The 144,179-nt window shown below is 38.6% G+C and overlaps 1 protein-coding gene across 4 annotated transcripts; it reads right to left on the reverse strand.

Moving 5' to 3' along the window:
* Window positions 1–56,129: 56,129 nt before the first annotated feature.
* Window positions 56,130–120,146, reverse strand: RAB28 (RAB28, member RAS oncogene family). Of its 4 annotated transcripts, none has more exons than XM_027642923.1 (8): window positions 119,758–120,146; window positions 112,533–112,629; window positions 107,268–107,356; window positions 98,892–99,021; window positions 67,023–67,126; window positions 64,082–64,159; window positions 57,712–57,812; window positions 56,130–56,801 (listed from the first exon to the last, which is right to left on the reverse strand). In XM_027642923.1, exons 1-7 carry the CDS (start codon window positions 119,833–119,835, stop codon window positions 57,717–57,719), a joined length of 672 nt encoding a protein of 223 aa, XP_027498724.1. In that variant the 5' UTR covers window positions 119,836–120,146; the 3' UTR covers window positions 56,130–56,801; window positions 57,712–57,716. The 4 variants fall into 4 exon arrangements, 3 of the variants coding, with proteins under 3 accessions (XP_027498724.1, XP_027498725.1, XP_027498728.1); XR_003527581.1 differs by lacking the exon at window positions 56,130–56,801 and adding an exon at window positions 59,770–59,936 and having other exon boundaries at window positions 57,736–57,812; XM_027642924.1 differs by lacking the exon at window positions 57,712–57,812 and having other exon boundaries at window positions 119,758–120,143.
* Between the last annotated feature and the right edge of the window lie 24,033 nt (window positions 120,147–144,179).

A 144,179-nucleotide genomic window follows, 5' to 3' on the forward strand; every position in this document is an offset into this window, starting at 1 on the left:
AGGTATACATACAGCTTTGGTTTACAAAGTCTAAAAACACAACATATCACAAGATATACTAAAACACTGTTTGTTTGACTAATGTAAAATATGATTTGCCTTTCTTCTGATCCTGGAAAGGCAATATAAGGTAAAAATGAACTTGTAAAAATCATAGAATCATGGGAAGGTTTGGGTTGGAAAGGACTTTAAAGACCAACAAATTCCAAACCCCCTGCCATGGGCAGGGACACCTTCCACTAGACCAGGTTGCTCAAAGCTCCATCCAACCTAGCCTTGAGCACCTCCAGAGATGGAGCATGCACAACTTTTCTGTGCAACCTGTTCCAGTGCCTCACCATCCTCACATTAAATAATTTCTTTCTAATATGCAATCTAAACCTACCCTCTGTCAGTTTAAAGCCATTACTACATGCCTATCACTACATACCCTTGTAAACAGTCCCTCCAGCCTTCTTATAAGCTCTCTTCATGTACTAGGAGTGGCTCTAAGGTCTCCATGGAGCCTTCTCTTCTCCAGACTGATCAGCCTCAACTCTCTCTGCCTGTCTTCATAGGAGAGGTGCTCCAGCTCCCTGACCATCTTCATGGCCCTCCTCTATACTTGCTCCACAGGTCAATGTCCTTCCTGTGCTGCGGACCCCAGAGATGGATGTCATACTCCAGGTAGGGTCTCACCAGAGCAGACTAGAGGGACAAAATCATCTCCCTTGATCTGCTGGACACGTGTCTTTTGATGCAGCTCAGGATACAATGGGCTTTCTGAGCTGTGAGCATATAGTGCTGGGCCGTGTTGAGCTTCTCATCAGCCAGTGTCCTCAGGTCTGTATCCCCAGAGTTGCTCTCTATCCATTCTCCACCCAGCCTGTATTTGTGTTTGGGATTGCCCTGACTCTGCTTCAAGACCTTGCAGCTGGCGTTGTTGAACTTCGTGAGGTTTGCGCTGGCCCACTTCTCAAGCCTGTCAAGGTCCCTCTGGATGGCATCCCTTCACTCCAGCATGTCAACTGTACCACACAGCTTGGTATCTTCAGCAAACTTGTTGAGGGTGCACTCAATCCCACTGTCCATATTGATGATGAAAAAAATTATTTAAAGAAAAACCTAATGAAAGTTTGACACCAGATTATTACAAATGCGTGTGAGGACTGTGATTCCTGTAATTTTCTGTAATTATACAAATACAATAAATAATTCCATCACTCTCTGTGGCCTCTTTATCCTGTGACACTATAGCAAAGGCAGCATAAATCAGCCTCTAGAAATTCCTAGAGTTCAGGAGTGGTAGACAGTAAGAACAGGCAGAGCCATGGTGACCTGTTGCATGGGCAAGCTGGGAGGATGATGATGAGAGCTGCCATTTCCTCAAACTGCTCTAATTTGTGCCCTGGAGTGCTCCACACTCTAGTACTGGCCTGAGGGGTTTTTTCTGTCATGCTCTGTCTCACTGGAAGTGAAGATCCTGAACCCTTAACTGCCGTTACCTGCATTTTAGTTGGAACTAGGAACAACATTTTGATCTCATCCGTGTTTTCCCAGCTTGGATCCACAAAAGAAACTTTTAAGAACCTTATGAAGACCAGAGACAGGCTGGAAAACTTTAAAAAATGCACCTTAGTCTCAGTGGGTGTTCTCTTGTGTTGTCTACAACCATGATATACAACTACATAAATAGTAAACTACAGCTTTAAAAACCTCTCATCCATAGGCTTCCTTGTGAGCTAATCAGGTAAAATACAGATCCAGGTTCATGTTCATCCTTCAAATTTTGTTCAGTGGTATTACTGAATAGGTTTAACATTGCTCCCCCACCCCTTGCCTGAAATTCTGGGTACTCTTGGCAGGTAGATTGGGTTGCTGGGGGAATATTTGCAGTGGAAGACAGAATTTTTTCCTATATATTCCTGTTGAGACCTTCAATAAATTAAATTGGTGGTTTTGAAGTTTTTCTGCCTACTTGCTACCATAAGTCTCTAAATAGAGCCTCTATAGTTTTTTCTGTATAACCCATCTTAGTGTTTATAAGGTGGTAGAAGTTGTGGAACTTACCTGCAGGCTTGCCAAGGTCAGTGTATGAGCATAGCTCTGCTTTATTAGACTTTGGAAACATTCCCATTTGGAGGTTCATTTTCAAATGTATAAATCTCAGTTGGTAAAATACCATGACCTTCTAGCAACTTCTAAGCAAAAACCTACACTCACCTCATACATCAGCATAAATCTAACTCATATCACCTTTTATTCCTCCTCCTTCCACAGCTGGTCCAGCACTCAGTGGGAAACTGCTGAGTTTCACATCTCAGGGGAGCACTTTGCTTTGCAGTGGTTGCCACTGTACCAAAGTGGCAAGAGCCATTTTTATCTCTGCGGGTGTTTGCCAGAAAATAAAAAGATCCTAAAATTACCCTGAGCTCCCAAAATAATTGCTATAGTAAATAATTCCAAGCTATAGAAAGTATGGTAAAGAATTGCTCTGCTTCTTCCCCTTACAACTGCAGGCAGTAAGACATTCATTTTCTTACATGATGTCTGCAGAGCTGCTACATGGACATTAAAAGAAACTTTAAAAAAAAAATAAATCTAAGGCCAGTTTTATTCCAGCAGGTGCAGGGAGAAACAGTTTGCACCTTCATGCATGATCAAGGACTACTGTTCTCTGTGATAGCTCTTCTCTCTACCCAAGGAAAATCACACAGCACTTTCACTTCTCCCCATACTTTAAAACTCCCCTGAACTCCAAATCATCCCCAAAGAAGCTCCAGAACTACACATAAATCTTTCTAGGGATGTACAGAACAAGCCTTGTCTACTGGTACCAGCCAGCTTGGCTTAGATGATCCTTATCTGAGCCAATTTCACTAACTCCTTGGATTGTGGCAGCCCCCAGAGGAGGAAAGACTGCAGACATCTGCATACTTACTCAAAAATTCACATCATGCAGAGGTCCATGTTGGTGGGTGTTCCTGTCAGGGGCATGCTCAGCCAATTCATATCAACTGTGACTGAAAATGTGGAAATTCTACCACGTTACCTCTTGGGCTTGGACTTGTTCCTCCTAAATCTAGAGGATGAGGTTAGAGCTTACCTCTAATGACTGATTCTTTTATACAATCCAGTAAAAACAGAAAGTTTGCACCTTTTTTACTTCCAGAAACAAGGAAACAAAAATAGAAGAAAAGAAGAAAAGAAAGGCTCATAAAAATGTTAGCTAAGAAATTTAACTCAAATGTCACATTTACAACCTCTTTATTGCCAGCTATAATGCAACATGCACTTCAATCCTTGTGACTGAATCTGCTCATGACATACTGTAGGCTACATTCACTCACAGCATTGCTCAGTTGAAAATATATGCTTTTATGATCAATACAACTGTGAAAGAGGGGCAAAAGACAAATATATTTATTGAATTTTCAATGTGAAAATCATTTTTATTCTATTTTTCCACTGTTTTCAATGTCGATGCCTGCATGTACTAAAAAGAAAAAAGAAATGTTGGGGAATAAAAGAGGGAGACAGGAGTAAAAGAAACTTAAAAAAAAAAAAAAAGGAGGTAAAAGAGGTAAAGTAAGAAAAAGTAAACAAAATTGAAAGTGCAGAAACCTACAAAACATAGGAAATCAAGTAAAGGAAAGCAAGAGGGAAAGGGGCAAGCATGGCACAGGAACAGGAATTCTAACAGTCAGCGTAAAGACCGGTTAGTAAAAAGTGTCTGCAAAGATAATTCGAAATCTTTTGTGGGTGCAGGGAGAGTAACATTAAAAGTGGTATTGAGCTGGGAGAAGGCGACTCCATCAGGAAGAGCTTTTGCTTCTCACAGTTGCAAAGTTAGGAGCAGGGACTGCTCTGCCCTCTGCACTGCAGCCTGGAGCCAGCCACCAGCTCTCCCAACCCAGTCACTGCTGGGGACCAGAGGAACCCAGTGCACACAGTCACACACACATGAGCAGAGAGGGAAACCTATAGCCAAGGTTGTTCAAAGCATTCTTTTCTGAAAAGCTTTTATTTTTAAAAAGTGCCAGAAATTCAAGTCCCCTGCACTATTATATTCCTTCTTCCTCCCATGAACGCCAACATGTACTCAGTCAGCCTAGTGCTCAGGAGTGCACTCCTACTATCTTGAAGGAAAAGATTAATTTAAAGCCTCCAAAAATTCTCTAAAATCAAAGTACTGTTACCCTGTATGAAATATTACCGTCAACTTCTCAAGAGCAGATATAAATTTAACAATAGCATACGCTATTAATTAGTCTACAGAATGCCATGCACACTCTAGATGTCCAAAAAAGATAGTTTCCTACCCAAAGAATCTAGTTCATGGCATAATGACAGCTCACTGGATAGAAATGAAAGTAAATGGAGAAAGAAAACAGCAAGAGAGGCACCATTAAAACACAAGCAAGACATTCTACGTTGGCTAGGAATAAGTGGGAGACAAAATAATAGCCCTTCTAGCATTGAATCTACACAGCTATTAAAAGAAAGTTTTTAATTTAAAACCAGTTTGATTCACCATAGTTAAATCTAACTGAACTACAGAATCACACAAATCAGATATTTGTGTGCGTGCTGCCACTTGTGTAATTTACACTCCATCCCTAAGTGATTACTGGATCAGCCAGCTGACATATGGGAAATATTTGCACAGAGCTGTGACACGGGGAAGTTTGTGGTTTAAAAAAAAAAAAAAAAAAAAGGCGGGGGGGCGGTGGGGAAAGGTGCTGTTAGTATGGAGCCTGTGCCACTCCAGCTGAGTGAAGCCAAAGTTTCACTTGGAAGTTTTCCCACCAGAACTTCCATCCTCTCAACCATGTTAGCTAGAAAAGTCTTTTGCATTCATAATGCTTTGCTTTCACAGGAAGAGAGACCTATTGCTGCAGAGCAGCAACTGCATCCCTCTCTAAAAATCTACCTATTCAAAGACGTATTACCAGTTGAAATATTACTAAATGAAAATAAGAGTTGTCAGGGGAACTCAGATGTTTAGCTCTACTTATGTTTGCAAAGTCGATTTAAGAGGAGAAAACTCAGCCGCTCCTGCTAGTAATGCTGGCGACACATTCGAGTTTCTTTTCCTTTTGAGCTAACAACGCTACGCCACCACACTGCAGTGCCAGGGAGCGCCGCAGAACAGCAGTGCCGTCTAAACAGAGCCTCTAAGCCAGGCTCAGGTTCAAGATCATGGCCATCACCGATCACTAACCACCCCGGGTAATTTTTGCCACAAGCCACCTCGAGTTGTATGTCCTGTCTAAATACACGCTGTGCAATTTAAATCCGCCCTCCTGCTGCTCTCTGGGCATTTTCAGCTGAAGATGTTTGCTGTGCTCAGTGCCTGCCATGCTGCAGTTGTTGCTGCTGCAGGCTGTTGAACTGATGTCACGTTTCAGTCCATAAGTGGCTGGCTCTCAGTGACAGGAGAAACAATACACATAAACATATTGTATAAAAGAGCTAGGCTGTAAAGTCCTTAAATCCACCTGAATGATAATTTCTCATGTATCGAAGGAAAGCGAGTTCACATCTAGTTTGTCTTTGCTGGTGTTATTGCCCCAAGTGCTGGGTTATGTTGCAGAAGATGCACAATTCTGTACCATGAAATACCAGCTCATTTACATGCTTTGGGCCTGATCCTGTCTCATTTAGTCAGCTTCCCTCAGCAGGACTGCCACAGAGAGAGGGGGTACCAGCCCTTCAGGCTAAGTCTCTGCCCAATAGGTTTTTGCCATTACTGAATTAGCTATAAGATATGGCTTCTACTCAAATAACTAGCTTTTAATAGCGAGAAAACTGCTCCAAATTCTTCCAGTGTTCTTCATGCTTTCAAAAAAAAAAAAAAAAAGATTTGACACTTCATATATGAGATGAACCAAACCAATTCATGGAAATGTACATCCTATAACTAGGGAAAGTATTTTCTTACCATTGGTGTTACTAGCTTATGAGAACTGACAAGATCACAGCCCACAGTGGCGTGGCTAAATGCCTGCAGAAAGAAAAAGGCTTTTGTAAGTTTGTTGGAAAGAACCTACTTGCAGCCCTGACTTCTGACTGAAATGGAAGAAATATTCCACTTTCAAATGTGAATCAAAAAAATATTGCTAACATATTTCTCACCATCACCCAAATGATTTGTCTGATAAATATGCTTTTTTGCTAACTCCTCAGAGGATGAGAGCTGGGTGGTAGATTTATACAGCTAAGAAAAAATTTTGAGAGGAATCCAAGCATTTTGAGGTATATGAACTTTTCCAAACTTCCAGACCTTTACAGCCTCATTCCTCACTACTGAACACACAGTAGATCCTCTAACAGTGTCATTACAGCTTACCATGACTAAAACCACCCAAATCCTACATCTTTAAACTGCTGGCAGTGGAAATCAATAATACCTTGCAATTTTATCTGGGGTAAGAGTTTAAAATGTATGATTTCTGAACATTCAATTATTATCAAGAATATTCTTTTCTGATTCAAGAAAAATATGGGGAGGGGGGTGAAAAAAGATAATCTTTGACGCTCTTGTCCCCTTAATTTTTAAAAAATAAAAAGACAATCAAGTTTTTTAACCTTCTTCCATTGGTTTCCTATAAGTAATGGAGGAGCCAATGATAAACATGATGGTGTGAGGCAACTCAGTACTAGAAATTATAAAGTACTCAAATTCAATTTTTTATGTAGGATTCAGAACTTAGGAAAAGTTATAAATTACTACTGATAAGAGAGTTTTAAAAAACAAACCAGGACATCTTCTTCCTATAAAATGAATAATTGAGATAGATATGCAAACAATATACACATGAGAAAGAGAAATAAAAATTAAGGAAATTATCACTATATCTCCGGCCTCACTGAAAGAAATATTATAGTTGTGGAAGAACCAAAAGATACCACGGTCTTTAAGTAAAAAACATCTGCATTTATTCTGAACAAATGCAAACAAATACATTTGTATCACAGACATACTGAATAAAATTTTGTAAGTGGTAGCTCCAAGGTCCTGGAGAAGGGCTGACAGCTTGCAGTAACATCTGTAAATGAGCTCCAGACCTTAGGAGTGCTGAGTTGAAGAGTGTGCTCACAAGCATGATCGTGTCAGAGCCCAGGTGACTCCCATCAGCCTACCTTAGGTACCAAGAGAAGCTAAGTTCTGAAAGCACAGACTTCAGTGCAGGCTGTTCAAACACAGCTGGGGATCAGGATCTTTTCTGTGTTATTTGGACTTCCTGCACTTTGTTTTGTTTGCCATTGGTACCCAACTAGATTGATGAAATGAACAGATTTGGGCAATAGTGCCACAATTGCTTCTCCAGGTTTGGTCAGGTCCAACTATTGGTATGGATTACAGTGTAGGTATGCATAATGCAAGTAGTTCGGTATCAAAAATTAAAAAAAAAAAAAGAGTAGGGCAACCACAGAGGAGCAAGAGAAGTGCCTTGGCTAAGTGACTAAGGATTGACAATATAGCTGTTTTCTGCAAAATTATTTCATAGCTCTGAAGTCAAAGAGCAACGACAGACATACCTCAAAAAAGACATAGTCCATATTCAATAATGCTTATATTTTGCATCCTTAGAAATATCCTGTAGTTTTTACCGCAAATATTAATTCCTGCCCTAAACACTCTGTAATTTTGCTATGTGCTTTTAAGCAGCAGCCATGTTTTGACACAGGATCGCTGTATTCCAAGGGTGAGAAAAATCAATGCGCTACTGTTTAAATGGTCTGTAGACTGCTTTGAGAACCAACCAGCAAAAGTGCCCTGCATTTATTTCATTATTTATTGTTATTGTGCAGAGGTGGCTATAAAGTCTGCTGGAATTCATTCCCCATGTGTGTTTGATCACTGGGCTCTGTGCATGGACAGAGGGCACCTCTGTCCAATTAGGAGCTTTCCAAAGAAATATGGCAGAGGTATCCACTCCAGGGATTGAGTTTTATTTGCTTTGCTTCTTAAACAGAAATATCAACCAGTTTTCCAATGCAGGACCAGACCTGACAATCCTCATCATGTTGGAAGGCAAAAGAAGTCTTTTTTTTCATATACCCTAAAAGAAGAAGTAAAATGCATGAAATTTTGTCTCTGTCAATATCAGTAATACGTATTAAATAACTACATGAACCATGTGTGTTTCATAAAAATAACTAATACTTGGTTTCCTTAATAAATACATATCTTTCAGATAAATCTGGTCATGGATATGTGATGCTCAGAACATCTCAGATCTTCTGGATTCATTCATAAATGATATATTCCTAATCCAGACTGAAAGAGAAACTCTACAACATGCAGAGATTGCACATACCCCATGACTAGTCCAAGTTCTTTGCTGGATTTTAAAGAGTTTTATCTTTAGCACAAACATGCATTGCTATTAAACCATGATCACTCATTTAGTACAGATTTTTAAACCAGTGCAAGCCTAGACAATAACCCCAAACAAAACTATGAAATGAGCATATGACTCATTCTTCCACAACTATTAATAAATGCTATTTTATGGCTCTGGTAGGAAATTAACAATATTAAAATGAACACATTTATTAGAAAATATTTTTTTTCGTTTAAAACAATTGATAGAATTCTCAAATAGGCATAAAGAAATCTGACATCATAATTCAGCTTGCTTGATGTGTTTTGTTACTCCATAAAAGTTTGTCAATATTTTGAATTCTTTTTCATCTCATCTCAGAACAAAAATTCAGATCAAAAGAATTTTTAAGAAACTATATACATTAAAATTTCATAATAAAAATTTTTCTGAAAAAGGGATTAATTTGCTTCCAGAAAAGTCAGGAACACATTTCAGCAATTCCATAACTCTTCTTTAAGAAAAATCACATTAGGAGACGTAGCTAAACTGTATTTTTCTTACAGACAACTTCTTTTTCCACAAGCTGGAATTTTCTATGCAATGTGTTTCACCAGAAAATGCCTGTCTTCACTACTTTAGCATAATTCAGATTATCTAACTATTTCTAATGATCATGCTTAGAAAGAATTAATTATTTTAATCTTTTTTTCTTGAGGTTCTGGGGTGGTTGCTGTGCAAAAAGACTAATCTTTTAGGACCCAATAGATTCCCTAATCATGCCTGAGAGTGTAACACTGTGTAGCATAATTCAAAGTTACAGATTTGCAGCTAATCACTGGAATACAGGGACCAAATAGAGAGTGGCTTCACAACTCTCTCCAGGTGAGCTGTTAATGGGGTGTTTCCCCATTCCAGATCCTAGAGTAAAGCCTGGTGCAGGAGAATAATGACAATGAAGTACCGCAGAAACTTCTGCTGCGTAGGCTTGTTATTTCAGGCAAGATATTTTGCCATTGGCTAGAGCTCCTAAAACACTGAGTGGATCCAGGAACTTCCCAGACCCTTGTTCTCCACAATCCATTCATTAACTGAGAAGAGAGGGTGCAAAGGATTAAAGCTGTCACTAAAAATAGAGTGTCAGGAATGTTGAAAAGACTTAGTACAGTTTAAGCTCTTCCAGTGTGAATGGCAGTACCATGACAAAGACACTCGTCAACCTCTACACAAGTCATGGGAAGCTCTTTCCATGCTTTTGGTTATGGTTAGGTTTTGATGGGGTGTTTGGTGTGGGGTTTTGTGGGTTTTTTTGGTTTCTTGGGTTTTTGGTTTTGTTTTTAACTAACAGTAAAATAAATTAACAGTCTCATATACATGGTTCTGGATTTTACACCCACGTGTCCACCAATCAGTAGATATAATGGAAATTTGAATCACTCAGGAACACAATAATGATAATATATTATATCCTGCTTGTTCTCAGTAATTAAGCAATGTTTTTGCAGTGATAGGAATGTACAGAACAGAGCAGGGGCATTCTGACCATGCAGTGCAAAAGATTGGTTGCCTTCCACCCTGGGCATCAGTCATATGAACATAAAGTTTAAAACTCCAATATTAAAGTCAAGTTAGGAATACCAAAGAGTTAGCAACCAGCCCAGGTCTCCATTATCTATTGTCTTTTTCTCTGACTCTTTTCTTCTACCTTCTTCCTCTTCTGTCTTCACATGGGCCTTTATATTCTTTTGCTATTTCCCTTCATTAGGACACAGCTGTTTATTAGCTTGCTACAAAGATGTTTCTTACATACAGCAGCAGGATATAAGATACTATAAATAATTATTTTCCTTTTACAATTGTCTTTTGTATAATTTCGGGTAATTCTTGAAGACAGACTTTCATTTGTACTGCGGGCTGTCCAAACTAAAGACACTAGCTAAAAATATACACAGTTACTACTATATGTAATATATACCACTATATACTTCACTATCTGTTTTGAGTAACTTGTTCAAAATCTCAACTTATATCTGTACTAGAAAATTAGCTAGGTTGTCCAAATTAAAGCCCAAGGATTTAGCTAAACTGATCAGCTTTCTTTTACAGTAATAAACAGATGGAAAACCCAGAACTGGATTCCGTATGAAACTTTTAAGAGATCAGATCTTTAAATCTTCATTTTTCTATTTGCAAAGTGCAGCTGACAGAGAACATTTCATACAGATGTGTTTTTCACAGCCTAGTACTCCAGAGAGTAGTGACAACTCTAGTGACAAACTGCTGTCATCTGACTGTCATCACCATCCTCTAGTATCTAAATATTAGCAAACTTCCTAGGAATTTGCCAAGAGGTGGGCCACACGTCAGAGGTAAAAAGACTTGAATGAAAGATTCTCTGATTGCCTACTTGCTATGTAGAGACCCTTTTAAAATGCAGGACTTCTGGAAAGAACTGCTGGACTCTTGCCTTAGGGCTGAATAAACCTGTAAATCCTCTGAAAGAAAGGGAGAGGCAGCAAGGGATAAACAGGGGTAGGAAATTTAAAGTATTTTAAATTATTTCCTGTCCTTTTTTTCCTCAAGAAAGAGTCTTATATTCATGGATACAGATTTAAAAATAGCTGAGTGACTTCCTGGCTGAGGGAAACAGAAAGATACAATTCAGGTTTATTGGCTGCCTAGCAAACATTACATTCTGGTTTTCTCTGCACATTCACACAAGTAATTGCCTGTACATACATAGTCATAGAACAATAGAATCATAGAATCACAGAATATGCTGAACTGAAAGGGACTCATCAGGATCATCAAGTCTAGCTCCTGGCCCTACACAGGACCATCTCCAAGAATCACACCATGTGCCTGAGAGTGCTATCCAAACACTTCTTGAACTCTGTCAGGCTTGGTGCTGTGACTACTTCCCTGAGGAGCCTGGGGAGCCTGTTCCACTGCTCTAGCGCCCTTGGGAGGAAAAACTTTTTCCCACTACCCAACCTAAAATTCCCCTGACTCAGCTTCATGCCATTTCCTTGAGTCCTGGCACTGGTCACAAGAGTGCAGAGATTGGTACTTGCCTCTTCATTTCAGTTCAAGATGTGAAAATTATCTTCAAATTCATGACAGGCTTGTTCAGTTATTTGGGTGTCCAGTGGTTTTAGAAAGCCTCTCCATGTCCTATCAAATCATATCCAGCTCTTCAAACAAAACAGTACTCCAAATATTCAGATACTTTACCACTCACAAGGGCAGAGACTGAATCCACTGATTTCTGTTTCATTAGTATTCATTTATTACTGTATGATATACAACATTTTTAAAGAAAACGTAAAAACTTCTCTTCTTTTGTTTTGTATTTTAATTTCAGAATCCCATTACCAGAGAACTTGGGAAAATACTGAGTTCAATCAACATCATGCAAAGAAATTAATGTATCTTCCAAGGGTGTTGGAAGAACACAACTGTAGAAAACCCAGAAGAGCAGACTATTTGAAACAAGCTGGAAGTGACAAACCTAGATGACTTCATGTTATGTACAAATGCCACACTGGCACGTGAAGGTTCTACTGCACGTGGCCATTGCTGATACTTGATGCATGGTGCATAATCCATGCAAAACCCCAGTGGGAGAGGGGACCAAATTGTTGTCTTCTCTTTTCTGTGCTGCTTAGGCATATTCACTTGGCTGGAAATAATCAAGTAAATTAAACAGATTCTTCATCTCTGCATCTGCCGTAACTCTTCACTCCCAAAGCTATGCCCAAAGCCAATTATACAGAACCTTATAGGGTAAATATCCCCATCGGTACAAAAACAAACTCCCTACATGTTGTTTATTTTTATGAACTCCTGAGAATCACAAGAAAAGCCATCTTCTCCAAACACACTCATATACAAAAAAATGGTTGTATGCAGGCATCAGCAAAAAGCTGATACAGAAAAGTAGAATCTAAATCAGTCACAACATTCACAAGGAAGCAGATTTGACTAAAATATTACCTAGTCAATGCTTAAGTTCTCAAAGTAGCAATATAATTCTAATGTAATTCTTACAAGGAACTTTCATAAAAAAACAGTTTTAACAGAAGTTCCTTTGGTCACTCACAAATAAATATCCTACTTGTATTCTTAATTCCTCAATTTTAACTCAAAAAAAAGGCAAGGACATGGTTCACTCACTGAACCAATTTTGTAGGCTCTTATTCAAGAAGTGTTTTCTGCAATGGACATTAAGGGTTTTGATAGACCTTTCAAGATCCCTGTTTTTCTCTTTTACCTCTGGAGGGAGGCACCTCAAGTAATATCCCACAGGCAGTGAATACCAGAAGTTGGATTGCAAAGATTTCACCTTGCTGTAGTAAGGCTGTGATGCTACACACATTTCCTTGAAGCAGGGCTCACAAGGGAAGCATGTGGGGGGCCCTCCACAGCAAAGAAAAAAACAGAAAATCTCCAGTTGGAAGGCTCTGTATGGACTCTAGGATCTCACATCCCAGTGAACGTGTCCAAGTGATCAAACAAACTCACAGCTAGAAACAGTAACTCAATCCCCTCTTCCAAACACATTTTAGCAACATATGGAAGCCAGTAGATCGGTTGCAACAGATAAGTGACCACACATAACAGAATGAAACACATCAAAATAGTGTAACAGACTGAGAACAACAATAACAACAACAACAACAACAACAAATTGGAGCAAATAAAAGAAACTAACAAAACTAACAGACTGAAAAGCAAGCATACTAGAACAGGCCAGGTAGGTTTGAGTGGAACCCCGTTCACCTTATTTATATAAAATTTTGTTTGAAAAAGGATGTCTGATATCAGTAGGTCCATCACCTTTCACATGATCATGAAAAGGGTTTACAGGAAACAAGTAGCATCACTGTCTAGAGCTGGTATTGGAGAGCACAATATCAGAGTAGAAGTAATCTACCTACTTAGTACTAATAGGAGTTAGTACAAGAAAGCAGAGAATCAGGTGCATACCTTTCTGAATCCAAATTATTTTCAAAAGAAATACACCACACAAGAATTTATAGAAGTGAAAGGGTGACTCACTGTTTGCATTTAGGTTTGTTTAGGAAATTATTGTCTTACTTGCAGGGTTATACTTTAAGTAGGTGGTCTCTCATTTTTGAATGAACATTTGCTTCCTTTTTTTTAAGGCAGCTACACAGCCTATAAAATATTAAGACTTGTTTCAAAGTCTTGCCATTCTGTGTTGTTTAAATAGCACAGCTCTAGAAACCAACACATTTTGAACACATTACCCACCCACATTACTAGCCATTAAAAGAGCAGCTGTGTCCCAAGGTCTCATGCAGACTGGAGGAGTCTGGAGATCTCAACTTCAGTGTGGGATCTACTGACCCACATTGCTCCTCATCTGGCGCACTTACACAGGAGATGAGGCCACTGTTTCAAACACACCTCATCACCTCCCTTTGCTTCATTCTTTGTGCTTTTCACAGGGTGACCTTTTCAGTCACCTGCACATTTTAGTTTAGAGGTCTTTGTTTGTTTTCTGAATAGCTCATATTTGTGGGTCTCAAGCATGTGCCCTTTGACTCCATCTTCCCAAAGGACAGTCATTTTGGTCATACCTACTTGCTTTTCCTAAACCACAAAACAACACTCTGAACCTTATCATAAGGTGGTTACTTCTGCTGCTAATCTCCAGACACACAGCTCTTTACATCTGTTGCTGTTGTGTTAATTCTCTTTGATGATGTTTTACTTCCCAATGCTCCTTTTCTGTGAGCATAACCAAGATAGAGTTCTTCCAGATTTGGTTAAATCAAAAGGACTTTTTTGCTTTATCCTCTCTTTAAGAATGTTTTCCTGATGGTTTTAACTGTAGGAAGCTGTATAATCAAAAAATGTCTGCTAGTATGAATTTGAGGCAAAGAGTAACAGTGCTGAGTGCCACCAGAGATACCTTTGGATATCCCCTGCTCTGCAATAAGAGAGATACACCTTTCCAGGGGTACATGAGTCCTTCAAAGCTTCTGTGTGATGCCTGCCAGTCCCACAGGCTAGGAATTCTAATAACATGAGAGCCTATGGCTGGGCACAGAACTGAACTCTATCATTTATATCAGGCTCTCAATATGCCATGAAAATAACATAACCTGAGGATCCTTCATCCCAAAGAGTGTACAGCAAGAATTAAGAGGTTCAAGACAAAGGTGTAACATAATATCTAAGCATATTTGTACCCTGAAGACTACTGAGGATGTAAACTGGCCAGGAAACAGCAGTAAACACAAGCATTCAGGGACTGGAGACAGCAGGGTCTAAACCAGAGACTAAGGCAGTTCTTGACAAGGAGTGTGAATCTAAAGGAAAGCTAAAGGAAATTTGTAGAGGGGTTAGATGGAGAGATTTTTAATAATTTAGAGGAAAGACAAGAATAATCTGCGGTTAAAGAGGAGTTTGCAATAACAGCTTTCAGATTTAGAAATCTCCCTGTAACTTGTAGATACTTAAGATTTGAAAGAATAAATTAACAAAGATGAGGAGTTTCCAAGGTTCTGTGTGTTCTGTGTTCTGTGTAAAGACACATACATAGAATGTCTTTCCTTCCTTGCCCTTCAGATTCTTTCTTCTTTCAATAGAAAGAAAAAGGGATATATATAACAAGCAGATAGTGGTTACAACCCAAAATGATGGTTACCAAATTTTACATTGAATAAACTCATAGTAGAACATGAAACTGAACCCAAAAGCCTGGATTCCAGGTCAGTAGTATTCCTGAGACTTAAACTAGAATAACCTATTTCCCTAATACTGTTTTGTGCATAAACACACATACACAATACGTGTCTAAGACATAGGATTGAAAAATCTAGACTCTGTTCTTAGCTATGCCAAAGTTTTTCCACTTGAAGCTAAACACTTCTTCCAGATTGCTTAAATCATCATGACTACATTGAAATCCTTAATCCTTGTTGGTGACTACATGTACAGTCTTCAGACATCAAAGCTATATTAAAGCATTCTAAACTACAAAAAAAAATCCTCATGTTCTGTGTCTTTTTTTTTGACCAAATAACATGTAATAATATCTTTGCATTAAATAGTATTCTAGAGAATTTTTAAATTATTAGGTTTAAGACTGTCATCTATCACCCTTGATTTTTCAAACAAGCTGACCATCTATGGCTCACACTGATTTCAACAAGAACTGTATTCCCTTAGTTTGGGTGAAAACTTCACACCCGTGTAAACATGGGAGTAACAGAGAAAATAAAGACAACATTAGACACATAAAGGAACAGAAATGAAATATCTATATATTTCAGTAATCTAAATTTGATCTCCTTTGTATTCAAATTGACATTGAGAGGGAAATCTTGTCATGCTTTTGAAAACAACTCTATTGGTAGCTGTAGAAAAGCTGTCAGAGGTACCTGGCCTTCTGCTGCTGGGTCACTCTTGCGGAAGATTTTTAGCCAGTTCAGCCTCCCACTAATAACAAACAGATGTACTTAATGCTACTGAATGTAAATATTATTCTAACGTACTTTTGCCTAGTTTTCCATGAGGCCTTATTTTTAACCACACATGCTTGTGAATCCCCCTGCCCAAGGGTTCTGCAGGTGGCCTATCTCACAGTGCCATTAGAAAGTTAATTACCTACAAGGGAAGTTTAAACAAGTTGTTCCAAAAGCAGTGGAACTAATAAAGCCTGGTTTCCTAGAGATTTGTGGCTTGCATCATTCCCCTCTCTGTAATGCAAGAGTCCAAGCCCCTTTTCCATACTCCTTTGATAAATTCATCTCCCTGCGATGCATGCTGCCCCCCTCCATCCCTCCTGTATCCATCAGCTCCAGGTCAAGCAAGAGGCACTGTGCTTGTTTCTGAACACTGTGCATGCCAGTTGCTTGACCAGAATACGTGTGCTGAAACTTCTCCTTCCACAGGCATACAGATGTCTTTCCCAGCTTTAGTTTTCTCACAACAGAGAGGAACTTCACAATTTTCAGAAAACAGCGGCACTTAAAATCAGTTAAAAAGGGCCCAAAATTTCAAAAGTTTCTTTGGAATAAAAATTATCTAATCATACTGAGTAAATGATTTTATTACATATGTTCCTTTAGAAAGTTAGTCTAAACTGTTCCTTCCTCTCATATCACCTATTTTCTCATTGATTAAAAGGACATTTTCTCTCTCATTCTTCTAACTACTATTAAATCTTTGAGACCATTCCAATCACTGTCTTCTTCATCTCAAAGGTAATGAGGACTAGAGAAAGATAACTGCACACCTTCCAAAATTTAATGAGTACCATACAGCACTAAAATTAAAATGAGAATTTTAATTTTTTTACTGCCACAGGGAATGAGATCACAATCTGAACCACTCTTCTTACTTGAACTCTTCAAGGACCAGAGTGTTTTATTTCCTTTTGATAAGCCTGTCCCACAGCTCTCACAGCATCTTTTCTTCACTAAGCAATGGTCTAAAAGTGTAATATTCTTGGACTTTCTACTCAGTCTTCCTTATGACTGTTTGTGAATGCCATGGATCTGTAATCTATACAGCACAGGTTTCCTAGCCCCTTACTCACAGAGAGATTAGACTTTTACAAGAGAGACCTTTCTTAACAGCAGTAATAATAAATGTACCTCCTAAAATAACATCTGTGAGTCTGGCCCAACTCACCCAAAGATATTTTTCTATCACCCAGTAACTGTAATATGCATGCATATTACTATCCCTGAGCTCTCTGGGCCAATTTTGATTAATCTTTCCCCAGGACACAGAGCCTTCCAAGCCATGAATCACTTTGCTTGATTTTGTCTGCACTTTTCCATGTCAGCAGTTTTCCTGCCCCACCGCATGATGACAAGAGCAGCATGCAGAGTTTGTTGACTGCCAAGTGTTACACTGTCACAAAAGTAGAAAAGGCAGTGGAAACAGATCTGCTTTGTTCAAGGACATACCATGATTTTGTAGGCATCTCCCTGCTCTCTAACTTCATCTATAGAAATACCAAACCTCTCTTCCCAAAACAATCCCCAAGATTTCCCACAGAGTATGTGAACGTTTGAGGCAAAATTGCTTTACCACAGGGTGGTATGACACAGCGTACAAAAGCTCAAGGGATGACGACACACTTGCAAGCCCCTGTGGTAACACCCATTTCTGTAGGCTGATTCCACCTGAAGAACCTGACCTATAACATCAGAAATTCCCCATGACACACTCGACCTCCCCAGCATACTTACATCGCCCTCTTCAATCAGCACAGAGCTCTTCAAGTTCTTTCCAATGTCCATCGGCTCCATATCAGCTTTGGCCTTTGAGTCTCTCCCTCAGTTACCCCTATTTTGATGTGTTGCTGACTCCGCAGCAAAGCTACACCCTTCTTTTGATGGAGAATATGTTAAATACTTTTTCATGACAATAGTCATTAAATATCTATCATGAGTCAAGACTTTGGTCAGGACTTTGTTTATTCTGCATGAGAGTTCCAATGGAACTTGTTCCAACTGTGTGCATTGATCTTACAGCTGATGAGAGACATAGGGAGAATTTTGTTTTGACCTTCCCAAAATAAACACTTTCACGAAAAGAAATACAAAATAAATAGTAAAAAGACTTTAAAATATTAAGAGGAAACTTGGAATGTCTGAGAAGATTACAGAGTGTCTTCCTATTTAATGAGATTAGTTTCTTTTCAAAATCCTCTTTAAACTATAAATTATCAAATAAACATCTATTTCAGTAATTACTTAGAACTTTAAAAACAGAAGGATGAAATTACTAAGAGAACTATCAAAGGAAGATGAAGTTCAGGTTCTAATTCATTTTAAAATCAGCTGAAATATCCAGTAGGGTATTGTATGAAAACACAGCAGCAGCAGCAGCAAAGGAATCAAACCCACTGCTCAGGGTTTGGAAGGAGAGGTCCTGAAGTGAGCTGCAAGACCCAGCCAGGGGAAGGTTTAATCTCCATGTCACAATGTGCTCCTCTTCTCTTGTGCTCGGGCAGTTCATCTGGTTCTGCCTCCTGTGGTTTGTGATCCAGCAAGGAAAAGGAGTGAAGGTGTTTTTCCTCACAGTTTTTCCCTTTCCCTTCCCACTTCTCCTAGGAACAGAGAGGCGGAGGAGAAGAGGAGGTGGGAAGAGAAATGAACGCCTAGTTGTTCTCTGCAAAGGCAGGGATGAAGAAATAAACAACTCACATTACTCACAGGAGGGGGTGAAAGGAAAGCGGAGCTGGTCTGCAGGAGCTGGATTTTCCTGGCTCCAGCAAACCCCTACTGGGGTAATATATTGAACCACCTCACACCCTTTGCTCCTTTATCTGAAACAAACTGTCCACTTGCAAGCAGCGTTTTGCCTTCCCTCGTAGACCTGTCCCTAGCTGCTTCTAACAGGTAAAGGAACAGAGGAACCAAGAAGTCCAAGGCACAGAGTCAGCAGAGAAGGAAAATAGCCACAGGAGTCACAAAGACCTGGAAATTCCAGTACTGTTCAGGAAAGAGATGGGAATAACCTACACTATTTGCAGAGAGGTGTACTTTCCTTTTGAACTGTCACAGAGCTACTCATGTGGCTAATACACAGCAGGCTGGTATGCTGTACAGGGACTAAGAAAGTAAAAACAGCATTTCTGTTTACTACATCAGATCTGAGACTTGAATGTCAGAGTGGCAAGCTGCGAATGCATAGTGGAGACTCAGATTCTGCAGACAGAAATTGAATATGTTTAATCCAAAATACCTTGCCAATTCTGAGAGGAAACTAATAGGGGCAAAATACACATCTTCTTGAAGGATTATATTTTAAATATACAATTTCATACACACCGAATATTCAGAACTCTACATTTTTGCTTTGGGTTAGATAGTTCCCAAAAAAAAAAAAAAATAAGAAAAAAGTTAAAACTTCCAATGTATTTTATCTTCTTCTGCACTCAGTACAACTTAAAATTACCTTTTCAACTCTCCCATGTTATCAGAAATACTATATATCACTATCTATTTCCTTATGCTCTCATTAACTAACAAAATTAGATCACAACCAATCTCAGAATTTTACATAACCCCTGAAAATTATGGAACATACTGTGTGTAGTGGAAACTTCTGGGAAACATTACTCTAATATGCAACCACTAGATGACTCCACAACAGATTTATAACTATATTAGGAGGGTAAATTAAAATCTGAATATAACCATTGCAATGAATGATGATATTTGAGTTGTCTCAGAAGAGACAGATTCCTCTTCCACTGAAGATACATCACAGGGGAAGGATTTATGGAATTCACTTTTCATTCAACCCCAGTTTTTCTTAAAACAATCCACAGAAATTAATACACAAACTCCAGGTCAGACCCAAAAAGACTGCAGCCCAAAGGTAAGCAGTGGGAATGCAAACTGAACAAGTGGGAATGCAAACTGAACAGAGGACGTACTGGCATGAGTGTTGTGAGCACCGTGCTTGGGCAGAGCACTGCCTGACCCACCTGCCCACAGGTCACCTTGGCCTCATGAGTACCACCAGCCTCCTACACATAACCTCATTAGAGACTGCCAAATTAGGAATCCCACATCCAGCTCTCAGACAGGGACCAAAAGACAGCCTGACAGGAAAATGGAAAAACTCATTTCTCAGTCACCTTCTGCAAACCCATTCTTTGGCACCTTTATTCATTGTATGGTGTGGCTTCTGGCACCTACCTTGAATTGGAAAATTTCTCTTCCAAAGAGCAAATCCTAGAAGTCAGGCACAGGAATACTGTGTCACCTTTTCACCTTTGCTTGTCAGTAGATAGATGACTTTGGTGTCCAGCTCCATTTTTCTCAGTCACAAAAAGACATCAGGAACCTCAAGATCCACTGGTCTGCAATAAAGTTAGATCTAAACACCACTGAATCTTTGGAAAACCTGTGTTAAGTTCCTTATTTCTGAGTTGACTTTTATAAATTGTTTCCTTCAAACCATTTTGGAGACAGGCACATGTCAGAGGACCAAGCTGAACAAATTTGCATCAGTTGTGTGTCTCTCTCTCTGCTGAGGCATTATAAAGCAAACACTTATTCTGTTAGAGATCCACAGATTTAAAATCTCCTGCACAATTCATTACCACTGCTAGTTTTGTTACAGCATTGTCAGATATCCCAATATTGACCAAGGCTCTTTGTTTAACATTAGGGTCTCAGGCAGGAGCTTCCCACTTATTGGCCAAAATTTACAAGACAGCGCTTTGACCCAACTCAGTCTAATATAATCCACTGCCTAGCAAATGTTCAGACTTTATTACTGGGCCCCAGTCTTTCATCAAAATATTGGTGTGTTTCAGCTAACCAGAGTCCATGCTAAGATCATCAACATTGTACTTTCCAGAAAGAAAATTTCTTGGGAGTCGTTTTGCAGTCTAGGACCAGGATGAGGCAACTTGCAGTAGTAAAAAAAGGAAAGCTTAAATGTAGCTCCACTGGAGCTGGCCAGTGACTGAAAACCTGAACATTCACAGACAAAATTCTGGCCCTGTTAAAGGCAATGAGCAAATTCTCACTGATTTCAGCAAGACCTGGATTTCTCCCAGATGCACTCAGAAAAATGGTCAAAAAAATCACCTTAAAGACAGCCAAGCATTCACATTCCTGCTCCTGTAATGAACTAAAATTCTCACAAGCCCTAGAGAATGAAAACCACCCCCATACCTAATGTAATTGCTTTTATCTTCAAAAGCACAGCAACTAGTCCAGAAAATGGATCAAGAGGCTTGTTAAATGTTAAACAAGTTACACACTTCTGTCTCTCCCCTATGTTTCCTCCTGTTTATTTTAAAAGGGAGCTTTATAATCCAAGAACCTAATTCCCATCCTGCAATGTTTCAAGTGAGTGAGTTATGGGCATTACTAGGCCGATAAAATACTTACAGGATTTCAGAATTAGTTTTACCTTTTCTAAAATCATCAATTCTTAAAATAAAGTAAGAGGAATATCCGGTGGAAATGTGTTTTATCAAAAGGAGAAAGAGTGCACCTATATTTAGTCCCATTCAATACAGTCAGTTTCAAAGGAGTACTGTAAGTAAAACTCTTAGACAACACTATATAAACACATTATTTAAGCTACATTCTGGATCTGATTAATTATAACAGGAGATCAAATGTTAACAACTTAAGAATCTTCACTCACATCTACACATATGGAGTACTTTAAAAAGTACTATAATTTCAGAGTAATAAATAAGAGCTCTCACCTAAATTATACGAACATTACCTTTTGATTGCTTTAAAGGTGAATGCGCAATACAGAGTTTTTATTGCAGACTCATTTGATAGAAGTTGCCCATATATGGCTGCTGAGAGAACCAGAGGAAAATTATGTCCTTTGTAAGAACATTTAATTCACATTCCTGTTCTGTTTTCTGTACAGCAGTTATGCTTATGACAGGTATGCATTCCTGCAGTACTTACAATGTGTTTTTATATGAAAAAGACATTCATATTCATTCTTAGCTGAGAACATGTCTTGCGTTGCTGTGACTGTTACAGTAATCCTCAGTTTCTTAAGAGCACAAGCCAGGCCAACTTTCTCAGTATTTAAAGTCCAAATTCAATTTGTATCCTTACCATTTTGCTTCCAGTTATTTTCTCAAACACTGGAAAACGTCCACTGAGCTCTACTTCTTACAAAAATATATTGAATGTTTATTGCCTGATAACAATTACAGCAATTTTCAGTATAATCAGAACTGCCACATCCTGTAGTCACCAATTTAAGAGAAAGGGAAAAACCATCTCCAGTCCAAACCATAACACAGATAGTCCAAGCTCATTCCAGATGAGAGAGAGCAGAAACACAAGCATGTGATCCCAAGCTACCAATACAGATTTTTTATATGCCACATATCACCTTATAAAATTCAGTAATGGAAGTGAATCCTTCATTTGAGGTTTCAGCTATTTTCCTTTTTCTTTCTCTTTTTCAGAAGAAGGTGTACTGGGCCAGAGTTTCATTTTGAATTAATAGTTAAAGCGATCAACCTTAAGATGGAAGACTTACAAGGAAAGAAAGCCCAGTATTTTGGAAGTATTATAGCTGTAAACCATGGCTGAAATCTACTTCCATGAATTTTCATGGTGCACAATCAGACTCTTGGGAGAAACACCTTTTGCTTAACACTTATGAGTCTGGCATCAACAAGTAACCTACCCCTTTTGCAAGGGTTCAGCAAAATAGACCCTGAATTAGGCTAACATCAGACTATGAAACATGGAAAGAGCAGATGAACAGACACACAGCACTGCTTTTACTCTTGCTTCAGTGTCACATTTGAATGAGAAGTAGGCAGGATTTGTACCAAGTGTCACCATGGCATTTGGTTGACTCCAAAGATACGTTATGTTTGTTATGACACAGTATCCACCCTCCATTTACAAATAGACACCAGAAACCAAACTATGGTCTTACGTATTCTGGTGGCTGCAATGTTCCAGAATTCAAAATGTCCACTTACCAATAATACCTGTCACATTTTTATCCCATTCACCACAGGTAATTTGAAGAAATTTTTTCATTTACTTTTCTTCTTCAGAAAGCAGCAAATATGTACAAAGTCAGGAGCTCTCATGAAGATAGAATTGTCATTTCCAGAACTGATAAAGGAAGAACCTAGATATTTGATTGATGTCAGAGTTCAAAAGAGCAGTGACTTGCCTTAACCAACTGCTACATCCTGAAATGAGCCTCAAGACATCACCTCTGTGTTATGCTTCCCTCCTTCTCCTCTAACCTCCCCAAAACCATCTCATTGCACAGTGATATCACCAGGTAATTACCACATCTGAAACATGACCTGTCATTTCAGCACCTCCATTATCTTTTTCGCTTCCTGAAATTTCCATTTCTCACCAATTCCCCTTGTGTCCATGGTCATGCACCATGTTTTCTTTAGACATTAACCTCATGTTTCCTCATAAATACAGTTCTGAGAAACCTTCAGAAAGGAAGACAGAAGATATGGTAAAACCCAGTGGGGGCTTTGTATGCTTTGTCTTAATGGTAGGGAAAACAACTTGCTGTAGGTCTGATGAGACACTGTATTATTTGTTGGCCTTGACTAGCTATGAGCATATAAATACTTCTGTATAATACCACTTCTTTGTAGCTTATGCTAGGTATTTAAAATGTAAATCACATGGTTAAGATGGTTTGTGTTGAAAACAGATACAAAATCCTGCAATTATGATGGCAGTATTGACTACTTGGAAAACTATCCATAAATTATTCTACATTAATTTTAATATTTTTCAATACTGTGTCATAATGACTTACCACTTCAAAATATCAAGTGAATACTCCTGTGGATAACCACTTCAGATTTCAATTGCATGATCTCCACAAGAAGAAAGCAGGCAGTAAACCTTCCAAAACGTTAGGTAATGTTTCTAAAAACATCTTAGTTTTTAAGGACCTTAAAAATGTATCTTTTGAAATTGAACTTAAGCAATTATTAAAAATGTTATAAGGAAAATATGAAGTGTTGGGGTCTTACCCTTGAACTAGCTAGTATAAGCCCTGTGTAATATGTTCACTCTTCTAAACTTAGTTCAGGATTAACAAGCAACACTAGTTAGAGTAAGGGTGAAATATGGAAACTGTCTTATTGGGAGATGAATGCATGGTACGAGCTTACAGAAACAGGTCTGGACTTTTTGCTTATGTAAGGGGTCAACCAGACAAAAGCTGTAGCTCTAGGTTAAAGGTACATTTTTATGGAACAGGTGACACCTTCCTCCTTTTCAGCTGGTACCAGAGCATTTCAAACACAGAGGGGTTTCATCTGCTGCTGGTTTTCACTGCTATGCACTGAAGTGATTTGAAGAAGGATGGGGCCTTAATTCTTTAACCTGATGCAGAAACCTCTGGAAAATAACCAGCCCTCCAGTTGACTGCATATGTGATTCATAGCTAACAACAGTCCCCTGGTTTATTCTCCCTTCCCAATACTGCTCAGAAAGAGAGCATATTCCCTTTCAGCTAAGCCCCAAAAGAATTATGATCTCTTTGGCCTCCTTGAAACTAGGACAGAGCAAGGAGTCCTTTGGCTTTGAGAGTTTGTGAGTCCTGTCTCAGAGATGATGAATCAGCTCAGAAGGCATAAGCAGTGGTGCTCCCTCTGCTGTGTTGTGTGTCCAGGACTGTGTGCCCGGCCCTGAGACACCCAAGCACATGACTGGCCCATGGTCCAGGACAACCCTGGAGTGCTGGGCTCACAGACTGGAAATTGTTCTGCAAGTTGCTGCACAGCCTTACCCCAGAAGGACATGAGAAGAGCAGGATCCCAGCCACAGTCAGCAGACACAGGCTCAGCCTTGTTCATTTCAGCTACAGCACATCATTGCAAATCTCATGCACTGTGTGCAGGTGGCCAAGTGCCTCTGAAGGCAGAACCTGCCAGAACCAGAAGGTAGTGCCCTGTCTGTAACTGGAAATGATGTCCCATGTGTCACAACTCAGCAACACTGAGTACAAGGAATTGGATGATGTGCGGTGACAAGTCTCCACCTTGGAGCACTTGCTTCTTCCAGTGTCCATGAAGCGTTTGAACAATGTTCTTAGACACACGGTTTAAGTTTTAGGTTTCTCTGTGTGAAGACAGGATTTGGACCCGATGATCCTAAGGGGTCCCTTCCAACTCAGGATGTTATTAACCCAAGGAGCTGGGACTGGGTGGCTTCATAGTAATGGAACAGATCTCGATCAGTGCTCTAGTCCAGTAAATGACCTTCATATCCCATAAACAATCCATTCATGACAGAGAGGATTGACACAGACTCTGCAAAGTCTGCAATCTTTAAAGGCTGCTGAAGGGAACAAACTGTTGAGAATTAGAATCAGCCGGGACAATCACGTCTCAATATAAATATTTTGCTGTTATACATGTACTGTCACTAACTTCTATATGAATGAAAGTTTCACAAATGAAGGCTCTGCCTCCTTCAAAAAATAAAAATAAACAACTATTGGGTGAGCCAGCGTAAAACTCACATGGTAAGCAACAGAGTTCAATGTGCTAAAAAACATTAATCATGCTGAGGTCAACCAGTGCTTTACATATTCCTCCCAAAATCTGTCTTGTGGGTGATCTGTCTCCTAACAGGTTTTGTATTGCTGAGTTGTAAAGCATTCTTGATGAATTGGTTTTGGCACTCAATCCAAAGCCTTGAAAGCCCAAGTCCTTGAAAATAAAAAGCAGAGCCTTCTTTTAACAGCAGTGTTGGACACAACACTGGAACACAGTCTGCATTGTGTGCATAACAGGAGAGGAGCCTATGGCCTGTGCGTTGGTTTGCCTGTGATATCAGAGAGTCACAAGGCTATCAGCAGTGTTACAGAGCAGAGCCATTAGAGGAATGAGAGAACATTTGAAGGGAAGGCTATTAATATTAAATTTATTCCTCCTTCACTCTACCACAGTAACTGAGGGACTTGTTACTACCATCCTAACATCCACCATCAGACAGTGACCCAGTACATCCTTCCTGCTGCCCTGTTACTCTCCTTACCTTTCCTCAACCTCCCTTTCATTAGTTTCCTCACACTTCTGACAGAAATGTGCCTTACTCTCCTACACTCTTTGAAGAAGAAATGCAGAAAACCCACTCTGGCTTCCATCCTTTTATCCTGTCTTTTCAACAGTTGCCATGAACAGTCATACTGAATTCTTCCCCACTGACTTCATTCTTTACTCAATCCAGTCTGAATTCCTCCTTGAAATTACATCCTTCCAGATACAGTGAGGCACATTTCCTACCTGAATCCAGATGTTCTTGTTCCACCTTCACTGTCCCTTAACTTTCATCACTTTTCATGCTTCTCTTTACATCCAGTCTTCCTTTGCTTTTTTTTGTTTTGATTAGGCATTCAACACATCTCCTTCCTTTTCTTTTTCACTTTCAACACAGGATCCAAACACTTCATCTTCTGCCTGTGCCTTTTCTCCTTCAGCTTCCATACCTGTTTTTATCTGTCATTTTTATCTCCACACTCTCTTGAGTCCACAGCCCTGTAACAGATTTGCCTTTGGTTGCCCCAAAACATTTGCTGAATGGACTTTCTCTGTGTGGGGAACCGTAAATTTAGTATAATGTTCTCTCTATCAAGTTTCTACATCCTCTACCTGTTTGCATGAGTAACTTTCACTGTGGTCAGGTTATGCATGTAATAATGTATGTGTCCAAAGTATTCCTCTTGCTTTCTTCTTACATCCTCAAAATATTATTTGGTTTTTGATTCAACAAGAGCTGTCTTCAAATGTCCATCACTTCATGTCTTTGCTGTGTCCACTAATTTGCTATCTCTTGTCAAATAGCCTTTGGTCAACACTTAACTTCTCTCCTAGAGCTGGTGCAGTCTTCACCACGGGAACATGTCAGTTATATTGAAATTCTGCTTTCTGTCAATCAGAACTGCAAGAGTTTTTTTGTAGAAAATAAATATATGCAGGAAGATACTTTGTTTTCTAGCTAGAAATAAACATGTTTCAGAGAGATTGATCAGAAAAAAAACACTATTTAGTATAAAATTACATCTCTTTCAGAAAACAGAAGAATGTAACTAATTGTAATCCACACAAATTTCTTGAGCAGAATAATTTTATCAGCTGTGTGTGAAAGAGGCAAGTTCATTACATTCAAAACATTATAACATTCTGTCATTCTGTAAAAAAGCAATGCTCCTAGACTGCACAGGACACGGAACCATTCGTATTTATTTTCCTCATATCACATAAAATTATTTTCTGAGAAGCATTATGGTATTTTTAGGCTATAAGTAAACCAGCAGTACACAATTCACTGTCATATGGCACTGTTTCATGATATGCCATACAGTTATACCTCATCTACACATATTCCGTCATAATTTATTTTGTCTTCCATTAGACCACATAGAACTTCCTAAATTACCCATATTCAATAACATAAAAGGACAACTCTTCTATTCTCAGACAAATGAAACTTCTTTTCAATTAATAACCGTTTTCAGGTGTAAAAATTATAGTACTATTGTGCCTCATGGCTGGGGGTTTATGCAGGTTTAACTATGCAGACTAACTTTTCATAAAGCCTGCAACTGGAGTTGAAAGATCATTTCTCTTTTTGTTTTCACTATGGTCAATAGGAATCTATTCCTGGATTTCAGCAGAAGCTGGATCAGACACCTATTTTCTGTGATACTCAGCTTCATTCATCACTGTTATCTTCTATTTGTTCTTCACCACTTGACTAGGGCTGTGATTAAAACACAACTAAACTAAACAACTCAAAGAAAGTTAAGAAACATTAAAAATTATGGCTGTTTTAATTAAATGAGATAATATATGCAAGTAACTGTGTATAACATAAGAAAAACATAGTCTGCATAAGAATTAACAAATTCTAATGAAGAAATCTAATAAAAATCTAATAAAATTCTGCAAAGTCTTCGCTCCAGCAGGATTTTGTTTAAATACAACACACAAACATTTTAAAAAACAGTTATGGATTGTTCATTGTAATTACAATTTCACCTATGATGATGAAAAAGCATATTAACATAGGGCTGTGAGGATCATCTCCTTCATTCATATAACTACATTCACTTAGTTATTCCACTTTTTATTTGGTTATTTTTCCATGTCATATCTTGTCCAGTTTTGCTATTAAATGCTCAGAAATGGAATTTTCTATTCCATGTTTATAAATAACCTAGCACAACAGGACCTCAATCCTAGCTATGCAATTCAGAAATAATTCAACTCCTAATTATAGTGGCTTCATCATTATTTATGGCTGGCCATAAGAACAGTCCCATTTAACTCCAGTTAAATAGGTCTGTAAACAACATTGCTGTCAGCCCCTTGTTTTAGTGATAGAAACTGGAATAAATGAATGCTTTAAGTATCATAATTTTCTCTCCCATGTACATGAGAACATGTTTTTATATAGCCTCTCCTGTCAATAAACTGAATGTACCATTTAATCCTTCATGGAAACCAGTGATCGATGTTCCACCTCAAAATTGCTAAAAGCACTATGTTAGCCTCTAACCTCAGCTGCCCCAGTATCTGCTGGGGGTAAGTGGATGTAGCAAAAAATTTCTTGGTCCTTCGAGCTTGCCAATGGTCTGATTTAGAGCAGCCCACGCCACATCTGGCTAGCTGTGACCCCAAAGGGCTGCCTGCCAGCTGGGATTTGCCAGAACATCGTGTGCTTTGGACATTCCCCTGTTCCCACAGTAACGTTCTTGTCAGGGGCTGCAGGGAATGTGCTAAGCAATGAGAATACCCAGCTGAGGAGACACAGCAATTTTCCAGACATCTACAGAGCAGAATAAAGAAGCTCAGACTGACACACTCCGAAGCTGTTAGCAAAAGCAAACCCTCTTATTCCTCAACTGAGAGATCACACTACACTACACCAGCCCTGGCTTTGAAGGAGAGAAGGGGAAATGTTGCCTATGAAGGCACTTCTGTTTTAATTTATAAGATATCTAAGATAAGTAGCACTAAGCTGCAACTGTATTCAGACAGAAAGCACTAAAGTAAATCCAGAAAACAAGGCTTTGTACTTTCAGGGCACCATTCTGTCTTGAAGCAGTACTATCTGTCTTGTGGACAATTTTACACGTCCATCATGTTTATAAAATCAACGTATAATAAATGAGATATCTTGTGTTAATGAAATATTTTTGCACTTCACCTATCTTTGGAAGGTAAAATACATACTTGGGACAGGCCCGAACCAATACCCCATCAGCATGTCAAATTATGTGCTTCTCAAAAATAACTTTTTCTGAATGAGAATTAAAAGTGAGGCTCTAACTGCCAAGAGCACTTAAAAATCCCAACCCATTTCAAATGAGGACCTAATCAACTACCTCAGATCATCATCTACTCGTTCACTTCCTGTCCCAATCCACTACTCATGATTGCCCAACAGCTTTGGGTAGTTATTGAATTCCTCTCCCATCGATCATGGCACTCCAGTGCTGGGCTTCTGAAGCTGTGAATAGTTCTGCAAATCCCTGATGAAATGCATAAAGCACTTTGGGGGAAAGTTGATAAATGAAAGCTCCATAGAACATTTTTGTTTAGTACAAGAGCTTAATGGAGCACGATCGTGGTGGGTGGTGTGCACCTTCCATGGGGGCGAGAGGCAAGCCAGAAAACAATCTCACTTAGAAAAAGGAGGAGACAGAGACAGTACACATGAAGCCATGGACTTTGCAAGAGATGATTTCTTAAAGAAGCATATTCCAATATGCAACACGTATTTTCTATTGCTTTGAAATTGCATCTGCTTTTTATAAGATTATGTAGGAAAAGCCTATTTGCCTGAGTATGTGGTTACACATTTTCTACTGACTTCACAGATTGCTCAAATTTCAGTATTTGTTGGCTTTATTATAGACCAGTGTTATTACTGGCAGTTACTATAAGGTATTAAAAAAACATTTTTTATTGTTACTACAGTGTGGCATTAAGGATCAGAAACTCATCTGAAATAAGCGAAAGCGGAAAGGGCAGGAGTCAATTTACATTGTATTACATTTTAAAATCTTACTAAAATAAATTATATTTACCCAACAGGTCCAAGGAACCAACAGATCCCCTAGATGTATAACGTCTTCTAAGGTCTCATCAATTAGAGCTCTCTGTTTCAAACCAAATACTGCCTGATTATTCTGCTCAGTTGAAGAGGCTCCCTTGGACTGGCCTTTGTACTTACCCAAGGCACTTTCTGGACTCATTTAGAGTTGATTTGTCCCCCATAATTCAATATTTTCTACTGGTTTTGATCTCATACTAACTAAAAACAAATTTTCCACCACAATCACCCATAAACTTAAAGAAGTAAGGAGGGACCCACAGCATGATGGGCCATGCATACTTATGCTGAAGCACTGGCATAGGTCAAATCAACAATAACCAGCCCTATTCGTGACAAGTTGCCCACTGTTGGGTGAGATGTTTCAGTGTCATATTTCTGCCAGTGTGGCACACTCTGACAGGCAGAGGAACCAATTGCTTATCTAAGTCTGCATGGTACCAAGCAACAGGCTGTACTGTGACAGGAATGCAGGCTTTTTTGTAGCATCAGAGGGGGAACATGTGGCTTCAGGTTTTCAAGGGAAAGAGGCTTGGAAAGACCACCCAGGTCATCAGATCCAGCCCTAACTCTCACAAGCATCAATTCAGGTAATTGTTTTTAACATAATTTGCCTCAAATAATCTGTGGCTTGCTTTATTTCCACTGGTTTAGTTTCTCCTATCCATTTCGTTAGAAGGCTGTTTAAGAAATTCACTGGTCTGAGCAGTGGAGACCTGCTCATTTCCCACCTGACTGCATTTTTACGACCAATCCATACCTGTCTGTTGTTCATGTCACTGCAGCTTTCAGCTTTTGCTTTCTCTTTCAGAGATTAACCCAAATAAAAGCAGATTTTTTTTTTCTAAATGAAGCCTCTGCTAAGTCCTTAATCCTCTCACGTACTGTATAGCTACTTCAGTGCATCACCATCATGACCAGAAGCAGGCACTGACTTTTAGGAGGGCAATCTTCCAGCCGGACCTTGTGCCGGGAATCCCCACTGAGCCCAAAGGTTGCCTGTTTTAACACATATGAGTGACCAAACTTGAAACAAACTAAAACTGACGGTACCAGCACCCTTCACAAAGATCAACTCATCCACAGACTGACACACAGCATTTTGAGGAAACTAGAAAATCAGAAAATCTCCAATTCCAAGTGAGATGCGTTAAATCTCTGTTCATTACTGATGAAACAGAGTAAAACCATAAGCAAACTGAAAAACAAAAATTGGTCTATGAAATCTAAAATTATAGGCCCAGTTAAATGTTTTCATTCACAGTACTAAACTAGAATTGTACAAGCAAACCTGTGCCTATATTCATCCTGGTAAACTGAGACCACAGAATGCACCTATACAAATTAACAACCAGGAGCATTTCAGACTGAAAAGAATAAACACATTCGTGAATGTTATGTGAGCTGTTGATTTTGAAGACAGTACAAAAACATCAATCATTTTTCTGGCTTTTAAACTCAAGTTCTCAAAGAGCATGAGAATTGTTCATAATCCAAATGCACTGAGAACATACAGGGGCTCCCTAACTTCTCAGTGAGATGCCACATGCAATAGCTGTGGCTCACTTCATAAGGTGGCATTGAGTGCTAACGCCAGCAGGAGCCACCATGCACCCCCAAGGGCAAAACTCATCTTATCATGTCTGCTCTCAGGTCAAGACATTTAGAACAATCAGGTTTGAGGTCAAACATGGTGGGACAAAAGGACAGAAATCAAAGCAAAGAAGACTAGCAAAATGAAGTTTTCATCTCTATTTATGGCAGCACTACATGCAGCCTATTGGAAAGCTTAAGTCCAGTTTGCTAAGTATTACTGGGGGAGACAAAAAGGCAGTCAGAGAAGTGCATGGCTTTGTGCAGCATCACTAACCTGGGTGAACTTCCAGCACCTACTGGTTTCACTGGATTTGACACAGCATCTCTAATACTGTTACCTACAGCATTGCCAAACTCTCAATAAATTGCCACAGCATCAGCTCTGTTCTTGGATAAGGACACAAGACACCATTGAGCCCAGCTCTTCATAAACCCTCCCCAAGAGGGAGAAAAGATGATCAGTCACCCATTGGTAACACACTGCAGTTGTACAAATGACAGGTTATTTTGACACCTACTGGCCAGCTCCACATACAGCATTGTTAAATTGTTAAATTCCCAAATTCCCAAGAGTAGGCAGATGTTTAAGACAGACCCAGTAAAGTTTAAACTATTTTTCTTTCCTTTTAGGGTTTGGGGTTTTTCTCCTACTGGAAGTCAATGTATGATTGGAAACTAGAAAGGCAAGACTGGCTGCTGAAAATCACAGGCTACTCTGTATCATAAGTATACTTTAAAATAATTTGAGGGGATAGGGACAGGGAGAGGAGAGAAAGAAAGAAGAACATAGGGACTGGGAAGTAGAATGCTGCTTGGAGAATGTAACATTTACATTTGTAAGCACTGGTGTGGTTAATGGCTCTAAAATAGCTCTTAGGCATTGATGCATGAAATCCATTGCCAGGTCCAGGTGTTGAAAAAAGACTTGACTGATAAGAAAAGGTTGGACAGAATTGAGAGCACTACCAATGATATAAACAACTGTCATTTGAGGAAAAATGGATTAATCACCACTGGAAGCTAATCAGAACACCATTGCCCTGAATACCGTTACAGGATTATAGTATCAGGATCCATACAGAGAGAGGGTGCTGTTTTATTACAAGTCAGTTAAAATACATCAAGAAAGTAAAACCTAGGCATTCAGGATGAAAAGATTAATGAACCTTACATGATTTTGACACTGGGAGTCAAAAAGCACGCTTACTGTGAGCTCTCCTGACAGCCTGACACAGGTACAGAATCAGTAGGTGCAGACACAAAGTGATGATTCTGCCCAATTAGTTTGATCTACAAAATGGGGAAATTACTAAGGTCCAGAAACTATAATTTTTTTTTTTTGAGAGAGGAACTGAGTGTATTTGTTTAAGCATTAATCCCTGGATTTTCCAATCTTCTTTACAAGAGCTTCCACACTCCACATTTCCCTGCTGTGCACCTGAACAGAAAAGGCATCCCGCAGTGGAAAGCAAAGCAAAGTTCAGACACATGCTCAGCTTGAAGCAGAACAAATCTTCCAGTTTTCTGCTGTTCTCGGACAGTCCCTTGGGTTTGGCTACACTGTAGACAGCTTAAGCACAAGTTATAACAATTTTTGCAAATAAGGAATACCAGTAACATATTGCAAGAAAACAAGCAGAGCATACTTGCAAACTATTTTTTTACCATGGAAATTTAGCCATTAGCACTAGAGTTGCCATATATCACATTATGCAGGAAGGAGAGGTGAGAAATAGGCAAAAGATAGACTCTAAACGAAATATTGAAAGCCAGTACTATCCCACCTTAGCCAGACTTGGACATGCAGCAGCTGTTCAGTTGGAACACTGAAGAAATAAATTTATGATAAGAGGTGGAAAAGTTTTCCCAAGCTGAAAAGTTTGTGAAAAATCTTCCTCATGAACTCTAGTAGTAAGAGGGATCAAAGTCTCCAAAATTTTTCTTTCTTGCCTCTTTTATTATGTTAGGGGCAATTTATTTTTTTGACTGTGCTGTTAAATGGAAACCTGTCCTTCATAAATAAGGAAACTGTTTTGGTTGCAGCACAGTGACTGCCCATATAGCACAGAGAGCACAGATGTTTTCATAGGAATTTCTGCCCTGTAAGAAGTGATATTAAAATTCATCTGTATGTAAAGCTAGTGTCAGCCTCTACTACCCAACAAAACAAGGAGAAAAATTCTTGAGTTCATGCCCCCCAGCAAATTCAGCTAAAGAACTAGAGGGAGCATCCACTGCATCTCATTGTAGCAGTGCAGAATCAAGGTTCTTGAAACTTTATACCATCAAATAATGAAGCTGAAAGTCCCTACTAGCCATTGAGCCTGAGGTCAGGTATTCCACAGCTGCACTCCAAACACACAAAAAAAACTTTTATCTTAAGCCTCCCATGATACTTCAGATGCCTTAAGCAAAATTCTCCTCTTTCACATGCACACTGGGTTTCATCTCTGCTGCTATTTGCTCTCCTCCTGTGGGCAGAGCTGGTGGGATTCCCACTTGAGCAGAGTAGGCAGAATAGCACAGCTGAGGTCTTCTCTTGATTCCTCAGGGAAAGAAGTAGTTTAACCGGACTGCCCAGGAAGATCAGAATGGATATTATCACTGAAACATTCAGCTCCCTCCAGCATGAAAAATGGATTTATCCCACTCCAGTCGTATACATGGAAGAACAGGAGGATTGTGAACAAATTTCATGGCTTCATTCCACCACCTCACCATGATTTTATCAGGTTATTTTATCATTAACAAACAAACAAACACACAAACCACATTCCCCCTGGATAAGGAAAGATACTATCCTCTATCTTAACACATACCCGAGTATAATATCTCGGGTATGTATTAAGAGCAGCACCCAAAAGCACTTAATAATGCATAAGGCTTTACGAAAGGCCTTTGCTTCCAGTGATGAAGGCTACATGCAGGTACTGAAGAGAATAAGCACAGGAATGGCAAGGCTAATGTAACACAAGCGTTAGTGTTGTGTGCTACTTGCTCTACAGATGTCATTTTTATGAGTAGAAAGAAGCCATGTGCCAAGAGAGGGGAGAGAACAGGGAGGCAGTAGTTGGCCAAACTAAGGCAATTTTGCAGCTGTATGGGTTATGGATATATAGGGGTAAAACAAAGTAAACTCCAAAGCCCATTTTTCCTTCCACTAACTATCCGGCCTCTGAACTCTGATCATCTGCTTTCCCTACAGCTATAGTTCTTCTGGTTTATTTGAGGATTTAATTTCAAATTATACATGTGCAAAACCAGACCGAAATCCCATTTTGCCACTGGTTTGATTACTACTGTCTGAACTATAATTCTAAAATACAGTGACTGTAATGTAGTTATGTTTCTTGTTTGCTCTTTGTAGTATAATAAGATACAGAAGCCAGGAAACCACTGTATCAAGCACTGTGCAAACACATCCCTGTACAATTCTTCCTTCATGAGTTTACAATTTAAATACACAAGGGTTGAACTATGTTAACACTACTGCTACTTCCTTTTTTTTTTCCCTAGGCTCTGAGAGACCTAAACATCAAGTTGATTGTATATATTATAAATATTTTCTAAATATTATTTACCCAAGAGGCAGGATAGCAGCTTTGAAAGTATAAGTACAATGTAGAGTGACTTAAAACACACACAACTTTCCCATGCCTCTCCCTTACAATCCATTTAACACAAACACTACTGTTCTCTCCTAACACCTTTATGTTAAGCATTTCCAACAAAAAAATAGAGCTTGCCTTTACCTTCAAGGCACCTCTTAACAATCATCTCATTCCTTTGCCCAGACAGCAGTATCTTCTTGTTGCCCCATTTCTGACTGTGGCTTTTTTCCACACTATCATAAATTTAACAGAACTTCCAACTAGACAGGGCAGAATCCCCTTAAATATATTTCTGTTGCAAGCTAATTCCTCCTTGCTACATATAATTGCTAGCAGGTTTCTGTACTATGCTAAATTGCTTTTTTTGTCTTAGATTATACTCAAAGATGGCAGGTCCTGTAGGGCCTATAACTCTGAAGGGCTGGTCCAATGGACAGTTTGACACATGTTGTAAAAGAGAAACAAAGCTGGAGTTTATGATAAATATGATGCCATGTTCACTTCTGAATTAATTCCATCTTCTTCTGCCGAAAAATTAAACTTGAAAATTAATCCTTCCAGTGGGTTTCCCAATGCATATTCTCTTTCCATCTTTAAGTACTAAACTCAATGAGCAAGGGTCTGTTTCCATTTTGTATCTCACACAGGACTGAGCTGTTCTGTAATTTGTGAAGAATATGTGAAACTGAACAAGGGAATGTACCACCTGAACTTTCCATTGCAGACAACTGAGTAAATTCATCCCCAGACATTAAATATTAATTTCCAGAACAGACTAGAATAGTTTCTGCTTTGTGATCCACTAAGAGTGATTTAATTTTTTCTTTCAGGAATCATATTTAGACTGAAGGTTTAACTAACTGATTGAAGTTGCATAAATTTATGATCTGGATGGAAATTCTAACTTGTTTTAGAAATGTATCTTTTCTTCCCCTATTAGAGAAGCTACTACAGTCACAAATTATTTGGAAGTCATTATAATAAAAGAATACCTCAGAATCATCTTTCTGTCACATGTGCATTGCTCAGGAAAACCTCCCACATTTTAAGCAGTGGCAGGTTTACCCTTATTGCCATCAGTGGTTTCATCTTGATATATTGAATTTTAAATAATTTGTTCTGGTGATTAAAAAGATCAAGAAATTTACTTAATGGACATTTAATTGCTGAGGAGGCTACCTACCATTTTAAAGCTATTCATCATGTGTTAAGTAGTTTATTACACGTAACTAGCCCATTCAAAATTCAAGGAGCTTTGATTTCACTAATATTAATATTTGTCCTAAGTTACTACTAATGATGGATACCAGTTTGAAATGATCTCTTTTCCTTTATGTATATGACCTGCAACCACCCAAGCTGTGAGCCCGCTACAGATGCACCAAAGAATCCATCTTCTAGTTACAGTCATGTCTAGTTCTTCCTCTTTGCTCTATAACTTATCAAAACAGCTGTAGGAGTTTGGAGGGAAATGAGCAGTTTCATTTTATTGTGTATTCAAATAGTTGACTACTCAGCCAAAATAAACTTTGGCCTTCTATTAGCTTAAAGGCAGTATTTGCACATGTAAAACAAAACATACAACAATACATACCACGATGAGTGCCAGATGTTCATGGGAGAAAACACACAGCTGTTGGGCTTAGATCACCTGAACTCATTTAAAAGCCAAAGACACCGGTCACCTTTGTTGAGCTGTCAGATTAAGAGAGAGACTGCAAAGACTGGAAGCAAGGATGGGTCGTCTCAGTTACACTGAAGAATGGCAATTTATGCCTCCTCAGCCAGCTGTCATGTAAAATTCCTTATGATAGACAGGACTAGAAATAACTAATTGGTCTTAAATCTACTGTTATGCACATCAAAATAATCTAGTTATAGTTACTATTAGAAACTGAATGTTTCTCAAGTTTACAGCAAAACGCAATTGACAACAATTCTTCTGTTCTTCTATCCAGAAATATCTAGAGAGAAGTTATTCAGCAAGACTAAATATCATCATGCCCTGAGTTATAAACAAATGGATTGCCAACTCCTGAACTCTATAGAATAATAAAATAATAGCTAGGAATTATAGTATCCTGCATATACAATCACAAGACAAATATTGGGTGATACATAACCCTGATATGGAGCTCCAACAAAGACTAATTTTGCTCAAAAGATGAAAATAGGTTACAACAAATAATTAAACTATTAAAATTGGAATTACCCTATTGCTGAAAGAAACTTCGGCAAAACTAGTCTCCAAAAGAGCCCTTTCCTTAAAATTATACAGCTACAGGATTTTAAGTCATTTTGATGAAAACCAGTTGTAAGACTAAAGACATTATTCCATTCCCAGTGCCGAATCACAGAAAAAGTAATAAATATTTTCCTCAGTTTTCTGAGCATTCAAACAGCAGGATCATGTATTCTTCTAGAAGGATTCAGGAGTTACAGTGTTTAGATCACTTATCTAAAATTCTGCTAGTGTACACAGTCACAAACATAAACATACTATTTTTAAATCACAATATCCAACTGAATGATCTATTTTTAAGTCCATTTTTGTTGAGCTTTTATGCAATGTATGTATCCTGCAGAAGACACCTAACAGTCTGTTGTGTTTACACACATTGGTTTCAGTTCTTTTTCTGAAATTCAGCTGAGGCCAATTCCACAAGTATGTTTACCTGTTCACACCAAAATTCCTATGCTAATTTCCAGTAAAATTTGGAGATTAAATACTTCTAGATTCTTAGAAATCACTAGGTTCTTCCTTGCTTCTCACATCTGATCAGGACAATAGTTATGTTCTCACTTTCTAGAGACCTCCAACAGAAACATACAGTTTTTGAATTAGCTAACCTGTGTTCATGGTGAATCTAGAATTTTACGGCTAAAAATCTTAAAGGCATTATTTCCAATATAATTTTATGGGGAAAAAAATTAGATAAGTAGATTGAGAGTATACAATGAACAGCTTTACATTTTCTGCATCCAATATAAATTTTCTGTGTTTGGTATAGCTGTAAAAACACCAGCAACAGTATAAATGAACACAGCCACAATGTGCAGGCATTACTGTAAGCAGTCTCATTCCAACTACTGGAACTATTCACATCCATGTATTAAGAAGTCAGGACAATTATCATTGTTGATTTTATTCTCTCATCTTCTCACTATTCAACAGAACCCCCTTTTGCTCTTTTTTTGTTACAATAATATATAAAATAAAACTCCTTTTGGTAAGATATTCTTGCCCATAGTAAGTCAATATAAAAATGTACTTCTGATTAACACAAAGAAACAAAGTCCAAACACAAGCAATCCTTACAATAAGTTCTTTGTTCTCAGACTCCACATGCACATCCACGCTGAATTTCCCCAGGATAACTCTGTAAATGGCAAAATTATACACCTAAATTTTTAGATTTTGTGAATCTGACTTAAAAGGACTTGCTCTGTCCTCACTTGGAACCAATATGCTTTAATATTTGTCTGATAAGCAAATTATGTCATGGCATAAAATTCAGGATGTATTAAACATCTGCTGAGAAGTTTAAATCAGCCTTTTTGGAGAGACTTTATGCAAAGAGCCCATAAGGCCCATCTGCTTTCCATAGGGTATGAGAGCCCGTGAGATTCCTATAGTTTCATATTCTGCTATTAGTTAAGGACTTTATTGCTTCCTAAATAAATACAGCAATTCAATCCATAAACTCACCACTGTGTAACATATTTGGTACGACAGGCCTGACACTACCCATCTGAACATGTGATTACCAAAAACAGGTGAACAATTTTTCAAAGCACTGTATTTCTACATGCGCTGAAAGAAACACTCAGAAAAGAAATGAAACCATCGTAATGAAACGTAACAAATATCTTAAATATTTTCGTTGCTGTAAAATCTCACGTGTGGTTTCATGGAAATACCCCCTTTTTATTAAGGCTAATAAATTCAATGCTTCCTAAAGTTGTTGCCTCAACTGAAGATTTTAATTGTTATAATAGCACAAAACATTTATTCACACATCTGGTTAGAATTCCTTTTTCTTGACAAATTTAATCAGTGTAATTATCTATTTGACAGACACATAGAGAAGGAGAAACCTCAACAAGATGTAATTTACATGCTTCTTTCTAGAAATTTATATAATCTAACAGATGGATCAAACTTTATGCAAGTATTTGACCAAAGGCTATAAATCAACAGTGACATGTTTTCTTTCAGGGAGTAGCTTGAGAAATTAATATTGTTTCACAAAGTTAGACAAAGGAATTGCAAATCTTACAGCAGTGCCCTTCCTCAAAGCTACATAGAGAATATTAATGATACAGCATTCTTAACCATGGCAAAGAAAGGATAGGTTTAATATATGTTATTCTTGTTAAATAATTTTCTTTTATTAATTTAAAGAACTTCATAGCTTTGCGCTACTGCAAATTAATTCATATTAACACTGATGAGCAAACAGTGTAATTCCCCAAAAGGCAGACCTCACAGTTACCATCTAATCTCACAGCACACTGTTAAAGCAGAGACACTGCTCTGATTTCATATTTTCCATTAACACTCTAAAAAATGCAAAAAATTGTGATATGAAAACAAAATCTGACCCAGGGATGTGGTGATATTCTAGGAAAGGCTCCAAGAGATGATTTGTGCTGTACAGGAGAGAGGACTATGTCACTGCTGACCCTCCCTCTCACAGATGGCACCACAGTACTGCCTGCCCACGGAGGTAGCACCCCGGCCAGGGCATCTCTAGTGCTCCACAGTCTCTGGAACATTGGTACCATGGTACTGGGGCTCGGCACACCTGCAGTCGGCTATCTGAGAACAGCTCTGGGTGTACAGGCTGAAAGCCTCTCAGTTTAGATCAGCCTGGACCTCCCAGGCTGCCCTCAGAAGGAAAAGTAAACTCACTGCTTCACCCCCCACTAATCAAAACACACAGCAGCTGAAGTGCAGTGGTCTGCAGCAGGTCATCGTGTTACCACCGTCTTACTCACAGCATCAACGAACGCCCACGTGGCCAAGCAAAAGTGACACTCAGAGCTGCAGCACTCACAGGAGCTCCTTGCCATCCTCCTCCAGAGGTGTGAGACACCAGACAAAGGGCAAGTCTCACCAAGGAAGGGGGTCTCTTTCCAGCTGAGTGCCTGCAAACCTTACAGAAGTTATCAGGGCTGCTGCTGCCTTGTGCACAGTTGTTGCTGATCAGCTGAGTGACAGCATCTTCCTACAGACCAGTTTAAGCAACTTCAGGCAAAAAGGTGAATAAAACTTGCATCTCTCCCCTATCATAGAATCAATCCTGTTATGAGCATGAGCACCACATTAAGTGGGATGCCTAATCCATTACTATTTAGGCAACCTTTAAAATGAAGCCTTGTTCACTAGCAGAGTATGCTACCACACTGCTGTCACATATGCCTTAGGATTAGTAACCTCTGAGTGACGAGTAATACTTTTTATTCTGCTAAGCACAGGAAGAAAGTTTGCCTGGTATAAAAACGTAGTCTCTCAGTTGCGCCCTTCAGCATTCTGCACTCTGAGAAGCAATACGAGCTTTGACAGCAATTATGGAGCCAGCAACATGCAGTGCAATCCAGACAGTGCAGCGGAAAATTGGGTGGGAGCAAGAATTTAATTGAAATCTTGCACTTGTTAAATACATCTTTCCATCTGTCTCTGAGTCAGCAGCATCCCCCCCAAGGGTGACACAAAGCTCAAGAGGAAACGAAACTGCTCCAAAACATTTTCAATCTTAACCTATCAAGCCAAAATTTAAAGCCATCTGAAGTTCACTCTGCTCTAAAAGAGAGGGTGGGGGTATTCCTTTCTGAACCATGAGTGTACTTCAAAGGTACGCTCTTTTCACTTCAATGTGAAAAGCAGACCTAGTGCTTTAAAGCTACAAAGCCCTAATGCCCTTGATGTCTCAAAGATTATTTCAAATCAAATAAAAATTAATACCAGATGGGGAGGGGCAAGAAGGCCAGAGAAAGTGAAAAAAATTATTAACTTTCTGTTTTATCTGCAGTTATTTTTGGCACTCCATATTGGTACTTTAATTTCTTTACCCTTCAGTCTGCTATGACTAACTAATTCCGAGTTTAACTGGTAGTGACTATTGGCAATTTTGCTCACTTGTCAGATAATCACAGCAGTTAATTTTTCCAGACTTTTTTTTTTTAATAGTGCTAGACAAATACATAAAAGTTTATTTGCAAATACTATTCCCCTGTTGATTATGTCTTTTACTTTTTCATTCCACTGGTCTTTGCAACCTATTTGTTTAATTACACCCTGGATCCTGATGGAGCTTATGTCCAGAACTTACTGATCACATGGAGCCAGCCAGTGGGACTATGCATGGATTGGAAGCTATCTCATGCAAACCATGGATACATTCAGGGGAAAAAAGGCTCTTACTTCACAGCATAGAAATAGCTATTACAAATTCAACTTGGAAACAGAGAATAAGATAGCACATTTTTCAGTCTTATGCTTTCCATAAGGAAACAAAAAGAATAATGTGCAAAACCAACAAATGATCCTGTGGCATGAAAAACTTGCAGCAACCACCATAAGAAAGAAACCCACAGACTAAAATTAATTTACATGGATTACTGATGGAACTTTAAGAACATGAACTCATTCCCAACACAACCTGTTTGTGGTAACTTGGAATAATCTTGAGGGATATATTTTAAGAAGATGAAAAGGTCCCTTTTTATAATGTTGCTAGTTCAATCTAACTGAAAACCCAACAAAAATATAAGATAATTTGCTTTAAAGTCTACTAAACTTCTCTTGGCAGCCTTGGCTCCACCATAGCTTATTTATTTATGTAGGTATATTATATTCAACATATATATTATATTCTATTATATTTATTATATAATATTCAAAAAAGCTATATGGAAAAACATTAAGGCTCCAAAGCCAAACACAGAAAAGTTAGCAAAGGAAACAGAGCTGAAGTTGCCTGTTCCACCACAGTGCTCTCTGCTCATGCCTATACATTTTGACACCATCTCCCCTCACACAACCACTTACTCTTTTCCCTAAAGAAACTGTCACCCAGATATTGCATATTTTCCCCCTCCATCACCCAGAAACGCAGTGCATTCTGTTATTTACTGCCTGAAAGCCTTGCTGTAAGGGCAAGATTCATTTCCTCAGTGGTGAATGTGGTGTTGCACATCCCCATAGTAACTGTGCTTCAACCACGCACGTATTTTCACAGCACTCCTGCCTCCCTCCTCCGCCTCTCCGCTTGGTCCCAATCCCTTTGGCAGGCTGTTGCCTTCCACAGTTTCACAGCCCAGTCACCCAGTTCCTCATGCAATCTCAGTCTCAGCCACACCTAGAGAATGAGGTTTCCATCCAAGTCTCAACTCCAGCAAAAAAAATAGAAAAGGTGGCGTTTAACCCCAGGTCCCTTGAATTCCTTCTGATGAAGCTCCTCTCCAACTCCTGCAGACCCACTCAAGAGGAGAAAATCAACCCCAACAGCCAAAGTTTAGTAAAATTTTTATAAACAGTGTGCAGGGAACGGGAAGGGGTTAAACTTGTACACAATGTTACAACTTCTTGTCTCTACAGTAACTGGAAAAAATGTTCTTGGAAACTTTCTCCCATTAACACACCTTTTGGTCATCAAATCACCACACTCCTGCATATTGAGGAACAACCTGCGTTGATGAGCTGGTCACTCACAAACACAAATCCAGATTCTCATTATTAAGGCTGTGTTCCTCTGCATCCTTGTCTGTAGGCTCTCCCGGACATGACAAACATACCTGCATTACTGATCTGGACAACCCAGACAAACCAGATGTGGATACACACCTCAGATCAAATATGTCTCTTCTGCAGTATTCCAAGTCTGAACTTTGTGGTCTTGGAGGTCTTTTCCAACCTCAAGATCATTCCATGATCTCTGATCACCAGCTCCTAAGAGGAAACCAGAGAGCTGCATGGGGAATACTGCACTAATTTAAATCTTTGCTGTCCTAAAACCCAGCACTCTGTTTTCTGTTGGTCTCTGAACAAATGCCTCTCAAACACTGAGTCAGAGGATGATCCTGGCACTGTCTCTGCATCTCAGAGTTCACGGTCTGAGTGCAGATGCTCAGGGCCAAGACTGGCAGCCTTCGATCCAAGTGTTCCAAGTTGGAGGCGTCTGCACTCTATTGGTCACCACTGTCCCTATGCGACTCCCCCAAGGAGGACACCAGTGCAGCTGAGCTTCTTGTGAGCGTTCACACAGTCAACAGCAAAATATTTTCATTTATGTAAACTGAAAAATGCCATGGAAGCATACAGGTACTGGTCTTTCACTGTGCAGTATCAGCTCTGACAGCAAACCTCTGTTAGAGGTGTGAACAGAACTCACTTTTTCTTTTATCAAATAATTTATACAAGAATTGCCACTGCAATGCCATCTTCTAGAGATCTCGCAGCAACCAGGAGCATTCAGACTCCACAGAAAGCCTCCCCACCTCCAAATACCATAGAACAGGGCAGATAAATCTTTCCTCTTTGCAACTTTAAGACTGAGTACAATATCTCAAGAAAAAAAAAAATTAGCAGCATCCTGACCAAAAAAACCAAAGCAAACCAAAACAAAACAAAAAAACAGATCAGGGTTTATTTCAGCTTTATCAAATCCTAGTAAATTTTTGGAACATTTATTCAGCTGGTCTGGATAAAAAGCAAAATCTTAAATATTTTGAAGTATCATCAGATGTAAGACTCTCTCATAAATTACAAATTGAAAGGTCAATGACTCTGTGAGTGTAAATGGTAACCAATTAGTAATAAAAGGCAGGAGTCCAACTATTAGGAAATCCGTCTTCTGAATCTATTAAGTAGGAGATTAAGTACCATGTAGCTCCATGGATAAACTCTTATTCCTTTATGCATCTATTATTTATTAAAATTTAACAAATGTTTGAAGGCCACAACAACTTAGTGTAGAAACAACTTTGAATAAAGGAGCCTCTGCTTTTAGGCCATAATTACATGCATTGCTCCTGGTTTTAACACTTTCTAAAACAGGCACTCTGCATGTGAGGGACATAAACCCTCCTTAGCATGGTGCCCGCCATCTCCTTGGGTTGTGATGTGTTGACCTGAAGGAATAGAAACCTTGTAATCTCACCAAACAACAGGCACAGATTTCCCGAGGTGTTACTGCATGTCTGTGATAGAACCAGAGAGAGAAGTCCAGACCTCCTGGCCCTGATCCAAGGGCTCCCTGATCTAAGCTGGCCCTCTTTTTAAATGCCTGATGAACAGTATTTAACCAGAATTCCCTTCTGATAGGGGATCTGGCTAAACATCATAATTTAGCACTGAAGTGGGAATTTTTCAGTCAATAAAACAGAATTCCTGTACAGTTAACATATCCACTGATCCTAGCAGTGATGGTTCAGGCAATGTCATCAAACATGAAAGTCACGTGCCCACCTCTTTCCTCCTACTCAGAAGGTGTTGCAATGTCACCATGCAACTTCTTTGTGTAGCATACATATTGTAGGTATTAGTATTCATACTACACATGAATGTACCATTCTGAATAGCAGGAATTTAAAGACAGACTCCCTCTGGTCTCTCTGGGAATCCATGTTTGGCCTCCACCTTGAGAGCTGGAAACAGAAAGGCTACTCAGCCTTTACCATCTGGATGAGTACTTTTAATGAGCAAAATCAGTGTCACCAAGCATCATAGATCACAGAAGAGTGGGCTGTTGCCTTTGTCAAAATCCAACCTACAGAGCTTCTCATTTCCACCTCTAAAGGTGCATCTGAACCTCTCTTTACCCTTATCTTTCTGCATCCACACTTGGCTCCTGAATCCTACTTACAATGTCAGCTTTTGCAACAAGGCCATCGTTTGTTTCTGCATTTGAACAGCATCAGCATTTGGCAATTCCAGAACACAGGGTTTAGCACTTCTTCATAAAGATAACAGATACTCTCCCATTTCCCCTAGCAAACAAACAAAACCCTCCAAACCACAAAAGGAATGCCTAGATTTGATTGATTTGACCAAATGCATACGATTTACATGGCATCATCACTTGTATGGCATAAGCATTTACGTAAAGACATACTCACACTGCAAATATAAATAACCAGGCTATGCCTAGGGATTCTAGTTTCCATACAAGGGGGCGACCTCAGCTTTTGTGCACGTGGGCACAGTGACATTAGCAGCAGCCATATGCTAAACGCACAATTTTCCCACACACTTGTTCTTGATCCAGGAACAAAACTACACAACAAAGCTACTAACCAGTATGGAGTCATCTATGCCACTAAGTTACACTCCCTTCCTCAAGTCACTTATTCACCTTCAGACGGAAGAAGATAAAAGAAAGGTACGCTGAAAACAGTAACGGCTCTTTTTGTGAAAAGAAAGTGCCAGAAAACCCAGGGAGGAATGCAAAGCATTTCTTTGGAACGGATTTCAGATAGGCTGAAAGGGCACTCTGCATTTCCTCTCTCTCTTCTCCGCTGTTTCAAGAAACCACTTTAGAGGTACAGAAAAGGGACAGGTCATTTTATGCTTAAGGTAATCATCTTCCTTCATTGAATGGTATATTAAAAACAAATAAAAAAACCCACAAATTATTTTATATAGAAAGAAGTTAAAGAGATCAAATTCCAAAACTTGGGGTAACCCTAGCCCTGCAATCAGATGTATTTGGTGTCAGATGTATTTTAGGCATCACTGAAATGTCCCCTATATGGAACACAGTCAGACCTGTCTTTTGGTGCCAGATGTTCTTTGATGAGGCAGCTGGTTTCACAAAATAAAAAAAAGGGGGGGGTCATTATTATCTGCTGTGTTTCTGCCCTTAACAGTAACATGCAAGGAAAAAAAAAAAGTGAACAGAATACCTGTGAGCCCATGAAAAGATGTGTTTGCAGACTGATTTTCTGCAGGTGGAACTGATGCCAAGAGGAGGTCAGACAGTGATGAGCAGGATGAGAAAAAAGTCACTTTTCTTTACAAGTTCTGGATGGCCTGAGGATTGCAGGTCATAAAAAGCTACACATTTTCCTACGTCTGTGATTCCATGAGAAGTTGTCTTCACCTAAACACTGACCAGGAATTCTTCTGTGCTCCGGCTCACTGTCACCTCAGCCGTGCTTAAAGAATGTGTGCAAGGTCACATCAATCCTGCCTTCTAATAAAAATTAATTCTCTTACGCTCCTTTTCCACATTTTCCCAGTCTAGATTATAACATATAAATAACTGTGCTGCCTTAGTGACAGTAAAGTAGAGGAAGGATTTGAACTACTGTAGGCTGATACTACTGGGAGCATTCAAGTGCTTTGGTGAAATGACAATGAGAACTGGTTTGCACTCCTAATTTCCAGCCACCTTCCCATCGCCCTGCTTCCCACTGAAGCTCTTGTTGCACCATGTAATTAAAAGCAGAAGGTGAGCTCTTATCAGGCATGTCACTTTTGCACCACAGCACTGCAAGCAACAACATTCCAGTGGTCTGCAGGGCTCCTTGGACCTGCTTAATTTACTGTATCAATGTAGTGTGCATGGGCATAGCTTAGGGACAGATATATTTAACATTTACCACTAATAATTGCAGGCATTTCCAAATTTTAGCCACGTAATCTAATAGGTACTTCTAGCAGTACTGAAACCTTTGGCTTAAAACAGTAAATAGAGATAAGTGAGGAAAGAACCCAACATCTATCCAAAACTTTGCTAGCAGCAACTACCAAGAGATGCATATATGCACAAGTCTATGGAGGCTTTATATATCTATATACACACAGACATAGCTGTATAGTGTGAGCAACATAATGTCCTACTACAGTAGTAGCAATAGAAGAAACATTTACACTCAAAATTGTTGCTGTTGAGGATGACTGCAGTTGCCAAGTACTCAACAGAAACCACTGCTCTAATGAGTAGAACAGTTAAAGAAAAATAAATAAATACATTTTTTTAAAGTGGTTTTGGTACCTTTTTGGGTTTTATATAATTAATTAGGGAAAGGAACAGACCAGAAAAAGAAAACTAATTTTTTTTCTTTAATTCAAAAGAATCCCAAGGCTGACTAACGTAATTAGTTAACTCAGGCAAAGCATTCATCTATCCCCAAGCTTTGCCAGAATACCTCAGTGATCACCTGCGTTAGCCTTCAGCTGTCAGTTGTGCGTCTTCTGAGCAGAAATGAACAACATCTTTTAATGTTAATGGCTTGTACGATGTAAACAGCTAACCCTGCTGGGATAACTTTTATAAACTTGAGCCTATTTGTTACCTGAAATATACCTCGTCCAGGCCCATCCCAAGTATTTGGCTATAAGAGGGACACTGACAGCCTGCACACTTGCACAATGGAAGCATTGACAAGACTCCTAGATAATACAGCTCGATGCCTCCCATGTCTGAACAAGGTACCAGTCAAAACTACCACTCTGTCACAGTACACAAGCACAGGACATTCCCACAAATATCCACAGCTGTCCCACTGGATGGAGTACTGTGGTCACCCTGCAAAGAGTTCCAAAACACAGGCAGCTTAAGTGGTTTATACAAATGCACACAGCTCCTCCAATTCAGAGCCAGAGATTCTGCCAATTTCCATTGAAAATGCCCATCTGCAATATGCAGTTCCAAAAAAACTTAAAAGACATGGCAATCTGAATTTCTTAGTGAATAGGTATGAATTAGACTAGTAAGGCCCTATAAACACACAAAAAACAATTCAGCAATCCACCGTTTCTCATTACTCAGCACTTCTACCATGCTAGGGAATTCAGAATAGAGGAACAATCACATCCTCTTTGAATGGATACTGCAGCATCATAAGGAATACTACTCAAAAAGTCAGTTAATGAGGTCAGTGCCTGCAAGAAGATCTGGATTCAAACTTTCTCAAAGCTGAGTCAGAAACATAGCCATGATCAGAATACCTTTCCTATTGGAGAATAATTCACTTCTTTATAGCAGGAAATCTGTAAGTCTGACAAATCTTCCGTAGTAATAGATCTCTGGTTCTGTAAAATTCCAAAGAGAAATACAGGAAAGTTGTAAAATGCAGTTTCCACATATAAACTGATCTCTGAAAAACACCTTTACCCTCCTTCTTTCTTCCCAGTTAAGTTCCCTGCTGATGATTCAAACCAGGTACAGCAAACTGCTTTAATTAACTTCATACTCAGAAACAAATAATGATGCTTCTAAGAACTTAGCTTGCTTGTAGCCTTCTGCAACATGACAGGAAAGTTATTTTTCACATGCTGAATGACAAAGAGGATTTTTACCAGTAGCAGATCATTGTTTATGACTGGGGAATCTTCATGGATTACAGTTGCCATAAACTACCACGTATCTGTTGGCAGCATAAATGTTTTGCCATAATAGGCAAATCCATAGTTGCAAATATCTGCACCATGGTTTAGTAAATTAGTGCCTCTTATACTGGTTTGCAGTTAGGTGCCAGAAAATGTTGAAAGTTGTTGAATTTACTTGCTAGACAAATACCTCAAAGCACACTTGGAGTGGTATTTGTATCACTGTTTCCTCCTCATATGAACAGACATTGGAATTAATATTCTTTTACGCTTTGGGGACGAAGTTTGACCTCATCCTTGCTACTCCAGTCTAGGAAAATAGAAAATGCTAAGAATCTGACTCAGAAAACTCGAACTTTTTTTAACAAAAGCTGCTAAACGTGCCTTGACAGAGAAATTTGAATAATGGACGTTCGTGTGCACAGAGGGTAGTAACGACTTATGAGTAGCCACTTTGAAGTATCTGGATACAAAAGGAGTTAAAGGACTTTATCATATTACAAAATACAGGGCCAACAACCCACTTCTTGTGCTGAAACCATCCAGCATTTCTCTACCTTTCCACATGGCCACTCTACAGATCAATACAGGACTTGATACCAAACACCCTGCCTGGACCCTGACCACAGTCTTCTTTCATGTACATGATTTAGGCCACTATGCACACAAACCCACCTTTATTTTGAAATTGTTGCATTTTACATGAGTGTGTTTTGTCTCTGGAGGGCATGGATTTCTCACTACTGGGTATCAATTATTCTGAGGGTTTCCCTCATATTTATTTTAGTGAAGATCTAGTAAGAGGGCTAAATCATATGGACTCGTATACATCTTTTTGCAGTACATGCAAAGGTAGCAACAATAGAAGACAGAATTAGATATAATACAACAGCACAAGTGTAATGTAGAAAGTAGTTATATAGCAGCTGCAAGAATCTGGACTTGCTCTGCATGTGGAATGGGAACATTCACCTGATATTTTCAGACTTCCACAGCCTGGATAGTGCCCAACCTGAATCAGTATGGTTAGTGAGTCTGCACTGCAACAAGCTTCTCAACCAAAGAGGAAAGGACTGCCCACAGCAGGAGGATGCAGAAACATCCAACCTATTGTCACAACTACAACAACTACAGTAAGTTTACACTCGCCTGAAAAAAATAATAATAGTAATTTAAAAAGTCAGTTGGTGCTTATCCAAAAGGCAATGGAAGACATTCAACTGCTGCTTGCATGTACAAATCAAACTAATTGTATCTCGGTCAATTAACTTACACTTCCCTGATTGCAAAATATGGCTGAACCTTCTCCAAGCCTGCTCAGCTGCACTTCAGCATCACCACTACCTGTCACCTCAGTCTCTGCTGTTGGGGACCTGGCTGGCACCAGGTGCCCTTGAGAGCAGCAATTGGGAAGCCATCTTAGCAGCTCAGCTGCTGACAGAGTTAAACTGTTAACTTTCAAAGGCTGGCCATTTAGTCAGAAAGATTAGCAGAACCATAGGAAAAAAAAAATAGGGAGCACACTTTCAAGACTCCTGATTGTATTCAAGCTTAATCAGCTCAAACGCAATTTTAATTGTGTTTAATTTGAGAATGTGTAACCTGTTGAGCACAGGTTTATTTGCATCCCTGAATTTCTGGGTGATAAAACCAGGAAAAAGGTTAAACTGAAAGACTTGCATTTCCTTTCTTACATCAGTGTATGGTTCCTGGGGAATATGATCCGTTTTCTTGTAGTTTATGGTAGGTTGTGAGCTCATTCCCTGTTATAAATGGGTTGTCTGTATAATTGTTACCAATTAGATGCAAATTGCTCCTAAATGGCACAGACAGCCCATTTATGCCAAACATTGGTTTACACTTTGCTCTCTTTCCAAGACAGTGGGGAGATAAAAGAGCAATTGGATTGATGAGTGGGATGTCAAAATTTTTCTCCAGTTTCCATTATGCAGTTATACATTGCCTCACCATTCTTTGACAAATACTGGAATATATCCAGAAATCACACTTCATTTTTTCCAAGATGGTGATCAAATACCTCCCCAAATCTGAGCAAGAAGTACCAGCTCTTGTTTATCCTCCATGTCAGATCTGCAATTCAGACACTACAAATGGGAACTTGATATGTTTTCCTGCACTATCAGTCGGAATTCAGTTTGCAACGAGGCTTGCCAAGCACTGCCAGATTCTTTTCTGTTTCTGATTCATTATGGATCTGAGGAGCATTTGTTCCAAAAACAGCAACTTGCCCAATGTCAAGTACATTGTGATCACAAAACTGAACCATATTTCAACTTTTTTCAATTTTCATATCATTCATGCTAGAGAAAATATCAGAAAAGCAATTGAACATATGAGAAACACCTTTTTTCATTTTTTTTCTTTTTAACTTGGGAGTGGCTTTAGTTTATACTCTTCACAATGGGTAAAAAATTTAAGAAACAACACTGAAATTCCTGAAAGAACTTTAGCCTCAAAGGCATTTATTTCAATGCAGCCAGAATTTCTGTGTCAGCAAAGTATGACAGAACGCATTTAGCTTCAAGTGTGTACTTAAATAGCATAGACTTCAAGGGAACTTAAATACACGCTTAATTTTGAGCATATGCTTAAGTGCTTTTGGTGAATAGTATTGAACCACAGAATTCACTTCTTTTTTTAAAGGAGAGAATGCTTTCCAAAGCAACATTTACTTTTCAGGGCACGGTGTGTGTCTTTTAAATCCTCCTTTGATGTTTCTTGGTCTACTTTGTTTTTAAAAGCTCACCAGAAATCAAAAAGGATTAGTAGGTCATGATCCTCCAAGCTACCTGGTATGGATCAGCCCAGGAAAGGACAGAAACGGAGCTTAGTTAGCAAGGAAAAAATGTTTGCCTGAAGCAGTTTGCAGGACGTTTTCTGAGGCATGAATTAAGTAAAAACAGTTTGGTATTTTATTTTGCATTTATAATCATTCTCATTCTAAACAATATTTTAAATAAGAAAAGTGGAAAGCAGGATATGGGATATGTAGCAGATCGGAACAAGCAAATATTATTATTAATGTGTATTAAATTTCTTCAACTATGCCAGCGATATTTCATACAACATAAGCAGTTTTTTCCACTCAAAAGAAAAATTGTCCTAAACCAAAGTCTACTTACTATGTTTTGATTTTTAAATGGAGACTTGAATTAATATTTTTTTAAAAACATAGATTGCTAATATGGCATTAGAGAGTAGAAGTAGAGAAAGTCTTGAAACCGTTATTAAAAAAAATTCTGGATTCCTACTTCCATCAGAATTCAGTACCCTAAATGTGGTATCTGAGCAAACACAAGCTCTTGACCTCAAGTCTATATTCTTCTCCGAGGTTCGTCCACCAGGATAAGGACTGCTGTGTAGCGGTTAAATACAAAACAAACCTGAAAATTGGTACCTTCTGAGATTTGGTTCTGACCAGCTTTTGAAACAAGATTGCTTTCAGTCAATCAGTTATTTCAGCACTTGACATCACCCCCACATAAAACAAGGCAAATGGCCAATTAGCTAACTGGAAGTTTTCCAGTTCAAAATGGTGCCAAAATGAATGAAGATGAAGTGGACTAGGAAAAAAAAAAAAAAGTTTAAATTGGCTGAACAGTCAGCTCTCTATGGGAAGCTGAAAATAGAAATCAGTTCATGGAACTCAGGAGCTTCACTATCTTCTATTTGGGGAAGATCAAACTTCGGCATTTGCAAGTTAAACAGGGATCCCCAAGGCTTCTAGAGAGTACTTTATAAAAAGAGGTTTTATACAGGACCTGTGTATTTTGCAAGTTAAACTTCAGCACATTAAATTCTAATCACATTCTATTCATAGCATGTGAATTCAGAGTATAATTTTGCTTCTTACGGATAATTATCTGGACTGGAGTTTTAATCTCATACGTATGCCATTACCCCTATGCAAACATGGATAAATTTTGGCTTTTTCTTTTCAGCAGTATTCAGCTTTTTTGACGTTTTAAGTGGTTAGCAGTTGGTTTTAAAAAAAGATAGCCTAAAGAAATCAGATTATATGTTAAGCAGTAGTGCTTGAACTGAGAAAGAAAATAATACAGCACCATACAATAACCTCTTTGCTGGGGAACTAATGTGCAAATTCCAGAACGAAAAGTAGTTAATCATGTAGCATTGTAAATATAATTTTTATAAAAGTCAATGCTGCTTTAAATACATCTATCAGGACCCTCATACAAACTGTTAAGCTACATCAGAAATGAATGCAAGTATTCTAAACAGGAAAAAATCCCCTGAAGAAAATTTCCCATTATTACAAATTTTTCAATTATGTTAAAGAATAGTACTTTAGTCTTCTGTCAATGACAAAATGCAAGCAGCACAGTAAAGTTCTAGTTAGATATACCAACATTTACCTTCTAAACAGTGCTCTCTACTACAACTTTGTAAAAGTGTCATGAACATCATGAAACAAAGATTACAAACCTTTTGTGAAAAAACAACCATATTCCTAACATAAACGTAAAAAGGAAAAATACAACTGCAATTTATCTAAAATTGCCATCATCACGAAAAAGCAGAATAACCAACTTCAAATATTACTATGATATTTTTCATATTTTCCAGGCTATCAGGTTCATTATCAGGTGCACCTGCTGACAAGTAAATTAGCTCTGCATTTAAAAAAACTGCCTGATGCAAAAGCCCTTTACTTCCAGTGAAACCCAAGCAATGATTTAAAGAAGAGAGGTTTTTTGGATGCCTAATTATGCAGATAGTACTGACAATTTTCAAATTCCTCAAAAGAGCACCCTTCACATAATGATCCTAGTGACCTCGCATGTGTCTAAAACTTTAAAAAAAAAAAGTTATTCTGGTTAAAAAGCAGGCTCATGTGGGTTTATGATCTCTATGAACTGTTAAAAGAACACTGTATTCAGAGACATCATGAGCTCATCACAGGTTCTGGCACTCACAGCAGCTGATGGTAAGGGAAAATACCTTCACACTGTTGTCTGTGAAAGATATTCAATCAGATTCCACCAAACTTTTGAAACACAAAGGACAGTAAGTTGCATGAGCCTAATAACACTTCATATCTGCGTTTGAAAAGCACTGGTATTCTAACATAGAGCCAGGCACAACGTACCTACTGGTATCCACTGCGTCACACGAGACTGACCCAAGCAGCTGAACTTAGCAACAATCTTTAACTGTGGAGCTGTTAGCGAGATGATTAGTTACAACAGCTCTGAGCAGGCAGATCACTTCACCAGTGTGGATCTGTGTAAGATCAGAGCCTGAACACGTTTCTTCCCTTCATCTGGCCTCCGCTTCAGGAAAAAACATGCTTCCCTCACCCCATCCCACTCCCCATGTCACTGGACATTAAGCATATGTCGCCTCACTTTTGGAAAGCATTGCATTATTTAACTTTGTTACTGTTTGCTGAATTGCTTTCAACCAATTCTCACCTGGGAAAAAACTTTTAAGCACATTAATATGGTACATGATTCAACTCCACCATATGTGAATCCCGTGAATCAGTAGCAGGACGTTACCTATGGAAGGCGACCGGAGGCAGGGCAGTGGCTCGCTTGTCTTCCCCTACACACTTCTCTAACTAAATTTGCTTCTCTCCCTCCAGTCACCAGAGAGCCCTTGCCTTCCCTGCAGAACAGTGTCTACTACCTCTCTCCATATTGCTTAATCCCCCAGAATTATGTCTGACCTTTCTGCTCAGCCTGGAGGAACTTGGGCCGTAGTGCCAGCAAAGGCACTGCTGAATCTTCAACCACAGCTGCTGCAGCACTTCAAAGGCAGCTACCACAGCTAAGGATTTAGGCTGCAGCTGGAATCCGGAGGCTTGACGTGGGGTCCCCAGGGCTGAGTGAAAAGAGCAAAGCTCATTTGTAAGGATTAAAATGTGGACAGGTAATGGATCTCAATGGGGCAAGAAGGGTAGGGAAAAGCAGAGAGAGTGGAAGTCAGTATACAATACAAAAAATCTGAGGAGGTTAAGAGGGGCAGCAAAAGGAGGGGCTGGGGGCATGGAAGACCCGAGATTCCTGGTTAGCGTAAATAATATACATGTACGTTAGGGAGGAAGAATGAATGCAGTGTGGAAATGTAAACAAAAATATCTTCAGAGAAGGTAGGCCTTTAACATAGCAGTTGGTGAAAAGATCAATGGGAATAAAACACAAAAGGATGTACAAGTCAAAGACAGCCAGAGAAACAGGCACTGAGAATAAAAAATCGTGATGAGATCGAGACAAAATCTATCTATAAATGAGCTTGAAGTGGGACATGTGTAACATCTTTCATACTGCAGGATTACCTCAAATGCAAAGTTTTTTACTATTCAGGGTAATAATGGGCTCAGCATATCAACTCATGAAAAAGCAGTCTTTTGAAAAACAAAATTACAGAAGTCTTTAAGACCATGCTACATATTACTTGAGAAGCAGGACTATGAAGCTGACAGACATGGACTAGAGAAAGATGGCTCCAGCCATCTGCCTGAGCCAGGTTGTGCTCAGCTCCTCAGAGAGGGGGCTGTTCTTGTCAAGAGTTGAACATATGGGCAGCTTTCAGGGCACGAACACACCAGAAAATCTGAAGGTTCAAAAAAACTTTCCACCTGCTTTGGACGCCATAAATTTGTGAAATTTACCAACTACTTTAGAAAAACTCTTTGAAGAGAAGTTCTCATCTGGTGGTAGTGGAAGAGAATTCACCTTACAGTTAACTACACGGTAAAGCCAGGCAGTGGGACATGAACTTCATGGGACAGGAGCAAGAACAGTCTGTAAGCCCAGAATAAATAATTTACTGGAAATCCACACCTACCTTAGTGTAGGATAATTTCTCAATATCTTAGCTGCTTTCTTAGAATTCCCACATATGAATGATAAAATATTACACATTAAGTCATACCATGGAGTTATAAAACCATGTGGCAAGCTAACAAATCACACTTTTTTGCCATCTGCAATCTTTTTTTAACATGGTTAAAACAGTTCAACTATTTTATTAAGCCACTAATTGTTTAATTGTTCCAGTTATTAAGCCTGAACAGTTTAATAGGAACATTCACTTGAAGAACCTCGTAATTTTCCACTTGTGATATATAAGCTTCCTTCACAGCCTCATTAATTTTCTGCATCTCCAAATGTTTTCTTGTAGTTATAAGAAAGCACAATCCAGAGTTTAAATAGGAAAAGAATTCTAGTTTGGAATTGAGATAGCTTAATTTTTTTTTCAGTCCTTAGCTTTCTGTTCAGATGTGCCAGTAGAGAACTGCATGCCTAAGAGACCGCTAGAAAAGGAACGGAAGAGAAGTGTACAGGGCAGACAGCTTTTTATTTGTCATTTACTCTGAATTAGAAAGAAAAGAATACCAGGAGAAAAGTCATTCTGTTAACTATTTAAAGTGACCAATCCTAATTGATCTATCAACAGTTTCTAATGCATGTTGAATATATCACTCAACATTTACAGACCAAACTGTTGACTGAGATTCATCCATATGCATAGACATATGAGCTCATCTATTACTGTAAGAAGTGATGCTGCTATAGTAATAAAAATACACAAAACCACTAGCATTTTTAGAGCATCCATAGAGACAACTTGAGACTTAAAAAAAGTAACTATTTTTATAATAACTTTATTTCAAGCACTGTTTGTCACTGGATACAATTCATACATTTTATGCTAGGTATATATATTAATGGAACACTTTAGAAATTATCCCTAGATAAAATATATTACATGATTAAAATTATTCCAGTAATAGTTTTTCCAAGTTACATTTTGCTGAGTCTTAGTTCAGACCACAGGAGAAAAAAATATTAAAAATGCTTTGGCAAAATTCCCTTCCATAGTAATGTCTGTAAAAGCATTTTGAATGCAGGGTTGCTTCATCCATTTTTATTCTGGTATCAGTCAAACAGACAGGAGGAAACATATAAACAGTTATACCATTATACAGTTTTATTTAAATATAATTTAAAAGAATATAGATCTTAATTTTTCAAAATATGTGTTGTCACATTTTAATTTCAGTCAGCCAAAAAACTGGCTGACGCTTCCTAATGGACAACGGCGCAACACCTTTCTGAAACCTCTAATTGCATTGTTGCGCTGGTCACTGTTAAAACAAAATTCTGGGTAATCCCAGAGCCTGTGTCAAGGCAGGAGGACTGCAAAGGTATCAAACCAGAGAAGAACAGCATGGTCATTGAACTGCACACATGGAGCTTCTAGGAGGATTAACGGATCTCGTCACAGGCTCCTGACTGTAGTTGACAATATCTGCCTTCACCACCCTCTGTCACAAAAGAAAACACAGTAACAATCAGAAAATACTGTCTTCATGTTGGCAAAGCATTCAACAGATATTTTAATATGAAACATGAAGGAAAAATAACAGTTAAAACAGGAGGTTTGTCCTTACCCTACAGAAAGTCTTATCAGGTGCTAATTCTCGTTCTATCAGTTTGTCCATACTAAGCAAAAGCAATTGCCTTGGTAGGTTTTCACAGCACTACAAATGGAACATGACTTTTTTGCCAAACAGTAAAGACAGTTCTACTTTCATGAAAATTCTTTTGTATGAAAATAATAGAACTATTTGTTTGCAAAGATGGTACCATTTGTTCTTTAAGAATAACTGCTTAAATTGTAATTGGAAACTGTACCTAAGTTTTTGTTCCCGTCGTTACTCAAAGCACTTCACCAGAAAATATGGACAGAATTCAAAGAATATTTCAAATACAGACCTGTTTCACTAAAACCTTTGACAAGCATACTGGCTAAAGACTAAATTAATATAAAAAGAAGCTCTGCATACCATAAATATGTATTTTCCAATACAGATATAACAGATACTACCTATACTATTCACAAAGCAATTGATAAGACTAATGGTCTCTCCTACATGAGGAGAAGGAAATGAGAATATTTTCTGTCCATCTCCATCTGAGACAGCTATGCAATACTTTGAATGCACAGCACTGAATACAGTAACACAAAGTATTTCAAGGTTTCTATGAACTATCTGGTTATTAGAAACACTGTGTAATTAATTGTACACAGAGTTCCAAATTAATATATTGAGTATTACAAGTGCTTACATATCTAAAACATAATTTTCCAATAGAACTTACTGTAACACTTGTTCCTTCACATAACAGCAATGCACTTTATAAAAAGAAACCACCCAAGTTTTCCATCAATACCTGAACTACTGCATTGAGCAGATTTTGCTCTGGCAGTTGGAAGTGTTCTGAGGTTGGTTATCTTCTTCAGGATATTTCACTAGTTCTGCCCTGACAACATGCTGTTAACCATGTATCAACATGATGGATAGAGGGCAAGGAGAAGAATGTAAAAAGAAAAGAGAAGGAAAACAATGGAGAGATTAATCAGAAGTTGAAAAGTATGAATTAATAACATAAGAAGACTACGCAGAAGCAAAATGAATGCATTTTCTGGCCTTAGGCTGATATAAGAGCAACATGTCTGGCTGAAAGCGGCTCCAGGGCTGCTCCTCAAGCTTCTCCAAGGAGATGCCCTTTCAAAGCACCAAAGTGAAAGGTCCATGCAATCAACAAAAGTGTATTAAATAGCAAGAGAAAGGACAGAATTAAAAGGTAGGCGATTCAGTGGGAGAAAGATGACAATGGCCTATTCCTCCTTTAAGTCTAAGATAAATACTACATTGTCAGCTTGTAACAAGTGCAGTAGCCTTACACAAGCATCTTTTTAAGTAATGTAACAATTACATTATACCTAAATATATAATCCAAACCAGGGACATAAATTAAGAACCTCATATTGAAATGCTCCACGCTTTGATTTTGTCTTTACTTCATATAAAAGGTTCTCATTTTTCTCCTTAAAGACAAACAAAACTGTTAAAAGCTTTTCATTATTAATGCTGTGTTCATGCAAAGGGAAGTAAAATTCATGTAACAATTTCAGCAAAGGAGGAGCAGAGGAGGTACGACTGCTGTGAAAGATACAGTAAACCAGTTTAATATTTTTTTCCTAAATTCTTCAACTTTCATGCTACATACCTTCAAGGTTAAAATGAACAAATGAATAAATACTATTATTTTAAAGGAAACAATGTATAAACTGGATTATATGCATATATAAACAGTATATGTTAAAGATTACCTCTGTAAATAAAACCTTTATGTCAAGCAAACAACAATAACTGAATTGTCTGGTAAGGGACCTGGATTTATTAGCTGCTGAAGTACTCTTCTCGAGTTTAATTGATCACATTCATATTATCTTATCTAGTGGACAACACTCATGATTTACTGGACTCCTGGCCCGATGTTATCAAGGGAAAGGTTTCCAAATCCCATGTAAGGCAGTAAGTAGTAGTTTTAGCATTAAACAGTGTTATCTGACCTCACAGGACCTAGTTTCTTCATACCAACCTTTTGACTAGAGCTGAGGGGGAAAAAAAAAAAAGAAAAAATAGTCTTGCAATCAGTAGGCAATTAATTGTTCCTCAAAACATTGGTCTAAATCCCATCCTGTAAACACAGGCAGGTTAGTGACCCATGCTTAGGCACACTGTAGCAAGAAACTGACTATCATAAATGACTCGGATTTTCTAAAGGAATTTCATCCAAATAAGACTAAAAAAATACCACTGCAACATTTCTTTTATTAACTTCATGGTAATTAAAAAAGTGGGCCTCTTTGCATCAGTTTCTATGTGAGGCGTATCATTGCCTTGGTTCAAATCACTGTCAGTAATGAGAAACAACCTTTCTTGGTGCAGGTGCTCTGTATTCCAGGTCTGACTTATCTGCCAAACATTTTATTGTACAAGGCTGGTGCACACACACTAATTTGCTGAATTGGCATTTAGTTAGAGAGAAAACTACACATCATTTACAAAAATGCTAGCTCTTGCCAATGCCAAGGAACAAAGCTGTACCCCATGCAGTTTTTACACTACGGTTGAAAGTAAAAAATATAGAAAGAAAAACATTTGATTAGTAAAGGAGCTATTTCCTCAAATTTCATCAGACCCTTGCAATTTAAAAGGAAGAGTATTTTGAGGACTGAAAATAAGTTCAGAAACTGCAATTTTCTTACTTTGGAACCGTTCCATTTCAAAAAACATGCTCTGCTTTCCAGTCACGCATAAAGAGTAATCTAGTTCTTTGTTTCACCACAGTTTTGTCCAAATAAAGGTTTGATTAAGAGTCATCTCAGCATGTTAACAGACAAGGGTTAGTAGCTTTAGCTGAGATAGTTTAAAAACTTACCACCCTCAAATGTCTGTCCTATTCCTCTGCTGGAGATCATTGCTGCCAAAGGAGAGTTGGTGGAATGTAATGTGTACTTGCACCTCATCCACTTCAGCACAAAATCTGGCAGCTTCACTTTGAAACAACTTTCAGCGGCAGTTTAAGCTAAACTGCTCAACTTCACCCTGATGTGGCCAAAGCACATGATCACCTTCCATTTTCTGATTCTGCTGTGGGAGCGATACATTCCAGCAAAAGGGCAGTAGCAAATAGCTTGGGTTGCATTAATATCTTAAACTGCTGCAGCTGCTGTCTAAAACAATGCAGGGTAAATATAACTCAATTTCTAAGGCTTCTTCTTGCAGTTAATTAACAGAAGTTGTGCTGCTAATTTGAAAGGGACCAAGAACCCCACCCATTTTTCACAAGAGCTTCTGCAGTTCTGCCAGTCGTCAAAGCTCAAAAAGTCATGAGCCAAACTCCACTAACTCATTCAAGTTAAAATAATGGGATTCCTATTACTTTTTTCTATCCACCTATGAGTCACATCTAAGATCTTCCTAGTGACTGTGACAGTTATAATTGATTCTAAACATGACACATACGATCTTCAGGCATAAAATCAAGAGTGGTAGAAATAATTTATAAAGCATATTCTCAATACGAGACAATAAAACATGATTCGCACAAAGCATTTGACTGCTGGCATTTTACACAAACTCAGTATTTCATCTTATTCTTTGTTACCACCTAGACTGAATGAACATATCCCCACATACTCTGACAAACACATTCAGACAGCAACCTTCTCAGTTTTCAAAATGAGGAAATCTCACATTACAAAAAAATACAGAAAATTCAAATATATAATCCAGCATGTAAGTTGTGCACATTTATAAAAACTACAATGTTTAATTTAAAGATTAAATCCAAATCAACACTTTAAGGATGAGTCACACTGGGTATTGTGTTGTTTCTATTTGATTCTTTATAGCACTTTTCTAGCATCCATCTATTTACCAATCGACTTTTACAGTCCAGTAGTCAGAGTATTCAACGCCTAAAAATTTTAAGGAACACATTTACATAACTGTTCCACAATTTAAGGAAGTCCTGTGCCCATTTTATCAATGGAATAGGGAAAAAAAACCCCATCACCACACTAAGGTACCTGTACCCGTCATATAAGAGTATATGGTAAACCAGAAATCTATAATGGCAACATCATCTAACACCACATCCTTCCAGCCATGAGACCAGCTCCATGCCTTTGGGAAACAGCATCTGCATATTACTTTAATTAGGCTTTTGTACTGCAGACTAATGAATTTCTCTCAAGACATGCCCTTCTAGTCATCTCCTCAAGGAAATGAACGTTAAAGTTTTCTTTCTCCAGTTTTATCTAGAGATTTTCCCTTTTCTGTCTTAAGAAGTGATGTGGGTAGTTGGTTCTATATGAAAACAAGCCTTAAGATACAGCTAACAGACTCCAATACAATTCCCATTGGTTCCTGACTTAAACTGGGGAAATTCTTACAGCCCCCTCAAAATAACACTCTCAAAGGAAGCGAATGTTTTACTGGTAAAAAAGAGTTATTGCTTGTTTGGAGTAGATTGAAATTATGCTCAATTAACAGAACTTTGCAAATCAGGCAGTTGCTTTCCAGCTCTTACTCTGTAGCTACATGCACAGTGTAGCACTAGTGACTTCTGCTGCATCTGAAAGGGAACAGTGAAGTTTCTTTTCTGTCCAAGTCTATTTACTTGCTTTGTTTCTTCTTTCATTGTTTGTTGGGGGAGAGGGAGTTTGGATGGGTTTTGTTGTTTTGGTTTTTTTAATTGTTCTTGGTCTTGGGTTTTCAGGGATGTTTTTACCTTTTTTTAATCACTAGAGCCCGGATTCACATTAACAGTAATGTGTGCCACAGTGAGTATTTAATTTATGCATATTAACCATTTTTAAGTTATTGCTAATGCTACTTGTGTAATGTTTACTTTGATCCACATATTGCATATTCCATTGATCTGCTCAACAAAGTTAAAAATTAATTACAATACTAAGGTAGAAGGAAGCCTACTTATAGCTGATATCAATTTGACATAGAAAGTTATGTACTCTTGAGTCGAAGCTATGTAGAGGTTCTTACTTTAGAAAAAAACTAAACACAGGCACATTCTTTAGAAAGCTACAACTTTCTGTATAACCCTTTTTATCATAGTCTCCTTTAAATTTAAGGTATTTGCATACCTTTCTACAACCTTATACCTGTGTTACAGAACACAACACCACACAGCACAGAGAGGTCTAAAGCTGATCTTCCAGTGCTAGCTAAATGACCAAGGAATAATTAGAGAACTCTATATGCTCAACCATTTATATCTAAATAATCAGAGAGCTCAGAACAGATGGATGGTACCTCAGTAGTACTAGATCATTGAGAAGACACACTCAGTATTTCTCTACCTATAAATTACAGCTTTTTGAAGATACTTTGCTTGATGGGTATGCTCTGTAAGTATATTTTACAATTTCACTGTTTGCAATACAGTTTTCTAGTTAACCACTTCAACACAGATTGTAAACACTGCTGTGGCAAAACACTTTCAGAAATTACATATTTATTGTATATTTCAAAAAGCAGGAGACCAAGCTGCATAAAAGAAATGTTTGGCCTTTTTATTTTAAATAAACTTGTTGACTTAATTTTGTGGTACTTGTTTAATACTGGTAGTAACTAGCAGTTCCAGGATATTACGCCATTAAAACAGCAACCTTTTGGTTCAATAAGTAAATTCAAATAATTGCAATCTCAAACGTCATTATGCAGGATTGCCTCAGTAGCATAATCTTTGCTTTTGAGGTTTCTGAAACTGGGTTTGTAGAAAAACTTTTTGGTTTAAACCTATGCACACAGTCTTACTGGCAGAAAAGTTATTTTTAGAAGCAGAAACTAGAAAGAAGAAAGTGGCAAAGGAAAAGGGGTTATATTAGAAAACCTCTTGCTTGCTTGCTTATTTGAAGAATTAACACATTTTTGATCTCCTAAATTTTACTGATAAAAACCAGTTGACTTCCAACTCTGGTACATACACTTAAGCAAGTGTTCACATTTTAAATCATATAGTTACAGTTCAAATTTTTAAAAATAGTGAAAACACCTTTTTCCAATTAATTTATATGGTGCTAAACCAATGCTCTCATTAGAGCCACTTTGCATACAGCAATTACTGAACAGTATGAAGTGCAACAAAGCTCTGCTACAGTTTGGAGCAGGACATGCAGCAGGTTTGCCACATGTTTACAGTAGAATCCCTATATTTACATCCCTGCCTAACACAAACCAATGTAAAAGATGGGGGACAACCTTCCCGACAACTTTCCTACCCATCACTGGGAAACATTCTCCTGTCTCTCAGCCCTTTTGTACAGAGGAAATGGAAGAAACCCCCTAAGATAACACTCATAATACAAAGAACAAAACACAAAACGCAAGGGCAGAAATTACACAGCTCCTTTAGGGGGAGATTACTGGGGACTGGTACAGTGAGAAATATCATTGCAGATGGAAGGGAGCCATAATAGCTACTCAAAAAGCATGATTCCACAAGTCTATCTGCTCTTGAGAATGGGTATATTGAACCAGAATAGGATTCTGGTTTCAGAATTTGCACTTCCGAATAAAAAGGGAAATAATGACCTTACAAAGCCAACTGTCCTTCCCCAAGGCAGATGGTCACTACTGAGGTCCTGTATTACACAGGTACACAGAGAAGACTAAGACCTAAGATTAACCAAACAAAGGATTTGACATAGTTAACTCCTGACTGACAAATAATAAATTTTGCTCTATGACTGCAATGAATATTGATTTACAACATTTCCACTCCCAGAAGCTCATGCCTTCTGTGACTTAAATTTGTAGTGTTCTAAAATGAGATTTGTTTTTAAATGCATATAGAATTAAAAAGGAATGATTGTCATTAAAACTGCATCGGACATGAATGTACAGTATTTAATGTATATATAAGAATATCTTCCTTGCTACCTATATATGCATATATATACAGAGACTCAAGTGCTATTTCTAAAAAAAATCCCTAAAACTCAAGTTTTTCCTTAATTTTTTGAACATGTTTTTTGTTGTCTCAGCAAGTTTATCCTGATGGATAAATAAAGAATTATTTTATTTTCAAAAAGTTGTGAAATTAAATCATTATCTTCAGAACAACATATGAAGATTGATTTAAAGGACAGCAATTAATACGCAATTAGATTATTTTTAATAGTAAATAAAATACCAAGGAAAATTAAGTATTTGTGGAAAATCACCTGTGATTGTTCCAACTCTGCTTTGTTTAATTTGATGCCGAGTATGTCAGCAGCAATTCTCTGAAAACACAGGAAGACCTATGGAAAAAAAATAAATTGCATTTAAATGATTAAAACCAGACATCCTTGAGGTTCTTTCAAATATATCAAACCATACTTGAACTGTAAACAATGAGATATACAAAATTATGACCTGTGCAAAGCAGATCTGAAAATAACCTCATCTGGTACTTTCAATTTTGTTTAAAAATTTGAGAAAATAACTCAACAATGGTACAAGGAATGAACAGTATGCTGGATTGTTAAGCAACACTTCTACTCTGCCTCCAGAGACCTAAGTTTAAACAAGCTTTTACACAGCCCACCTCTCAAATACTACTCTCAGTGCTATAAAATATGAATAAGGGTATTCACTAATGTTTAGCACAAAAATATATTACTAGTGTGTTGTGCAATAGAGGAGTTGATTTCTGAAATTGAGAACAACAGAACTGTGCATCAACATCACCAAAATCTCTACTACACACATTTTAAAAAACAGAATTATGAAAGAGCTCTGAAGAGTCTTACAAAACATTATTTACACTGAACAGAGGTATTTAGAACAAACAAGATGTGGTACGGCCTGCAGCAGCAACGTCGCAGAGTTAGACTCTGGACATTTAATACATAATACTGGGTGGCAAAGCTATCTTAAATAACTCCTTTAATTCATCTCAAGGTAATCCACCTATCTTACTGTTTAGGCAACTGCATTTTAAATGAGATTAAAGAACACAACAGATGTTCAAGAGGAGCAGCTTAAGCTTGCACTGCTGCTGAACACTTATTGTGAAGCTACATATTATATTTTATCTATTGGGCTGTTCATCTGAGCTCACGATCTAAACTACTAACAAACATTGGTTTTCATCATGCAGCTGCCACCCCCAAAAGGTAAAGCCTGTGTATGTGTTCTCAGTCATTTTCCAATTTTGAGAGAAAATTCTGTAAATAACATTTTCACAATCTCTTATACCCGAGATAGAAACCAGTAACAAATTAGTGGCACAATCAACAAACTCTGGTAGCTTCCAAAACAATTGCTCTTCCTCTGAACTACATGGTCTAGTACTGGTCTGTTCTACTAACATCCACACAACATGACAGCAAACACTGAACAGAAATTCTGCGGTCCAGAGACCTCCTTTAACCCACACCAAGATCTCAGGTGTTCTGAGATACATCATCTGCCCTGAAGACACTCAGTGCACAAAACATCAGGCTCAAGTTCAGTGCTTTGGTTACACGATTTGATGGACAGCAAGACAGCTAGCTGTATACTAAACCTTTCATGAAATTTTTTCTCCCCTGAGGAGACTTTAGGGCTTTTATATGTACATAAAATCATTTTTTGCAAACAAATCTGTTGGAAAGATCCGAAGTAAACAAAAAAAAAAAACATTTATCTTAACTGAGCAAAACTCCTTTAGTCTATATTCACCTTAGCAATGGTTGGCCTCTTCTTAAATCAGTGTCTAGGATAAAAACCCCATCCTTTCTACACAACTACCAAAACATATGAAAATTCTGAAAAGTCAGTGTGCAGTAACAGTGAAAGGGCTAATTCAAATTTACACTGAAACTAAGTTTACATTGAAACTAAAAATGAGCTACTGTAAACTACTTCTTTTCTTAGTAGATATTTAGGCAGAGATTTCTGGTTAATGCTTTGTAGGTATGTTCAGATTTACTTTTGTTTTTTAACAGTAAGTTATGAAAAGTACAATAAGTATATATAGTGTAATGATGCTGTAATTCATTAACCAATTAAAAAGATATAATGAAGATTCCTTTATAATTTGTAATGATAAATATGCCAATGTTATAAAATGAACTGATTTTTCTCCTTATCACCAAATCCCACAGAAAGGTTGTCTCCTTGAGAAAAGAATACATTTTATCAGATGCACATTTGAGTGAAGTATTATAAAATTTTTCTCTGTTTCTAGTATAAAAAGCCTGTACTTTCCTACTTTAAACAAAAAATTATGCCAAACATTTAACACAAACTATACAGAGAATCACAACTCACTGCATTTATAACAGCAGTATTGTTATACTTTACAGAAAAACTATTATCTTATAAAATTAGGCAGTCCACTGCAGAAGTTTCATCAAAGACCTTAAACCAGCAAGTGATTCCATTTGTGTAACAGAACTATACTTCCATGTAATTGAACATGGTCTAACTCTTCAATAACATAAAAATAAAGTAAATTTTGTTGTCAACAGTAATATTAAGGAGACAGATACAAGACTCTCTTATGGAAATGACAAACATATTAGGCAAGTGACATAAATCAAGTAAAACAATACAATGTGATTTAATTTGACTGATGGTGTCAACTGAAAAGGAATGTTTTCTTTCGTATGCGTCCAACTAAAACAAATAACCCAGTTAGCTCAGAGTCAAAAGACTGTTCAAAAATGCACTCTGCCAAGCATCTGCTACGAATGTCAGAATGTTCAAATTTCAATAGGCCTGCAGAGGGAGTGTTTCTCATGGCTCAGGACTCATATTAAAAACTTTGACTGCAATAGGGTCTTGTCACATTATTTAGCAATTGTTGGAAGTTTCTATACATAGGATTCCACCTGGAATGAATATATTTAACTACAGGCTGACAGCAGAGATTTAGCTGGTCTCAGTTCTCAAACTGACATGTAAGCTAGACCACTTCCATTAAAATCTGTATCTCAAACTGAAAATCAGACAAAAAGCCACTGTAATTTAATAAGGATAATATACACTCATAGAAAGATCTATTTTTCATGCAACTAGAGAAGCAACAAAGAACCTGCAGCAGCCCAAATTCTCAAAGGTTTGTTATGTGAAGTACAATAAAGCTGCTGCATCTTGAAAAAAAAAGACATCTAGAAGTTTCTTTTTCTTACTTACAGAATCTCCTGTCTTGGCTGACACAAAATGGCTACTGAAATTGTTTTCCTGACAAAATCGCTGGTGCTTGTCAGATTTCACTGTGCGCATATGCTCCAAGTCAACTAAAAATAAGTTGAAGAAAGGAAAAATTATTACACTGGAGCCCATTTAGTTACCTGTCTTAGAAATTATTCATTGGAAACAACATCAGATGTAGTATTTTCCTTTACAGGTGTATGCAAATGCAAGCGTCTTTTTATAATCATTTGCCAAAATAAAGGTAATGAATTACATCAGATTAATTTTATTTGCAAAACTAAAATGAAAACACAATTAAAACTGTACGGACAAAAGCAACGAATTCGTATCTCAAAAAAAGGACAAATTTGTTTCTGGATACACTAAAACAATTTGTAATAATTTTACTGCTAACGACATATGAAAATGAGACAGAACTAAATATTGCATATTCTGTTTGCAAGCATGATTCATATTGGGGATTCCAATGTAAGGTAAAGACTTTTACAAAATAAAGTTCACTGAGTACATCTGAATCGACACATTTTTCCTAAGTAAAAAACGTAAATGAGTTACAAAGAATTTTATTGAAGAACATGGCAAAGCAAAAGCATTCACTATAATAAAAAAATTAACTGAGTAAAAACAGTGATCCTTAGTTACCTATATATCAAACTTTAAATTCTATAAAGGTATGGTTCAGAAAATTTAAAAAAGTAAAATGCACATTTTGAGAGGCACACATATTTCCATTTTTATCATTTTACAACCACTGAAAGCAGAGAAAAGCTTTCAAACTCTATTTTATGTTGAAAAGCACTGGTTGCTTCCAAAACCTCATGGAACTCAAGTCTTGCACAGGTTTTATTGTGTACATTCCAGTTTCTCCAAACCTGATCCTAAGGTAATTGGAAACTATATTGAACAGTTTCTCTTTTTTTATTGCATTACGGTTTCTATAAGGCTGTTGACTCAATGTAGTCAAATTATAAGGCAAATATATTCAGAAGGATTTAAGGACAACCAGGCTCTTTGAGTCAATACAGGAAAAAAAAACTTAAACTGATTTCCTGAGGAAGGGACCCAACTGACTTGTAAAAACTTGTAAATTTGCAAATCTAGTAAGCCTGTATAATAGTGTCATTTGATTATCAGCTGAAAAAATGCTCTCCTACTACATAAAAGGTTTTATTTTTAAATGATATTGGAGGTCTTTAATTTGTAGGCTCTGGAGATTTTCTCGTGGAGATTTTTAGTCTAACAGCGGATTCCTACACTCTATTTATACTGCTTACCTTGGTTAATGTGGAGTTTTTGCCACATAGTACTGTTCCTTGCACATCAGTAAGGCCTTGTTCATAAGAACAGGCCTAAAATCATCCAGTTACCACAGACATTAATTTGTAAAGGACTAAAATACTAAGCTATTAACACTAACATTTGTAGTATGGTTTTTCCATAATACTAAATGTTGAGCATATAATATAGTTTCATTTTAAAAAAAAGGAAGAACAAATACATTTACTAAAATAAAACCCAAAGTCAGTAACAATTTTGTTAAAAACTTGTGCAATCACTTAACTTTTTCCTCTGAAAAATAACTACCATGAGAGAGACTCTTTTGAAATGCTTTTAAGAATAAAATACAGCATACTGCCTAAAACATTTCATTGTTAACTATTATTTTTATGCTTCACATATTAGCTTCAAGTGCAGCTTGGAAAACACAACAGTGAGATTACTCCTTTGGGAAAAATAAATATATATTTTCTTTATTTTTATTTCATGAGCTTTTAAAGGAACTTTGACCCCACCTCCAGATTTTGCTCATTGTATTTCTTTGACTATGCTTGAATTCCAAACACCTACAGTGTGATAAAAACACCTACAGTTATGATAAAAATAGATAGATAGATAGATAGATAGATAGATAGACAGTATTTACACTATATTCCTCTAACATACCATGACTTGCTTACATAACTTCACAAAGACAAGTTCACAATTTACAATCTCTAAACTCTCCTTCCCAGGAAGGGAAGAATGGAGAGTGGATGAAAAGGCTAAAAGGCTGACAAATTTTAAGGAAGAAATTGGAAATCATATCCTCAAATGCCTCATCTTCTATGAAGAAACATCAAGAATACTATATGGTCAGGGGAGCACATACTTTACTACAGCAGAGAAATTAAAGCACACAAGATTGTAGAAACTAACAGACTGAAAGTGAAAAATCAAGGTGAAATTATGTTTCTAAATTTTGTGTAGTTCTCAGTCCTTCTCCCACTTACAAATATTGCACCTTATTTCTCCTGAATTTCAGGCAGTCTGCTGTGAACTGTACAGTCATTGTTATGCCAGATGACTGCCAGGTGAGTGTCCATCACACATTCTCTGCCCACAGTCATCCCAGGTAATTCATGTTACATCAGCTCTTGGTGAAAAAGGGCAGTTTTAGTACAAGAAAGAGTTTCAACTGTTAATAAATATTTAAATATACAAAATTGCAGTTTGCAGTCAATGAAGGGCAGTGATCCTAACTCCAATTCCTTTGCATTGCCCATAGGCCAAGGGCACAATCAGAGTTACTGAAGATCAGCTAAAAGATGTGAATAGTTACCCTCCAGTCCTTTTTTCTGAATATCTGACACTGGTCAGCTCGACAGGCAGAATTCTTAGCACACCAGGAGAAATGTCTTGTTCAGCTTTTATTTAGACATCACAGTAAAAAGACTTTAAAGAGAGTTTTGGAGGAGAAAAATTATTTCCTAAAAAAGATGTTTATAAGGAAAGCAGGGATTTTATAGAAAGAAAACTAACAGCTGGCCAATAAGGACTCATATGATGAGCCAATTAGCAGCAAGAATAGCTATCTTGGGATGAAGGATGATATGAGGATACACTTAAACCATGAAAAGTTTAAAGGCAAGGACAATTAAATTTTGGACAGAAAGAAAGCGAGTAAGATACATAAATACAGTTTGATTTTACAAACCAGGAAAATGATCTTGCAGAATATTCTAAATGACTAGATAACATGTCACTGGCCAAGAAAAAAGGAATTACTGAAATTAAGATCCAAAATGAGAACATTTTAACTGTGGTAATGGGTATGATAGGCCATATCTAACAAAGGTCTCAAAGAAAGCATCTGCAAGATTTGGCCACACATCAAACATAAACATTTAGAGAAAGGCCCAAAGTGAAGTTTAAGTGCCAGATGGTACAGTTATCCTCCTCATCTGAAGGGAATGAGAAAGAAGACAACAGCGGGGCAAAATTAATAGCTTCATTTTTACCAAGTAGAATATAAACTGAACAGCTAGAGATTCACAATGGGATGTATAAAGGACACAAGGTCACAAGTTTGAAAAGTGAAAAGAGATTTAACTATTTGCAAATAGTGAATCTGAACAGCACACAAATGTTGCAAATCAGTTGTTTGGGTCAAGTGCTTGAATACAAGTTCTGCTAACTACATTAATAAATTATGTTTCCTGACCATGAAAAGCTAAAGTAAGCCCAGGGTGTGTAAACTTTGGAGAATGCAGTGAGGGTATTTCTTTGATCTACCATTTCAAAAATTCTAAGCTTCTTAAAAACAGGACCAACAGGCAGAAAGGGTAGTTAAAAGTATAAATTAGCAAAGCAATAGTTAAAATGTCAATTCCTTGGCTAGAAGGAACATTATATTACTATACTTATTATATACTTATATTTGCATGAAGTGGAATACTTCAACTCAAATCAGGAGAAGCAGAAGGACATCATGAGCAATGGAGGAAAGAGGGGGTCACAGTACTATCTCCCTGACTGGCCTGATGAGGACAGGAAAAAGGGGCTCATCAGCCCCAAAAGTACCTTTGAAATCCCTTTCTAAGAAAAGGCATCCACAATACGGACCGTTGTAGTTTTGCTCATCTTTATGCCTGAAATGCACACTAAAAATCTCAAGCAACAACTACAAAAAAAACCCCAGGGTTGCCAGATATTCTCCAAACATTATCTCCATTGCCTTACTTAACCTCTCCTGCAATCCGTCAAGAGCCCATCCTGTTGATTCTCTAAAATAAGACTAAACATTCACCTTTAAGCTTGTCTAGTACGAAGAGTCATTTCAATTAAAGCTAGCAAGATAAATTGCTGTTCCATACCTAAGAGATCTATACACATCTGTGTGTACAGGTCTCCCATAAAGACATCGGCACAACAAAAATAGGTTAGAAAATTCAGGAATTCAGACAGGACTCTGACCAAGCCAAACAGATCCAAGTCAAACTCTCCCCTCCAAGAATAAACCAGCAGAGATCAGCAAAAGTAGGTAAGGCTTACTAAAATACTTGCTCCTCACGAATTCCAGAGAGTTCAATTTTGATTTATAGGTGAGATTAAACAGAGATCTAGTAAGGTAAAAAAAAGAAAACAGAATGAGGAGAGAAGTATGGAACTCCCACAGAAATCCCAAGGATACTCCCTTTAAGGCATTCCTGAAGATGTCCCGAAAATTCCTGCAAAGAAAACCAACTCTATCCCAGCCAAAACCAGCACAGTAGAAAAAAAACAGATAAGAACAACACTGCAGAATTTAGGTAAGCAAAGAGATGCAAACACCATCACAGCCACCTTTGTGGAGAGCAAGTGGTATTTCAAAGAAGACAAGGACAAAACAGTAATTTTAAGTTAGAACCAGACAGACTTGATTAGGTTACATCTTCAGGTGACTGTTTATACAAACATTTTCACTACCATTCAAATTGCTACTATATATCACTTATTTGCAGTGAAAAGCTGATAAGACAATGTTAAATCAAAATGGGAAAGGTATCTTAAATTACTGCAAGGCTAGCTATCTATCCAATGATTAATAAATTCTGAGCAAACATTTGAGACAGCAAAAACTGTTCTTCAAAGTCAAAACTCCATATGAATTTAGAAATTAAGAGTAAGTCTCTGAAATTTCAGTTTATTGGGCAGTAGCAAGGGAACAAAAAAATCTTAGAAAGTGCTAGATAAAACACAAATGGGTGCTTTACAATCTACCCACACTCAGCCATTCAACAGCAATTCAGTCTTGATTGAATAGTTCTGCTGCTTTTGACTTAAGACTCTGAAACCACTAAGGGTAAATAAATTGATGTCAAATTTGTTTCTCTTACACTATTTAGATATATGTGTAATTCCATAAGATAAAAAATGGCCTGCAATGAGCCACATAGCACCACTGTGCAGGAACAACCATTTACATTCCAATACACCCTATCTATGTGGAAAACCAATGGTCAGGTATCATAAATATTACTTTAACTCACCTGCTTCGCTAAACTAGCTAGAACAAATATAATCAGCTCACCAGAGTTTGCTTTGAGGAATAAAGTGTGATATCAAACCCCAGAACTGCACTGTCTTAAAATTAAGGCAATAATAAAATATATGTAACAATTTACCAGAGTAATAAAACTGGTACAAACACAAAGCCAGTAAGCATTTTAAAATATGTATTTTCAGTTACAAGAATGATCAATGTTCTGGTTTTATAATCTTTCAAAATTATACAAATAAATAACTGCACATTTTCTAAAAAGACAACAGAACATCATTTATGCAGAATGTAAAGGCTGCTACTCATTCTATTTATCTCCCTTTCCCACAGGACTGCCAGTCTCTTCTTTCATAACATCACTGGAGAAGAACTCCATGTAAAACTACAGGGGTTTTTCAAGTAAGAAAACATCCATTTTGCATGAATCTTCCCTTCATGTAATTCTGGAAGAAACACAAATAGATAACTTGCACAGGTACTTCCAAACACCTGAGAAAATAGTGACATTACTTGCTGAGAATGGCATGAACAGCTGAGTGCCACACATAACACATGTGAAGTAAGTCTGACTGTTTAAATTTGTTGGCATTCCTCCTGGATAGTGAGATTACACTTGCAAACTGTAAGCCCTTTCAAACGATTATACCAGTGATAACTAACCTAACCACTTTCTAAACCTTATGTATTAAAAGAAACATGACAGTTCAGAGTGTTTCAGTAAAGGGACGTCTCTCCACCCAAATCTGACCATCTTTCACTTCCAGACCTTGAATTGTAATAACTGCAAGGGATTCTGTTGCAAAGGGGTAGTTCTGTTTAAGATGAACTTTTTTTTTATTGATAACAGTATTTTCCATTAAAACTGGTATTAGTACATAAATGAAGTTACAACTCTCTAGTTTGTTAATTATCTTACATATTATAACTATTTCATATTTCAATATAATTAAGGGTAGTTTTAAAGTTATGAGTAAATATCTTTATTAATTTATCGTACCACACAAAAATATATTCTTTTATAGTATGCTGTGAAAAATGAAATATAAATCTTTCTGCAAAGCACTTGCAGCTGTGCACACAAGGTATACAATTACATAATGTTTAAATAATGAGCTATCACGATTAGCCCACACAGACATGACAAGTAAAATGCTCTAATAATTTATTAATTTGATTTACATGTGCTTAAAATTATGTACACATTTTCTCTTCTGAAAATACTTCAGGGTCATAAAAAAGGGGGCTATATACGTATATGACAATGCGTTTTTCATCCTATTTTTTTGTATAATTTCAGACTGATTTCCGTAAGAACAAACCTAGCTTGAGCAACTGAAGACCTAACAGACTGAAGACAACAATAGTGTCATACAGCATTAATACATGCTGCTCAACAAATGCAGTCAGTTTAACTCCAGAGTGTGAAGGTTCTGCTTCTCCCATGCATCATCAAATGTGCGTGAAAAAAGGAATAAAAAGGGATTTCTCCAAGAGGTGACAAATATCCACTATTCTAAAGAATAAACCAGAAATCAAGCTGAACACTGAGAGCAGCATTCTAGGCAACAGGATTTACTTTCCAGATCATCAGACCTCTATGCTGTAGCATGCCAGCAGAGAATAGCTTAGCAGGTCCCACTGCTCTGGCCAGAAGGAACCCTCTCAGGCTTCTTCTACCATAAGCAACATTACCCAATCTTAATCGAATTCTACCATCAATCCAAAGAAAAAAAAAAAAAGAGCAAGAAAAAAAAAACCTCTCTAGCTTTTTATTGCATAGCTTACCAGTAACCTACTGCTTTCCAACTAAAAGATGGAGCTATTTCATTACGTTTTAGTATTTAAAGAATATTTCAATAGGTTACTTAGAACTTAAAGTCAGTGTACTTTAATTTCCTATTTAGACACAGAGCTTCTTTCTGTGTAAATAAAAAAAAATCTAATTTCTGGTGGTATTAATAATTATTATTATCCAATATAATAACATAAGAATAACCAGATTTATACAGAAATAACAATAAATTAATCTGCAAATAAATTGTACTGAGTCTGCAGCACTATCAGACTTCATGTATTAGCTAGCTTTTTGAAAATCTATTTTGATCTGGTACTTTTAAATTACTACAGCACACGTTCTCAAATATTCAATCCCAAATGTCAGAGGGCAAACTGCAGCTTTTTGCAGTTAATTTTTTGTTAACACTTTCAATCTTTTTCTCACACTAAAATTGTATAACTGCCAAGAAAAGAAAACTCTTCCATGGAAGTCCTGAAAATTATGCCACTACTCTGATTTAAGGAAGCTCAAAATGAAATATAAATATAGTTTCCGTACAGATTTTCTCAGTAATTTTTTTAGGTTATCAAGAAAACATCTAGAGTGTTGATCTGGTTATACTCATGTCAGACAAACTACATGTCACATTAACTACCTCCAGGAAGTTATTCCAAACACAAAATAAACTGTTTATGCCGCTTCTCAGATAGATAGCATGACAGAGTGTTATTAATTGAAGACAGATGAAATACATTAATTTGATTGCAAGCATGTGTTTACTTTATTACTGTCATGCACACTCTACTGCTGATGCTTCCCTATGAGGACACAGTAACAAATCAAATGTTGTATTAGAAGACTTGCTAAGGCAGAATAATAGCTGGTGCTGCACTTTAATACTTAAAAAACTATACTTAACATTTCCAGCTACAACAGGAAATTACTGGTTTCAGAAAGCAAAAAAAAAAAAAGGTAGCTTAAAAACTCATGTAATTTACACAAAACACTGTCACACTTCCTCCTCTAAAAAAAAATTGGAATTATCAGCAAATATGCTTCTCAATAACTAAAGAAAAATACAGCTTTCTAAATGTCAAATCTATGATCTGAGCTCCTTCCAAAAGGCAAATTCCTACAGACACAAGACATGAAAATGTATGCCTAATATGGGAAAGGAAAGGTGAACAATTCCTAGGTCCAGTTAAAAACAAAAAGACATCTTGCCTGTGAATGAGGTTTGCCTGGTTCTATGCACATCTCTCTTACAGGCCTCCACTTATTTGTACAAAGACATGGAATTCTCTGTTTTCTCAAGAAATGACATACAAAGACAAAAAATCTGCCATAAGCTTCTTGGAATAAGGATATTTCACATAAAATCACATTGCTATCGCTAACAGTTTGTTCCAGTACAGGAAACAAAGAATGACAAGTTCTACAATTTGCACGATCTCTGATTTATGAAAGTAGCTGTTATATTAAGTTTTTTACTTTATACTTTTATTTATAAAAATACCCCATATTAAATGAGACTTTCAAGTACTATTAAACAATAAACAATTACAGTACTTTTGCTGAAGCTATAAAACACAGTGGTTCTTGTGCATCTTAGTTTAATGAAGTTAACACTTCCAAGACCTAAATAGGTTTCAACAGAAACCAAGAAAAGCAGCCAGAAGCAAATGCCTCCATCTCAGCACACCAACTGCAGCTAACTAAAGAGGACACAATGTGACAGGATTCTTGCCTAATAACAAGCATGTTTAATGTCTGGTAGGTGGCAGGTCATTTTTAAGATGATATTAACCTTTACAAATACAAACAGCAGGCATCTTTTCATACCAGAGTAAATTTTCTTATGAAGAATAAAACAATACACCCAAGTTTCTTTTCAAAACTAGTATGACAGATGACTGGCTTACACAGCTTGAAAAGACAGTTAAAGAGAAAATAAGAATAATTTTTTCTAAGCTAGACATTTCTTGTTTTTATTTCTTAATAAATTCTTGGCAGAAATTCTTGCAACCATTTCTCATTTGACTGAACATACTACGACTACACTGACAATTGGAATCTGATCCTTTCTGATAGGTACCTGTACCCCTTATACCTAACCCTAACGCTGACATTTTTGGAAACAAGTATTCAGAAAAGATTATACTATTAAAGTAATACAAAATTGAGCCACCTTGAATATTATAATAATTGGAGCAACTCTACTTTTTTTTTTTTCCTTTTTAAAAGGATATCATAAGGCCACAGTAAGCAACAGAGGTGGATTAAAAGCATGTGTTGACTGTCTCCTCCCCACATTGCAACTCAAGTAACTAAGCAGGCTGAAGATCTATCCATGTAAAAGAGACAGTGGCACAGCAAACATATGGCCAAGTTAACTCAGAGTGCATTAATCTGGGCACAAGGAGTTCAGACGTAGCACACAGACTTCTGTGCAGATGATTTTACCACATATCTCTGTTTACAGTCTGCAGTGTACAGACCTAAACAAACACACCCTCAGGGTAAGTTTAACAAATTAAGTGGGGTTGTGAATGAAAGAACATGAAACACTTTTGTGCATTCTGGTACAGAGAATGAATAGCCTGGCTTCAAAAAATTAATGTCACTCTCAAAAGCATCATCTCGCAGGACTTTAATCTTCTCTAATTTCACATCTTTGGTTAATTAGTTTTTACTTTCCACAGAGAAACATATCTTAAGATTACAAGCTCCTCCTGGAAAAGAAGACAGTTTGTTCACTGTAGCTTTTTATCCAGTCAGTCAGATTCTTACGTGGCCCCAGTGCCAGTTTATAAGCCCTTTGCAATTAGTAATAGATCATTTGCTGACTAATTCACTTCCCAATAAATTAGGCAAATATCATTCTTATTTTTACAAAGAGAAAATGAAACATGTATGAAAAGATAAATTTAATGCCTTGATAAGATCACAAGAACTTTCACTGAACCATCAATTTACTGCTTTGTAATTTACCGTGATGACTGCAATACATTTTTTAAAATGTTCATATGAACTACTATGGAAAAGTTAATTTCTATGAAACTAACTTCAAAAAACACATTTCTCTTTAGATTAGACATTGCTGGTTTTGACAGTAGCTCCCAAATTTCCCTATAATGAACTTCAATGACTGCCCTAGTGCTCTGAAACAAGACAGAAAAACAAGAGACTCTTCTTTGATTCAACATGAAATTAATTTTATCAAGATCACTGAAACTTTAAAAAAAAATGCTTAAATTGATTTAGCTGAGCTACTAGTGACAAATTGCTGGATCCAACAGCTTTTTTCACAAAATAAATTCCCTCCTTACAATAATGTATATAATAATATTGTATAATAATTAACATTTTATGTTTTAGGACAGAGGTTAAAAAAGTGTAAAAACCAAGAATCTTAATTTCTCACTAATCCAACTATAGACATCCTTTGTTTTGGTTGAATTTAACAATTTCCTAAGCTCAACAGAGTGTAAAAAAAGTTATAACAGTGATGTAATTACTGAAATTCAAAGTTAAGTGAAAGTTTTTTAAAAGGTTCTTTAGTACATTAGTGAAGACATAAAGTTGCAATGTACTAAATATTCAGAAGATGGTGCTAGTCCAATATATCCACAAGCTATGGGTTGATCAGCTTTTCTTCATCTCTTTCAAATGTTTTCTCCAATTTTGATGTACCTACTATATCATCACTGAATTTATCAATACCAGGAAAAGGTACAGTCATCTTCATTTAATATTAAAGAACATTACTAAATGATACATAATTCTAAAATTCACAAAGATTTAGTGGATTGACAGGCATAAAATATAAAGTTCACTGTAATTTCATAAACTCAAGGTCTTGGGATCTCAGTAAAACTCATACAACATATCTTACATTCTGCCTTCAGTCACTCACATCTGTCTCCTTTTGCAGTCAAAAGCAAAAGTTTCTGGTCACCCTTTCAAGACCTACCAATGCCAGCACCAAAGCTTGGAAAATCTCACCTGTCCCACTCCTGGTTCTTCATTCCTGCCTTCATGTCACAGAGCACTATTCTCCCATCACCTACTTAGGAGGCCATGCAACTCCTACAAGCTTATGAGGCTCAATGAGCTGATCCATGTTAAAAATAACCATTTCTTTTTGCATCATCCCGTTTAACCCAGACGAAGTCACAGATCCGATTTCCCATGGAGCAGTGGTGCCAACTTCAAGCTGCAAACTGGCTTCAGCGCAAAACCTACCAGTTGTGGAACTGCAGCTTCCATGAGCTTGGAAGGGCTGAATTCCTTGTCAGCATTGAAAAGGGCTGGCAAGTTAACAAAGTCAGTCTCATTACTGCATATGAAAAATTATTTTTTTCATATTATTAAAGGCAGATATCTACTTATTAAGATACTAAATGCAGTCTGTAGCTATAGACAGAAATCAAAACAAACTCCACCTACCTTTCCCCCACCAATTCCCTACAAAATCTTGAACACATTTGCAGTTCTGCCTATAATTCAACCATTCTACAGTGCTTTCCAGACTAGGTACAAGTTGCACAAGTAATTTCTTCCAAAAATAGTAAAAATCCGGACATAGTTAAACATCAAGCAAAAAGCCTTATCCTTACCTAGCAGTTCCTATAACAGTGTTTTCCAAATAATGCATAGGAACATATCTCAGAGTAATATATTTCATGAAGCCATGGAAAGAAACTATTAATACCAAACTTGCTCCTATAAAAAGTATTTACCTAATAAATAACAATTCCTCAGAGGACCCATGCCAGCATTCTTGATGGCCACTGCTGCATCCATCTCTACAGACTCTTTCCACAGGTATGCTTCTGTTGACTTCACGCCAAACAGCCACGTTAAAAACTGGCTGTCCTCTCAAGTGTGATGCTTTTATCCAATACTCTGAATTACTTGCTTCTAACAAAGCCAACCCAGGTCAGCTCCAGGGCCCTTCCATGCCTGATTCCATTGTGCTTCCAGCAGATGTAATAAGGAGTTGGAGACACTTAGTGCTTCTCCTACATATCCCTCTGGGAACTCTCCCACAACAAAAATTATAAATAAACATTAAATCATTCACTGGGACATAAAAGCAAGCCTTAAATGTTCAAAGAGCAGGCCAAGTCCGTATTACTGTTATTACAATAAACCTCCAGCATTAAGCAATTTCAAACATCAGTTCTTCATCCAAACCTTTTTCAATGTAGAGGCAAGATTGGCACATATCTGAGCGAAATTACTCAGTTACTAGGCAATTTATTATTGCTTAACTGTTCCATGTGTATCAAATCCTGTTTAACAGAAGCCCAGTTTTCTTCCATTTGGAAGCTCTTGTAACTAATTATCATGAAGCCAAACTGATTTCAACTGGTAGTTAAAAAATTAATTGTACAACTAAACTTTATATTAAATTACTTTTTATATGAAAACAACTGCTTAGCAAAGAAATATACTTCAATTAACTATAAAAGGAGAAATCAAACCCAATCATATTCAGATCAGTGACAGTACATTTATCAGCTAATTCTTAATTGAGCCACAGCATTTCAAGGACAACAAGGAAATTAATTCAAAATGTTTATATTTCAACAACACAATGATTTCAGAGCAGACAGGAGAAGTGAAACTGTGCAAACCTCTTTCATATTTGACAAAACTCACAATTTCATTATCACTAATTAGTCATCCAGGGGGAAAAGAAAAAAACCTAAATTTTAATCAATATATCAGTCGGTTCATCATTGTCTTGAAGAACTGTTCTTGCCCCCAAGCAGAATGAGCATATAGCTCACTTCTCTCTGACAAATTTCTATCATGATGTGAACATGTGGTCCAAACTTCACTAACTTAATAGAAGGCTATTATTGTCTAAGATACTGAGGAAAAGCTACGAAAGGCTTTTCACAAACAAATTAAAAACATCAAATAGTGGACACACTAAGACAGAATATACTAAGATTGCAACTTTACAGTATTAACTAGTCTCAGATGAGCAAAAGGAATCAAGTCATCAGGCTAGCTACAAGGGACCGAACAGAAATCATTAGCAACCTTGTCTGAGACTCAAAAAGCAACATAATGCACAAAAGAACTAAGGGAAAAAGAAGAGTACAATTTGTTACAAGTCAGGGCCCATACTCTTCTCAGAGCTAATCTGTCCATCTGGTTGTGCAGAGAAGCCAATTCCCTCTTCTTGACTCTCTCACACACACAAACAGAAAAAAAATAAATTAACCAAATCAATCTCACACCAAAAAGACTTTCAACAAGAAAGAAGATGGTTCAGTGGAAGAGGCAGGCCTGAAATTAGGGTTAGAAAAGTGATTGTTTCTTTAGCAGCTTAAGCTACCATAACTGCAAATCGAATAGATGGTTCTGGCTTTCCCTGTGCTGTCAGCTGAACACTTCTAAATCTTCTCATGTGACAGTACCACTACAGAACAAAAGGAACCCACAAGTTCATTTTAATAAGAACTCCTCCTTGTTCTGTTCACCTGAGGCTGGAATCAACTCTCTGTGCAGGGCTACCATGACTGCAGATGCTAAAAGCAAAATTGGGTTAAGTCAATCACGAAATCACCTCCTCAGACTGGGCTGTGCTGTGGGGAATACATCACTGAGAACAGCTGAATTTAGACACATATATGCATCCTAATACATTTTTTGTCAGGATTTACTCTAATTTGAAAATATTAAGCACAGAAGTTATAGTTCAGCTGGGATTTCTTTTTGTAAACTTTTTAACACTTTTTTTCTAAAACTTCCTAAAACCAAAGGTGATTTTAAGAGTTTCTGCTTCATCCCATTTTTGCTGAAGTTAGAGAAATCATCTATATCTGACTTAAAGCAGAACTTAGGTGCTGAAAGTGTATTTTCCCAGATCATTTGGTCAGTCATGACTTCAAACAGTTAAACAAACCCATTCTACATTTTATAGTTCAGAGTCCTCAGGGATCAGCAGCACTTTCTTTGCTAGGTTTGAAAAAGAAGGTAGAATATGTGTCAAGAAGTTAACAAGTCCCTTATAAACAGCCTCAAGATATTATCTACTAAAAATTGAGCATGGCTATCATGATGACCTACTTTCTTTGTGACTTAGTACACTCCTCCTCTTCCAATATACATTAAGAGGGCATGGAGGCACAGGTACAATTTCCATGGGTAAAATTTTATGAATTAGGATAGTAAAGAGACTTTAGTTTATGGCCAAACATTTGTTTAGGCCACCATTGAGCACCCTTTTACAAATTTATGTCAACGTCATAACTCCATTTAAGACATATTTCTAAAATTATATTAACGCGTTAGATTTTTAGAACTTTTCATCAACACAAATTTATTTAACACAGACTAGGCAAGAAGTGGGGTTTTCAGGAGTCTGTGAGATTCACACAGCTGAATTTGTTAAGAGTAGATACTGTAAAGAAAGACCTTGAGGGCCTAAAATTAATCGCCGAGATTACTCAAATACTCAGTACTTCACTACGTCCCACAGACTTCTTAATTATTTTATCCAAAGAATGTTGTATTGAAAAATAAATGAGACTGTAGAGCAACCACCAGAATTCAGCACACATTCTCTTACCTGCACTGTTCGAACCAATCAGCTACAAAGTAATACACATAAAGACAGTTACACGACCTAAAGCTCTGAGGTCAAAATTGCAAGGGGTGGGTGTGGGGGGGGGGGGGGGGGCGTTTGTTCACTGCTCTAGAGGGTTTTTTGGAGGTTGGAGTAGGGGAGAAGAAATTGTAACAGTTCGAGATCAGGAATTTGTTTTGGTTTGGGTTTTTTTTAAATCCGGCATTCGAAGGTCTGGTATAACCCACGCCAGCAACCTGCCTCAAGGAGTATTCGCTCAACAGCAGGTATTGAGGCAGGAAAATAAGAAACAGTGCAACTACAGTGATCATTCCTTGATACACACCCCACTTTCAGGCAGCCTGTGTTCCTCAGCCTGACACTACATCTCCAGGTTCTCAGGAATACATCTGAAATGTTTCATTGCACTGGTGGACCAGCCCTTCACAAGTCTCTGTGGTTCCCTTCCCATGTGTATTTTTGGCTTCTACAATGAATAGGACTTCCACAAATTCACAATGTGAAACTGTAATTTCATCTGTTTATTTTAAGCTACTTAATAAAAAAGCAAGAGATTTCCTCGGGTTTGTACTGAAAAGATGCTGTATAATGGTTCTCTACTCTCTTCTCATGGTTTGTCTTTTGTCTGTTTGTCTGTTTGTCTTTTTCCTACTGCTAAGGAACTCCATCTATTTTGTCCCTCATATAAATGTTTTTTCATTCTTCTGTCATTATTGCTCTCCTCTTTACATTGTCTATATACATACATATCACCTAAACTTTTCCCAATTCTTCAAGATAATTCTGTGATTCCTACCCAAAATTCTAATCCCAATCTTATGAGAGCTTTGCAGTGTGCCACCAGGGATACACACTGTGTCAGAACAAAACTACTCGCTTGGCATTTTGTTTGTCCTACCTGTTCATTCTTTTCATTTCAGAAATGATAGTGGGAAATTTTTAGGGAATTCTAACTGAACAACACAAAAACAAGACATGCAAGAAACTGGAAGAGATAAACTTTTTGGGTTCTTGTTTGCTAAACACGTTTGTTATGAAGTCATAACGTACTTACACGCATAAGCAGAAAACAATGACAAAATAACTTTAAAAGAATTTACATTGCAACCCAGCTCATCTTCACCAGTTGCCCATGCAAAGAAAACAAGGACATATTGCAAAGACAGATGTCTCAAATGGAAACCATACCAAACCTTCAAATCCAAAACATTTGGCTGCACACCACAGGATATACTGTCGGGGGCAAAAATTATACTGAAGGTATCCACAAGTGTGGAAACCCCAACACAGCAGTTGGAAGTGTAACAAAGCAACAAATACCAAGACCAAGATAGTGACAGCACCAGTTATGACATGCTGTAATCTGCTAAGATTAAAAGTCAACAGACACCTCAACAAACTCAGTTAAAAAAAAAATGCAGCTTTGAAGAAACTTCAAAAGCATCTTTGATTACTAATTAACATTCTGCTGCCACACAAAACAGTCAAAGATTACAACCAGGCTTCCAATCTGCCAGGCTTCCAAACTGTATGAAGACAATTCCACATCCAAATGTATGCTCTGAAGGAGCATCAGTGCACACTGACACAGTAAGCTTGACCTAAGTGAACTCAGTGTCCCCCTACCACAGGGTAACCTGGTGGGACAGGTCACACCTGCTCAGACTGCCACCAAACATGTCACATCTGGGAAGGCCTTGCAGTGACAATGTTTCGCTTATGGAATAGACTCAAAGGAAATTGCCCAAACTCCACAGATACATATACATGGTCCTTAGGTCACAGAGCATTTTATATTCCAGCCCCACCACCGCCAGCATCCGTAAAGACAAAATGTTCTTGAAGGAACTACTTTTTTTTCTCTGAAAGCTCCTTATAAAAGGTGGATTGAACAAGGAACAGCCTAAATCTTTCCTCTTTCTTTTAAATACTCAACATCTGATAAACTCTTTGTCTGTTTCTGTCCAACATATTAGTCAGATTTGGTCACCTAGACTAAAAAAAAGAAATCCTATGATTACCTCAAAATGCTTAAAACATGAGCAGGACTATAATGTCTGCAAAATATTGCACAGGGGATGTATTATCCTTCTATGCTTAGCCTTGGAACTTGGGAGTTTCAATGAACAAGATCCCTCATTAGAATCACATGGGCACAGATGTACTTACATGGTGGGTGGGCACGGGTGGACATCAGCCCCTCCAACCCCTATAATGAGCAATTTCCTCAGATTCAAAGAAAAATTTCATAAAAAGTTAAAGAGAAATGGCAAGTTGCCTCCTATTACCACTGGTCTAACTGCTTGGGCTGCTGGTTCTATAAAACAGGGTTTTTTTCAAAGAAAATTATTGTTAAAACCATTTGGCTGAAAGTGAAGAGCTATTGAAAAGTAGAGTCAAACTGGCAGCTTGCTGTTAAAATTCCCCCCACCACTTTTATAAGTATCGTTTTGCTTGTGGCTTTTAACAGCTGTTCACACACTCCTAAGCTAGATGTGAACTTTTATTTTCCCAAAACTAAATGGGAAGCTTTAAACAGCATCTGATTTAATTTTTTTTTAATTAAAAGCAGAGGTTAAAAGGACCATGGAAATGGATGATGCAGCTGTGCTGATGCTAGGGAAAAGAATTCCAGAACAAGAAGTGAGGTAGAGTAAACATGAAGTAAGTTTCACAACACTGTGCACACCACATTAAGTGATTCTTTTTTAGCTAATGGCAATTTAACTCTATGTGTCTTCAGAAATGCTTTTCAAAATCAAACTAAATTGTATTTTGCAAATATAATACAATTTGGATATCTAGTACACTTTTCCCTCAGAGCAATTCTAAAATTAATTCCAGAATGAAGTGGCTTCACAGGTTCAAATTATTCCCATATTCCTTTAGAAACTCAGAAAACTGAGACACACAACTCAGAACTCGCTAATATTGCCATATATATTTACTGTTTGGTTCTCAAAAAAATTCAACTTCCCCAGCATTTAAACATCTTAGAATAATTAAATGTTTAGAGTCAGATTTGCAATGGTACTGAGAGACTGAAAGATGCAAGCAGGTACTCATAGGAGCACTTTTAAAAGTACCAACTAGGCAATGGCTTAACCACCTCTGAAAGTCTCACCAGACAGCAGTCTACATTTTAAAGCACAAGTATACTCAAAAAATTCTTTCCTCTTGGCCTAATTACTTAACACATAGCACTAGATAATAAATTCAAACAAACAACCCACAGAAATAATAAAGGTTCCATATTTTATTTCTACTTGTACACATAAAGTACAAAAGCACACAGTGACAATACAATAATTCTAGACAGATATTTAAAGGGTCTTTTCTACTAAAATTCTTATGAAAAACATAAAAGAATTTCTAAGGCAGAAAATTCATAGGATTATGAAGGAAATGCCACATTAATTCATGTGGATTATGTACCCTGCAGACTGTAACAACTCCAAAAGAAATCTTTTCCAGTGCACTAGTAGAGCTGCTATTGAAACCAAGACTTCGGTAGTTCATCTATCAAGCTTATTCAAAGAAGCTGCTAGAACTTCCATGACTAATATAGTACAAAAGTATGGAAAGTAAGCCACACTTCTCAAAATGTAATTATTAAAAAAAAAAAAAAAAAAAAAGGCAAAAACCCGCAAACAAACAAACAAAAAACAAAAACAAACAAACAAAATTAAAAAAAAAAAAAAAAAGAAAACAAAACCTTGGTGTCCATATTGGGCTGATGAAGTGACACTCCCAGATCATCTATGGATGAAAAAGAAACCAAACAACATCAAGAGCATTCCCTCTGCACCAAGCACAAGGAACTAGGTGTAAAGAGAATGGAGAAGATGAAAAAGTGGAAGAAGAGAGACATCTAATCCAGCCTGGACAGTAGAGCCTAACAGAGAGAGGTAGGTGGAAAAGAAAATTATAGTGATCCAATCATTTGTTTGCCTCCCTTGTCCACCCACATACAAGAGACTCAAGATTGAGAAATAAACTACTCAGAATAAATCTGAAAATCTGAGCTAATCAAAACCAGGAATCCAGAATATTCTAATCAAGTCCAATAAAACACTACAACCTGGATCCCTGCCTAGGGTTCCCCTGGGACATTCCTCGTCTTTGATGATGTGAAGCCTTGATTTCTGTTGGGTTAGTTCCTTGCTGAATCCAAGGCACAGTCAGACAAAAGACATATAATTCACAAGTAAAATGTTTTATGCAGGTGCATATAAATTACATTTGTGCACTTTAACACATCAAAGGTAACAAATAAAAGTTCACTACAGGTAAACACACCAACACAGCAAATACAGTATTAACATTTCTGAATCTTCTACAAAAAAACCCACCATGACTTAAGAACCAAGATTAGTATAATGTACAACACTTGTAGACAAAATGATTCATAGTGCACCAATTCACACATTTCATTGTAGAAAGAGCAGAAGGAAACTCAATTTCCATAACTGCAAAGTGGTTATAAGTCGCTTTTTGTTTAGATTCTAATAGTACTATTCTCAGCACCACAAACATATATATAAATCAATTATAAAAGTATCACTCAATGAAAAGACAAAAGGAACTATCAATGATCAATATACATTTTGATACAGTTCCTTAATATTCCACTAACGAGCTGGAAAAAAACTAGCCAAGCAAAGTCAGAAATGGATACACTCTACAAACAGGACAGAGATGAACACACACTATAAAATGCTCAAAAAAGGATAGCACAGAAAGACAAAATGCCTTGCTACTATATTTCTTTGTCAAGAGGATACCAAAAGTCCTTTCTTTTCCCTGCTATCAGTGAGTCTGAGCTTAAATGTATGAGAAGTTAGTTCCCAAAGGGAGCACAGATATTTTCCTGTCCTGAGAATTCTTAGCTGGAAGTGTTCCCCTCAGGTTAAAGAATTATAAAAGCACGTGGTTCTGCAACCTAACAAATAAAGCATAACACAGCAAAAGTAATCAAATTCAAATGGAAAGAAAGTGTAACCATTTTCATCAATAAAGCAACATAATCTGCTCAAGACAAGAGAAGTGGTTTTATTGCATGTTTGCTCAATGTTCCCTTTGATCCTTGGTTTCCTAATCACTGACTGGGTTTAGAACATCACTTCATTTAGAACCTGATTTTGTTTCCTTATGGCAGCAGGACTTAGAATGTTAGTAGAGTCTAACATAAGAGAAAAACTGACAGCATTTCAAAATGATCTGTTCTAGTTCAGTCTGAATTACTCAACACGAAGCAAGAGCTGGAGGACAAAATATTATGCCCTGTGCCATGCAGTTCATTATAAAATGAGGCTAAAATCTCCAAAAGAAATCTTGGTCACACTGATGTCAAAGGCAAAACAGTACTGCTGACAACAGAACTAGAAACTCAGTTTTAAATTTATGATTTTTCAGTTCCCTCTCAAAGTAGATCAAATCCTAAAGCTTATCCTCACCTACTTATTTCAAAATTAAGATATGAGTTAACAGTTGCTTTGGTGACTGTTAAAGACCAAAACAGTGGATTTGTAAGCATGTTTCAAATTTAGAGAAACTATGTACGAGATGGTTTTCTGTCCATTTTGCACTCTAGTTCCTGCTTCCATTATTAGTTCATTGCCATGCTCTAAGCTTAAAAATATGAAGGATACTTCAGTGTTCCTTCACTGCTTTTGAAGGCAGTGAGAGTGCTTAGAACAAGTGAGGACAAATGTATACGGTGGGACTGTGACATTGCTCTAGTGCCCTTTCATGAGTGGTAATTACTCTGCAAGTGTGTAAAGCAGACAGGCCCAGTTGCATAAGGCTCAATGCAGGTTTTATGAACTGCAGAAAAGCATGATTAGTGGGGGGGGGGGGAAACATGTTTCACACTTTTATTGTAAAGAACATGAGAATCTCACAGAAAGTGCCAGAACAGATGTTCATAAATTGGGTCCTTAATCTGCAGCACTTTCCAGGTTTTAAGCTATATCCACTGGTCTGTAGAACATATTCCTCTCTTTTTAATATAATTCTTCTGTTTAGTTTTTTTAATAAATAAGTTTATGACTTTAGTAGTGTTGCCAGCTGTTCAATTTTGATTTATTGTCAGAGTCTGCTTTAATATATAGTGGCTTTTGTGGCTTACCCATATAGATTACATTTTAAGCTTCAAGATATCACTATAAAGCAGCTGGAAAAAGTACTGGCTGTGCTCAGAAACCAGCATTATTGCCCTAGTGATCAACCACTGAAACATGCAACTACACCAGTAACCATTCTCTAATAAACTTTTGTATACACCATTCCCAAAATAAAACTGCAAAACTTACGGTGTAAGAGGAGGTAATCTTAACACATGTAATTTAAAAAGCTAGACCAAGAAAATTGCTAAATTATTAATTAGGCTGTGTATTAGCTGGCAATAGAGATCTCTACAATGACTCTTCTTCATTCTTTCATTACATTGTTTTCCTTACTTCTACTGTTTAGCCTGAGACAACTTAAGAAATAAAAGATTTTAGAACTACTTTATAGAGTGGTTTCTAGAAATTTTCATTTAAGTGTTGTTTACTGAATATTACTATGAAAGAACTGTCAGCACTCTATGTTCATAGAGAACCATTTTTAATCTCACAGAATTACAATACAACCAGACTAGGTTTTTTTCCTTCATTATCTGCAAGTAGAGGGTAATGTTCTTAAAATAAACTACCACAACAGTATTCTTAGAATTGAACAATGAATCAAACTCAAAAACTCTGGATACTCTCTACAGCTGAACTAGTCCAGAATCATCAGTCAGAACTACTAGGGTTTTTTTTATTACACTGAAAATTACTTTTTCTGACAAAATAGATTCCTTTTTCCATGTAAAACTAAATCCCTAAAAAAAATTCCAACCAAGAGAACCAAACAGTTTGATTCAGAAAGATCAGTATGGTGCCTCATGAGAGGGTTTTTTTGTTTGTCTTACACTACTATTTTCTCCCAAGTTTCAATTTGCCAGTTGGACAGTATCCATGATGCATTATTCTCATGAAGTCCTATCACACCTAGGGGGAAGGCAGACCTACATCATGGAAGACATGAATGGAAAAATAAAATAAAAACAAAACCAGCCTTGCTACCCACAGCATCAGGAGCACAGCCTGTGGGAGAATGAATAATGAAGAGAAGCATCAGCACTGCACGTCCCATGAGACATAGCAGTGGCATCTCCAAACCAAAATACCTTCAAGTTTTTCCATAATGTTTTTGAAGGGGGTCTGGGAAGTAGACTCTAAAATGCCACCATTTTCTATGACACGAGCAGAATATTTTTGAAACAGTTCAGCTTAGCAGCCTGACCAACAACTCCTATACACTGCTTTCTTGCTTCTGCATGCCTACAGCAAATTACATTTCAAAGTCTCCTGCTAATGTATAAAGTAAGTTTTTAGCAACTGAGGGGCTCTCTTTCTGTCCACAGTATCAAATGTGTACTATCTGTACAAATCTTGTTTTTTCCAGTCTTCATTTTAAATTATCTACCACAAAAAAATGCTTGATTGCAAAATCCAACAATTTAAAGTTGCTCTCAATATACAAAATGATTATATCCCTGTATTTTTCCAAAGCAAGCCTTTCTCAAGACATTTTATTATTCTGTGTGTTCCATTCAACTATTTAGTCTGTAGCTTTTTTTGAATTGGTGTTTCTTTAGCATAAGAAACAAAAGTGCAATGGTCCTGATAGCAGTTTTCAAATGCTATTACATAGGAATGATTGAGTTCTCTAGTCAAAAGTCAGAAAAAGTTAATGTATTCCTCTTTCTGTACACATATTTCAAAACTTTAGTGAATTCTACCATCACATACTAGTATTTTACTAGTATGGTATATTTCTGTTATTACACATAATTAAGCAAAGATTGGACAATACTCACAAGCAAAAGAAAAACCACACAGTATACAGATTAATAAATGTAATCCAAAAGAATACTATAATCTAGAGGCCAGTCATGAAAACATCAGAGTAATCTCAGAGGAGTTCGCTAAACGTGCTCTAAATTTACATCCATGTAAACGACAAAATTTTTTATCGTAAGCACTACTTCTGCAAAAAAAAATTAGAGTTGTAAAATCAAAAATGTATCATGAAAATTTCATAGGGAGCTCAGCATTTTTTAAATAGAAACTATGTGCAATATACAAAAAGCTCTCCTCTCTTAAGACCTTTTCTTAAATAAATAATTTAGGTTACTAATTTATCATTCATCATCACTGTGCTCCCCCTCCTTAATCAACACATTTCAGTAAATCTTAACTGATTTTTAACTGATTTTAATTGAATTTAATGCTATAGAATCTTAGATCTCTCCTTTGAAAACAAACATATTTTGAGATTATCCTCCAAATCATGAGGGCTGGAAGCACAAAGTGTAAATAACAGTAATAACAATAATGCTGTCTGCATTTAAACTACCTGGTTTATCTCAGTGATCTGTTAAGATCAAAGTTTGATACTGGCTTAGTAGTTACCCCCATGGTAACACCTTCACAGGCTCAACTACACACATGAGTAATGAAATATCTTTTTATTTTTCTAAATACCATTTTTCCCCTCAAAAAACCATGACCTATAAAATACACCAAAGTAGACAGTGGAAAGAAATGGCAGCACAATTAGTACCTCATCAAGACATACCATCTCAAATACTGGAACAGTGAAGAATTCATAACCATAAGTGCTTAATATCTTGAAGGCTTTAATATGCTTAAAGCTCTATCAAAAAAACCACACATTTAGCAGGGTATACATGTTCCTATACTGAAATGGGCGTAATAAACTCAGAATGTCTCATGTATGGAGCTGTAACTGTAGACTAAACTTTACACAGCACTATTCCACTTCTCTTGCAAATCCCCAATAAACACAGTGATGTCCTGACAGTTACACTGTTTTAAAATACATATAAATGCATTTCCCATAACTTTTCTTTGTTGTTCTTAAATCTGCATGCACATAGCTCGTACTACAGCGCTAAGAGAGTGAAGATTATCCATTATGATTATTCCCCATATTAGCATAGACTATCCTTCATCCTCTAAATTGAGCTGGAATAATTACTGGTTACCTCCAATAAAAGTCTTAAATTTTTGTGGTTCACTGAAATAAACAGAAAAGGCCTAAGTTTACCCTGCTGATCAGGAAGAAACTTCTCTTCCACACTTTCTGCACATATAGAGTAGTAAATATATTCAATTACTATATACATTTCATTTAAGTTGCAGAGTACATATAAATTCTGTACAACTGTTACTATATTTATCAGTCTGACTCTGAAACTGTGAAGCTTTACAAAAAGATTAGCTTACTGACTTCTCTAGCTTTTAAAAAGAAAATAGTGCTACAATAGCACTTGTCTTTTTCCTCACTTTGTCCAAAATCCTAATACTAATGCCATATTCACACCCAAAATTTGGTTATCCTCTTTCATCAACTTTCTTCAATAATAATATATGAGAATATATTTCCACAGTAGCTAATGGAGACATTCCTACAAATCAATGTGCTGCAGTGATACAGAAATAAAAGCTTATTTCACTGTAATGATGCTTCCAGACTTCCCTCAAGTCAGGTGGTTACTTGCAGTTAATGATCTGTGACATACCACACAAGTAGTCCTAAAAAGACTTATTATCCACTGCATGTGCAACAATATTTGCTTTATGGATGGCTAAATGAATGAAGACATTCAATGTAACTGTAAAAGTAAAATCAAAAGAAAACTTACAAGTAACATGTTTTCTTTGAGTAAAAGAGCTGTGAACATTTTCCATTAATACTTAACCTTTTGCTGGAGCAGTGCAACCACATATAATGCTTGAATCCATAAAGCCCAAGAGCTGCTCAGGGTTAACACTGATTAACTGCCCCCAATCAAATGTTATAACTTTTAAAAATTTCAGAGAGCTTCCCTCCACTAATGAAATCAAATTGCATTTATGTCATATGGCAAAGGTGGGAGCAGGACAACTTGCAAAGAAAAGAAATTCTGTCCTGTCTTAAAAACAGGAATTTTTTTCAATCCAATAAAAAACACATGAATTTGACTGGGGTTTAAAACTACATACTTTATGCTGCACTGACTTCCATTAATATACTGATAGAAAAGAACAGCGAATTAACTTAAAATAAACTACAATCCAAAAGCACAATATCTCCCATGACTCAGACTGTGCAGACATTCACACATTTTCTGTTTATAATTTTTTTCATTTACTAGACTCAGCTTTTGTCCACCATATGTCCACCGTAGATTAACTATTCCCTTAGGTACAATTAAGGGCTTTCCATTTGTTGTAAGAAGACTTAAGTATGAAGGACGCAGCCAGAAAAAACATTTCTACCTAAACCAAAAACAGAAGCACATTCAGCCTGGACTATAGTTTATGCAGCATCTTTTTTATTGGACGTATGTCTACATTGCTAAATAAACTACAGACAAAATCCATGGAAACAGTCAGAGATCTCTCAGCATTTCATTTGTGTATTATAAAAATACGATACATATACTGTTCTAACCTTTGTATTTAAACAGTTTACTTCTATTTCCATTTTTCAATGACATTTTTAAAGATTTTTCTGAATTTAGGCACAACTGTTAGGGAACGAGAATATATTATTTACTGGCACTTCTGTCACACTGGTGTTTGAGTCCCAACTACACTAACAGCAATCTACCAAGTCCTTGACCTTGGTCGTAGTTCTTAGTTGGTTCTCAGCAGGCAAAACTTACATGCACAAAACAAAAACTGGAGTGCAGTTCCAAGATTTTAAGTGTAGGAAGAAGAAACCAGTTTATTCATAGTTGCTAAAATAAAAAAGCAAAACAAAAGAATTTTCCAGTAGTTGGAATGTGCATGACTATCCTCAATTTCTTGTTAAAGCACCATATGATCCAAATGAGAAAACAATTTCCACAGTTTGCATATATCTAAACTGTCCTGGTTCAAATGAATGCAAATTCATTGATTTTCATAGAATTACACCTGTTTATATCAGGGCTCTGTCTAGCTGTACAACTCTCAAACTCAGACAAGTCGTATAACAGTAACAGATCTTCTGTGTGCAAGCTGTGTATATTGTTCAGCTTCAACCCTGTACTGAACCACCCCACAGTGCAGCAGAACACAAATCGAAAAGTAAGCTCACTACTAACTAATGCTATCTGGGCTTAATACAGGCAGGGTAGAAAACTATAATAAGGATTATTAATTATGTTTTGAGCAGCACGAGAGAAAAGATTTTTTTTTTTGGTGTGGGTACTCTGGCAGAGGCCACTTGGCTTTTGAGAGCCACCATCAAAACCTATCCTGTATACATGCTTCAGTAATGGCTGCAGCACTGGAAGAAAGTACAGAAGTCTACAAATTTGCCTTTACCAGGGTTACTTAGTAGCTTCTGCATCCACTGTGCCTTCCCATCCAAGAGATCATTTCATGAAGGATTCTGAAAGAAGGGTCCAAGTAAAACATGAGCTGATTTGTAGTCAGACGCAACAAATACCTTTATCACAGCAGATCATATGAAGACTAGAGCCAGAATGGAACACATGCACAGATCCTTGTGATCTTTCCTGCCAGGTATTTTTCCTTCTCAGTCAATGGAATATGGCAAGGTAAATACCACACAACAGCAATAAACCTTCCTTATTTTGTTCTGTATAATTTTCTGTGAGCTCAGATCCTTTCTAAAAAAGAGCATTTGAGGCTCAGGCTCTGTCTACTAATCACAGTTTAGGATGTTTGTCCACACTGGAATTTAACAGACATAATTACATAGATGTCTTCAGCATGGATGGTACCCAGCACCATTAATATTAAGCCAAGCATGATTAAGGATCAAAATCTTGCAAGACAGATGCTTTCTCAGACAAGCAAGGTGATTTTCTCATTGAAAAAATGCGTATGTTTCTAGGTCGCCCCCACCACTAAAGTTACAGAGCACATTCAGACCCTGGGTTGGAAATATAATATTATGGTGAATAAAAGATCATTTTCACATGATTTTCCCTTTCATTAATTTAAGTTTCTTGTTAAAAATAATTTTTAATGAAGTTACCTAGCTACTGAAACAAAAAAATCCATAAGACTGCAATTTTCTATTAATCTTACAAGTTTGCTGAGACAAACATGCTATACATATTTTAAAACAGGGTATCATTCTACATTTATTCAAATCAGTTGGTAAACTGAGTGTAACACAGGACAAGGTTTTCTTTCTGAAGGAGTCTCTACATGTAAGTAGTTTACCCTCCAATCCCAGGAGCATGTGTGAGGCTCAGGTGACCAGACCCGCTGTCAGGCATACAGGAACTTCAGTTTAATCAGGCATAAGACTCAAAAGAATAGGGGTCTTTGCATTACCTGCTCAACGCTTGTCTTAACTACAGGTGAAATACCTAAAAAGTACAAGCCCACAGGAAGCAAGAACAGAAAACAGCTGGGGGAGGTTGGGAGGGACAAGAGTGTGAATGCACAGCTCTGAATTTTAATAAGCCAGAATCTCAAAATGAGTATTAATGAAGAAATTTTCTGACTACAGAAAATGTACTCAGAGACTAAGTATATAAGGGAGTAATAGAGTCCAAAAGCAGACTGGGCATGTCCCATTACCAGCCAGATTCACATTAGTACACAGTACACCAAATATTAACTCGTATCTGGGGTGGAAAATGTTTCTTTCTGCACTCAGATAAGATAGGTAAAAACATTTTACGTTGCCTGTAAAGGCAAGTTAAAGGGTACACTAAAATGTAACCTTTAAACTTCACAATGTAACAGCACACCACTTCCTGTTCAGAGATAGCACTCCCAGATCAATTAATCATGCCTAAAACGAACAAATGTTCAACATTCTTAATTAGTGCTGATGCATTCTCCTCTGTGCCCTCATCTGTCATGAAGACTGTTTAAAAATCTGAGTTATTAGTCTTTATTGAGGAGTGGATCTGGTTAATATCTGTAAGAATAGAAATCATTCATCTAGCCACTATACACTGGTACCTGATAATTCCTACCCCCTATATAAGCTACAGATAACCACCGCCCTCAGACCATCTTGGTAGCTATAAATCAAAACGAGTGTGGCTCCCAAGCAACCTGGGTTAATTTTTGTTTACAATACATCCACTGAAAACGTTGGTAGGACACTTGAGGAGACTGCTTACAGATTAGTGCAGAAGAAAATATATAAAGTAGTCAAGGCAGAAAGGAAGGAAATACATCAGTCACACAAAACACAGTAAACCCTCTGTCATTCACACTTAATGACTAGAAGATCCATTGTGATCACTGAACTTTATCAATACCAAATTTAAGCAAAGATCCTAAGTGCACAAAACACAATTCATTCACTTGATAATTATAGCTTCATTTATACGAGTCAAAGTATTTGATAGCAACATATCTATAGAAATTTTAAGCTATTGCACTGAAATTCAAAAGCATTTGTTTAAACTAAGGTTTACTCCCCAACTTTCAGTGTAAAGGAATTGGTATTAGCAACACTGAAAAAAGCACACTTCAAATATACTTTGTATTAAATAAGAATGTAATAACACAAAGTAAATTACTAGGAAAAGCAAATATAAGATGCAATATCAGCTGTAAATTTCAGGATTATTATTAAGACATAATTAATAGGGAAAAAGAAGTTTTACATTAAATTTTACAATTGTTCGCCAAACACACAGACAAAAATCTATGGAAAGACAGAGAATTAATTGATAACTCAACACAAGTGCAGAAAGCAGGTGTGGCCAAGATCTTGATTCAAATCAGTTTTCTACTCTCTCTGACCACGCATGTAGATCAAGCTACGGAAAAAAAGGAAAGATGTACAAGAAGGAAGAAAGAATGAAAACTGAAACTAAGCATCCAGGAGTAAAGCCAGTAACCTTAAATAAAGTACTATTTTACAACTGAGGTCTGCATCTCTGAAGTTCTTGTTTTACCAATTATTTTTAACAAATTAGCGGACAATGACAGTCCTTCATTTTAGCTACTACTGAATAAAAAAAAAAACAAAAAAACCCAAACAAACAAAAACCAAAACCAAAACAAATACCCAAAAAAGGAGGGAAAGGTCCAGAATTTAGATGTCAATTCATACTGCTCTACTATTTTCAAATAAATTTCTGAAAAATGAGAGACTTGTGACTGATTGGAGCTTTTAAAGTAGAAATTACCTTCACACTGTTTCGTGACTAAATCTCTTGCAATCACAATAAGACATTTTAATAGATCCACACCACTCTGAAGTTAATTATCATGCTTTAAACAGACACAGCAGTTTACTGTGTTCATGCTTCTAATCTATTTCAATGTACAAGGAAACAGAATAACACAAACAAAACTAGCACTGAACAATTTCTTCAAGTTTTGTGGAATCATAGAGAAATCCTTGCAAACTTAACATTTAACAGAATGACTATAAATTGATACTAGAAACCACTAATGAATTACCTCTAAAACTGCATGATTTAACAGCTAGTACCCAATTATGCACCATATACTGTTATAACTCAAGTAATTTACTTTCAATGACAAAATTACTCAAGGAAATTATTTTCCTCTAATAGCATTCAAGTATACAGTTTTCTACATCACATTGTGAAGAAAAATATTTTTGTTTTCTTCCAAGCTTTTTTTTTTTTTAACTATAGCCTTACTCCTATTTCTGAAGCACTAGAGCAGAGATCCCAGGTGTATCTACCCCAAAATGGAAAAGTACACATATATTTCATGAAGTATTACTATGTGAAAAAAAGACAAAGGACAGCCTAAGCCCAAGTTAAGTAACTCACTTTAGGACAAGGTTTCAAAATAGAAGGTTTCAGTTGAGCTCCCAAATTCTTATCTAGGTATCTAAATATTGTCCCAAAGCTTTCCAGTTGCTGTGAATGAAAATAACTGCATTCTTCGCAATTTTTAAACACTTCTATCAGAAAGGAAGTTAAGTGTTAGAATAACTTGCCTGTGTATATTGACATTTCCAATCTTTAGGTCGGCATACCTGGATATTTTCCTAAAAGGCATGTATAGCTCAAAAACCAAGTACAATCCTATGACAGAAACTACTGCCTGAAAGTATTTCTCCTCTATGATGCAGGAGGTCGAGTGAGTTCATCAATTCATCAAATGGTTTTTCCTGGCTTTAAACCTGTTACTGCTCTTGCACCGTATGTCAGTGTTTCATCACTTACTAAGTAAAGAAGTTGAACAAGTGATTCCTTCTCAATAGCTTGTTAGTACTGGTACTTTTATCTTTCATAATACACAAGAGTCAACAAGTCAACACTGTGCTTCTGTGTAAACACCTTGTTTTCTCTTTATGTAACAACGGGAGCCTGGCTACAGTTTCCTCTCACAGGCCATTGATTTTTTAGTATTGGGGTGGAAGTCCTCCTAGATATTCTTCTCCTCCTACAGATCTCAGAAAAGCAATACACTTCTAAAATCTAATTTTTATCATGCTGAAACAAAAATAAAGCAAAAAAATACCTCTGTAAATAGTGATCCCTGCATAATCAATATGTACAACAGCAACAAACATCCTCAGCATTATGTGAAAGCACTATTTTGTTTCTTTTCTTTATATACAGCTTCTGAAAGAAAACAAGGTTGCAAGTACACTGTTCCTTCAGTTGCTATTTTCATAAAATGAAAGCCCTTTCACTAGCCAGTGTCAGCCTGAAAACTCATCCAGGAAACCAGATTCTACTTCCAGATGCTTCCAAGGAAACACTTGGATATTAAAGATATGCAGGCATGCATACGTGAAAAATAACAGAAATAAAATTCCTCCAAATAGAAACTGGTGTCTGATTTTCTACCTTTATGGTGCCACTTCAGAAAAAAACACATTTTTTTATCCTATGTTACAGTGTATCTTACTGTAAATACTTCATAAGATTTGCAGAACTCCAGCAAAGAAATCATATTTTGGGGCAAAATATAAATCAGTGAAAAATATTTTTCATTTGAACTTCAACAGAATCTGTATTATTGACTCCAGTCTGCTAGAGTACAACACTGTCTATGTTATACTTTCAGAAGTGCTATTTATATATTGTAAGTCTAAGAGCTACTTTGTTTTCTTCACAGGAAATTAGTCTTTCATAATTAATACCATAAAATGTTACAGCATCACTGTAGTACAGTTAATGGTTCTTAATTAAAATGTTTTGTCTCTGTATTGTTTTCAAATGCTTTTAAACAATTTTAACTTGCTGGGTAAGGTCTTTTTTCAGGTTTGCTCACGACACGGTCACTGTAACATGAAAACAAATTACTTGGAAAATGAAAAAAATCAAATCTTTTTCTGCTGTTCAAGTAAATATATTTATGATGCTTAAAAATTATGTATTTGCTTCTACGATTTTGTTTCAAAAATTGCTAATGTTGTTTTTATCATCTTCAATAGAAAAATGGTAGGAGAGCCAGGACGGTAATAAGGATGTTTCTGTAATATTTCTTAGTTGGAAACAGGGGAATAATCATCAACTACATGATGATTATTTAAAGTTGCATATTTTGGTGGTTAGAATAAACCATTGTATGATACTTACATGATCAAAAAGAGGACAGGTTAAAAAAAATCCCAAAATAACATGAAGTTAGTCACTTCAAGGAAAACTGCAGATAGCATAAAAAAAAGTCAAATAAACAACTCATAAGTATTACACCTAGGAAATAGTGCAGTTATTTTAAATATATACCAGTACTTAATCTAGCAGTCCTCTGACATACAGAATCATGAAATATACCTGTTACTACAAACAGGAATGCTTTCCAGATCTCCATTCCAGACACAAGCCATGGCTATATCCTGGGGCCATGTCAAATTCAAGCATGGGCGAGTGATCTCTCCACTCCTGTGTGCTGCTCTCCAAGCAAAGAGAACACCGGGAGAGAGCCTGAAGGCTGGGCAAAGAATGGTGCAGCAAGTCCTGTAACCTGTCTGCCTAGAGCCAGAATCCTGAGGTGCACCCAAGTATGACTTCTGTACACAGCAACAACACACAAGACAGTATTTAGTTTCATTTTACTAAATACATACACCCTATGTAATTTCTTTAATAGCAAACCACATTGAGAGCATATAAAATAATATGTAACATGAGTAACTTACTTTTATTTCCAACCAAGGCCACAAGTGGCTGTGTTTCTGATTCTTCATTCACTTTTTTTACCACATTATACCAGTCTTCTAAATTTTCAAAACTCTGGCCATTGGTAATATCATAAACCAAGAGAACACCCTAAATAAAAAGATATATTTTAAACATTACAGATTGTAAAAACACTTTAATATGGTAAAATTTGCATCAGTCTAAATTATTATTATCATCATCATCATCATAAAATAGAGCATTAACAAACAATGGCATCATATCTTATGAGGAACAATTAAAGGGATTCTAAACTTTTGAGGTATACACATGTCATTACAGTATTTCTCCCATATTCCATGTGTTCCAGATTCTACAATGGCAGAAAAAATATGGCAACACAGTAAAGAGCACAATTAGTTATATCAGAAATATTAAAAACTCCATTTGCTTTATGGGAAACTCAAAACAGTATTTCACACTAATAGGAAGATAAAAATTGCACTAGAGAAGGACTTTTAGCTAATATTAGTTGTAGTTTCACTTTTCCTATTTTTGAAAAAAAAAATTTAAAAAAAAAAAGACATTCAATTTTACATTTCTGTGCATTGTCTGACTGTCATGTTTCTGCTGTCTGTCGGGGAGAAAGACCAGACTCCCCCCCCTCTTCAGTGCTGTAGAAGACAAGCAAGAAGTACTGGTAAGCTTTAAACTTTCAAAAGAAAACTAAAGATACAGTCAGAACTCAAAAAGAAGGATGTCCCATATATTTCAGAGGTTTTGGGCCAAGCTGCAGGTATAAAATACTCCAAGTAGACATTACTGTGGATTACTCAGCACTAATAGTCAATATTATAAAGCACAGCCTATTAACAGCCCAAATGTCATCCCCGTCCCCTCCACAATTCTAAGATCAGTTCTCAGATCTCAATTATTGACTCTTCTGCCCCTTCCTTCCACTACACCCTAATAAAGTCAGTATCTTGTAAATGAGGAATAAAATCAGAATTTCAGTTGCAGTTGTTCTCACAGAGTTCACATCTAGGACAAAAAAACCGTGCAATTGCACACTGTTTCTCACATGAAACTTTCACAAATAAGAAGAAATAATGTAATGCACACAAAAGTACCTGGTTCAATGACCCACAATCAACAGAAAAGATTTTTCAAGTCAAATTTTTTCAGGCATTTGTCTGGGCCCAGCTTTAATTGATAGTTTCACAAAAAGTGTCTTAGATCACAACATAGAGTGTACACTTAATTAATTTCACATATGAAAAAAAACTGGTACAGACTGTAAGATTACTTGAGAATAGTTTAGATTATATTATGAGAAACAATCTAAAAATAATAGGATGCAATTCAATAAATACCATGACAAGTTCAAAGGAAGCAATAATCAAGTGCACAATAGGAAGCATCTGGCTTTGTAACAGGTTCCATACAATAGGATCAAGGTGTTACAGATCACAGTTGAACATGTCAGGCTTATTTTGCAAATATCACACTGGCATGAAACATTCCAGATGAAACAATGCATCCAGCTTTGGACACTGAGTATCAAAAAAAGGTAGACCAGAATTCTAGGGCAAAAAAATGGACAGTTTAACAAACACAAGACTGATGATAGGCATGATGATGCTGGTACAAGTTTCAAGAGAAGATAACAGTTCTCTTTGCATCTGATCTTACACATAGTTTGCAGATGACACTAAACTGGGAGGACCAGCCAATATGCCTGACAGCAGGGCTATATAGACATGCTCAGGAAATGGGTGAACATATCATGAACATATCATGAAAAGCTTTTTTACCATTACAAAAATCAAGTGGGTTTGATCCAAAGGTTGCCCAGTCTCCATCCTCCGAGGTTTTCAGGAAAGAACTGGATAAATCCTTGAGCAGCCTAGTTGCCTCCCACAGTTGACACTACTTAGGGTAGGAGGTTTGACTACAGACCTCCTGAGATCCCTCCCACTCTGAACATTCTTACAAATCTGTGATCAATACGACATGTAGCAATAGGTTTACAGCAATAAGATTATAGCAGGTGTAAAAACAAATGAACAACAAAAAAACACCCCACGGACACAGCATGAATGTCAAAGCTCTGAAATACACCACATATAACAAAGTCACCAACAATGGAAAATTTTTAAGGTTACCAAAAATTATATAGACATTATACATGCAGCTCTGAAGGAGGGTAACAGATCCTACTGAGATCCCTTCAACTCCTACTTTCTTATGACAGCAGTACCAATCTATCTCTTTTCCTCCAATGTCAGTAACACCTTGGCAAAATAAGTTCTTGTTCCTTAAATTTATATAGCTGCTATTTTCTATGGAACAGCTTTCCTTTAAGGAAATTAAAAATTATGAAACACAACTTTACCTTTATTATCTTTCCTTCTTTACCAATCAAATCTAATATTAAACATCCACTTCCCTCTTCCAACTTTGGTACAATTTATTCCTTAATATCTTGCATCTCAGTTAACTTCTCCTGTCTTTATAACTACCCAAATGCCTGTGCACGTACATAACTGTCTTTCACTGTCGAAGTCTTGCTCTAGGAAGGATGTACTTGTGTTATTAAATGCTCAATGAAAAAGAAGAAACTCAAGCTAAAGGACAGGTATGGTAAAGGTTAATAAAAAATACCAGCCATAAGGCTGAAGGTTATAAATGAGAAAAAGAAGCATTGCCGTGTGCTCTCACCAGCAGTCAAGTTCTCTCACCTGCTTGCAGAAGAGCAGACTATCTAAACCATCTCCAGCACTAATCAGAGTCAGATGAAAGAAAAAGTTAAGAGAGTCTGAACATTTAAGGTTAGCCAACTCTAACTAATTGTTCAACAAAATTCTACTCTGCTATATGTCCTCTAGACAACTGAAGCTCACCTACCCCTTCAAAAGAAAAGGTATTCACAGTGGATTCACCATGAAAGAGATCATTGAACAAAGTTTGCAACTACAGTTCATCTAACTTCCCTTTGGTCCCTTTCTCTGTGATCTGAAACACTGCCTCTAAAGTACATTCTTTTCTTATCTTTTTTTTTTTTTTAATCTTGCCAATATCTGCTATACTTAAAAAACAAAGATGGCAGGCATGACATCTTAGAGATTCAAAAAAAGGCAGCATGGTATCCAGGTCATAAAGAATACTTTCTGATTAGATTTTTATCACAACAGCACTCTACAAGCAACTAACCATGATTTAGATAATTAACAGAGGACTAGTCATGACTCCATGGCTAAAATTTATTTCGCCTTTTTTTATTTAATAGAGAAATCCCATCATTGCTTTCAAAAAAATGTCATATTTTCCACAAACAGTATATGAAGTATAGAACAAGTAGACAGTGTAAAAGCCGTTGTTTCCCTATTATGTATGAGGAACTAAGGTGGAAAATTAACACTGGCCTTTTTACACAAAAGTAGTGTATTTCCCTGCAGTGAAAAAGGTTTGAAACACATGGTGGTTGACATGCCAAGAACAGCACGCTAATTCTCTAGTCTCCAGCAACGTGTCAAATAGTCCCTGCTTGCATAATTGCACTCTAGTAAGAGAGACATTTTGCCTACATTAGTGCATATGTGAGTGCTTTTTGTTTTGGAATTATAGAGCATTTTCAAAAACAGGTCACTCAAAACTGAGAATATTGCAGAAATTATTTGCTGATCCCTGGAGAAAGTAGAGTCTGCAGTACTCTTATTTTACTAACCAGTCAATTTATGAGGTAGCATATACTAGATCTTAAAGATAATTTAAACTATGTGGGTAGGGGCAGCAATTACAGGTAAGAGATGGGAGCGGTTCTGAGAGATTTACCACACAAACAGCAGCAGTTATTTTACAGCAGAACTGCTATTATGGAAGTGTTTGTAACCAGCAATATATTCTCATTAGACAATCGACATTTAAAAGGTGTCAAGTTTACATCAAGATTTGTCACAATAAAAGGAAGCTAAAGAAAACAGTAATTAAAACCATATGTTTTCTTCTTCAGATTTATCCTCAGCTACCCTCATCCTATGACTGACTTTAGTATGAAGGAACTAAATTAACTTCCAAATTTTCATTAATATTCACAAATATTCATAAATATTTATAAATAAGTCAGACCAAAATTCTAAAGTATTTTTTCTAGTCACAGAATATTCATTTAGTAAAAGCAACTGCATTATGACACCTTACACATTTCCAGAAATGCTACTTTTGCAAGTGAAAACAGTTTACAGTCCACATTTACTTAACCACTGTTGTCTTTGTTGATACTGAGGACATGGTCACTCAAATATATGTGACTGAGTTGCCATAATTGAATGAGCTACTGTCTATCGGTACAGCTGTGGCACCCGATTACACAATTACTCTTAGCCTCTCTCAATTCTGAGATAAACATGCCAGTTTTAAACAGTTTTCTGTCACTGTTGATTATTAACACCTTTTATTTATAAAGAACAAAGAGCTCTTTTTTCCCCACAGCTTGCAGAGTTCTTCTGACTCACCACTGAAATTCAGCTACCAAGATGGGATGCATCAATTATAATGTTCTAAATGAGCAACATCAGAGAGGAAATATGGGCTTAGGGAAAACAACTGCTTCAAGCCAGCAGGTGAACTGCACTTTCTCCAACTGCAACTGCAAGCATGCAAGCAAATTACATAGGTTCTCATTCTCAAATCTGCCATTCTTATTTTAAAACACGGCACAAGAAGTTAGGGATCTCAATCAAAATAAGGCATCTTAACAGTAACTTAACCAAAAGATCTATCCTAGAGAATTGATTCAGGTCTCTTTTTTCAAAGAGAAGGAAACCTCCAGTGGGCAAGGTTTGCAGCCAAGTATAGATGAACACTCCACTTACTCCCCCTGATATCCTGATCAAATTCCAACCAAGATCCAGTTGAACTGTAGATCACAGATAATCTTTTTAGTTGCTTCTTAGATTCTCAAAACTTCCATCTCCAGCTGGTTATAGTATTTTATAAGTAGGTCTACCATACACTTAAGATTTCTGAGCATAAAACCAAGAATTCTGCCACTTATGATTTCCAAATCTCACAATGATCAACCAGATGGAAGTCTACATGAAGCTATGGGCATCTGCAAATACTGGATAAAAGCATGATGCATATTGTAGGTATGCTACAAACAATTCCACACATGTTAATCTGAATTATGTAGATTTGGAGAATACACAGATGAACACAATTTTTGCAACCGATCCAAATCATCTACTCTATATGTATCTGTGCAGCTCATGTATTTTACAAACAAGATGTTTAAAATCCCAGTTGCACCACACATGCTGACCAAGCACAACATATCATAGGCACACATACTTCTTTTGCAGCAACTTTCACTGGAGTTACTTCACTATTTTAAAGGCTTTCTTGTACTGGAGAACCCCAAACTCAATACACTACTCCAAATGCAGCCTCAAAAATGTCAAACAGTACGATAATCACTCTCCTTGATCTTACTACTTCATACTAACACAGCTCAGTATTCAGATAGCTACTACTGTTGCAAAGGTACACTGTAAACTCCCATTCAACTGTTGGGTTTTTTTCCCCAACAGGACACCCATCCAAGGGCTTTTTACTACAAAGCCATTTCACAGAATGACTGAGGTCGGGAGGGACCTCTAAAAGTCATCTGGTTCAATGTTCCTGTTGAAGCACCTAAGCCAGCTGCCAAGGACCATGTCCAATTGGCTTCTGAATATCTCTGAGGATGGAGACTCTACAACCTCTTTCATCAACCTGTGCCAGTGTTCAGTCATTCTCATGGTGGAAAAAGTGTTTCTTGATGTTCAGTAGGAACTCTCTGTGTTTCAGTTTGTACCCACTGGCTCTGGTCCTCTCAATAGACACCACAGAAAAGAGCCTGGTTCTGTCATCTTTGCATCCTTCCTTCATATATGTATGTCTATAGATAAGCCTTCTATTCTCTACCCTGAAGAGTTACTACTGCTCCTTCAGCCTCTCCTCATAGGAGAGATGCTCCAGTCCATTAACCAGACTCTTGGCCCTTCGCTACTCTCCAGCTGATTCCTAGACAGCTGATTGCCAGCCTGAATAAGATTATTCTGTACCAGGCGCAGGACTTGACATTTGTCATCCATTGAACCTCACAAGGTTTCTGTTAGTCCACTCCTTCAGCTGGTCATGGTCTTTCTCGATAGCAGCCCTACCCTTCAGCACAATGACCACTGTTCCCCAATTTGGTGCTACTCACAGTGTTTTGTTCCATTGTTCAAAGAATTAATAAAAGACACAATTCTGGTACCAACCCCTAAGGAATACAACTCATAATCAGGCACCAGTAAGATACTGAGCTATGGACCATCTCCCTTTAAGTTCAGCTGTCCATTCAGATTTTCAGTCCACCCATCTCACCTGTATCTCTACATATGGTAATATTATGGGAGATTATGTCAAAGGCCTTGCTGAAGTCAAGATAAATGACATCCACTGCTCTCTTCTTACCACAGAAGGTAATCAAGTTGGCTGGGCACAGTTTACTCTTGCTAATTCCATTTTACCTCTTCCTCATTACTTTCCTGCTGTTTTGTTGTCTATTCACAAGAATTTTTATCCATATTTAAAACAATTTTCCTTTATAAATACTCCTACTTGTTCTACTTTACCTTTCCCCTTTTTCTTATAAAAAGCTACAGATGTTCAACATGCATTAAGCTTCTGTCTAGAAATAAGATGAAAGCAGTGTTTTTTCCAAACCCTTCATGGTGCTTCATGAATAGATGAAAATGAAGATAGTTTTATGAATCTTTAACAGGCACTGTTACAAAGCTAATAGAAAAGTGTCTTAGAAGTCAGCTTTGATGACAAGAAGCCTATTACAGACACTGGCAGTACATGCCAACATTGGGAGTAACTAGTCCATTAAAAAAATTAGGGTTACAATGAGAGTTGAGGGAGGATTAAAGTCGAAGAGATTGGACATAGGGGTTTTTTTGTTAATGTGTTCCGAATGACTAGAAAAATCAAACTCTAGTCTTACTGATATCAACTTTTTCACTACTTTTGGGCACTGGTATTAACTTTTTGACCTGTTATTTCTGATAAGAAACACCTAAGTTTATCACCAAATTCAATACCAACAAAGTTAATAGCCTTTTATTTCCTCTACTGAGTTTACTTTGGGCATATGGCAACAATTTGTGATTAATCAAATTTCCCCTGTCATGGAAGCCACTTTCTCCTATTGCTTGGTAACAGGCAGCAAATCGGTTTTTATTAAAAAAAAAGAAAATGCTATAAAAGAGCTGCAACAGCTAAAAACATTCAGACATTTTTTTTGAAAGTGACAGAATGTTACACTGACAAGTTTGACTTTATCCCATTAACTAACAGATCCTAACCTCTGTGTTATACTTGTGAATATAACATTTCTGGATTCCATATTCCTATTGCTTAAAGAACTGGGACAAAATAAATAGGTGTGTTTGTTTTCTTTTCACATAAGTATAACATTATCTAATAAAATATGTTATGCCTATTGTTCTCATTACAAACTCCAAATTAAGGAACAGAATACATTTTAGAATCATTCGTGCTAAGAAGTTTGGTACATAATACAACTTTCTAAATCATCTCAAGCCTCAATATTATATACATATATTAACATTATAATGTTATACTATTTAGCTCTTTCTTAATCCTACCATTCACTTCAAGTTTCTCAGTTACTCTCAAGATAAAATTAATTTTCACTGGATAGGAGTTCTGCAAAAATATTTAGCTACCTGGTTGCCTCCTTTTGTTTGCCTTCTTATAACCCCAGTTGCATGTATGAGTTTAACGGTGTAGGATTGCTCTTAATTTCCTCCTTCTACTTTTTCCCCCCAGGAGGCAGCTGTTCTAAAAGCAGCCACTCTATCTACCATGTGGATATCCAAACGGCCTTTCCCATTTACTATGATTGCTTTTCTTAATTCAAGACACAAAGCCTGGAAACAAACATCTGCTCTGGAGAGTTATTCAGATCTACAAATGCGTACTCTTGCTTTGCTTTTCATGTCAGCTCTAAGAAATTAGCCATACATGAAAATTAAATTAGCATGTTAATATCAATTAAGTTTAGATAGAAGAAAGATTCAACATTTTTGAGATTTACAAAACAAACTAAAAGCTATGTATAATGTATCTATGCATGTATAATTTTAAGAACAAAGTTTCAATTAATTTAATATCATAACCATAGATTCAATTATCAGCATTTATAGTTACCTGAGCTCCATAAAATTTTTGAGATTAATAACACAACAAACTAAAAGTTCTGCATAATGTATGTATAATTTTAAGAACAAAGTTTCAATTAATCATTACTATAAATACAATTATCAGCATTTATACTGTACCTGAGCTCCATAAATATATTTATCCAGCATTTTGCCTCCAATCGTTTGTCCCCCTACATCCCACACTTGAAGAGTAACATTCAAATTTCCTGGGGAAAAAAAAATTATAGATATTGTGTAATCTGGAAAATTTAGATAATAAAGATATATTATCAGAGCAGGTAATACAGCTCTAGCATATCAACAGAAATAGCTTTTTACAAGTACACAATAAATAGCAAGTAAATTTCAACAGAAAGATGATTGTATCATCTGGAAAAAAGTCATGTGTCCAGCTAAGTCATTAAGATACAGTAAAACTATAGCTAGATATTAACATATTTCATAGTAACAGAAAATAATTGGAACTGCATAAAGTATAACACTCCTGACTAGAAATTATATAACATACTCCACTGAAGAAACACATAAAACTTTACAGAGAATGTTCTATAGCACAGTACTGGGAACTGAAAGGCAACACAATTAATACCAACTTCACCACATTTTTTCATACCGTGTGTCCCTTCCCCACCACAAATCATCTTTACAAATCCAGAAGAGAGGAAAACCTACCAGGTAACTTCATTTTGGTAGTGATGCTGATAGTAGCATACAGTTAAAGAATTATATAGTTGACAGATTAAAAAAACAGAAATACCAATACACATCTAAGTTGAGGATGCAAACTGTGATTACTTCCTCCACCCACCACCCCAAAGCAAGAAGTTAAATTGGGCATGATTTACATAATTTCATCTTCAAAGAATCTGTACCAAGAATAGACCTTTCCTCCTACTCTAAACAGTTTTTAAGCTAGGTTTGAAAGTGCTAACAGGCTTTTAAAAACAAATTAATAAAAAAATCAGGTTAAATACAAAACATTTAACATCCTACAAGCCTTACATATTCTGTAAGCTAACAGCTCAGAAACTCAGATCAAAAATACACACAGAAAGGTATGTAACCATATACATACAAATATATTAAAGTAAAATTTGTCTCATTTTGCAAGGTAAGAACTGTTTTCAAAACTGTACTGATTACCTTGGAATACCACTCTAATAGAGTAAGGACTGACAAAACCTTTTCTGACCTAAATACAACTCACATGAATTACATGTTAATACCAATTCTACTTACGCACAAATAATCACAACTGCCTATTAACTTTATTCCTAGATTTTAAAAAAATGCAACGAATTCCACAACACAACAATTGAGAGTTGAGTGAAAATGAACAAATTACTTTGGGCTGCTAAGAAAGATATATTCTTAATTCGAATATTTTATATAGTTAACAATCTTATTTTACACAACGTTATCTATTCAGCTATCAATTTATAACTAACATGCTCACGTTGGTTACACAAGGGAGTGTACTCCATGGAAACACATCACAGCACTGCGTGAAAATAACCAGCAAATCAGAACCATAGAGCTGGATATATGCTATTTGTAGTATTAAATATATCACATTATATTTTTATAATGCGCTTGGCTTTAATCTGGTTAAAAGTGAAGATTTCCAAAACTACTACGTTGGTCTCAAAAATATAGAGATGAGTATGAGACAGCACTTTTAAGCTACACTGAGTTTTATCTAATACTAAGAGAATTTCTAAATGGAGTTTAGAAAATACATCATAAACACTCCAGTTCAATAAAGAAAAACTTATAATGAGTAAAAAGATTATTTCTTTTGACAGTGCATATACTACAAATTAATCAATTTTTTTAAAAGCTTAGAACATAAATGACTGCAAACAATGCAGGAAAGTCTTCCATAAAGCATCTGGCATGGATAAACTGGTGAACTCACAGTCTAAAAGACTACACATCCTCAGTGGGTAAACAAACTGTGCATGCTCAAAGGCTCACCATGCTGTAGTATTCCACCCCTATGTACTCTACTGGAATGTTATCATGTCATTCATCCCAGCTGTTTAAAAAAAAAAAGCTTTATAAATATTATCACTTTCAAGTTCAACAATTTTCAGATGCCTGATATTGTGTTCGAGTGTTTTAAAAAGTTTCTAACTTCATCTTTCCTCCTACGACTAGAAATTATGAACAGCATACTGGGCTTAGTATCTGGATAACTGCATGGAATGACCTGAGAAATTTTAATGCAGTTAAGTTATATTAAATGGTCTAACAGTGACTGTTCAACTAAAAAAAATCTACTATTAGAAATTATTTACTTTCCTTCACTAACAACAGAAAAAAAGAAACAGGGTAGAAAAAAAAAAGATCGGTATGTTCATCTAAGGTGAACTGGTTGTGAATTAGGGCTCATCAACTACTGAAATTCATGTTGATCATCTCCTGGGCAAAATGTTTCATTTTCCCTTTTTTTTCAGTTAGATTCTGTAATATTTGGTTTGCGCTGTAATTGATTCTGGAGAAGAAAGAAGGATGTTAATATTGTTCAGACAAAATGAAAAACTCCAGGTACTTGCCTACCCAATATTTAATTAAAAACTATGACAGTAGCACACAAAGTTTTCTACAAAATTTTGAAATCTGTTTTTTCATAGATTTAAGAGGAACATACAAACTGGAGACTTACTAAAAAAAAACAAAAAGAAACCATGCACCATAAGACAGTTCTTAAAAACGGTCTTAACATATCAATAAAAATAACTGAAGAATCCCCTCAAAATAACATTTTATACACCCATAAGGAACGAAAACCTCAGCACCTTACTCTGTAGAAAATAAACACAAGTGCAAGTTAAAATAACTGAGGCAACACAGTGCAGGTATCTAGATTGTTTCTGGTATGAACTGAAGCCACTGGGCTGATGTAGCAGTGATCCTGCAGGAGCACACGTGGTGCACTGGTTAACCTGACTTACAGCGCTGCACGGTCAGGATGGAACTAAAAACACAAGTCTGCCCACTTTTTGCACCAATGACTTTAAAAAAATCCTTTAAACAGAAGGATCCTGTCTACTGAACTGTGCTCACAACCTTCCAAAATGTATATGACTATGGCTCTTAGGAGTCTCTATCAGTAGACCCTCTGACTAACAGATACACTATTTAAGCACTAAAATCTACACCACGGTTGCATCCAGACTATACAAGATTCTGCATCAATAAATATAATGAAACTGATTTGCATTTGGAAAAAAAAAATTTGACCAAATTGTATAAAGCGAATTCGTCAAGCTGAACACTAGAAGTCATTGTTCAAAATCAAAGGATTTATTATTTGTATTAAACTATATTGTTTAAAACTGCATTAGTTGCTAAAACAACTGGAGACAAATGCCACTTTTATTTTACAAAAACCAAGAAACTCCCAGAAAAAGAGTACTTTATTTTACAACCTAAAATGCATTTCTACTGTGGCCTAATGTAAACTTCTGTGCAAGTCTAGAAATAGGGAGTTTTAACTTCTGAAATCTTTGCTTACACTGAAGAAGGAAAAAATCAACTACTGAACCACAGTTATTCATTATTTCTCCTAATAGATAAGAGAAATTGAGGCTTTTTTCCTATTGATACACACATAATGTCTGTGCAGTGGTATCAACTAACCTTTCAAGCAAACACAGCAGTTCTGCAAACCCAGAACTAATTGAGAAATTAGAAAAATCCACTTACTAAAGTAATGCTTCCCATTCCAGTATTTAGAAATTTTACCACCTTCCCTCTCTCCCTCTCACTCCCCATGACCAGTCCAGTTTACCTATAGAACACAGAGCCATATATACCTAAACACATATATAAGCATAAGCAAAACCAGAATGACAACCTACAGAAAAATGTTATCTTCCTAAATACGAATACAAACATTACTGTTTTGTTAATGATGAGGAAAATAGATGTACAGACTTTTTGGTGCTATTTTCACCTACATTCTGATTTTATTACAAAATAAACTATGAATGAACGAAATTCACACACAAAATAAACTATGAACAAAAATGAATGAAGCAATAGTTGATAATTTTCCAAATTTTCTACTCAACAAGATTATTTAGAATCCCAGTAACGTACTAATAGCTTCTGTATGCTTAACAGCAGGAAAAAAACTTGCAAAATAAAAGTTCTCAGCATGCACACTGCATGATTTGTGGACACATTCCACTTGCAAGTACTGCTGCTAAGTAATATGTACACTGGTATTTTTAGAGGCATGAGCAGGACAATAAAAAAATTATTCTGTTGATTTTATGAAGAAATAAGCACTGGAATTTGGTACTTTATCACTCACCAGATAGTAAAAAAGTACAGCAAAATGACCAAACCAAAATAGTGAATGCAGGAATAGTCTGAAAAGATTATTCTGTTTCACTTAAGAAAATATATAAACATAATCAGAAATTATTGCCAATATAATTTTTAAAAAATAAGTTCAAGAACTGCATATATTTTCTTATAACTACAGGTTATAGATAAAATGTTTAATTTCTGGGTTTGCTTTCCTCCCCACTCTTCACAAGGAAAAAAGACAGAACTACAGAACTTGAGTCAATTTTTAATAATTACACATACTTTTTTTAACTTCTTCTGATTTCTGAATCCAGAAGAAAATGCATTTAACTCAATACTTGCATACTTAGAATATGAGCAAACACAAATCAATAAAAAGACTTATTTCAAATCCCCAATTGTTCAAAGACAAACTTGTACCAGCAACTATTCTTTTTTAATTATTTCTTTGCATTTTCCATGCAGTGTGCTGCAACTGGCATCTAAATAGTTTCTTTGCCATCATGAAGTGAAACATCTTGAATGCTCAAACTGTATTTTTATGAGTGCCGAGGGACCCTAAATTTTAGTGGTCTATTAAATGCCAGCAATTTCATGCTGCCTTGCATAAAACAGCATTCACATATTAGAGCACTGTGAGTCCATAGCTGCATTATTCTTCTCTCACACAACTCAAATAGAAGTTATTTCATTAAAAAATATATATATTTCTTTCAAAACACATATACTTTTTCAATTAATATATTTAAAGTTCCATTTCATTGTTGTGTGTTACACTACCCACATGGACAGCGAGTGCACTCAAGCAGGGATAATAAAATTCATCAGTATAGACAGCATTCCTTTTATTTGAATTCAGTGTTTTACTTAGAGATGCAAGTTGCAGACGTAACTGTCACCTGGCAAGAACGTACTAACAAAATTTTCAGAGAACAACCTAATTTACTTTGCCATAAAAATCACTGTACTAAGCTTATTAAGTACACATTACTTTGAAGAATCTGTTTCTGCAAGTCTTGCTGTCACCCAACCTTTCAGTGTTAGTTTTTATTCTCTTACCTGGCAATAATATCCTTTTCAAGAAGAAGTCCAGTCCTATGGTTTGTTTGTACTGCTTTCCAAATGTTTCTTGGGCAAAACGTGTAGCTAAGGATGTCTAAAACAGAACAGCATCAAATTAAGTTGTCATTTTGAACAGCAAAAAACTTTATGTTAAACCAGAAGTATGAAATACAGTTAACCACTTTTTAAATCAATGAATGCTAACAGTGTTCATGGATTTGGATTGACAAGCAGTCCAGTCAGCTTCAACATAATAACAGGGGGCAGAGGCTACTAATTTATGCAAAAAGAAGCAAGGTGCGTATTTCCTGATTTCAAAAATACTGTAATAGCAATATATACAAAATAATACACAGATTTAGATGAGGAATCATTAATATGCTCCAACTGACACAAATCTAAGTAACACTCTCTGTATCTGAAGATTTTAATATTTTTTAAAAGCGTTCATTTCCAAAACAAGGGTCATCCCCTGGTACAGAACCCCATGATCCCAAACCAACCTTCTGGGAGAGAACAGAGATCTGCACAGTGCAGAGTCCCACAGGAACTAAGTGTGGCGAGATTCCTGCCACTGTACAGCAGTTTCAGGATCAGGGACTACAGGAAGTCTAATATGGGGAGAATACTTTCCTGCACATGGAAAAAGAAAACTAAATTCATGTTAAGAATGCGCATTTGCAGACTGATTCCTTGCAGCAGAACTTTGGAAACTTATTTCTTCAACTGATATTTTGTGCATTTATGAAAGCAGACCAATGCATTATTGACCTAATAATCAGCTTCTACTACATACTGATAAAAGGATACACAACTAACCTAGATAAACTAAGACATTTATATTCTGTCCGTAGCAATTTAATAGCAATTTAAGGTCTCCATGCAAGGGAAGGAAAAAAAAAAAAAAACCAACAAAAAGGAGGGAGAAGAGAAAGGGAAAGAAAGAAAAAAAGAAAGCCCAACAAAGAAGTAAAGAAGAAAAGCGTGGTACAATCATAAAGAATACAAAAGTCTGTACTGCCAAAAAAATGAAATACTTTATTAAAAATCATAAAATACATCCTACATCAAATTAGTGCTGTACACTTACAAATCTCTTGTTGACATGACATTTGTAAATATATATACAAATTACCTACATAAAAAAATCTAAATATGCATTTACATACATAGGGAGGGAAAAAGAGCCTCACAAAACCCTTACATCATCTGAGAAAACTCAAAACAGGCAAGAAGGTTCTTCTTTTTTGCCAGTTTTCTGTTCATCAAGACCCAAAGAGATGAGTCACACCAATTGTTATTAGAAATTGCGGTTAGAGCACATTTAGTCAAAAATTCAACAGCAAAATAATGCCAATAGTTCTGAAAAATGAGAATAGGTGAGGTCTAAGAATAGGATGGCTCCAACAAAGATCTAAATTAGGCTAATGATGTCAAATGTACACAGGAAGAAAAGGTAACTTACTTTTTTTGCATTAAAACATGATCACCAGAGCTCCAGCATTAAAGCTCTAGAATGAACAGGCAAACATTTATTCAACCATTACATTTCCTGGTAAGTAAATAAAATTATATACTGTTTTCATGTTTCTATATCATGTCTTTATTCCTATCACTGCTGTATATATAATGCATGATATTTTGATATCAGAAGATATGTTTAGGGAGTAACCCAAATTCTCATTTATAGACTATGGTAACATTTTCATTTACTTCACAGCACTCAAGCCCTGAGACGATTAAAACTAAATAAATAAATGGGGGAAAATGCAAGTAAACTACAAACAGCAAGAGTATGCATATATATTTACATCAGTGTGGAAAGGGGGAACAGCACAGAGGATGAATCGTGAGAATATTGTTCTGCCTTCAGCTATGTGACAGTAACACTGACAACACACAAAATAAAATTCAACACAGATTCAGTCTGTGGGACAGAAAAAGTCAGTAGAGCTGATTCTTTTAATCACAGTAGTTAGCATGCCAAAATTACGAAGACATTATGTTTAATCTGTCATGACCTTAAAGATGTAGATGAGAACAAGAAGATTGCAGAAATACACCATTCAGCCTTTTCCTTGAAATTTTACTTTTTTGGAAAAGTAACCAGTGCCTGCAGTACAGATTAAAGTATCATCTGACTATATCATGGTATTCTACATTCTCCAACACACTAATTTAGATCCTCATTAAATAAGTAACCACTCCCTTCTTGTTTTAAAGGCTCAGTAAATATTAGCTTATCACTCTGTGACACTCAATATTCCCTGAGAGCTTCTTGGGGTGTTAGTAAAAATAAACAACATACGTTCAATTAACAGCCAACCAGTAAGAGCAGCAAGTAATCAACAGCATGGCAAAGTTCTCTTAAACTGTTTTTCTCTACTGCGCTCTTGAATGCAAAGGAATTTATAGCAGAAAATCGTTGACTAACTCCTTTCTAAATTTTTTCTAATAAATGTTAGAGCTCAAGAAGGTGCTGGATTACCAGACTAGAGTCCTATTTATTCACAGAACAAGCATTTATCCACAAAATACTAAGAGCAATAGTTGAAACTTCTCTACAACAACAAACAAAGAAGTTCTGTCAATGCATATTCAAGTGCCTCTACAATGCAAATACTCCCTTCAAATCCCAAAAGTGTTCTCTGCTGTGCTTGCCATAAAAGATTTTGCACAACAATTTTGCCTGAGAGGGTATGTTGAGTATAATCAACGTAAAAACTAACAAAAGTTTAAAAAAGGTTCAGTAGAACTGTGGTTGTAAAAGTAAATAAGTGATCAGTGACCATGTTCTAAAAAGATTCTACTCCATACAATTTCATCCCTTAATGTAGAGATCAGAGAACAGCATGACAGTATGAAAGCCTTGATTCTTCACATCTCTACTAAGACAATCAGGCCACTAACTTGCACAGCAGAATTTCCATCAGAAATTCCATCAGTTTGGCAGGTTCACACACTTGTCTTAAATACCTCTAAGTGAATGATGACAAGCTATTCTAAATATCAGTATGCTACTGAAGGTTGGCTTTACAAATTCCCTCCTTTCAGAAAAGAAAAGGTCTTTGAGCTCTAATACACAGCAACCAAGATACCAGTAAAATATCGTACATAAAATTTACAGTATTCTAGGTGCAAAATACAATGGGATATTTGGGACAGCTGTTTTTGAAAGAAGCTAGAATGGAATTTAACCTCATATGCAAGACATGACAGTTTCTTGCTTCCATTTTCCAATGTCAACAACTCAGTATAAACTGATGACATGCTGTTCCTAAACACCTACATTAATGAATAAATTGGAAGAAAGCAAAGAATATCTAAGAAACAAATTGAAAAGTCAACAAATTGAAGTAAATTTTAAGTCAAATACAAGCAGTCAAATACAAGCCAGCTCTGACACTGACTACACACCAGGAAAACACAGAAACTTTTAGAGAAAATTCCACCAATGACAATTCTTTGAGTAAAATCCTATAGAAGAAACCTTTGAGAAAGCAATGCCAAAGTGTAGTGTCACAGTTGGAAAAAAGAAAACTCAACCCAAAATTCAAATGGATGCAAGCACAAAGTTCCAACATCATGATTTTCAGTGCACGTACCAACTTCACCAGCTAATTGAAATGCACTTTCCAAAAAGTAACATGTATCTATCTTAGCCCTCCCCTCACTCCCTTCCAGAGCGTCAATGCCATTATCCAAGCACAGCAACACTCACCCCTGAGTCATGTCCTATCCTACTGGGAAAAATGTTAGGACAGACTAAATGAAAAGAAACATGAGGCTAAATAATGAAATGTTTTAATTACCATAAAAACAAAGAACTGTCCAAGCTCATGTCTTTCCACCCCACTCCTAACTACTGACGTAACTTTGTTCACTGAAAAAGAGAAAATTATCATGACTTTTTGATATTTGATGCTGATCTATTTGACATAGCTGGGCCAATCTGCATAGGACAGGTGATTCATTTTACAAGACTCAACAGTGACAACAGTATTTTTTACAACACTGATGAAGTTTTTGAGCCTAAGTGTAACAAGACAATCCAGAATTGGCTCAATGCTTAAAAATCTGATATCCTAAAAAATCCTAAAGCAAGCACCACTCTTTATGCCAGCCTATGTTTTAGCTCTGCAAATTCCCCTACCAGCTCAAGCATTCATTCTTCCATTTTCATCATCCATTGTTAACAGGAAAAGGTAGGATGTTTCTGCTACCATACTTTAGTCCCAGCTACAACAGACAGCAAACAGAGAGAACCTCAGTACACTATTCTTCAGCACCTCCCTTTCCACAAATAGCTCCAAGTCCAGAGGCCCAAAATCTTTTTCAACAGTAGCAGATCAAAGCAATCTACCTTAAATCAGTATCAATACATACTTCAATATTAAGACAATCTGGGCACAAAAAGAGTAAAAATATCTGGATCATATTATTGTTTTCAATCCATTCTAGTAATGTGGGTTTATTTTAATGGAAAATCATTTTGCCTCAGGAAGAATGGGTTGATTTAAAAGCTAGATACATAAGGCTGCTGTGTGTATACATGATCCTTCCTGTAAGCAAAATCAAAGAGCCAACTGATATTAATAATTGCTGTTTATCTTCATTTCACATTCTCCCTGCCTCTGAGTGCCTTTTAGATTGCTTTCCTAGTTAGTCTAGTTTGTTAAAGTCATTCTCTATTATCTTTTTCCTAACCAGTCATGTGTCCCTCAATTTTTCTTTTCAACAATTCACCATTTCCTTACTGTCTCTGTTTTACCCAAATACTTTTACAGATTCTACTCTTACTCTTCTTATTCCTTCTTCCATTTTTACTCTTCTATACTTAGAGTTTGCTCCAGGAGTGCTTATTCCAATTCTTAAAAATTCTAAGTATCCAGTTATTCATTTAAGCACCTCAAAATGAATGAATGGAAGCACAACACCCCTCCCTTGCCTCATGGATAGAGCAACTCCCAGCTAGTGGAAGTACATTACCCTTACCTTGAACTGGCACTGATTTGTTTTCAAGCTACTACCAGTCCTTGCACAGAACCTGAGTCACGCTGCTTCTAAACAATGGGTGAGGAAAACAGAAAGCAAGTTTACACCTGACTCACAATAACTTTTTTTTTTTTCCTGGAGAAGCAAAGACCAGGCAACCCCAGATGGCCAGTCAGGAAGAAATAAAATCTTCCCCCTTCCCCTTTTTTTTTGGCAGGAGAGGGAGTAAAGGACAGAAGTCAAACATGAACATCTCACACTGAACACAAGATGCAATATTTTGGATATATGCCATTATTGTGTACACTCCTCGTGTCTAATGATCCTAGCAACAGAGGAAGAGAAAAACCAACACCTTGCACAGTAAAAGAGAAGCTAAGTATGCATGTGTGTAAAGACCAGCTGTGAACCAGATGTGAGAGGCAGGATATTTAGAGTTGAAAACACATAGATATACACATTTCAACAAGTAAGCAGAACGAGTAGCCAACGAAGGAGAGGAACCTCAACAATTTAGTCTTCTGAGGTGCTTGAAATAGCACTAGGTACATTTTATCCTTCCATTCCATGACCCAATCGCTTCTTTATTTTTACAAGGCAAGGTCTTACAATAAACCTATTATTTCATGTGTGTGCTCCAGGCCATTGGGATGGCAGGAAGGAGCTTCTATTACAGCATCATCTAGGGGGGACGAGAGGAAAAGCAGCACACCAGAGCATTGCTGCTGCTCACGCCCAATAACCTGCACTGGAAGCACAGGATTCCTAGAGCCAGCGGGAGTTCCAGTGAGTGGCAGCTCTTATGAGGGAGGTAGGGACCAGCAGGAATATACATCAAAATTCAAGAACACTTGAAAATCCATGTTTGGTGAGAGGTCTTGCCACAAGTTGCTGAACAGCAGTAGGGAAAGGATTCCTCAGTTTGAATGGAAAACTCCTGGGGAATGCTACCAGTGAAGCAGCACTTCAGCTGTCAGTCCTCTGTATTTATTACACTCTCATCACACAGTTGCTTGGAATTGCCCATCTACTGACTCAGATGAACACAATACCACTTCAGACTGCATTTAGAATCACTGGAGACAAAAAAATGTTTTGTTTCTTCATAGGGCTCTGAATAAGTAAGTAAGCAAAACCACACATGTACTTTCACTAATAAATGTCAGGCAGTTCATTTAAACAGCTCTAAGGACACTTCTCACTTTTCACATGAACTGTGAGGCAGGCAAACTTTCTACTCCCTATGGTTTCAGTTAATGACAGAGGAAAAAACTGTATAATTCAAGCATATAATAAATTTACTATTTTGAGGTGTATCTCACAAAATTATTCAGGCTACATATGGCAATAGATATATTCAAGAATATGGTAAAGATCAGTGACTATTTTAATGGTAAGAAACCAGCCTTTCTTTTGCCTTCTTTGGTCTCTCGTTGTCAAAATTTCTCTTTTAAAAAGGCAGGTACTACTTGTTGATAAATAAACTTTTAGAAACTGTATTTCATTATGCTGATTATTAGATGGGGGGAGGGAAATAAAACTAAAACATGAAAGTCACAAACAAAAACCAAATGGACTCAGCAGTGCCTTTCCAAACCCTGAAACAGTAACTCCAATAGTCGCAAAGGGTTCTTTCTATCCACCCCAGGAGGTTGGTGGCTCTGCAGCCGAAACGAGGGGCGCCTGGAGACCCAGCTAAGGAGCCTTTCCAGCTCGTCCTTTCGAGGGGAAGCGCGCATGCTGTGCTCGGCCCCGACCCCGGCCCGGGTCACTGCGGCCACCGAGAGCAACGCTGGGCTATTCCAGCGACTCCAGCCCAGCAATTCCTGCCTCCGGCGCGCGACCAGCAGCGCAGGGAGATCAGCGGGAAACTCCGTCAGCACCACAGGAATTACGTGATTCGCCGCTCTTTTCCTTACGGCTCAAGAAAATTGGATTAAAGTCGTGCACGTCTACTTGTTGATGATGCCTCTCCGGGTGCGGGAGCCCCGTCAGAGGGTTTGGCTGCCGGGCACGGCGCGGACATCGGCGGGGAGAGCCCGCGACTCCCGTGAAGGGCCAGGAGCTGAGGGGGAGCAGCCAGCCGGGTATCGCGACAGCGCGACAGACGGGGAGCCGCCGCGGGCTGCTCCCTCCCCTCCAGGGGAGAGCGCTGAGGGGGTAGGCCGGGAAGGGACACGGGGCACCGCGGCGAGGGAGAGGAGCTGCCAGCGGGGCCGGCACTGACCTTGCCAGTGGTGCCGTCCCCCAGCACCACCAGCTTGAGCTGGCGGTCCGGACTCTCCTCCTCCTCCGAGTCCGACATGGTCCCTACGGCCCCGGCGGGGAAGGAGAAGAGGCGGAGGGCAGCCGGGAGGAGCCGGGCACAGGAGCGAGAAGGGGACGGGGCACAGAGCGAGCGCGGCGCTCACGGAGCCCGCAGCAGCGCAGGAGCCCCAACCGCCATCTTCCTTCGGCGCGCCCGCCGTCGCTATGGCCCGCGCGGGGCGAGACCAACAGGAGCGCTGAGGGAAAGGGGGGAGGCGGTAGATCGCGGGTGGTAGCTACAGCAACAAGTCCAGCAGCTGCTGCGGGACGCCCCCACTGCAGCCCCCTCAGCGGCCAGGAAAATGGTTCAGCCCGTCTCCCCGCCGCACGCCGCGGTGGCTCGGCCCCACAGTGACGCCCCGCGCGGTAACCAAGCAACGGGGGGCGGGGAGGGGGCGAGGCTAAGGCCGCGCTGTGTCCGCACCCGTGGGGGTCTGCGCGGTGAGGGGAATGACTTGTTGTGGCAATTAAATAAATAGATGTGAAAACTGACTCATAGAGTCATTGAATGGTTTGAGTTGGACGGGAACTGAAAGATCATCTAGTTCCAACCCGTTCTGCCATGGCCAGGGACACCCCACCAACCCGGCCTTGAACACCTCCGGGGATAGGGCATCCACAACTTCTGGGGAAAACCTGTTCCAGTGCCTCACCACCCGCAAAGGAAAGAATTTCTTCCTAATATCTAATCCCAAACTATTCTCCTTCATCTTAAGGCCGTTCCCCCTTATTCTATCACTACGTGCTCTTGTATAAAGTCCCTCTCCAGCCTTCTCGTAACCCCCTTTAGGTGCTGAAAGGCCCAATAAGGTCACCCCAGAGCCTTCTTTTCTGCAGACCGAACAATCCCAATTCTAGGGATGCCACTGCTTTCTTACACAATCTCATAACTCTTCTGCTTTCTTACACAATCTCAGAACTCTTCATCCATATAGGCAATCATTAAGAAAACTTGACATAGCCCAAGCTGAATTTTAGACCCGTTTACTTTATCTTGCACCATGTCCACAGAGAACAGGTTATAATCTCCTCTCTCGCCTTCCCCATATTTGAAAACTTCACTGTGCCTTCAGCCTGTCATCTTTCCCATAGACTAAACAACTCCTCTTCTGTCAGTCTTTCCCTGGGTTGTCTTTCCTAGACTTCTGATTATTCTTTTTGCTTTCCTTTGGCCTCTCTCCACTTTCTTGCCATGGTGTGCCAAAAACTGGATACAGTACTTCTGTTGAGGCCTTGGGAATACTGAGTAGAGTGGAAGTATTACTTCATGCGTCTTACATATGAGACTCCTGTTTATGTATCCCATTATGATGTTTGTTTTCTGACAGTATGACATTGTTGATTCATACTGATCCTGATTTACTAAAAAACTTCTGAATCCTCTCCTGTTATTGAAATTTCACCCACGTTGAAGCTTTATTCTTGTTTAACTGTAGTGCTTTCTGCTTTTCCCCATTGAATTTCATCCTATGTTTCAGGCACCATCTGTCAATATAACTTTATTTATAATCTTTTCCTCCAAAGTGCATGCCATCCCTTCCAACTTTTTATATCCACAACTTTAAGAACCATATTACCTATTCAAAAGTCATTAATACTGATATTCAATAGTGCCAAATCTCTGCAAGCCCCTATTTGACGTATTTTTCCAGTATGACGAGTAACAACAATTCTTTGCACACTATTTACATGACAATTTGAATATAGAGACAGCTAGAACTCTTTAAAGTATAAATGTACTTCAATGGATTTAAAGAATTTTTAGAACAACTTTGTGTAATGCCTGAATAGAAACCATACTTGTTTCAGTCTCTTTCAAGCTTTCTTCTTGAAATGTGTGTCTGAAATTCCCAATATTACAAGTACACTGTTTTACTCAACTTTCAGCAGCATCAAGAAGGTTCCTTATTAGTCATGTATACAAATGTTTGTGGCCAAATGCTTTCCCAATGACATTCTGGGGAAAAAAAAAAAAAAAAAGGGTGGGGGGAGCATAGAAGACTTAAATTTCTGATGGTAGACCAGAGATACTCATCTTTGTCACTCCATACTTAAAATCAAATTAAACATCTTATCAACTATTTTGCACTTCAAATCATCTTTTAGCCTAATTACTGCAAGTTCTCTCAACTAGGAACTAGGAACTGCAAGATCAGCATCAGGACTCAGCTGAACAGCATTTTTTCAAAGGAAGAACACCAGGGATAAGCATAAAATTTTCCTTTATGATTTGTGACATAATGAACAAATATAAAATTGTCATTAAACATTTAAAAGCTCCACATCTCACACCAGGGCAGACATGTGATTGATATACATTGTTGGTGGAACTGTTCATATCCCCAAGATTCTGCCTCAGTCAGAAAAAAACATGAAAGATTAATTCAAAGTTTCATGATGCTTTTGGAGAGAAATAGGGCTTTATTCAAGCCCCAAGATGAAAGGCTAAGGGTGCAAAATCAGGATGATCAGAAAGCAAGGTGCTCCAGGTGTCCAGGCTACATATATTGTCATTTGAAATACAACAAAGAAATGTGTGTTATAATACACATCCCCAAACTTAATTTTCTTCTTAAATTATTTTAATTTTTCCTCCTCAAATCACCCAAGCTCATTAAAAATTAACATCATCACCTAAATCAGTGAAAAATATAGAAATAACTGTTTTATCTTTAATATGGCATTTATGGCCTTAAAGTTGTTTTGAGCCTGTGTGTCTGATAAATTTAATTAAACAGTTACATATTAAGGCATAACTTTGGAAATACAAAGAATACTTGATATGGATCCACACACATGTTTGCTGTTGACTACCGAGACAGATGAACGGAAACTACTCCAGGAGACAGCACAGTAATGTAATCAGACAGCTTAGCCCGCAGAAGACTCATTTCACAAGTCTATGAATGACAGGGATGTACTAAAATCTTTTTAAAAAAACAGTGCACAAGATTAAAGCTGCCCAGTGGAGTTAATGCTTTAATTAAAAACAAAACTACCAAAGACTGTTGTTTACCATTATTTCACTTTACTGGTATAACAGGGCAAACAGTCTGACTACAAATCTTATACGTCTTGCTTGTGATGTTCAGCAAGCACATTAACAGGGTGGTGTGGTAATTTTATGTGGAGTGGTACAGATTGTTACCACCAGCACATTCTGTCCAGGGAGGTTTTTAAATGGAAATGTTTTTGTCATTGCAATCTTTGTTGTTTGCTAAATATGAGTAGCATTTTATGGATGAAAAGAAGCTAGTCTTGAACTTCTTGATACTTCACAGGTAAAGTAAAGTATTCTTTTTTCCCTGAAGCGTGTTGAAAAGCACTGGAATTAACAAACAGAACACTGCAGTAAAAGAAAAAAAAATAATGGATGGCAGTACACAAATAATTTGAAACTCTTCTGCATTTTTACAATACTAAGAAAAATCCTTGAGCAGTGCCTTTGAATAGAGCTTTCACTGAAAAATACCTGGGTCACCCAATGGCACAGAAAATAAATATGTATTGTTAAATAAATTTATATTGTTTGTTTGACATTCAGTCTGTATTTTATTATTTGCTCTTTTTTTATTATTTTACTTTCTATATACTCTATATTATTTCTTTATGATGAAAATTCACTGCTAATCCACTAGTAACTCAGAATATTGTTAATGACAACTGAGATGACAACAGTTTAAAAATTCCCATATTTCATTTAGACCACAAACTATAAAGTAATTGCATACTCATTCTTTGACAGGTTTTGGCCTATTACTTTACTTGATCATTCCTTACTGAATTAAATCTACTTCTAAAAGAAGTAGAAACCAAATGGTGTAAACAGTTCTCTATGTCTATACTTGAGAAAAAGGGAGGGAAGAGCTATATGACATTTTTTGAGCTGGCAGTCAGAGAGAGTCTTTTTTTTTTTTGCCGTCATTTTGTTACAGTTTAACTAGAAAACCATTTTTGGTAATCAGTTTCAGTTTAAAGAAGAAATAGCACAGTTCCAGTTTTGGTTCCTTTGCCCTGTTCTTAAGTTAACCTGACTAAGTAATTGTGGCATACACAGTCAACTGTGTTTGCAAATGTGAACTTTACAAGTGCAAACTAGACCTTTTTGAATGTGGAAGGGTTTTTTTAGAATATAGTATAAGGTTGCATTCCCTACATGCAAGTATGTTCAAAAGCACCAAAAATCATTAACTACGTATGATGACATAGGAAATAGACATGTGCTTCTCTCAGGCTGAGAAAAGGTGGAAATCAGGCTGAATGAGGTGGAATTCTGTACTAACAGAAAAAGAAATAGCATGTGTGAGAGCCTGCAACCTTTTTGCCATCAGGCATCAGGAATGCAGGGTCATTAGATACTGAGTCATCTGTGCTATTGCCTTCAGTGCTTGATGGAAACAACACATTTCTCAGAGCAATTGACAGGAGCTGTGTCCTCTCTTACCAATACAAGCCATTCTTTTAACTGTTATTCTGCTTTTTCTTCCTGTGCTTATACAACAATACACATTCCATTTTGTGTTTCATATCAATTTTTCTATTTCAAGTCTCTGTTGCTGGGATCCATACACGCTTCTCTTCTTCAAGGTGGAAATTGCTATTACATCTGTTTGAATGAGGAAAGTGTCCTTTTTGAAAAGAAAAGCAAAATTGTTGCCAGAAAAGTGGAAAGTGCATTTAAAAAAAAAACCAACTTATTTGTATTATTATGTTGATTTTGCCACTCATCTCTGGAGCATAGTAGAAAGCAACTGTTATTTTTAATTGCACTACAGATTTGCAAATAAAACCTAAACTGTTTCTTCTTCAGCAATATCATCTCTAATGTCTTTACCAGATAATGTTTTCTTCTGCACTGCTTGATGACTGTGCCTTGAGTGAAGTTCAGTGATTAATGAGGCTGACTAGACAGACAAGTGAGTGGAAATGGTAAATAATCACTTGTTTTTGTACATGTAAAAACTGGTTCCTACTCAAGTTGGAAATCCTTGCTTTTGGAAGGGCGTTCTTCCGTCTTGCTTCCTGCTAACCTAAGGTCACTTAAGGAGCAACAGTTTTAAATGCTTGTTGATTGCAGCGATGCAAATGTCTCTGGCCCAGACACTGCAGTGAACAAGACTTTCCACACAGGAGTATGGTTAAGCTGAAGACCACAACTTTTAAAAACTACATTGCCTAATAAAACAGGGAAGAACCGCTAGCCAGCTGTTCCCCACAAACTACCCAGTAAAACCAGACCAGTGAGGCTCACCAAGCACAAGACTATGGAGGCCAAGCTAAATGTTTAAGAGAAAGCTAACCACATCCTCCCTCCAGCAAAAGTGACCAAGGTATGTGGTCCCAAAGAAACTGTCTCCTCCTACATTGTCTGTGGTGGGGAGGGGAGAGAAGAGTAATATGAGTAGTAGTTTTATAATTTGTGTAAGGTGCTACCTTTTTCCCTGTGTTGTGGAAAGGGAAATAGCTAACTGACACCTGGCTAGTATTTAAGACATGAGCACTAATTCTGCCCACAGCTAACATGAAAAAAAATACATTGGAAACCTTCTCTTCAGTTGTGTGAATGGACAAACAAGTTCTCTGGTCTTTCCACTAGCTGAATCTACTAATAAAGCCACACCACATTTCCAGTGTGGTAAAACTCTTTTTCTCACTAAAGCACACTATGAAGCTCAGAGTAGAAAGTCCAGCAACAACCAGGCTAACAACAACAATTGGAGAAAGAGAAGGGGTCAAAAATATCTTCAGAACAAGAATAAATTTATAAAAGAAGTACATCTAGCTTCTGATAGGGTCATGCAAATTTGAAATTTCCCTCCTGAACACAGAGGATCATTGGGAACTCCTGTTTCTTGTCTCCAAACCACAATGCTTGTTGTAATAATGGCAAAAGCTGTCTTTCTCAGTCTTGACCTGTTATCAGTTCAATAAAAAGCCATTTTTTTTTCCTTTTATAACAACATGGAAAATAATTCTGAAATTATTTTTTAGCGTGTGGTACTACAGGTTTGGAAAAACTCACATGAATCACTGGTATCTTATTGAATACCTCAATGAAAACACCAAGTTCCATCACACAAGCAGGAAAGTTATTTACCCTCACCACTCTTCCTGGAAGCTCTTTCTAGAGCCTGGTGGTTTAACTCCATATGGTGGGTTGACCCCATTTGCTGGTTTGGCTGAGGTAGAATTAATTTTCTTCACAGTGGCTAGTATGGGGCTGTGGTTTGGGTTTGTGCAGAACACAGTGATGATAAAAGAGATGCTTTTGTTATTGCTTAGCAGGGCTTACACAGAGCCAAGACCTTTTCTGTTTTTTGTTCTGCTATGCTGGCAAGGAAGTTGGGAGAAGATACAGCCAGGACAGGTGACCCAAACTGACTGAAGGGATATTCCATACCATACAACATCATGCTCAGTATATAAAGTGGGGAGAAAATGAGGGAAGAGGAGACATCTGGAGTGATGATGTTTGTCTTCCCAAGTAACTGTTACATGTGACGGGGCTCTGCTTTCCCAGAGATGGCTGAACACCTGCCTGCCCATGGGAAGCAGTGAATTAATTCCTTTTTCCGCTTTGCTTGTGGTCATGGCTTTTACTTTCCCTACTAAACTGTCTTTATCTCAGTCCACAAGTTTTCCAGCTTTTACCCTTCTGATTCTCTTCCCAGTCCTGCTGGTGGGGCAGTGAGCAAGCACCTGCATGGGGCTTGGTTGCTGGCTGGGGTGAAACCACAACACTCCACCTGACAGATTGGTTCCCACTCAGGCACTTGCTCACTCTCCCTCAGCAGGATCAAGGAAAGAATCTGTAGGACAAAACCAAGAAATGAAGATTGAAATAATGACAGTTTAATAAGTGAAACAAAGCTACACACAAAAGCAAAAAAAAAAAAAAAGGAGGGAATTGATTCACTACTTTCCATCGGCAGGTAGATGTTTAGACACTTCCTGGAAGACAGAGCATCAGCATGCCTGCTTGGGAAGACAAACGCAATAACCTCAAATTTTCCTCTTCCTCTTTCTCATCTTTTATTACTGAGCAAACAATTGCATCTGCTTTTTTCACAAATAAATCACATTTCCGATAGATCTAGTAGCCGTCTCATTCTCCTCTTAAGCTGTTAGATATAATTTTTTATCTTCTTTTAAACATCTGGTTACTAGTTTCCAAGCCTATGACTTTGCGCTTTTTATGGCTGAATCTTACCCCGCATCAAGTGTTTCAGGCCACAGTTATACAGTTCTTTTGGCCCAGTGTCTTGAGCCTCTGCTATAGCTTCCAAAAATCCTCTTACCATTTAATCAGACTCATCCTGGCTTTTGTGGACAGCTCATTAAGAAATGCGTTACAAAATATTGCACCTGAAGCTTATTGTTTAGTTAGCTGATCCCCTGCAACCTGATACTTCTTTCAATAACATCCATCATGGTTTTCTCTTTAGCTAGTTCTCCCATCTTCACCTTATCTACTGATTTCCACCTTTCTGACATAATCTGTAGCTCCTGTCTATGAACAGGATGATATCCACCTGAGGTGGGTCGACCCTCACTGGACACCAGATGCCCACCAAAGCCACTCTATCACTCTCTTCCTTAGCTGGACAGCAGCCAGAAAATACAATGAAAGTCTCATGGGTCAAGATAAGGGCAGGAAGAGATCACTCACCAATTACTGTCATGGGTAAAACTGACTCAACCTGAGAAAATTAATTTTAATTATTGCCAACCAAATTAGAGTAGGAAAATGAGAAATAAACCCAAAACTTAAAAAAACCATTTCCCCACCTCTCCCTTCTTCCCAGGCTCATCTTCACTCCTGAATTCTCTACCTTCTTCTCCGCAGTGGTGCAGGAGGACGGGGAATGGGAGCCGCAGTCAGTTGATCACATATTGTCTCTGCCACTCCTTCTTCTGATAGGGGAGACTCCTCACACTCTTCCCCTCCTTCAGCGTGGGGTTCCCACAGGGTCACAGCCTCCTTCAGGGATCCACCTGGTCCAGTGGGGGGTCCTCCAGGGGCTGCAGGTGGGTCTCTGCTCCACTGTGGACCTCCACAGGCTGTGGGAGGACAGCCTGACTCACCATGGTCTGCACCACGGGCTGCAGGGGAATAAATCTCTGCTCCAGCACCTGGAGCACCTCCTCCCCTTCCTTCTGCACTGACCTCAGTGTCTGCAAGGCTGTTCCTCTCACATATTCTCATTCCTCTCTTCAGATGCAGTTGTGCAGTTTTTTCCTCCCTCTTCTTAATTCTTTTATCCCAGAGGCACAAGCACTGCTGCTCTTGAGCTTGGCCTTGGAAAGTGGCAGGACCATCTTGGAGCTGGCTGCTGTTGGCTTTGTCAGACATGGGGAAGTTCTGGCACCTTCTCACAGAAGCCACCCCTGTAGGTCCCCCCACTACCAAAAACTGGCCACACAAAAGCAATACACTACCATGTCATCCTTGTCTAAAAAATCTTCCAGGAAATCAACTGGCACATTAATCTGACACATGAAGTAAACCTGTGTCATAATGTACCCAATTTTTCACTTGCATAGAGGTCCTTACGAACATTTTTTTCACACTAAACTGTATGCCAACAGAAATCCCTTGGAACTACATCAGTTAAAGCCTTTATATAATCTATCAGTCTTAAGTTATGATCTACTTTTGAACAATTCACAAGAAGATAAACTCAATTTTCTAAAGAAATTGTTAATTGCAAATGATTTCTTAAGACTCCCATGACAGGGAATATATTCCTTTCAGCATTTTTATGATCAGCCTCCACAGCAATAATTATTCATTATTGATCTTCATCCAAGGAACTGCACACTTATGAGTTGAATGCATCTTGACATGGGAAAGCCACTGCAATTCCCTTTCTGCCAAGTCTAACTGACCTGTTCAAAGTCATACGTGATGTCAACCTCAAAGGCAAGAATAGAGCTCAGAGTTTCCTACACTGACCTCTCCAAATATACGTTTCTCTCCAACACTTATCTGCAGATGTTATAGTCATGACCTGCAGTTCTGTGTTCACTGTAGCACATACCAACCACGCTTTCAGTGTGCTCAAACCTAATTAGTTCTGCAGACTCCCAACCTTTATTTTACTAATCTCTGTACAGCACATAAGTGGTTTGTGATTTGAATCCCTGTTCCAGGAGCTTTATTTCCAGAATGTGATCTCTCTAGACTTGGATATGCATCTGCATAGGTCTTCAAGAAGCTCCCATACTGTATGGGGAAAAACATTACCAGTCTGATTACACAAGGACTCACACGTGAAGAGGTTAGAGCCTCCTCCTCTGCTCCTTCACTGTTCAGCCTCATCTATGAGTACCTTGGCAGCTGGAATGTATCGATGATCCAGTGCAATTGTCTGCCGTATTGTATAAAAATATCTCATTGTTCTTTGGTTGACCCCATGACTGTGGCAAATTTCTGTTTCTTTGTTTTTCCCTAGATTGCAGTTTGTAATTTTTAAGGATCAAATATTATCTATTGGCTATACCTGTGTACATCATCTGGTGAACTGAGATCCTCATGTCTGACTACAAATTTTAGCTGCTATGAATATTCCAACAATACAGTCAGGTGTACAGCTCAGTTTGGAATTATTGGATGCACACTTTCCTGTAAAACTTTCATGGTAGAGGTAGGTTTGCACTGACTGCAGACACCCAAGCCTGATTTTCTAGAGAAGACAACTATTCCAGTCTAAAATTAATTTAAAATACATGTGAAGTGTCATTTAGTAGCCTCTAACTCAGCTATGTACTACTGTTAGTCTATATAAGATACAGTACTAGAGAGGATGAAGCATAAGCCTAGCGTTACCTCCACAAGCCATCCAGCCATTCATCAGCTGTGCCATTTCAGTGCCACATGTCAACAAATTAAGGCAAACACTAACTACCCGACTGTGCTTTTACAGAAAATGATCCCCATTTTAATAGCTGCATGTAACATCTTAATCAGCTTTGAAATATCTGTTGTGCCCAACAGGCATTCATATCACTACCTGGTGTGGCAGAGGGCTTCGACTCATATTCAGGGAGCAAACAGCTGCAGCAGTTCAGGATGTCACCATCCACACCCCCTCCATGATTTGCTGCCACCACAGCAAGAGATTTGGCAGCAGTGAACATGCGCCCACACCGCACCCACACCACAGCTTTGCCTGAGCTCATCTTCATCAGTGACTTAAGCCATGGCATGAGCAGAGACCTGAAGAGTCCCTTCAGGCTCTTCAGCTGCTGTGACATCCAGCAAACTGGAGAGCTGATGTCCTAGCTGGCAGCTGGGCACCTCAGTCCATTTCATTAGCTGACCTCTCATAGCTCTAATAAACATGCTCTCTTAGATATTACATTATTTAACCCAGTAAAGTTCACAGCTCACTGTCAAGGTGTCTCAGCTGGAATGACAAAGAGGTAATATTTCAAATAGCTTTTCTGTCCATGTTTCTTATTGCACATGAAAAACTAAAATCAGAACACTATCTCCTAATAATCCATAAGTGAATATGACCAGCAGAATTACATGTCTGGGATAACTGATTTCAAACTCTACTTTGTATTGGTTTTATTCTGATGTGGTATCAAAATTTATGACTCACTCAAAATGCTTTTGCTCAATACTAGCCTACGTGCTTGCAAACTACTGTCTTCCCAGGAAACTTTACATCTTTGAGGGCAGTTCTTTTACTGATGCCAAAACTGTAAGTGTTCTTTATGGAGATGGAGTAGCTTTATGGCATTACTATCTCAGATCTATGTTGAGCCAAACTATAGAGATGTATTAGCAACATGATAAATATAGAAAATACTAAGGAAGACATACTTTGGAGAAGCACACCAGAAAATACTGAAAGCAACAACAGTGACAGAATTTGCATATCTAATTTTGTGCTCAAGTAGACCAAGATGAAAATTTGAATTAAGATTTTCAGAACAAACAGTTATTACTACTGAGAAATTAAGGTATTATTTTCAGTTTCCTAAGAATTCCACCACATATCATTTTAGCATCTAATAGTGGATCATTTTCTGTTGTTTTTACCTTACTTTACTCAGGCAAAATTCTTGCTGGTTAATAACACACTAAAATTTGTATTCACTTTGACAATATATTCAATGAATTGAGAGCTTACACATCTTATTGTATAGACCTGATGAAATAATTTTAAAAAGAATAAATCTAGACTATTATGAGAAATGAGATTTGGACTTACAATTAGATGTGCTGTCTCTTTAATATTTTTCACCATTCAGCACAATTTGAAATGTTTTGAGTCCTTTCTATGGTTCCTTATGATTAGAGTACAGGTTTTTAGAAGAAAATGTGATATTTGAGTTGTTAGTGTTCCTTTTAAGTGGACAAATATACAAACACAGACAGCAGGGAACACATCAAGTAAAGTGGCTGAATTTTAGATCCCCACTGGCAAACACAAACCTGTTGGATGCTGTGCAATTCTGTCACTTCACTTTAGTTCTTCAGTGGCAGCTGTAATCTTCTGAAAAAAAAAATTGGGCTCATAAAAGTCTGAGCTGTTTGGCCAAGATCCTGCAATCCTTTGCCTACGCAAAACTGCCTTCTACTCAAAGTCTGTTATCCAGTAAAATGTTACCAGAGATCTCTACTGATCTCACTTTGCCATGCAAGATCTTTTCCAAGATATTCCCTGTTAGATTTCAGCTTTAACTGATAGGCATTAGTATGTTTTGACTTGTCCTGAATCAGCCAATGTCTGTCCCAAGAATGAAACAAAGATCCTTGAGCCAGACACTTACCTTGCACATACAAAGAAATTTTTTGGAGATCAAAGAAGAAAATCTGGCTTGTCTGAAGGGTGATATCACTGCTAATCCTGTTTTTTTTTTCTGCCTGGTGAGAATGAAGAGCAGAAATCTTTATACAATATACAATGTAAACATAACAGAGGGCATGAGTCTGTCAACCTATCATTGACATGAGACATGCATACCTGGATCCTGACAAGGATATTTGGTGAGCAAAGGCAATAATGAGGTTTTCAAAAGCACACAAATTTAAGAGTGATGGATGCTTCAGAGCTGTGCTCCTACAAGCTGTGATTTAAAAGGCTGGAGGCTTCAATCTGAGTCACTAAAATTCAAAATGACAGAAACTTACAAAATTTTATTGCTCTGCATTTAGTAAAATTAACATTTACAAGCTGTTATTTTGAAATGCTGAATAACTCATAGTTTAAAACACTGAACACCAGTTTGAATTATGCTTGCAGTTCATTGCTTCCTACTCACAATCTTCCTGAGATATTCAGAATAATCCTTCCATCACACAGTTTTGCTATCTCTCTTAATTCAGGTTTGGCCCCAAAAATGTACCGACTTTGCAGGAAGGTCAGGGAAAGAAATATGTCTTGTTGCCATAAAAAAGCCTAGGCATAATTAAAAACTCCCTTTCTGCTTGTTTAATGTGCTAATACGAGAACATTAAGGTCAATGTACCATCCATACCTTGGTTGCTCTGGCTGTCTGGGTTTTTTTGTTAATTTATGGACTCGATTATGTAGACTCTTAAATTCACAGCATTGGTGGGTGGTAAGGTAGATGGTTAATGAAGAAACATAGAGGAGGAAACTTCTTTAATGCCTGTTTTATATGTATCTTGGGTAACATTTTTTGGAGGACAAGGATCAAAGCTTGTAACTTAAAGAAGCTCTCAAGACAGGAATAAATGTACATGGTTTTAAGGCACCCCTAAAAATTATGGAATGGCTAATATCCCCATGATTCTGTGGTCTGTTCTGAAACAAAAATATTAAGCCAAATGTTTGGCTCTGTATAATAAAAACAGATTATCTAATGGTTTCCAGTGGGAAATATGAGAAAAAGCATTCATAAAGACTCTGTAAGGGTTATGAATTATAAAGACTTCCTCATTTTCAGTATAAACTGACCCCGATAGAAACTGCTAGATATTTATTCACATCCCCTCAGAGGGACTGCATGTGGACATTTTTAATTAACATTATTCGCAACACCTTACTGAAGTTATTCATTATTAATTTCACATGTTTTGAAGTCCTGACCAGAAAGTTTTCATCACTTACTCTAATTACACCATTCTTACATTACTTTAATACTTCTAAAGGGATACAGTGATTTGCAATCTGTACTTATTTTAATTAAGAAAGAAAACAATGTTTAAGTAATCAAGGTCATAACATTAAAAAAAAAGTCAGGAAACATAAAATAAACTATGGGTCATTAACATGCCATTAGGCCTTCTCTGTAAGGAAAAAAAAATAAAGGCACAATTTGACATTTCTGCATTTCCAGAGATGCCTCTGTTGTCACCACTTCACTCTCCTCTTTCTATATCCCCAAAAAGTTTTTGTGTTTATTATTGAGTATAAAACAGGCATATCACCCTCGGTTCACTTCCATCTGTCCTCACTGGCCAGATGTCTGTGCCTGTTGGTTCAAATTGTTAAGACAGGGTAAAATTTCTTCATCTTACCTCATTTGAATGATTTGCCTTAGCCTTTCACTTTCGGGAAGTTTTAGCTATTGAAGCCAAAACTGGATGGCAAGTCTGCAGAGATTTGTTTGAGGTTACAATGGTGGTAGTAAAGGTAGAAAATACTCAGAAAACTTCTGACATGACCTTAATGTTTGTGTCTACACAGGGTAAATAAACTCTGCTAGTTTCTTCCTAGAGAATGATGAACATGACTAGCAGAAAAGCGCCACTGGAGAGACCTGAGAGATCAACAAAGCCTGAGTTATACCATGATAGACACAGAAAAACCTGCTCATCCTTAAGAAGATCCGACAGGTTCAAATATACTTCAACTTTGCTCTTTAGCTAGAAGCTAAAATGTTGAAATTTAGCGTTTTAAATAAAATGGTTACTTGGCACCTCCCGTTGAGAGCATATGTTAAACTCATGCCTCAGATACACCTTTTTGTTTGCAGATTACACCCTTTCGCTGCAACTGGTTTCGTAAATAATAACTGAAACTGTAGAACACAAGATGGCAGTGTCAGACACCGCGTACCAGCAGGGGACTGTGGGCTGGTCCAGCGGGATCTCTTGGCAGAGGGGACAAAAGCAAGAAGTACTGAGGTTTTCGTGCTTTCCTTGATACTCCTGTGGAACACTTGCTAGGAAGCTAAGAGACCTTTCTGTTCCAACAATACCTAGGAAATACTCTGCAGAAGGGATAAAAAGACAGTACTCTCTGTAGAACAGATCTTGCTCCACACAATTCCCCGAGATCTCTAGGTTTAAGGTGGTGTGTTAAGACATAGAATAATATGTATCTTAAGAACTTATCAAGGAAATCAAGCAACCTTCTGTCGCTGGAACATTGCTTTTCTTTTCCTATCCTAGCAGAGAATGAACATATACATCCTTTTTTTCTCTCTCTCTCTTTTTTCCCCCCCAAATTCATGTATCAGCAGTCTCTGTTGCTGGCTAGATCGATACATGCAGGAAGAGCCTAATTCTTGTCAAAGACATACAGAAAAATTTATTAGTTCTTGAATACCATGTGGTTTTTTTCTGGCTTAGGAGGTTCACTATAATCAATGACGACGAGCACGTGAAAGTCGGAGTGGAGAAGGTGCAAACGTGACCTAAAACGTGGCAAACCCCCCAGACCGAACCTGTCTGAAGCAGAGTTATCTGAGTCCAGACATCTGGCAGAAGATCTGTGGGAAAATAAACTTTGAAGACCCTTTAATAACACCTATATGTCCACACCCAGTGAAGCTCATTGGCAATTATTGTTCTGCTGAATTTGGGGGATTCTTACCCGGGTGTCCTTTTTGACTTTCCTAGTGCTACCAAGTGCCTGAGCCCCAGTCCTGCTCCCGCTGAAGAACGCGGGTCTGTCTATTCCTTTGCATGACGCAGTTCGGACCCCCCAGACTTGGAACTATCACCGGCCCCTGCGGTGTGTTTGGCCTGCTCCCCAGGACGGGCCGTTCCAGCCTAAATCGCTTTGCCCCGCTCCCGGCAGTCTGTCAGTACCTGCTGACGGGCAGTGCTCTGATTTTTAGTGTGTACTGGGCTGCTGTTTTTTTCCATCGTCTTCACCTCGAAATCGAGGGCTGAGAAAGTATTTTGTTTAATTCTTGGGGAAGCTGCAATAACACCTCAGACATGCCTTGGAAGTTTAAGTAGAAATAAACCTCCTCATCAAAATACCTCGCCGGGAGCCGAGAAACCTCAGACAGGCAATCCCTCTAGTCCTTATTTTAAAGTATATTGATGGCTTAATCTTTCCACTTGCTCCCTTAAAAAGGCTGTGAGAACCCATTTCCTGCCCCCCAGCTGTCCAAAGCAGAGGTCGGTGTGTTTGCCCTTGGCGGGGCCGTTTGGCTGCGGCAGAAGACGTGGAGGGGCCGGGGCGGGGCGGGGGTCAGGCCGGATTCAGCACTTTCCCGCTGATGACAGTTCCCTCTCGCCGCTCCGAGCCGGGATTCGACGGCAGTGTCCCGGTGGTGCCCCCCGCCCACATCCCTGTCCCCCTGACACGGAGGTCCTCTCGCCCCACCGCCGCCGGCAGCCGCTATCCGAGTGCCCAGCGGAGAAACGAGCTCACGAGTGGGTTTTGTAGAGGCACTCAGGGTTAGCAAATTGGGGACTTATTTCACCAAGGGCACTGAGAAGGCCTGGGTAATGCCTCGACATGCTCGGACTCGTGACCCTCCTGCCGGTAATCACCAGCTCTCGGACAAATCTGTCTGTCCCACTGGAAACATGCGTGTCTGTGTGACCCTCTCTGGGCTTCTGTGTCACTGACTACTCATTGGGCTGCGTCGGTGAGCACTGCAATGCAGGGGAGAGCAGCACAACCTCAGAATCTGACTGGTTTTGCTCCCTTTCTGCCCTTCTTTGCAACTGTGACTGGAGTATCTACAATCAGTTATTCCTGCCGAAGGAAATGTTTCATGTGGCTCTTTAAACGTTAGTGCGGCAGAAGTACCTAGGGCTTGAAAAGCAGGCCATGCCTGCGCTCTATAGAAACGCGGAGTTTCTGCCTCGCAGCACTTGCAGGGATGTTGTGCCGTGGACGTTGCGGCGGCACTTCCGTCGTGCCGGAATTAAAGTCAAACGATGCGGTTTCGTTCGTTCATTCATTTATTAAATAAATAAATAAATAGATAAATAAATAAGCCCCAAAGAAATCACCCCTGGTGAATCCTCACCACTTGCTTTTCGCAAAACGTGACCCAGAGCCGGGGCACATCTGTCCTTGGAGCGGGTGGGTGTCCCGACGGCCGGGCTGAGCCGGGTGACCGAGGCTGGGGCTGGGGCTGGGGTGGAAGCGCAGAGCTGCTGTTCTGCTTCCATTGGCTGCATCAGGTGCTGCAGAGAGACCTCACATCGGATGCATCGGCTTTCCAGGGGAATTGCGGAGGTAAATACCCCAGGAAAAGTAATGGATGCGACGAAAAGGCACTGCGCCCAGTTCGCAGCTGAAACTCCCCGTCACGCTTTTCTGTCTCTCTCACAGAGGACAGCTCAAGGCCATGGGTCCCCACGTCGAGGAGGATCAGACCACAAACACACACGCAGGTTACCCTGGCCGCGATGGTAATAGAGGTGGCTGGAAGGGAATATCCCGCAGGGACGCCCCTGGTTCCCAGATCAAGCCGCTTTCCCATCCGGGGTTCCTGTGAGGCACTACAAACGCCTCGAGGGCGAGCACAGCCCGGCTGCCCCAGGAGGGAAGGGAAGCTGCTGCTCCGCGTAGGACTCGCTCCTGTCCCCCCAGCCGGTCTCAGCACGGCCGCGGAGCTGCCGTCCGGGGCCTTGCGATGGCGAACAGCCCAGCTGGGGCGGCCTGGAGGAGGGTCGGGGGTGTCCGGGGGGTGGGTGGCACCCCGCTCAGAGGAGAGAGGTTTGCTGCAAATGTCATCAGGGCCTCGCTGCTCAGCCCGGCGCGTTTCAGCCACATATGGTGGGTGGATTTAGGTGTCAAAAGCCGGCGAATTAGAAATGGTAATTGTCCGTCATTATGGGTGAAACGCGATCTATCACAACAACTGGAACATGTCTGGGCGCTAGCAAAAATAATTTGAATGATTAGCGATCATTATGGATGTCAAGCCGCGTCCATTAAGTTGTATGAAGAAATTATCCTTGACGTGCGAAATCAAACTACAAATACACAGGCCTGGCATTGAGGAGACCCTCCCTGCCGGGCCGCAGGAGGCCGGGAGCAGCCGGCGGGGCGCTGGCAGGGTCCAGGAGAGGTGCCGGTGCCGGGCCGCCGGACGCTCCCACCCCGCTGCCCGCGGCGGCCGGGGACGAAGGCTCTGCCCCGAGCTGGCGTGGCCCTGCTCACGGTGAGGGGACAGGGAACAGGCGCTAGGTTGGTCAGAGAAGGTTTTGCGGGGAGTGGGAGGCAAGAAACAGAGGGTCGGGCGGCGATGGGCGTCGTCTCGGGCAGCCAGCAGGCACCTCCCGAAGGAGAGAGGGCAGGAGAGAAAAGATGGGGAGAGCTTCTGGAAGACGTCCTGTGAGAGGGAGATGTCTGCATCCCCCATAGCTGATGCCGTTCTTGGCATGAGGGGATGTCCGGGGACCCGCTGCCCCGCTCCCGGTGGGGGTGCAGCGGCCCCGGCCCCACCGCCCTCCCTAGACCGGAGCCCCCGCCCCCGCTCTCCCTTGCCGCGCCCGCCCGGCCGAGGGCTTTGCCACCCCTCTGAAAACGGCATTCTTCTAGAGGCGAGATCAGTTTACAAGTAATTTCCAAGTTGCAAATCTTGCATGCAATTTTTTTTCTAAGATAAAAGGCCGGTTTGTTTTTTTTTTATTTTAAAGTTCACCCCCTACGCCGAGGGCTTGTGATAGACTTTTTTTAATTTCACCTTCGTTTCTGTTCCCTCCTTAGTGAAATAATTTGTTCGCAAAAATGAAGTGGTTATTTCGGTGTCTTTTGGAGGTATTTCGGGTAAAACTACATCATTGTGATCCCACGGGCCGTGGCCTGACACGGACGTCTAAGCACGACTTCCCAGTGTCCGTGAATCTACAACGCAGAAAAACCCAGAAACTTTTCCCCTATAGAGAGGAAATCTGTCCATTTCTTCCACACTTTTTTTTTTTTTAATAAGGAAAATTAGTAAAATTTCAGACAATTTAAGGGAACCTTCACAGTCACTTCACAAAATCACAGCCAGCACCCCTTCAGAGTGGGATTTATAACCAGTGAATGAGCGCATGTGCTCTTCTCTTGTTGTGGTCTCTGGGAAGAGGTAGTACGTCCGTAGAAGTTCCCCGTTTGCGATCATTTTTTATTCTTAACTGAATAAAGAGAAGGACGAATCTTCTATTACTATTATTATTATTATCCAAGTAAAGACTATTTGTCTTATATGTTCATTGTGAAGTGTTGTACCACCATGCAGAACAGAGCGGCGACGCCGCCGCCTCGGTGCATCCGCTCGGGACACGAGGAAAAACGTCCCTGCGGCTTCTCGAAGGGTATCTTTGGGGCTGCGCACCCCACCACCCGCCCTGCCGCCGCCCGGTACCCCAGGTCAGTGCCAAAAGGCAAGTCCCGGACACGACCCGTCCTTCGTTTTCGCCGTGCCGGGCAGGAGATCCTGGCGCAAGCCTCGCCACCGAGTCCAAGAGCTGCCGACAGCCGGCAGAACCACCTCCCCTCCCTCCCCTCCCAGCCTACCCAGTTTTATTCGTATAGTTTGAAAATTTGGATTATTCTCGCACAAGCCAAAAATAATATTAGTCCTCTCCACGCGCATTTCATCCCTAATTATCACTCGAGTCCTTTGCGACACAAAGAGTTTCCCCGGCCGGTTCAAGTGCAGCGCAGATCCGTTGGCAGAGCGCTTTACCCCTACCCGGGAGATAAGCAGCGGGGGTCTCGTCGTCGGACTTTTTGAACGGGGAACAGATCATCGGTGCCGAGCGGAGTCCTCGGAGCGCCGGAGCCAAAAGGCAGGGTCAGGCTCTGAAGCCGAGGGCAGAGGAGACGGTGTTTTTCAGAGCCGTCACCGCCTGCAGGATTTGCTTTCCCCACAGAGTAATTTAGGAAACAACGCCGGAACGAGCGCCCCTCCGAGCAGCGACTTCTGCCCCGTGGGCGCTCCCCGAGCGCCGGCCCCGGCCAGGTGACCACCCTTCAATCCCCCCGTCCGCCCCTCTGTCCGGCCGCCGACGCCCCTGCTCGCACGCTGATACCCTCCAGACTCCTGAAGCTGAAAATCAGACCCTTCTTTGCCTTCCCACCCGTTTTATGGTTTTCTGGTCATTCTCGCTCGGTGTGGAAGCACTGTTTTGGTTGTCAATCGGCCGTGCATGAAAAGACTGCGTGTGGCCTTTCCAGCTTCCATGCTTCTTTTTTTTCCTTTTCTTTTCTTTTTTTTTTTTTTTAAGAAAGAAAAAAAAAGTGTTTTAAATACTTAGGAGCCCTTTACCTATATATACTTTTTTTTTTTTTAATTACTGTGTCCCTACTTTAGTGGGGAGGACATCGGACATCAGTCCTGGTGGCAACTTGCACCTCTTTCGAGACAGCAGGTAATTCCTGCGAGTTGCCTTCTGTCCGTGGGCAGCAGCGGGGAAGTCCCTTTTCGCCCCTTCCTGTCTCTGCCAGCGCCGACCCACTGTCGCGGGAAAGAAGAGGCTTCCCTGGCTCAGATGAGTTTCTGTTTCAGCGGAGGATGTGCTGTTGGCTGCCAGCAGTGTCCTTCGGGACCCCAAGCGCTGGCCTCTTCGCTACCGAGTCAGATTTTAGGCAAGAAGCCATGGGGACCCCTGAGAGCCCCAAAACGGCTTAACCTGCGGCTCTGCAGCCACCACTCTCCGCTATAAATTTTTTCAGGGATCACCCTGACAATCAGCAGCATCATTTGGGATCAGCCCAGAGGCTAACATTTCTCCCAGCTCCGGTATGGGTCTGGGGAGACAGCGGGAAAAGAGCTGGGGATGGTTCTTTAGCCACCCCAAGGGCCCCAGACAGAGGCGTCAAAACCCTCATTCTCCGCCAGGGCTTTCCGCTGGGGGCTGTCGGACAGGAAGGTGCCTACGGCCGCGGGGGTGGAGGGGAGGGCAGCTCTCGGCCCTGGGCCTGCCCCGAGCACCGCGACACCCTCCTCACGTGTGGGCCCGGGAGTGAAGTCGCCCACTCGCTCAGCACCTTACCTCCAGACTGCGTGCGGATCATCGAAATTCTCTCCCTCCCTTAAAAAACCCCACAAAATCAAAAATAAATAAATAAATAAAAAACCCACAACAAACCCCAAACCAAACAAAAAAAAAAAAAAAATCACACCACGAATATTGAACATGTTCTAGGAAAAGGACAAGCCCCCCTTGCGGGTAGGAGTCCGCCTGCTCCCGCGGTCCCTCGGTAAGGCACGGGCCCGCCGTGCGGAGCCGCCCCGGTGCGGGTCAGTGCGGCTGCCCGGGCGCGGGGCGGTGCGGGGGTCCCGCAGGCGGCAGCCCCCGCGGTGCCGGAGGCCTCCGCACAGAGCCTCCTTAGCCCACTGGCGTCTCTGTTCGCCCCCGGAGGAGGGAGCACCGCCCGTCCCGGAGGAATGCGGGTTCCGGCGGAGACCGCCGTGACACTCGACTGGGAAACCATTCCTTTGCTCCCCGGTACACCTTGCTTCCCGGTCAATCATGGTGTTCGCTGCAGCAGCGGACAACGCAAAAGAATCCACTTTCACGCGGCTTTCGGACAGGTTGGGACCGGTAACATCCCCGATTATGTGGTCGGGGCAGAAAGATTTGCCGCTTATTTTTCCCATCACCTCGGGACAAGCCAGGCTGCTCGATGGAGCCACCATTGGCAATGCCCTGGATCTCCGCAGGCCTCGGGGGTCCGGCTTTCCGGCCGCCCGAATCAGCCCTGCTCCAGCAGGTCTCCCAGCACTCCCGACTGTCTGCGGACAGGAGCACCCCTGTCCTTGGGCTTCGGAGTCCTCCCAGCGGAGCGGCTTGCTCCGGCGGGTTGGTGCTGCAGACTCGAGAGAGCCACTGGGAGGGCGGTCGGGATTCCCCGTGCCCCCGACCTTCGGGGCGCGTCGCCGTCCCTCTGACAGGAGAAGCAGAGCGCAAAGAAAGCCTGCCAAAGCCTGCCGGGGAGAGGCCCTTAACCTCGGCCCACCTTTGGCCCCTGCTGCCGGGAGCCCCTGGGAGGCTGGGCAGGTGCTGCGCTGCCAGAGGGGGCTGCCTGTGCTCCGGCATCTTCTGCCGCTTCTCCTTCTCCTGGGGAAGTGTCGCTTTCTACCTGTGTAGTAGGCTGTGTGTGTGAGTGTGTGTGAGCGTGGGGGAGAGAAAATCTACGTGGTTTCCTGTTTTATTACCCTGCGAGCGAGCGGGAGGTATCTAAATATAGGCAGCCTCCCGACTGCCGAGTTGGACTCTGCGCCTATGCGAGTGTTTAATACACAAACACAAGCGCCAGTGGAGACATATGCAAAGATATACACAATTTACATTATATTTCAACAATCGAATTTCTTGTAGCTGTGGTATTTTCCCTCTCTCCCTCTTGCCCTTGCGAGTGTTTTCTTTAAGACTAGAACTTGTTCATGGTCGGATGGAAAATGATTCCCACGGCTCCCGTACAGATTCGAGGTTTGGGAGAGAGGCCGAAATTGGGATATATCGTTAGGGAGATTATTTCACCTTGCAGCAGTGGATGTGCTGTTGAGATGAATGTGTGTTTAGGGAGTGTGTGGAGAGCCTAGGTTTTGCCGAAATGCCGAAAATCCAGAGTAATTCCTTTGGCCTTGGTACAGTTATGTGCACTTTACTGGGGATTTTGTCATTAAGAAAAGACAAAAAGATGCAGAGCGTTTGCTCTATATTTCAAAACTCAAAATTATAAAGAAAAACAGGAATAGAAATGCCCCCAAATTCCGGTAAAAATATCGATTAAATTTTCCCTATATAAAATACTGACATTTCTCAAATATCGGATTTTGTCAATGTCAAACGAAGACACTGTCTATGCGTAAATATTCGATATTAAACACAATCCTAAAATTCAAGGTAACTTCAATCGGACTATCTTTCTCAGCAACTTCTGTCTTGAGTAAAATGCATCTTAGTTTTACGTGATTCAAAGAAAAATAGTTTGATGCTTTATTCTGTGTATTACCCAGCATTACAACCTGAGAAAGCTCTAATAACCATTGCTTCCCTGACATATCAAGAGGTTCCCTAGAGCACTACACCCATCAGCAAGCACGAATCAAAATAATATAACACGGTGATGTACAAAAAAAAAAAAAAAGAAAGAAAGAAAAGGTTTAGAAATAGTTCTCTCCCTCGAACAGGGAGCCCGATAGGAACTAAAACCAGCTTCGCTGAAAGCCACCCCCGCCGGGGTCAGAACCTCCGCTAGTGTCCCATCAAATGGGAGTCAGCTCGGTGTCTTGTACAGGGCTACCGGCAGAAAAACGTCCCCAGGCGCCAGAAAAAAAAACAAATTAAGGGGTAGCAGAGACTCCTCTTCACCTCCCCGAGTGCAGGGGGGTCCTGATTCTGCCACCCAAAAATTTCGTTTTCCCAGGAAGGAAAGTAGTGGGACCGGTGGAAGGAAATAGTTACCAAAAAAAAAAAAAAAAGAAGGAAGAAAAAAGGGACAAGAGCTTCAGGATCGGGCCAAATAAATGTCAGTCTTCCCACTTCCGCCAAGGTCTTCGCTGTAGAGCACAGGACCGCTACATCTGGAGCGCTCCTTTCGCCAGCAGGACCGCCGACACGCCCGGCGTAGCAAAACCAAATCCAAAGCATTCCCCCCAGTGGCATGACATTCCCCCCAGTGTCGGCTTTGGGAGAAGTGGGCTCGCCCGAAGCCCGTGCTGGGCTGGGGAAGCCCACAGGGAGCCGAGTGCCGCCGGGATGCCAGCCCGGGCGTCTGCAGGGTGCCCGAGCCTGGGGAAAGCGAAATGACGGGACAGGGAAGGGCCGAGGTGAGGGGCTGACTGGGAAACAGCCCGGCTGCCTCCTGGGCGGATTGCAAGGACGGCGGCTGGGGATCGATGGGGCAGCAGAGGCTTCCTGCAAACCACTCCGTGCTCAACAGCCCGAGGGAAGCCCATGCGACCCAGCGGGGAAGGAAAGAAGCCGGCGGTGGTGAAGAATCGGCAGCGCCCAGGGAACGCGGCGGCCTCTGAGCGAGGTCCGGGCAGGGCTCCATCGGCGTAGGGAAACCACCGCAGCCGGTCCCTCTGAGCGCCACTGCCCAGCCCCGGTCCCCCGAGGGGAGCTGCCCACCCCACCGGAGGCTGCCCTCCCCTTGGGGCAGCGCTGGCCCTGCCGGGGACGCCCAAGACCGGCAGCCGGCGGCGGGGATGAGCCGCCAGCACGGCCCCGAGGGCCCGGGCTCGCAGCGGAGTCTTGGAGGGGATTCAATCCAGGGCGGGACGCTGCCCCAAGCGGCTATCGCGGTTGTGTCGGGATACAGACGGCCTCGGCGGTTTCGTCGAGGACTACGAAGCCCCCTCCTGCAGCCCCATCCTAAACCTCCGGCGCCCACCCGCGGCTCGCGGCCCCGGCCTCCCCGCCAGGCCCCAGAGGAGAGAAAACGATCTGCCGACCACGCACTTTCCCCAGGAACGGCCCCGGTACGGCCCGGGGAAGCGAGGCAGCAGCCCGCACGGTAAGGCCACCCTCGACCAGGAAAAACTGTTCAATGTCCCCCGTGGCTCCTTGGACCTCACTGCATCCTCACTACAACTGGCAGCCGTAAATTCAGCCAGTGATCCCAGCTCCCCGGCAGAAGAGCGATTGCTCCATCCAGGACAGGCGTCACCAAAGAAGTGCTTAAAGCACTCAGCCCGAACCTCTGCGACCCCTCTGCCTCCCAGAGGGAACTGGCACCGGCTCTGCAAGGTGAAGCTGGGCATGGTCCAGGGGTGCAGTGGGAGAGAACTCTGCCAGGCCCCACGATCCCCACCACTGGAGCTGCCAGTCCCAACCAGAGCCTGCCTCTGTGCGAGTGGGAAAAGGAGGGATGTGATCTGAGATATAGTCTGAAGTCTGCTGTGGGGAAAAATAATCGCTGGGGAAATCCGTGTCTGCTCTCAGAAACGACACAAGCAGCAGACTACGTGTTAAACTAAAGTTTATAAATTAAAAAAGAAACCAAGTACAGAGGGTAGCTTACAAACATTCACAATTCATTTGAAGTAAATAATCTAGTTGAGTGCACAGTGCCATTGAAAGAGAAATGGAGAGGGGAAAAAGAAGAAGGGATAAAAAAGCAACGAGTTACCTTGAAAAAATAGACTGTAATTATATTGCTGGGCAGATCAGAAATTCCCATCCCTGAAGGAAAGGTCTGCAGAAGAACTATAAAAGGC

Source organism: Corapipo altera, unplaced genomic scaffold (genome assembly GCF_003945725.1).
Source record: "Corapipo altera isolate COAL_440 unplaced genomic scaffold, ASM394572v1 22, whole genome shotgun sequence".
NCBI classification, from domain to species: Eukaryota; Metazoa; Chordata; class Aves; order Passeriformes; family Pipridae; genus Corapipo; species Corapipo altera.

Excerpts from the sequence above, each read along its gene's own strand:
- RAB28 (XM_027642923.1), bottom strand. The coding sequence starts at position 119,835 with ATGTCGGACTCGGAGGAGGAGGAGAGTCCGGACCGCCAGCTCAAGCTG. Across the intron at positions 107,357-112,532 it reads GAAAAGGATATTATTGCCAG|GAAATTTGAATGTTACTCTT; the intron begins GTAAGAGAATAA and ends TTTTTTCCCCAG. Across the intron at positions 57,813-64,081 it reads CAGAGTTGGAACAATCACAG|CATGTTGTCAGGGCAGAACT; the intron begins GTGATTTTCCAC and ends CATGGTTAACAG.